The sequence below is a fragment of the Megascapheus bottae genome, unplaced genomic scaffold (genome assembly GCF_031878675.1).
Source record: "Megascapheus bottae isolate mThoBot1 unplaced genomic scaffold, mThoBot2.hap1 HAP1_SCAFFOLD_69, whole genome shotgun sequence".
Lineage (NCBI taxonomy): Eukaryota > Metazoa > Chordata > Mammalia > Rodentia > Geomyidae > Megascapheus > Megascapheus bottae.
In genome coordinates, this window is record NW_028327710.1 from 433,883 (window position 1) to 578,061 (window position 144,179).

The window sequence follows — 144,179 nt, forward strand, 5'->3', positions numbered from 1 at the left end:
TTCAAATATGCAAATACAAATAAATTCAATATATCAGATAACAAAGTGAGATACTATACCAATATGGGAGAACCAAGGGACAGCAAAGGAGATGAGAGACAACATAGTACATTAAGGACAACAATCATTCATTATATGGCTTTTGTTCAGTATCCTGGAGGTCCTTTCAATTAGCTTCACATTATATGGCCTTATATATGGCCTTTTGCTCAATTGCAAATCTCTGCTAGTAGAGCCCAAGGTTTCTACTGATTATGACGAATGAGGGAAACCCCTGAGCCTAAGTTCCTTTGAGTCTGGCTTACTTCACCTAATATGATTTGTTCTAAGTCTTTCCATTTCCTAACAAATGGGGCGATGTCATTCTTTCTGACAGCAGCATAGAATTCCATTGTGTACAAATACCACAACTTGTTGATCCACTCATCAACTGAGGGACATCTAGGTTGGTTCCATATCTTTGCTATGGTGAATAGTGCTGCAATGAACATTGTTGTGCTAGTGGGTTTAGTATGCCCTTGTTTCTGGATTGTTGGGTAAATGCCAAGTAGTGGAATTGCTGGGTCATAGGGGAGTTCTATGTTTAGCCTTTTGAGGCACTGCCACACTGCTTTCCATAGTGGTTGAACGAGTTTGCACTAACACCAACAGTGTAGTAATGATCCCTCCTAGCCAAATCCCCTCCAGCATCTGTTGTCATTCGTTTTCCTGATCCTGGCCATTCTGACTGGAGTGAGGTGGAATCTTAGAGTTGTTTTGATTTGCATTTCTTTTATGACCAGAGATGTTGAGCATTTGTTCATGTGTCTATAGGCCATTTTTTTTCTTCTTCAGAGAAGACTCTCTTTAAGTCTTTGGCCCATTTTTTAATGGGATGGGTGTTACTTTGGAGGTTAGTTTTGGAGGGATTAAATTTTTTGAGTTGTTGATATATTTTAGATATAAGGCCTTTGTCTGTTGTTTCGTTGGTGAAGATCTTCTCCCTCTCTGTAGGCTTCTTGATTAGTTTACTAGCTATATCCGTTGCCATACAAAAGCTCTGCAGTTTAATGCAGTCCCACTTATCCAGCCTTTCTCTGATTTGTTGTGATTCTTGGTCCTTATTAAGAAAGTTTCGACCTGTGCCAAGGAGGCCTAGTGTATCTCCTATTCCTTCCTGTAAACTTTTCAGTGTGTCAGCTTTTACCTCCAGGCCTTTGATCCATTTGGAGTTAATTCTAGTGCAAGGTGACAAAGAAGGATCCAAATTTATTTTTCTGCAGGTGCTTAACCAGTTCTGCCAGCACAACTTGTTGAAGAGGCTATCTTTCTTCCATTCTATTTTTTTGGCTCCCTGGTCAAAGATTAGGTGGCCATAGGTCTGTGGTTTAATATCTGGGTCCGCAGTTCTATTCCATTGGACTTCAGGCCTGTTCTTGTGCCCGTACCAAGCTGTTTTGAGAATTATTGCTCTGTAATCGAGTCTAAAGTATGGAATTGAAATTCCTCCAGCGCTGTTCTTTCTGCTAAGAAGTGTTTTTGCTATACGGGGCCTTTTATCATTCCATATGAAATTTTGAATTGCCTCTTCTATTTCTTTAAAGAATGACATTGGGATGTTGATGGGTATTGCATTGAATTTGTAGATAGCCCTTGGCAAGATTGTCATTTTCACAATGTTGATTCTTCCAATCCAGGAGCATGGGAGGTTTTTCCATTTCCTTAGTTCTGCTTTAATTTCCTTTTTTAGGGTTTTAAAGTTTTCATCTAAACGGTCCTTTACATTCTTAGTTAAGCTAATTCCTAGGTACTTTATTTTCCTTGAGGCTATTGTGAAAGGAGTTTCTTTCCTGATTATTGCCTCGTTCCTCTCACTGTTGGCGTAAAGGAAGGCAGTTGATTTGTGAGGGTTGATTTTATGGCCTGCTACCCTTCCAAAGCTTTGAATCAGCTCAAGGATCTTGGGAGTAGAGTCTATAGGATTCTTTAAATACAGAATCATGTCATCTGCAAAGAGGGATAGTTTTATTTCCTCTTTCCTTACTTTGATCCCCTTTATGCTTGCTTCTTGCCTTATTGCACTGCCTAGGAATTCTAGTACTATGTTAAAAAGGAGTGGAGAGAGTGGGATCCTGAATACTACCCCTTAGCACTTTTATGCAAAGCTTAGGCCTGTGGCATTTTAAGCACAACGCTCTGTTTTTGCTGGTGAATTAGAGGTAAAAATCCTATGGAATGTATTGCATGTCTGATTTTGAACTGGAATCGTCAGGTCTCAGCTTATCTTGAGTAGCTAGTATTACAGTACTTTTACAACCTGTATGCTCATACACTTCGCTTCTGATCCAAACACTCATTGTTTAATTTAACTAACAAGATGTGAGGAAAGATGATTGAGTGTAATTTACTAGATGGGCTTCTAGTGAGTATATATTTCCATTTCCACTCTGAAGCCAGGGAAATGTTTCTGGTACATGTTTCAACTATCTCCCAAAGAGGAAATAATGTGTGAGTACGTTTGCTAGTATTTCAGATAGGAGATGGACTTTGGTGTTTGGAACCTGTTGGGCAGAGGGTATCAGCTGGGCTGTGATAACAGAGATGATGTTTCAGACAGGAATATTTTCATCCCAGACAGACTTAATCCAGATCCTTGGATTTCAGGCCTTGAGTAGATAGAATTACAAGTGTGAGCTGCCACCACCACCTGGTTCATTTTGGAAACCTTAATTGCTTCTCATTTGTTCCTTTCCTTTTTTGGAAGATTGATCTAAGCTGGCTGATTGTGCATCACAATGAATTGATTGGCCTCAGGAATTGCAAATATTTGTTTCATCAGCACGGAAGGAATGAAGTTGATCTAAACCCAATAGTATTTTCCTTCTGATAAATAGGGAACTTACTTATATCATTTTTCCTTGCCTTTGTTTTCCCAAAGCAAGCAACATGTTTCTTAAAAACTATACTTCATGAGAATATTATAATTAGAAGCTAAATTCTGCACACTTCAGAATAGTCCTTGCATTTATAAACTTATATTACAATATTAGGTAGAAGAATGGTGACTGTTAGTTTCATAACTATTTCATATGTTTTACTCTTTAAGGCTCATTAACTCAAGAAGGGATTAAATACATTTAGGTGATAGTAGAACATAGCTGCTGCTGATTTGATGTGTGTGCAGATGATACACAGATTTATTAGGATTACTCAAAAGTTTTGTTCAAATTTTCAGTAGTACACTGCTATGCTAACTGGAAGGTGATAGTAATGATGCTGAAATTCTATGAATCATCTATGAAGCCGAATTTCAGGGGAGAGTATTTGCTAGGGACTTAATTTCTAAGACGCATATCAAGAATATTGAACTATAACAGCAAATGATGGAGGACTCAGAGACACATTTTGTTTGTTTTATGCAAGTCCTGGGACTTGAACCCAGGGCCTTGGAACTGTTCTTAAATGGTTTTTTTTGCTTCAGGCTGGTATTCTACCACTTGATCCACAGCTCCACTTCCAGATTTTTGGTAATGAACTGTAAATCAGAATATCATGCAATTTGTTTGGGCTGGATTCAAACCTGATTCTGTGTAGATAGGATTCCAAGTGTGAGCGCACAGTGCCTGGCTAGTATCATTCATCATTCAAGTCATGGGACTGCAATTCTGCACCTGGGTCTTTTCACTGAGCTTCTCAGCTCAAGACTGCTGCCCTATCCCTTGAGCCATAGGGCCACTTCTGGGTTTCTGGTGGTTAATTGGAGATAAGAGTCACATGGACTTCAGTGCCCAGGCTGACTTTGAACAGCTATCTTTTGTATCCCAGCCTCTTGAGTAGCTACACTTACAAGTGTGAGCCACCATACCCGGCTAAATTATTTTTTAAGTTAATTTTTTTGTTAAGTCAATATATAGTTGGCATATGGTTACATAAGTAATGAACACATTTCTTAAGAAAATTGTTATCCCCTCCCTCATTTTTCTCTGTTTTCCGACCCTCAGCCCCCTCTCCACCCAGATTGTACAGTTCATTTCCGTTTAGTGTCTTCCAAGTATCACTGTTCAATTGGTTCACCCTTTTTCCTTTGTTTTTTTTTTACCATTTTATTATACCCTCTCCATTCCCCAAATCACATAAACCTATGTAAAAGACACAGGGTACCCGAATTCAACACAGTGACTACAGAGAATAAAACTAAAGAGAAAAAGAAGAAAAGAGGTAAAAAGCAAAGAAAATGAAAGAACATCATACAGTACCTTAGAAGCAACCACACTGAAAAACAAAACATAAAACCTTAGGCTGTAAATGTAGCTTGCCTAGCAAGTATGCAACCCTGGATTCCATTCCTCAGCACCACATAAACAAAAACTGGAACTGCCACTGTGACTCAGCTGGTAGATTTCTAACGTTCAGCACAGAGTGTCTCCAAGTGACAAAAATCTGTCACATTTAAGTCAGGTTTCAAAACTTTGCTAGGAACCAGTTACATGATTTAGAAGAAAGTCCACTTTTCAAAAAATCACTAGCCAGGCGCTGGAGGGTCATAATTGTCATTCTACTAGCCAGGGAGAAGGTGATTCAAAGCCTTTGGAAGCAAAAAAACGAAAACAAAAAAACCTGTAAGATTCTTCTCTCCACTTATCCACCCAAAAACTAAGTGGAGTTGTGGCTAAAACTGGTACAGCATTAGCCTTGAGGAAAAAGAACTAAGAGAACTTGCCCAGGTCCAAAGTTCAAGCTCCCCACCAAGAAAGAAAAAAAAAGGAGTCCAGATACCTTAGTTTCAAAAGTATATCTGGATATCTTAGTAGATTTTTCTGATCTTTCCTCATTCATCTGATGGAACCACATAATCTTGATCCTGATCTGACCAAGAGCCTGCATTGTGCTTAATAAATTCATTCCACATATTCCAGTAGAATCTGGACAGGTAACAGCCACTTACCAATGCTTTATTCTACGTTTAGGCCAGTATGTCTTCATACCATCTACACCGTCAGCTATATCATCTTTCCAGAAGTATCATTGAGTGTAGAACACTCAGAACTAAAATAATTGCATAAAGATGTAATAAAACCCCTTGATTCATTCAGAAAATTTCTGTACAACTTAGAGCAAGTACATTAGTGGTATTTACCTCTAGCCTCTTTTTTTTAAAAAAAATTATTAACATTGAATTTTACATCATGTTTCAAATGTCATGTTTAACCAACAAGTATTCAAGAAGGGAATCGCTATACAATCACTGGCACATAAATTTTAGAATATAGTAAAAATTAAGCTGAGTCTTTGTACTTCATAGATACAGATTAATCTATAATAAAACACATGTCTATAGAGTGTGTAGTATATCCTAGATTTTTATGTCTATGTAGTTATGTTTATATCTCCAAAATTATGTCCAGAACTTTGGGTATCAACTATTCAATCATCGCTCTACTACTGTTTGAAACTAATATCCATATATTAAGGATAGCATGTACCTTTTGTTCCTTGGTCTTGACTTATCTCACTCAACAGGATTCACTCTAATTTCATCCACTACCCCAAAAATGCCATTGTTATTTTTTTCTGTGCAGATCTTCTTTTTATGTATTTATTTTTATTGTAATTTATAGAAGGGTTACATTGTATTCACCAGATAGAAGGTGCATTACTTCTCAAACTTTGATACCCCATGTAACGATAGGGTCCCCATTTTCTTTCCCCTACCCCCACTCATGTTCATTTTCCCCCTTCCCTATCCAATTTCAAATAACCAATTAGCCACATATAAAATATATTAGAAAACAAGGTGAAATATTGTAACAATATGATATAACCAAGGAATAGCAAAAGAGATAAGAGATGACATAGTTCATTAAGGACAACAATCACTCATTATATGAGTTTTGTTTCTTTATCTTGGAGGTCCTTACATTTAGTGTCATACTATTTGTCACGATGTCTCTAGATTTTGTTCTATTGTAAATCTCTGGTAGCAGAACCCAAGGTTTCTACTGAATTTGACAAATGAGGGAGACTCTTGGGCCTATCTTCCTTTGAGTTTGGCTTACTACACTTAATATGATTTTTTTCCTTTTCATCCACTTCCCCGAGAATGCCATTATTTTATCTTGTCGGTTGGCTATGTATCATTCCATTGTGTGTGTGTGTGTGTGTGTGTGTGTGTGTGTGTGTGTGTATCACATTTTTTGTAGTAGGGCATCTGGTTGTTTCCATCATCCAGCCTCATTTTCTACAGATATTTTTATAGTCTCTTTTTTATTTTCAGGGTAATGTATAGAGGGGTTACGATTACATTTACAGGTAGTGGACTGCATTACTTCTCACACATTTATTCCACTCCACATGTTTTTGTCCCCAGTTCCCTCTCCCCTCCCCTTCCCAATCATCTTGTTTCCCCCCTTCCCTTTCCTATTTGACATAAACAAATAAACATATATACAATATGCCAGGGAAAACATCAGATCCAGTAACCATCTGACATTAACCAAAGGGCAAAATAAGAGATGAGAAATAACATAGTAGATCAAGGACAAAAATCACACAAGATTAAGAGCAATGATGACACAAGATAGAGCTCTTGTTCCCATATCCTAGAGATCCTTTCATTTAGTCTCATCCTATATGACCTTATATAGCTAGGTTTTTGAGTTATTGTAATCCTCTGCTAGGAGAGTCCTAGATGTGAACTAATTATGACAAATGAGGGAAACCATTGAGCTTATGTTTCTTTGGGTCTGGCTTGCTTCACTTAATATGAATTTTTCCAAGTCTTTCCATTTCCTTACAAATGGGGCGATGTCATTTCTTCTGATGGCAGCATAGCATTCCATTGTGAATAAGTATCACATCTTCTTGATTCAATCATCTACTGAGTGGCATCTGGGTTGGTTTCATAGCTTTGCTATGGTAAATAGTGCTGCAATGAGCATCATTGTGCTAGTGGCTTTAGTATGTCCTTTTTTCTGGACAATTGGGTAGATGTCAAGTAGTGGATTTGCTGGATCATAGGGGAGCTCTATGTTCAGTCTTTTGAGGAATCACCACACTGCTTTCCCTAGTGGTTGAACGAGTTTACACTCACACCAACAGTGTAGGTGTGATCCCCCCTGGTCACTTCCCCACCAGTATCTCTTATTAGATTTTTTGATAATGGCCATTCTGACAGGAGTCAGGTGGAATCTCAAAGTTGTTTTGATTTTCATTTCCCTTATTGCTAGAGTTATGGAGCATTTCTTCATGTGTCTAAAGCCCATTTTAATTTTTTCTTCAGAGAATACACTTTTAAGTCTTTAGCCCACCTTTTAATAGGATGGTTGTTTCTTTGAAGATTTGTTTGGGAGAGATTCATTTTTTTCAGTATAGATATATTTTAGAAAACTACATATATTTTTGTACAAAAAAAGAATGGAAGCCATCATGCTGGCTCACAACTTAATTTCAGCTACTTAGGAGGCTCAGGGCTTAGGATCACAGGTCAAAGCCAACCAGGGCCCTACAGTGTGTGAGATCAAACTCTGTGAACATACAATGACTGTAAGAGGAATCTCACTGCCTGGGAATATAGCCTAATGGTAGAGTGCTCACCTAGAATGCATGAAGACCTAGGTTCTATTCACCGGTACCGCATACTCAGAAAAAAGCTAGAAGTGGCGCTGTGTCTCAAGAGGCAGAGCACTCACCTTGGGCAAGCGAGTACAATGAAAATGACTAGGCCCTGAGTCCAAGCCGTAGGACTGGCAAAAAAGAAAAAAAAAGAGCAATCTTACTTAAGTAACAAGGAATGTACCCTATATTTATACAGACTGAAAAATTCATTAAGAAATTAGAAAATATGTATAAAGTGCATAATTTCTTTTGTGTGTTGGCACTGGGTCTTCAACTGAGTGCTTCAGCTGTATCCCTGACCTTTTCTGCTCAAGGCTAGCACTCTACCAATGCAGCCCCAAATCAACTATCTTCAATTGAGATATAAGCGATGAATATTTCAGGGTGCTTCATGAAAAACATGTTTATAAATTGAAACTTTCAACACAGTCTTATTTTAGTATGAATGTTGAGATGGGAAGAGACAGAAAAAGTGAAATGTTTCCTGATCCCCATAGAGAAGAGACTCAGCAGAACCACTGTGGTCTGCAGGCTTCTTTGTGAGTTTTGTTTGCTTGTTTGATTTTTGTCAATTGTGGGGCTTGAACTCTGGGCCTGGGCACTGTCCCTGAGCTCTTCAGCTCAAGGCTAGTGCTTTAATCTGTGAGCCACAGTGCCACTTCTGGTTTTTCTGGCAGTTAACTGGGTACTTTGGCTGGCTTTAAACTTTGATTCTCAGATCTTAGCCTCCTGAGTAGCTAAGATAATAGGTGTGAGGTACCATCACCAGGCTGCTGCTCTGTTACTATGCAGGTTCTGGATCAAGAACTTCAAGTTCTTACTTCAATTTTTTCTTCTCTTGCCTGATACTCTGCCATTTGAACGAAGCCCCAGTTCCTGGTCTTTGTTGGTTAATGAGAGATATTATGATTTTCTAATATTCAGAGCAACGATTATAAAACCCAGCATTTTACTTACTTGAATAAATTAAGAGACAGGACCTAGTGAGATGGAAAACAAAATTTTTTTTCAAGTTGCTATCCTGTTCTAATGCATAAGTCTGGCTATTTTGCTTACACACAAATATATATTTTACCAGTTTCTACTCTATTTTTGCTTAGCTTAAAACCACCACTGCCATTTCATAGATTTTGTTGTTGTTGTTTGCGGTGCTTGAACTCTGTGCCTGGGCTGTTCCTCAGATCTTCAGTTCAATGCCAGTGCTCTACTACTTTTGATTTGGCCAGTCCTGGGCTTCAACTCAGGGACTGAGCACTGTCCTTATATTTTCTCAAGGCTAGGGCTCTACCACTTCAGCCTCAGCACCACTTCCAGCATTTCTCGATGTATGTGGTATTGAGGAATTGAACCCAGGTCTTCGTGCATGCTAGGCAAGCACTCTACCACTAGGCCAAACTCCCAGCCCAAAATTATTCATCATTACTATTAGCTATCTTCTTTTTTTATTATTGATTCGTCATGGTGCTTGGACTTTGGGCCTGGACACTGTCCCTGAGCTCTTCAGCTCAAGGCTAGCGCTCTTCCTCTACAGCTCCATTTTTGGTTTCTGGTAGTTAATTGGTGATGTAAGTCTCACAAACATATGTGTCCAGGCTGGCTTTGGGCTTTGAACCAAGATCCTCCAATCTCAGCCTCCATAGTAGCTGGAATTACATGCTTCAGCCAGCAGTGCCTGACTGTTTGATGTCTCTGTCTCTGTATCTCTGTCTCTGTCTGTCTGCCTGTCTGTCTCTCTCTCTGTCTCTCTCTCTCTCTCTCTCTCTCTCTCTCTCTCTCTCTCTCTCTCTCTCTCTCTCTCTCTCTCTCTCTCTCTTTTGGTTGTAACACTTTATTTGTGCATCTGGGCAGTGTCCCTGGGTTCCTCAACTCAAGTCTACAACCTTAAACACCTTGAGCCAGAGTGTCACTTCTGGTTTTCTGGTGCTTAAGTGGAAGTAACAGTTTCATGGACTTTAGTGTCTGGCCTGGCTTTGAACTGTGATCCTCAGAACCCAACCTTCTGAGATCATTTCCAGCTTTTTTTTTGGTGTAAGTGGTACAGAGTAATTGAACACAGGGCTTTGTGCATAATAGGCAAGCAAACTACCACTAGTGTGCACTCCAGCCTTAGATAAGGGCTTTCTTTTTCTTTTTCTTTTTTTCACTCATGGGGCTTGAACTCTGGGCCTGGATGTTTACCTTAAGCTCTTCAGCTCAAGGCAAGAGCTCTACCACTTGAGGCACATTGTCATTTTGAATTTTCTGGATTATTTGGAAATAAGATTCTCACAGATTTTTATGCCTGGGCCGTCTTTGAACCTCGATCCTCCAGGGTAGCTAGGATTACCAGGGTGAGCCACCTGTCACGGGCATTAAATTACTATTTTTTCCATGTCCTATGGCTTCAACTCATGGCCAGAGCACTGTCCTAGGGCTTGCTCAAGGATAGCACTTTACTTCAGCCAGCCAACTCCCGGTCCAAATAGGCCACTCTTGAAGCTAGAATTACCGAAATCTGCCATAATACTGGCATGTCGTTATCTAAGTATATAATTTTTCTTCTGTTTTTGATGGATTTTCCTTAGTGTACATATTTCCTACATATTTTATGGAAATCTTCCTTCCCACTGGGGCCATAAGTTAAACCTAGTGGAAGAGCTCTTGCCGAGCAAGAATGAAGACCCAAGTTCAATTCCTCAGCACAACATAGATAAAAAAAGATAAAGGTGGTGCTGTGGCACATGTGATAGAACTTGCGCCTTAAGAATAAACAAAAACAAAAACAAGGATCGTGCTCAGGTCCTGAGTCTAAGCCCAGTACTGGCAAAAAAAAATTCTGACCAAAGTAGACATATAAACTTGTACTTTTCAAAAAATTTGTTGTCAAGGTGATATACAAAGAGATTGCTGTTACATATGTAATGAGTACATTTCTTGTAAACACTGTTACCCCCTCCCCCGTTTTCTCTTTCCCTTCCCCCCAAGTCATAAATTTCCTTTACAACAAATATATATGTATTTTCATTCCTGAAAAAAATAGTTTAAAATGTGTTCAAATAAATGATGTAGGTTGATATATTTATCAAAATGGATTACTTGAACTCTAAAATAAACATTCTAGGTAATTTTTCTCATAAAATTGTAGTAATGCTATAAAACTAATAAAAAAGGAATTTTAGTTATTAATTTCTTATGTTTTACCTTTAACATTATTACACTAAGCATACTGTTTATGCTATTAATACAGACAGCATGAAATATGATTATGTAAAAAAATTAAATGATTAAAAATAGTAAGGTTGGGGGCCAGTAGTTTGGCTTGGTGGCACACACCCTGGACTGGCAAAAAAGAAGTAGGGTTAGATAAAACAGATTTATTTCCAAATGTGTGGAAAATGGTATCATTTTTTGTTTGGCTAGTCCGGGGGCTTGAACTGAGGGACCAGGAACTGTCCTTGGCCACATTTGTTCAAGGGTGGCACTCTGACACCTGAGCCACAGTGCCCCATCTGATTTTTCTGTGTATGCAGTGCCGAGGAATTGAATCAAGGTCTTCTTGTATACTAGGCGAACACTCTACAACTAGGCCACATTCAAAGCCAAAGTAGATTTTTGATGCTATTGTGGAGTTTTAATTTTCTTAAATATTTGTACAAAGCACAAGGAATATATAAACAGACTTGAACTCACAGAACAGAGTCCCACATAATATTACAGTTACTCTGGCACTTCTCCCGATTGACAAAACACATTTCAAGGCATCTGCTCTGTCCTTAAGCTTTGGTAGCTGACTTGTCTTTCCATGGACGCCTGGCCTGGATTCCTGGTGATTCCATGCATTTCATAGTTCCCTGTATATCCAGTAAGGTTGTCTTCTATGGGACCAGACCTGTCTGGTTTTTGGCCCACCCAGGACCTATGTGTCTGAGGTCTCACAATATAAATGGAAAATAATACACAGTATAATAAGCACTGAAGAACTGCACACCATAATATTAACAATGAGAGTTTAATAGTTAGCAAAGTAAATACAATGAATACTTGACAAGAATCATGAGAGCAAGATAAAGAGATGTCTTCTTAGGAAGGGGACAGGGAAGCTCTAAATCCAGACTGGCCTCCAAGTTGCCTTCAGACAGTAATTCTACTTCAGAGTCCTCAGAAGGGTCACCTTCCTCATGAGAAACAGAATGTCCTTCCTGAGTTAAGAGGGGGATGGATTCTGGTTTGTCGAATGGAGATTGAGTCTTTTTTAGGGATATGGATGGGTCTGGATATTCTGTGAGGATGGATTCATTTTCCTCCAATGAATCCAGTATTGAGAGTACACTTGCTGCTTCCCATGGTGACATTTATCATGAGCCCAGCATGTGCCCCTTCAGCTTGCACAATAAGTGGGGTTTTACTCTGACTCAGATGGACTGACTCTGGGTGGAGTGTGAAAGGAAACGGAAGGAAATCTGACTGCTCTTTTTCTTCCTCCATAGTATCTGCAGGTTCAACTGTGTCACACATGGGGTTCAGAGCAAAAGGTATATCCACAGGACTCTAAACCTGTTTGGTAATTTCTACAGAAGGCCCATGCTTTCTGGAGTGCAGTGATGATTCTCAGTCTCCATCAGTCACCAGCTCCATTGGTGGGTTTTTCATCCGGAGTTCATGATAAGCTCTTCCACGATGACCCAAACCTAAGAATGGAAATAGGTACAGGTTCTAACAGGCAAAGCTATCACAATCCCTCCCTGATGGCTCAAAAGTGATTCACCCCCAGCTTTTCCTCTGACTCCAGTATTTCACAGGCCTCCGCCATTAGTACTGACACCTCATTTCTTACTGGGAAATGGGATTTCCTAGGATGTCACCTAGGTGAGGGCTGCAGTTGGGAGCCACTTACTCATGCCTGAAATCCAACTTCTCAGTAAGCACACTGTTGAGACTCCAGTAGCTTGTGAGGGAAATGAAATGGCATGGTGTCCCAGTCATAATAAAGTAGTTTGCGCACTTGTATCATGCTTAGCTCCCCTGTGAACACCCCAGTGAAACAAACAGGCTCAGAGAGGAGCCAAGTATTCCAAGACTTGGCCAGGAGGGGTGAGCAAACCTGGGTTTGGAGGGGGAACACTCACTTTTTCAAGAGAATTTCCAGCAACTACTACATTGTCCTTCACTATTTGAAATTGTGCAGGAAGTTTTCCACATAAAAGAGATCAACTTTCTGGTAGGCAGGGATCAGCTTTGTCAGCAGCATCTCCAACAGGCCTTCCTCCCGGATCCGTAGGTTACAAGGCTCATTCAGAGTCTGAGCTGACTTACCATCACACTATGTTGGCAAAACAGTGGATATTTCAAACGTAGGAATGGGACCACACTTCACACTGAGGAATTGGAATAGAGTAGATTGGAAATGACACACTCTAATATCAGTAGAGTCACTTGAAAGCACACAAGAAGGTTGTAGTGTGTGGGCAGGATGATGGGTTCAAATAGGTTTCCTCTCAATATACCTCATCTGAGTTGCCCTGGAGTTTCCTGGCTTTCTTCCTAGAGAAATGCCTATTATACTGGAATTTGGGCTTGGCACTGATCCAGCATCTACTTCTTCAAGTGAGACATCCATATCTCCCATGCCTGAGATCCGAGCCTCCTGACCTTTGGCAACAGCACAGCAACATCTTTCTTCCTCCTGAGCCACAGGCCAAGGGAGCTGGCTTGAGCTGGTTTTCACATACAGTGGCTGGTTACCAGGGTTCCATATTCTGTTCCATTGTGAGGGAGGTAGGGTCACCTTTCAAGGCCCAATGACCAAAGCTCCTTGCTCACAGAACACCTCCCCAAAGACATACTGGAGGCTGAATCTCCCTTCCCACCTCACATATGGATGTAGTAAACAGCACACCTTTTTGTTCAAATCCCAAGTCATTAACTAGGCCTAAGTGCTAGCCTGGTCTCAGGCTCAAGGAGCCTTTCTTAGGTAAGATCCAAACTTAACTGTCACTATTCCCCTTACCCTTCACAAGACATTTTGCTTCACACTGCCTTCTCAGCTTGCATTTTGCCTCTTGCACATTTTTTTGCTAGTCCTGGGACTTGACCTCAGAGCCTGACCATTGTTCTTAGGCTTTCTTTAGGCTATAGCTGTCCCACCAAGCCACAGCACCACTTCCAGCGTTTTCTATGTATATGGTACTGCAGAATCAAACCGGAGTCTTTTTGTGTGGTAGCCAAGCACTCTACAAATAGATGAAACACCCAGGCCATCTTGCACATATTTTTCACTTCAATCTACTAGGACGTTGTTAGGTTTCTGTATCCTAATCTATTTTTCTTCCTGATGAATATCTGTGCTGTCATCTGTAAAAATGCAAGTGGGAAAATCACAGAAGCATTGGTGACATAAAAAAAGTCTTACAGACATAGATAAGTGTTCATTCTTTGTAGGAGAAAGGATATTTTGATATGATGATGATGACTATTTATAAATACTTTATCGGGGTTTAGAGTTTGGCCCAGTGGTAGAGTGCTTGCCTAGCATCCATGAAGATCTAGGTTTGAGTCCTTAATATCACACAGATATAAAAATCCATATGGCAATGTGGCTCAAGTGGCAGAGGGCTAGACTTGGGAAAAGCCAAGAGCAGTGCTCAGGCCCTGAGTTCAAGCCCCAGGAATGGCAGAAAAAACAAAAGAAAAGAAAAGAAAAGAAATGTGCTTTTTACAAGTTATTCACTCACAGCATTTGCCTCTGAATTCTTCGCTTCCGCATCTTGTGACTTATCCCTTTCCCTCAATGTAGACAAGAAAAACAGTTTTTATTACTTGCTATCCTTTGTCCAATCTTTGGATATTAATTCAAAATACAATATTGCCTGAGATATTGTGTGTGTGCATGTGTGTGTGTATCTGCCAATGTGTGCATGCACACATGTGTACAGGGTTTAGGGCTTACTCATAGGGCCTGTGTGATAACCCTCAGCATCTTTTCCTCAAAGGTATTGGTCTTTCACTTGTAGCTTATTATAGCTAATTGGAGTTGAGAGATTCACTGAATTTCTTGCCCTGTGCATTGGAACCCAGTGCTGGGTTCTCATATTGTTAATTGTAGCTATAGAGAAGCCTGAGGTCTGGGGATCCTCGTTAGAATCCAGCCCCTGAAAGAAAGTCACTGATAGAAATCTTTGTCTTCAGTTAAGGAAGAATAAATAAGGCAAAAGTGGAACTGTGGCTCAGTTCCTCTTGTACCAGCCATGAGAAAATTAGTAATTGGCAGCACCTGGTCCCTGAGAGAAATCCTTAGCACTGGTTCAAAAAAAGAAAGAAAATAATGAAAAAAATTAAAACTTGCTGAGGAATCCATAAGGATAAACGTGCCTGTGAATAATCTTGTCATTTCAGATTCCCTCAAGAGCTTATGTCTCTCTATATTTTATCAAGTTTTTTTAAAAGATATTTACATATTTTCTATCTTTCTTAAACAGAGATAGCCATCCACAAAACACAAACACAAACTCTCACACAGTATACCACCCACCCATAAGTGTCTGGCTATGTATATATGTATAGTCATATGTATTGATCTGTCTCTCTATACTAATATATAAATGCATAAACATATGCATTTAGACAAACAGGAAACATACATAGATAGGTCTCAGGCATTTCCAGATTTTGTGCAAGTCTTCTGAGTGCAACTTACCATTGTATTGTTTGTCAAGATAGAGTCCCTCTAACTTTTGGCCAGCTTCTTGTCCTTTGATACTTTTTTCTGCCAGTCCTGGGTTTTGAACGCTAGGCCTGGATGCTGGCACTGAGCTTGAGCTTCTTGCATTCAGTAGCTTATTGCAGATAAGAGTCTCATGGAGTTTCTGTCCTGGGCTGGCTTTGAATAGTGATCCTCAGATCTCAAAATCCTGAGTAGCTAGGATGACAGTCTTGAGCTACCAGTACCTGGTTCCTTTGCCTCTTTTACCCTTTTTTTTGGCCCCACCACAGCCATGGTATCTACCTTCCTATGTTCTCTCCACCTGCCCCCAGACAGGGGTCTGACAGATGCTTTCCACCCACTTATTCATGTCCTCCTCTGTACTGGCTGACAGCTAAGACATGCACTCACTTGTCTGGGTGCCAAACACAAAGCCATGTGATTGTTTCTCAGTCTGGAACATCCTATCAGATTTATAGCACCACAGAGGGTCAGGTTGATGCTCCTCCAGGGCTTCTTAAATTGTTCTCATATTAATCCCCAACACTTTTGTCATCACTTGTCCAGCTAATTCATGGACTAAACCAGCATTCCCTACAAACTTAGATCCCAATACCATGAGGACACTCAAGGGTGCATTAGGAGTGTGACCTGCAGGTGGATGTGAGCCTGTCTAAGTTGGAGGGGATTTCTCCACCACAGGAAATGGAATACAAATTTAGAATCTGCTTTCATGAGGTGACAATCTCTGGCAGATGTTCTTATCAAATGTGGCACTGCCTACTTCCAGCTTAACACATGGGTTGATGACCCAGCATAACAGAGAATGTATTCACCCCGGCCCAACACATAGGCTGGGACCCTGAACTTTCAGGTAGCATTTGGCTTTGAAGGTCATGAGATCTTAGTCTACAAATGATGAGCCCCCTCCCGTGAGGCATAGCAAACGGAGCCAAAGTGCAACCCAGTTAAGCACCAGATCAAGCTTCCCTTCTTCAGTAGGGTATGGTTTGAAAACTGTGCATAGCTTCTGTTTGAAGCCAGTCCAGAAAGGAAAGTCCATGAAACTCTCATTTCCAGTTAACTGCCAAGAAAAAGCCAAAGATACAGATGAAGCTCAAGAGAGGTAGAGAGCCATCTGAAAAGAATGGTTACACCCTGCAACATCCTCATTACCTGATCTTGAAAACATCTGTGCGTGCATCCCAGCATGCAGCCAGCATCTGGGGGTGACAGTGAAGCCTGCGCCCATTGGCAATCTGCACTGTCTCTGACATCTGTAATGTGAACCTCATTCTGTTGGGTTTGTGAAGTGGTGTCAACCCTGCAGAAGGAACCAACTGTGCCCTAATTCCCTCTGTCCCCTGGGGCCCCTAGCATTCCCCCATCTGCACCCCTCCTGTGGCTTCTGATCCTAGGGAGCCCTCCTGTCCTGTCCAACACACACATGAAGTGCATATGTCTTCTCCTGGGGCAACTTCTCCACAGAGAGTACATGACATGCCCACTCTCCAGGCACGGGGAGATCCTGCCAAAGTAGCAAATCAGTGATAAGGACATAAAGTGATGAATAGAATTTTAGATCCTGATGGTAGACAGTCTGCAAAATCCAAGGGAGAATGGAATTGGAGGGGACCAGGGATCAGGATGTGGGCATGGAGCTTCCCTGCCTAGGGGGTGGGGGAAGTCACAGGCTGGGGGATGCACAGGATGATCCATGGGCCCTGTGCAGCTACTGGGTCACCCCCTTCTGCATCTCAGCCTTTGGGTTTGAGCTCTGTGATCGTCAAGATGTGCACAGTCTGTACTCTGGCTGGCAGAAGAAAGGACCCTGGGAAGACAATTGTAGACCCTTTGTGAGTGTAGGAAGGGGTAGGCTGGACACCCAGTCCAAGAGGAGCTAAAACTGGAGTCGAGGGGTGTGCAAGGATTGGGTGTGAGGGTTGTGGGCAGTCACAGTCACGGCAGAGGTGGCTCTGTCTGTGGGGTGAGTGCCTCCCTGCAGGCACAGCACTGGACATATCAGAGATCCACATGAAAAGGAAAAGCTGGAAATGGCACTATGGTTCAAATGGTAGAGCATCAACCTTGAGCAAAAGAGCTCAGGGACAGTACCCAGGACCTGAGTTCAAGCCTCATGACTGTAAAAGAAAAAGAACCAGGACTATGAGAGGGAACCTGGTACTCTCTTGGTCTAATCAGACACAAGAAGAGGCCGGGATAGGCTGTGGAAAAACACAGAGAACATCTTCCCCCAGCTCATCCTGTCCAGCATGCCGGGACAGCCATGTAACTAGGGCTACGGTGAGATCATCTTCACCCCTGTGCTGCCATCTGAATTGTAGGCCTCTGTCCTGGCATGGGGTGTCCTGATGGCTGAGCAGGTGCCCTAACCCTAGATGGAGAGCAGCCACTGACTGTGGTAGCTAAGGAGAGATCTGTTCCATAGCTATCAGGCCACCCAGCATGGGAGCCATAACCACCCCTCACCCAGGTAGAGCCCAATGGTTCTCCAGGTGCTACTAACATTGCCCCACCCCTAGGTCTGGGTACACGTGACATTCCCTCCACAAGGAGCAGGACTAAGTGAAGGATCAGGAAGCTGCCTATGGGCTTCAGATGATGGCCAGGCTGGCACTACAGATGGCCTCACTCTGTCACCACCTTCCCCTGCCTCCATCATTCCTCCATCATGCCTCTCTACCTCCCACCCATTAACCTTGGAAACCAATGAACTGGGCTCTCATTATTCCTCTCATCTCTTCACCCACCATGCCATGCGTCCATCCCTCTGTCATTTCCACCCCACACACATCCCACCACCAGCCATCCTGTAGCTTATGAGGATCCCAGAGGAAGCTCTTGGTGAAGGGCTTGTGACCACAAAACAGTTACTATCACCCGCTCCGGCCTGATCCACCACAGAATAAGAACAGCCAAGCAGGCACACACTGCAGCAGAGTTGCTCTGCTGCCACCCTGATTTCTTCATGGCCAGGACTTGGCTCTCCTCAGCCTCCCAGCTCAGTAACCAGAACATTGTGCTTTCACAGAGCCATGGCTTCCAGTCTCCATGGACACAATGACATCAAGGTGATGCCAACTTCCCCATCTCTATATACTTCTAACTATGGGATGGGAGCTGAGGTTCTCTTCTGTGACTCCATCTGCTAAGAGGCTAATGCAGATTTCTATCCTTTGCTCATCATGGTGACTCTTTGGTTAACAAATCACTGCTGGGCTTCCAGTTCACCACATATAGAACCCATACTCCAACACTTTTCTTAGAAGGACTGATGACTTTTAAATATTCTCTAGTTTTAAATTTCTAGTTCCTTCTCTCTTTCATTTATATATTTCCCTTCCTCACATACTTCCCTTTTTTTACCTTCCTTCTTTCATTCCTGGCCTTGAACTCAAGACCTGGAGCTTTTTCTTAGCTTTTCTTTGCTCAAGGTAGCACTCTAGCTCTTGAGCCACAGCTCTACTTCAATCTTGCTCTAAACTGGGAGTATGAGTCTCATGCATTTTTCCCTTTGCTGGGTTGGTTTTAAACCACAATACTAAGATCAGGATCCTGAATATGCCTCGGATTACAGGTATTATCTAATCAAACAAATTCTTGATTTCTTTTTTAGACATAATTAGTTCTTTCAGGTGAGCCACCAGCCACTCAGGCAAGAGCATTGCAGGATCCCAGCATTCATCTTGTCTCCAGTCTTATTCCATCCATCTCACAATGGTCATCTAAAACACCCTGCTGCATGCCTGAAGACGCAAGGAACGTTCTCAACGTCATGAGAAGCCCCCTTAAGCTCTGCCTCAGACATGCCCAGCCCCCATCCCACTTCCACATGAGCATTTGTTTAGGAGAAATTTTCTGAGTACATCATCATCTTTTCCTCACCATTCAAATTTCATCTTTGGAGTCATTTCTCCCAGACAAAGAGGAACATGATCCATGGTTTAATAGCAGCTCCAGCTTCATAGTCCCAGCCACCAACACCCCCCCATTACCCTGCCAGACACCTGAATTCAAGAACAATGTTTTCACTACTCCTGACGCTTATCAAATGTTTTAACTTATACAGTGCATTAAAATAATTTTACTAAATGGAATAAACACATGGCATCAAGCTTCAGAATCTTTGCACCTGAACTTTTAGTGAATCACAGACACACCAGCATTTCTGTAGCCAACAGAAATCTTAGCTTTGAGATTTCAGCATTCCTGGTATCCAAGTTTGGATTGCTAACACTGCCCTGAATGGGGCACTTCAATCACACAATCCCACAACAATCAATGTCATTTGACATTCACTGGTAGGTGGTGCTAGGAAAAAGACTGATGTGCCAACTCCATGCTGGCTTGACCTATGCCATCTTCAAACCTGGAGCAAGTGGGGCTCCTCTCTCCATGACACCTTTTGTGTACTACCCCAGGAGGACCTTTACCTTGAGACAAAATTATGAAGACTATCTCTACCAGCAAAGATTCCAGTGAGATGTGCCTACATGGATAAAGCTAAAATCTCACTAAAGTGAGGTTGTTGGCAGTGCTGGAGCCTGAACTCAGGGCCTGGGCACTAAGCATTTGTACTCAAGACTAGCCCTTTACCACTTGAGCACAAACTCCATTCCCAGCTGTTTTTATTTTTGGTAGTAAGAATCTATCAGACTTTCCTGTTCTAGGTGACTTGGAACTTCCATACTCAGATCTCAGCCTCCTGACCAGCCTGGATTAAAAGTGTGGATCAGCCATGCGCCACACCTGAGGACTTCTGCCAGCACATTTTTTCCCAAAAATTGGAAGAGGAAGATGAGGGAGGGTTGGGCTCATCCTGCCCTGCATATGAAGGAGAGCATCAGTGCCTGAACTTCATTCCCTGTTGTAGGCTGCTGGAGGAAAACGAAGCAAATAGGCACAGGCTGGCAGCAGAAGCCACAGAACAACTTGTGACCAAGACTCCCAGAGCAGACCTCAGAATCGATGACAGAGTTGGATCTACCCAGTAACAGAGGCAGTGGTGACACCTGAAACTGCGCGTTTGAGCCTTTGCTGCTAGTAAACAGGGCCACCTATGTCTCAATGAGAAAGGTGAGATTTTGGTGGAGAAGGTGAGATTAAACATATGTATCATGCAAGAAGACAGACTATAAGGGGTCTTTTATTATTCCAAGTGAAATGTTGGATTTCCTCTTCTGTTTCTTTAAAGAATGACATTGGAATATTGATGAATATTGCACTGAATTTGTAGATAGTCCTTATCAAGATTGCCATTTTTACAATATTACTTCTTCCAAAGCAGGAGCATAGGTTTTTGCATTTCCTCAGTTCTGCGTTAATTTCCTTCTCCAGGGTTTATAGTTCCATCAAAAAGGTGCTTTACATTCTAAGTTAATTCCTAGGTATTTATTTTCTTTGATAGCAAAATGAGTTGCTATCCTGATTCTTGCCTCATTCCTCTCATTTGTTAGCATATGGGAAGGCAGTTGACATTGAGGGTTAATTTTATACCCTGCTACCTTACCAAAGTTTTATATCAGCTCAAGCAGCTTTGGAGTAGAATCTATAGGGTCCTTTAAATACAGAATCATGTCATCTGTAAGGAGAGAAAGTTTCAGTTCCTCTTTCCCTTTTCCTCCTCACTCCAGTTAGAATGGCCAAGACCCAGAAATCTAATAACGTATGCTGGAGGGGATGTGGCCAGGAGGGATCACTACTACACTGCTGGTGGGATTGCAAACTCGTTCAACCACTATGGAAAGCACTATGGCAGTATCCCAAAAAGACTAAACATAGAGCTCCCCTGTGATCCAGCAATTTCACTACTTGCCAATCGTCCAGATAGGACATACTAAATTCACTAGAACAATAACCTTTATCACAGCACTATTTACTATAGCAAAGGTATGGAACCAACCCAGATGCCCGTCAGTTGATGAGTAGATCAAATATGGTATTTTTACACAATGGAATTCTGTGCTTCTGTCAGAAAGAATGACATAGACGAATTTGTAAGGAAATAGAAAGACTGTAAAGTTTAGAAATTAGTTTCTGTCTCCTTCTCTATCTCTGTACAATTTAGAAGTTCCTGTTTCTCTCTCTTTCTCTCTTTTCTCTCTTTCTCTCTCTCTCTCTTTCTGTCTCTCTCTCTGTCTCTCTCTTTCTCTCTCTCTCTCTCTCTCTCTCTCTCTCTCTCTCTCTCTCTCTCTCTCTCTCTCTTTCTCTCTCTCTCTCTATCTCTCTAATCCTTAGGCTTGAACTCAGGGCCTGAGCTACTTTTGCTCAAGGTTAGCACTCTACCATTTGAACCACAGTGCTGCTTCTGGCTTGCTCTTTTCACGTAGTATTGAGGAATCTAACCCAGGCCTTCATCCTTGATAGGTTAGCAGTCTACCACTAAGCCACACAGTCAGCTTTTAGAGGTTTCTGACAAAGGTTTTCCTACATGCTATTATTTCTTCTGTGAGTGCTGTTAATGCTTGCTGAAGGTTGACTTTGTTTAGAAGACTTACCCTAATGCTCCCATATACAGAGATTCTATATATAGCTAAATGTTTTTCATTACTCAGAATTTCTCTATTGTGTATGTTCTGAAATGTACTGAAGACTGACTTCTGATTAAAAGTCATTGCACATTTGTTCTATTCATTAGTTTTCTTTTCTTCTATGGGAATCAGGATTGTGATGAACACAGAAGTATGCCTTCCAGGTCAAACACTTTCCACATTTGTAATATTCATAAGGTTTTTCTCTCCTATGTGCATTTTATACTTAGTCATGCGTTCATGATGGATTTTTCATATTCTTATATTCATACGATTTTTATCCTGTGTCTGTGTGGTATCATGCAAACTCAACTATGAGTTCTTCAAAAAAATTTCCCTTTCATTTTATTCATAGGATTCTATCCTGTGGGTGTTTAGTGATAAATCTTGACTTGTGCCTTCTGGGGAAAAGACTGAACATTTGCTACATTCATTAAGGGTTTTATCTTGTGTTGGTTCTGTGACACAAGCTGAGTTTTCTTCCACAGACTAAAAAGTCTTTCCTATTTATTACATTGCTAAGGCTTCTCATATGTGTGAACTCTCTTACGCTTCCTGAAGGGTGAATACTGCACGAAAGACTTTCAACTTTGGTTATATTCCTAAGGTTTCTAATATGTGTGAATTCTGTTATGCCTCCTGTAATGTGACTTCCATCTGAAGGTCTTACCACATTTGATGCACTCGTACAGTTTCTCTCCTGTGTGTGTTCTCTGATGCGATTTGAGGGAAGACTTCCATTTGAAAGACATTCCACATCGGTTACATTCATAAGGTTTTTCTCCTGTTTGAATTGTCTTATGCATGTTGAGGTTTGGCTTGTGTGAAGGACTTTCCCCATATGTTACACTCATAAGGTGTTTCTCCTGAGTATATTCTCTGATGAACATGGAGTTTTACCTTCCATTTGAAAGACTTTCTGCATTCACTACATGCATAAGTTTTCTCTCCTGTGTGTGTTCTATTATGCCCATCAAGATATGACTTCCACTGGAAGGTCTTTCCACATTTGTTGCACACATAAGGTTTTTCTCCTGTGTGTGTTCTTTGAAGCAATTTGAGGGAAGATTTCTGTCTGAAAGACTTTACACATTGGTTACATTCATAAGGTTTCACTCCTGTGTGTATTCTCTGATGAACACGAAGTTTTCCCTTCCCTTGGAAAGACTTTCCACATTCATTACACTTATAAGATTTCTCCCCTGTGTGTGTTATTTGATCTACTCGAAGGTGTATCTTCTGGGTGAAAGAGTTTTCACATTTGTTACATTCATAAGGTTTCTCTTCTGTGTGCTTCTCTGGTGCAAAGTGAGGTATGATTTCAGTCTAAAAGTCTTCCCACATTTATCCCATTAAAGATTTCTCTTCTGTGTGAGATCTCTGATGTGTGCTGAGAGCTGAATTCTGGGCAGAAATTTTATTACGTTCCTCATATTCATAAGGTTTGTCTTCTCTTGGAGATCGAGGTTGGAGAGTCAGGTCTGACCTCTCAGAAATTAATTTTCACACTTGATGTACGCATCACATATCTCAGGATATTTGCTCTGAGGTATTGTAAGGCGTATTTCATTACTGAAAGATTTCTCACATTCACTACATGTATGAGGAATCTCTCCTGTGTACATTTTCGGATGTGTAGTGATGGTCGGTGTTAAGTACTATATTTTTCATCACACAGTACATTTAGCAGTTTTCCTCCCTCCCTGAAGAATTTCTTGGGCAGGGAGAACAGAATTATGATACTGCAGATCTTTTGGACTGTCACAATCATGAATAAAATGCTCTGAATATCCGATGGATTTTTTAAGAACAGGAGACATACGAGATCTATATGCAGCATGCATCTCATCAGGCTTAGGAGACAGAAGCATTTTCTGACACTTAATGAACTCCTCAGTCCTCACCCCTAAGTTGTTATCGTTATTCCTAATCAGCTCTGGATTGTGTATAGAGCTCAAATTTAAAGTTGTTGCTTCTCTCGTTTTCCTCCACTTTGATACTACTTGCAACTGCTACTTCACAAAGACATTCATGTGGACTTTCCTGGCAGGTCTTGAACACATTTTCCATTACCTGAACATCTAAAATGAGTCATAGAAAAAAGAAACAAACATACATGAGATACAAATATTCCTTACTGTAAAGGTAATGACTTTACTTTCCCATCCTAAGTGTTAGATATTTTAAAATATAAAAGTGGAAATTGATTTGTGAGAAATATATGCTTTTCTCCCTAACATATTAAGAAAATGATATTTTACAATGACCAATAATGTTTTTCTGTGTTTTAGTTCTCTTTTTATATCACAGGAAATATTTATTGAAATTATCCAACTATGTATTGCTACAGTTTTAAGCTGAGTACTACCTATACTATACCTGAAGATGTTTTTTTTCAAATACTGTTTTGTTTATACATTGAGGAATAGCTGCCTTTCTTTTATTTTTGAGAAATAATCTAAATACTGTGCTGTTTTGCATCTTTTTAAAACTTTTTTTTTCTTTTCTTTTCTTTTTTTTTTTGTAGTTCATAGGCCTCGGCCCTGTCCCTGAACACTTCAGCAGAAGACTATAACCCCTATCCTTGAGCTACAGCCCCACTTCCTGTTTTCTAGAGTTAACTACAGATAAGATTCTCAGGTCCTAAGTAGCAGATAGGATTACCTTACCCAGTTTCAATGCTGTTGGCTTATTAACCATTAAGTGAGGAACACGAATTTTTTCTAGATTCAGTGGCCACAACTTTGGTTTATATGTCTGTTTGCCTTTGATCTAAGCAAGAACGATTCTTGAGAGTAAGGACTTACACCTATATCCCTTCAGTTACAACTTTTCACTAAAGTCTCAATTTAGGTATTTGTGGGAATTTTGAAATTTGTTTCTTTCCATTTGAAGTCTTATAAAAATTCCTTTTCTAACACTCCTGTCCCTCAGAACCATGGAAGACCAGAAAATCCCCAGCTCATTTTCTAGTTAATTTTCTTATGTTGATTGAAACTTTGTTGTTTTTTTTTTCCTTCCATTCCTGGGTTTGAACTTAGGACCTAACCACTGTCCTTGGGTTTTCTCAAGACTAGAACCCTACCAATGAATTCATTACTTCTGGCTTTTTCTATGTATGTGGTAATAAGGAATCAAACCTGTGTCTTTGTGCATGCTAGGCAAGCACTCTACCACTAGGCTCAATTTCTGGTGGAAAGGTCTGGTTCTGAATACCAGTCTCTTCCTACCAGCAAAAAGATATTATCCTTATCAGAGAATAATGCCCTGACTTATTCCTTGTTTGCTCAATCATTTATAGTCTTAGTTTTAAAGAAATGAAATATCTTTCTTTCTTTCTTTCTTTCTTTCTTTCTTTCTTTCTTTCTTTCTTTCTTTCTTTCTTCCTTTCCTTGCTTCCCTCTTTCTTCCCTCTTTCTTCTTTCTTTCTTTCTTTCTTTCTTTCTTTCTTTCTTTCTTTCTTTCTTTCTTTCTTTCTTCCTTTCCTTGCTTCCCTCATTCTTCCCTCTTTCTTCTTTCTTTCTTTCTTTCTTTCTTTCTTTCTTTCTTTCTTTCTTTCTTTCTTGTTTTGCAGTCATGGGACTTGAATTCTAGACCTGTCTCTTCTTCCTGAGCTCTTCAGCTCAAGGCTACTGCCCTATGTCTTTAGCCTCAAACCCACTTCTCATTTTCTATTGGTTCATTGGAGAGAAGAGTCTAAGGTGTTTTTGTGATAGGTCAGTCTTTGAACCTTGATCCTCAGATCTCAGCCTCCTAAGTAGCTAGGATTACAGGCATGAGCCACGGCCTCATGGCTTTCTCATTTTATTTTGTTTCACAGTGATTTCTACAGAGAAATCTAACTTTAACTCTACTGCCACATAATATTCGTCATATCACCCTATGATTCTTGGTGCCAGGGGTTTGGGAACACAGGGCCCTGTAAATTAGAAACAGTAGAGAATTATTGCTTATGCTGTGTCATCATTGCTTTAAGTTCGCAGACATCCTACTCACAAGTTATCTATTAAATCTTTTTTCTCATTTCTCACTGGCTCCATGGTTGACTTTTCCCCAGCTCTGGATTCATTTTGTATGGCATAAACTTAGCTGTCTTGCTCAAGGCTAGAAAAATACAAGTTTGAGTCCCACTCCACTTACATGCATAGGTCTCCATGCATGCTAGGCAAGCACTCAACCACAAAGTCAAACTCTTGACACTCCACTAACATTTTTGAGGGGTTACTTGGAGTTATAGAGTTTCATGGCAATTTTTAAGCCATTGCTGGCTTCAAATTAGAATTCTTAGATTTCTTCCTGCTGAATATTTTAAGATTACAGGCATGAAACATTGCACCTAGTGCCAGGTTTCCATTATAAACTCACTGTTTAGTGATTTGTAGATCCTATTTCCAATAATGATATATATTCTATTCTCGATTGTTTATCCACTTACAATTACTGTGTAAGTTTGGAATGTCGCCTCCATTAGAGGAAACATAATTTAGAACTGTTGTCAAAGTATCCTGAACGTATCCTGAAGAATGAGTACAAAATTACCTTAGGTTTTCTTTAGAAAGTAATGATACTTCTCAGGGCCTGGAATCTTTCATTTAAATAGTATTGAAAGTTTGATAAACATTCACGTATCTGCAAAATAACAAGGCACTTGGCCTTGCAAGTGAATTTGACTTTTGCTCACCTAAGGACACCAGGTTGCTGTAGGTCTCCAGCATTACATCTCTGTACAGGGTCCTCTGAGCATTGTCCAGATGCTGTCACTCTTCCCAGTTGAAATCCACAGCTACATCATCTAATGACACCAGCTTCTGGAATGGCACATTTTCATCAAGTAATTAGCACTGAGTTATAGACACACCATGTCTGGAATTTTATTCTTTTTTTGTTGGAATTGTATTCCTTTACTTAAATATTTAGACTTACATGAAATATTGACCTGAAAAGCTTAGGGATGGTGCCTTGGCCCAGAGTTCAAATCCCAAGACCCACAAAAAATAAAAAGGCAAGCCAGGTGTTGGTGGCTCACGCCTGTCATCCTAGCTACTCAGGAGACTGAGATCTGAGGACCATGGTTCAAAGCCAGCCTGGCACAAAATTCCATGAGACTCCTTTCCAATTACCCACCATAAAATGTTTAATGGCTTGTGGCATATCATTGTAGAGCAATTGTGGTATCGACAAAAATAAGTCGGGGGAGTAGATTTAGGTTATAAATGGAATTATTCCATTGAAAAGGAACTACATTATATGATGACATATGCTGGTACTGTGAGAATATTGCAAAATCTTAGGGTAGCAAGTAATAATACTGTGAAGTACACCCAGAATGTTAATGTTCTATGTCTGGCATAATAATCACTTGGGGAAGAAACTTTTTTTTCTTTTTTTTGGCTGGGGGATTTGTAAGGCTTGAACTCTGGGCCTGCGCACTGTTCCTGAACTCTTCAACTCAAGGCTATCACTCTACCTATGAAGCCACAGTGCCATTTCCCATATTCTAGTGGTTAACTGTAGATGAGAGTCTCATAGACTTTCTAATGCCCAGGCTGGCTTTGAACCAAATCTTTAGATATCAGACTGATATCTGAGTAGATAGGACTACAGGTAGAAGTCACTGCACCTGGCAAGAAAATTATTTCTTGCTGTTTCATACTACAAATTTAGTGTATGTTTTACTTTTTCAAAAAGAATGAGGATGACCTTTGTTCTGTATATAATGGGAAGAGGGGTAGGGAGCTGTGAGCAGAAGAACTGAGGGGCAATACTCAGGGTAGGACAATAGCCTTAAACTAAAGAGTTCATGGCCCAAGGTCCAAGCCCCATGACTTTCCCCACTACCCCACAAAAAAGGGAAAAAAATTGGAGATTGGAGAGGATTTTTCTAAAAAGAATATATAGAAATAGTAGTTCAAAATGTAGAAAGAAGTTCAATAATAACAGTCATGAGAAAAATTAAAATTACAATGAAATCATTACTTTAAATATGTTAATATAAATATAGTTTTAAACAAAAAGATCCACATACACACAAACAAACACACACACACACCCCCACACACACACGCATACAAAAAAACAACTTTCAAAGTCTAACTATTACTGGGAAGGTAGTGAGAAGAAGTAGAACTTTGGAATAGTTCTGCAAGGAATATAAAACAATCAAAAATTGCGTGGAGAGTGCTAAAAAAGTACTAAATATAGAATTACATAGAAATATGGTCCAACACTTCTATTTCTAGATTTGTACCTAACGGAAGAGAAAGCAGAGACTAGAACAAATATGTGGAGAATCCATTCACAACTATTAATAATAATCAAAAGATAGAAATATGCAAAACAATGCATTGAAAAGGAAGAACATTTTACTATATTTTACAGATGAATCTTGATTACAGTAAACTAAAAATACAGCAGTCATAAAGGAAGAGGTAGGGTATATTTTCCCTTCCAGAGTTTCCAAGGATCAACAAACCCTTAGAGCCAAAAGCACGATGGTTCAAGAGAATAGAGTAGAGAGGAACAGGAGCTGAATGTTTAATGATTATACATGGAAGATGAAAATTGCTCTAGATGGGTAGAATGAAGAGAGAACTCTACCCTAAACAATGGTTATGTAGCCACACAGTATGGGATACACCAATACTCCCTGATCTTGGGAAACTCAAGAAGGATTTCTAGCCATCCTAGATGCATGGAAAGATCTATCATAAAAACTAATGTGGAGGGGCTGGGAGTTTGGCATAGTTGTAGAGTGCTTGTATGAAGACGAAGGTTCAATTCCGCAGTACCACATATACAGAAAAAACCAGAAGTAGTGCTGTGGCTCAAGTAGAAGATCACTAGGCTTGAGGAAAGCTGAAGGACAGTGCTCAGACCGAGTTCCAGCCAAAGGGCTTGTTTAAAAAAAACCCAGAAAGCTGAGCATGATGGGGTGGTGGCTCACTTCTATAATCCTAGTTACTCAGGAGGCTGAGATCTGAGGATCAAGGTTTAAAGCCATCCTGGCACAAAAAGACCTGAGACTCTTATCTCCAATTTACCTTTAGAAAATGGGAAGTGGGGCTTGGCTCCAGGGTAAGGTGGTAGCCTGGAGCTGAAGAGCTCAGGGATAGTACCCAGGCTGAGTTCAAGATCTATGACCCACCAAAAAAAAAACCAAAAAACAAAAACTAATATGGAAAAATTTGGATTCTGTAAATTTTATCAGGCATATAAATGTCTTTTTTTGCCGTTGAAATAACAAATTGTTTGGAAACATTTTAAAAGTTTTTACCTAGAAATGTACACCACAAATGGAATTAATAACAAACACAAAATATGCAAAAGATACAAATTATCACAATATGGGTATACTGCTTCTGTATCTTTTCACTGACTCCTGTTCAAATGAGTCACATATTCTGAATCATTTCTCCCAGTCGATATATGCCACACATGTTAGCTTGTACTGAACTTCTTGAGAAATCAAAAGCAAATATTAAACAAATGTGTGTTAGATTTTGTCAACAGTGCTATTTCAAATATAAAACCATACTCATAGCATTATTTAATATCAATGCTGGAATCTAAGTTACACTGGCAGAATCTTCAATCTTTTGAGAATCTTCAAAAGGGTGAGTAAATATTTAGGATCGTTATATCTTCCTGGAGGAAAGAACCCTTTAGTAGTATGTAGTCACCTTCTTTGTCTTTTCTTACTAATTTTAGTTTGAAGTCTATTGTATCTGATATGAGGATGGCAACTCCAGCCTGTTTATGGGGGCAGTTACCTTGATAGAATTTATTCCAACCTCTCACTTTCAAAAGATGATTGTCTTTGGGTAACATGTGTCTCTTGAAGACAGCAGAACGATGGCTCTTGCTTTTCATCCAACTAGACAGCCTATGCCATTTAATTGGAGAGTAAAATCCATTGATATTGAGAGTCAGGATTGAGAGATATTTATTACTTCCTACCATTTTTAAAAGCTTTTAGTAGGGCCTGTGTCTTGACAGTTCTTGTGGTCCTTAGATGGTATGCTCTTTAGGTGCCATTTCTTTCCCTATGTTGCATTTATTTTGGTTTTCTATGTATAGAGCATCTTTGAGAATTCTCTGTAGTGTTGGTTTTGTTTCGACATATTGTTGCAGGTTTCCCTGGAATGGAATGTTTTTATTGTTCCCTCAGTTATGAATGAGAGCTTAGCTGGCTACAGTATTCTTGGTTGGTAGTTATTTGATTTAAGGGCATGACATATATGCTTCCAGTCACTTCGTGCTTGCATGGTCTCTGCTGAGAAATCTGGGGTTATTCTGATTGGTTTGCCTTTATACGTTACTGATCCCTTTTCCCTGGCTGCCTTTAGGATCTTTTCTTTCCTTTCTATTGATCCAGTTCAGATCACAATGTGGCGGTGGGATGTTCTTTTCTGGTCAGTTCTGTTTGGGGTTCTAAAAGCTTCTCGTATCTGGATGGGCCTGCCCTTCTGGATATTTGGGAAATTCTCTGAGATGATTCCCTGAAGTATATTTCCAATACCATTGACCTCTTTCTCCACGCCCTTCTCAATACCAACTAGCCTTAAATTAGGCTTCCTAATTGCATCTTGGATCTCCTGAAGCACTCCCTCATATTTCCTAGATTTGGATTGACTCATTTTCTGTTCTTTCTCTATAATAACTAAATTATCTTCAGCCCCGGAAATTCTCTCCTCTGCATTGTCTAACCTGCTATCAAAGCTTTCTACTTCATTTTTCATCTCCCTTGCTTCTAATTGCTCATTTTTGATGCCTTGCATCTCTTATTTTAGATCATGTATAGATTTCTTTATCTCCTTGATTTCCTTTTGAGTGGTTAGCTCAGTAGCTTTATTTTCTTTGGACATTTGCTGGAGTTTGGTCACGTTTTTATTTGTGGATTCTATGAATTCATCCATCTTTCTTTGAAAAACCTTTATTATGGCCTCCTTTATGGCTTCTTCTTTTTCACTTATCAGCTTGTTTATGCTTTCCTCTTGTTCAGCTATGGCTTCCTCCATTATCTCTTCCTTTATATTTTCACATTTTCCATTAATGATGTTTATCAATTGCATTTGTGTAGCACTTGGAAGACTCTGTTCTAGGTTTGCCAGTGACTGTTCCATTGTCTGTTTACATTGGGTGTGGGATGTTGTTTCTTGATTTGACATTTTTCTTGAGTCTCTTGTTCTGCCCATTTGAAAATGGGAGCAAGATTACTACTAAATACGATTATAGTTTTTCAGATATAACCAATCTAGACCTCTGTAGCTTGCAGACACTAGATGTTCACAAGTTTTGATTGGTATTATCCCTCTTTCTTTTTGTGCACTTACAGACCAGTCTAATACAACCACTGACAAGCGATTTATACCCAAAAAAATAAGCCTCTCAATCCAATCTCTATTGTCTTTAAGTCCCTCTGAGCCTAGAGAATAATTAACCACCTACATATACAATATTGCTCAACAGCCATCAAGTGTAGATCCGTGCAGTATAAGGGTTGTAAGACCAGCAGAGGTCCACAGATAGAAAAAAAGAATGAGAGAGTTCAGGGGAGGTACAAGAGGGTTAACGTAGGAGTGTAAGGATATTGTAGTCATGAAGAAAAGGTATAGCATAAGGATAACTGACCTAAGTTGGTAAGTAGGTAGCATATTTGAGTACAAAATTTGGAAAGTATTAGAATAAAACTTATGTGTTCCTGCACGACTAGCTCTTAGCCCAACCAGTGGCCTCACAGTGGACCATGGGATGGATCTGTTTTTCTTGTCTACGTTGAGGGAAAGGGGTATTTCACAAGATGCAGCAGCGAAGATTTCAGAAGCAAATGCTGTGAGTGAATTAGCTCGTAAAAAGGATTTTTATTTTCTTTTATCTTTCTGCCAGTCTTGGGTTTTGAATTCAGGGCCTGAGCACTGTCCTCGGGTTTTCTCAAGTCGAGCCCTCTGCCACTTCAGCCACACTGCCACATCTAGATTTTTCTATCTATGTGATACTGAGCAATCACACCCAGATCTTCATGGATGCTAGGCAAGCACTCTACCACTATGCCAAACTCTCAACCCTGACATAGTAATTATAAAGTCATCATCATCATATCAAAATATCCTTTCTCCTACAAAGAATGAACACTTATCTATGTGTAATACTTTTTTTAATTTCATTAATTCTTCTGAGTTTTTCCCTCTTGCATTTTTTACACATGACAGCAAAGCTAATCATCAGGAAAAAATTGATTAGGATACAGAAACCTAATAATGTCCTAGTAAATTGAGGTCAAAAATATGTGCAAGATGCCCTGTGTGTTTGACCTAGTGGTAGAGTCCTTGGCTACCACGCAATAAGACTCAGGTTTGATTCCTCATTACCACATACATAGAAAACGCTGCAAGTGGTGCAGTGGCTCGGTGGGACAGCTAAAGCCTAAAGAAAGCCCAAGAACAATGTTCACACTCTGAGGTCAAGTCCCAAGACTAGCAAAAACAAAAAAAAATTCGACAAGGGGCAAAATGCAGGCAGAGAAGGCACTGTGAATCAAATGTTTTGTAACGTATGAGGGCAATATTGACCCTTAAGTATGGATCTTACCTAAGAAAGGCTCCTTGAGCCTGAGACCAGACTGGTAGTTGGGCCTAGTGGAAGATATTGGGACTGGACAAATAAGGTGTGCTGTTTACTACATCCACATGTATATTGTGAGATTGGAGGAGAGATTCAGCCTCCAGTATGTCTTTGGTGAGGTCTTCTGTGAGCAAGGATCCTTGGTCATTGGGCCCGGAAATGTGACCCTGCCTCCCTCACAATGGAACAGAATATGGAACCTGGTAACCAAGCCACTGTAAGTAACAACCAACTCAAGCCAGCTCACTTGGCCTGTGGCTCAGGAGGAAGAAAGATGTTGCTGTGCTGTTGCCAAAGGTCAGGAAACTCGAGTCTCCGACATGGAAGTTGTGGATGTCTTACTCGAAGATTTACATGCTAGATCATTGCCAAGCCACAACTCCAGTATATCAGGTCTTTCTCTAAGAAGAAGGCCAGGAAAATCCAGGGCAACCAGATGAGGTATATTTCTAAGAAGAAAGGTATTTGACCACATTATCCTCCCCACATACTACAACTTTCTTTTTTTTTAATTTTTATTGTAATTAGTAAAAGGGTTAGATGATATTTTCCGGATAGAGGGTGCATTAATTCACATACATTGATACCATTTCACATGTCTTGGTACCCATTTCCTTCCAACCCCACACTCCCCACCCGTCTTGGTTTTCCCCCCTTCCCTATCAAATTTCAAATATGCAAATACAAATAAATTCAATATATCAGATAACAAAGTGAGATACTATACCAATATGGGAGAACCAAGGGACAGCAAAGGAGATGAGAGACAACATAGTACATTAAGGACAACAATCATTCATTATATGGCTTTTGTTCAGTATCCTGGAGGTCCTTTCAATTAGCTTCACATTATATGGCCTTATATATGGCCTTTTGCTCAATTGCAAATCTCTGCTAGTAGAGCCCAAGGTTTCTACTGATTATGACGAATGAGGGAAACCCCTGAGCCTAAGTTCCTTTGAGTCTGGCTTACTTCACCTAATATGATTTGTTCTAAGTCTTTCCATTTCCTAACAAATGGGGCGATGTCATTCTTTCTGACAGCAGCATAGAATTCCATTGTGTACAAATACCACAACTTGTTGATCCACTCATCAACTGAGGGACATCTAGGTTGGTTCCATATCTTTGCTATGGTGAATAGTGCTGCAATGAACATTGTTGTGCTAGTGGGTTTAGTATGCCCTTGTTTCTGGATTGTTGGGTAAATGCCAAGTAGTGGAATTGCTGGGTCATAGGGGAGTTCTATGTTTAGCCTTTTGAGGCACTGCCACACTGCTTTCCATAGTGGTTGAACGAGTTTGCACTAACACCAACAGTGTAGTAATGATCCCTCCTAGCCAAATCCCCTCCAGCATCTGTTGTCATTCGTTTTCCTGATCCTGGCCATTCTGACTGGAGTGAGGTGGAATCTTAGAGTTGTTTTGATTTGCATTTCTTTTATGACCAGAGATGTTGAGCATTTGTTCATGTGTCTATAGGCCATTTTTTTTCTTCTTCAGAGAAGACTCTCTTTAAGTCTTTGGCCCATTTTTTAATGGGATGGGTGTTACTTTGGAGGTTAGTTTTGGAGGGATTAAATTTTTTGAGTTGTTGATATATTTTAGATATAAGGCCTTTGTCTGTTGTTTCGTTGGTGAAGATCTTCTCCCTCTCTGTAGGCTTCTTGATTAGTTTACTAGCTATATCCGTTGCCATACAAAAGCTCTGCAGTTTAATGCAGTCCCACTTATCCAGCCTTTCTCTGATTTGTTGTGATTCTTGGTCCTTATTAAGAAAGTTTCGACCTGTGCCAAGGAGGCCTGGTGTATCTCCTATTCCTTCCTGTAAACTTTTCAGTGTGTCAGCTTTTACCTCCAGGCCTTTGATCCATTTGGAGTTAATTCTAGTGCAAGGTGACAAAGAAGGATCCAAATTTATTTTTCTGCAGGTGCTTAACCAGTTCTGCCAGCACAACTTGTTGAAGAGGCTATCTTTCTTCCATTCTATTTTTTTGGCTCCCTGGTCAAAGATTAGGTGGCCATAGGTCTGTGGTTTAATATCTGGGTCCGCAGTTCTATTCCATTGGACTTCAGGCCTGTTCTTGTGCCCGTACCAAGCTGTTTTGAGAATTATTGCTCTGTAATCGAGTCTAAAGTATGGAATTGAAATTCCTCCAGCGCTGTTCTTTCTGCTAAGAAGTGTTTTTGCTATACGGGGCCTTTTATCATTCCATATGAAATTTTGAATTGCCTCTTCTATTTCTTTAAAGAATGACATTGGGATGTTGATGGGTATTGCATTGAATTTGTAGATAGCCCTTGGCAAGATTGTCATTTTCACAATGTTGATTCTTCCAATCCAGGAGCATGGGAGGTTTTTCCATTTCCTTAGTTCTGCTTTAATTTCCTTTTTTAGGGTTTTAAAGTTTTCATCTAAACGGTCCTTTACATTCTTAGTTAAGCTAATTCCTAGGTACTTTATTTTCCTTGAGGCTATTGTGAAAGGAGTTTCTTTCCTGATTATTGCCTCGTTCCTCTCACTGTTGGTGTAAAGGAAGGCAGTTGATTTGTGAGGGTTGATTTTATGGCCTGCTACCCTTCCAAAGCTTTGAATCAGCTCAAGGATCTTGGGAGTAGAGTCTATAGGATTCTTTAAATACAGAATCATGTCATCTGCAAAGAGGGATAGTTTTATTTCCTCTTTCCCTACTTTGATCCCCTTTATGCTTGCTTCTTGCCTTATTGCACTGCCTAGGAATTCTAGTACTATGTTAAAAAGGAGTGGAGAGAGTGGGATCCTGAATACTACCTCTTAGCACTTTTATGCAAAGCTTAGGCCTGTGGCATTTTAAGCACAACGCTCTGTTTTTTGCTGGTGAATTAGAGGTAAAAATCCTATGGAATGTATTGCATGTCTGATTTTGAACTGGAATCGTCAGGTCTCAGCTTATCTTGAGTAGCTAGTATTACAGTACTTTTACAACCTGTATGCTCATACACTTCGCTTCTGATCCAAACACTCATTGTTTAATTTAACTAACAAGATGTGAGGAAAGATGATTGAGTGTAATTTACTAGATGGGCTTCTAGTGAGTATATATTTCCATTTCCACTCTGAAGCCAGGGAAATGTTTCTGGTACATGTTTCAACTATCTCCCAAAGAGGAAATAATTTGTGAGTACGTTTGATAGTATTTCAGATAGGAGATGGACTTTGGTGTTTGGAACCTGTTGGGCAGAGGGTATCAGCTGGGCTGTGATAACAGAGATGATGTTTCAGACAGGAATATTTTCATCCCAGACAGACTTAATCCAGATCCTTGGATTTCAGGCCTTGAGTAGATAGAATTACAAGTGTGAGCTGCCACCACCACCTGGTTCATTTTGGAAACCTTAATTGCTTCTCATTTGTTCCTTTCCTTTTTTGGAAGATTGATCTAAGCTGGCTGATTGTGCATCACAATGAATTGATTGGCCTCAGGAATTGCAAATATTTGTTTCATCAGCACGGAAGGAATGAAGTTGATCTAAACCCAATAGTATTTTCCTTCTGATAAATAGGGAACTTACTTATATCATTTTTCCTTGCCTTTGTTTTCCCAAAGCAAGCAACATGTTTCTTAAAAACTATACTTCATGAGAATATTATAATTAGAAGCTAAATTCTGCACACTTCAGAATAGTCCTTGCATTTATAAACTTATATTACAATATTAGGTAGAAGAATGGTGACTGTTAGTTTCATAACTATTTCATATGTTTTACTCTTTAAGGCTCATTAACTCAAGAAGGGATTAAATACATTTAGGTAATAGTAGAACATAGCTGCTGCTGATTTGATGTGTGTGCAGATGATACACAGATTTATTAGGATTACTCAAAAGTTTTGTTCAAATTTTCAGTAGTACACTGCTATGCTAACTGGAAGGTGATAGTAATGATGCTGAAATTCTATGAATCATCTATGAAGCCGAATTTCAGGGGAGAGTATTTGCTAGGGACTTAATTTCTAAGACGCATATCAAGAATATTGAACTATAACAGCAAATGATGGAGGACTCAGAGACACATTTTGTTTGTTTTATGCAAGTCCTGGGACTTGAACCCAGGGCCTTGGAACTGTTCTTAAATGGTTTTTTTTGCTTCAGGCTGGTATTCTACCACTTGATCCACAGCTCCACTTCCAGATTTTTGGTAATGAACTGTAAATCAGAATATCATGCAATTTGTTTGGGCTGGATTCAAACCTGATTCTGTGTAGATAGGATTCCAAGTGTGAGCGCACAGTGCCTGGCTAGTATCATTCATCATTCAAGTCATGGGACTGCAATTCTGCACCTGGGTCTTTTCACTGAGCTTCTCAGCTCAAGACTGCTGCCCTATCCCTTGAGCCATAGGGCCACTTCTGGGTTTCTGGTGGTTAATTGGAGATAAGAGTCACATGGACTTCAGTGCCCAGGCTGACTTTGAACAGCTACCTTTTGTATCCCAGCCTCTTGAGTAGCTACATTTACAAGTGTGAGCCACCATACCCGGCTAAATTATTTTTTAAGTTAATTTTTTTGTTAAGTCAATATATAGTTGGCATATGGTTACATAAGTAATGAACACATTTCTTAAGAAAATTGTTATCCCCTCCCTCATTTTTCTCTGTTTTCCGACCCTCAGCCCCCTCTCCACCCAGATTGTACAGTTCATTTCCGTTTAGTGTCTTCCAAGTATCACTGTTCAATTGGTTCACCCTTTTTCCTTTGTTTTTTTTTTTACCATTTTATTATACCCTCTCCATTCCCCAAATCACATAAACCTATGTAAAAGACACAGGGTACCCGAATTCAACACAGTGACTACAGAGAATAAAACTAAAGAGAAAAAGAAGAAAAGAGGTAAAAAGCAAAGAAAATGAAAGAACATCATACAGTACCTTAGAAGCAACCACACTGAAAAACAAAACATAAAACCTTAGGCTGTAAATGTAGCTTGCCTAGCAAGTATGCAACCCTGGATTCCATTCCTCAGCACCACATAAACAAAAACTGGAACTGCCACTGTGACTCAGCTGGTAGATTTCTAACGTTCAGCACAGAGTGTCTCCAAGTGACAAAAATCTGTCACATTTAAGTCAGGTTTCAAAACTTTGCTAGGAACCAGTTACATGATTTAGAAGAAAGTCCACTTTTCAAAAAATCACTAGCCAGGCGCTGGAGGGTCATAATTGTCATTCTACTAGCCAGGGAGAAGGTGATTCAAAGCCTTTGGAAGCAAAAAAACGAAAACAAAAAACCTGTAAGATTCTTCTCTCCACTTATCCACCCAAAAACTAAGTGGAGTTGTGGCTAAAACTGGTACAGCATTAGCCTTGAGGAAAAAGAACTAAGAGACCTTGCCCAGGTCCAAAGTTCAAGCTCCCCACCAAGAAAGAAAAAAAAAAAGGAGTCCAGATACCTTAGTTTCAAAAGTATATCTGGATATCTTAGTAGATTTTTCTGATCTTTCCTCATTCATCTGATGGAACCACATAATCTTGATCCTGATCTGACCAAGAGCCTGCATTGTGCTTAATAAATTCATTCCACATATTCCAGTAGAATCTGGACAGGTAACAGCCACTTACCAATGCTTTATTCTACGTTTAGGCCAGTATGTCTTCATACCATCTACACCGTCAGCTATATCATCTTTCCAGAAGTATCATTGAGTGTAGAACACTCAGAACTAAAATAATTGCATAAAGATGTAATAAAACCCCTTGATTCATTCAGAAAATTTCTGTACAACTTAGAGCAAGTACATTAGTGGTATTTACCTCTAGCCTCTTTTTTTAAAAAAAATTATTAACATTGAATTTTACATCATGTTTCAAATGTCATGTTTAACCAACAAGTATTCAAGAAGGGAATCGCTATACAATCACTGGCACATAAATTTTAGAATATAGTAAAAATTAAGCTGAGTCTTTGTACTTCATAGATACAGATTAATCTATAATAAAACACATGTCTATAGAGTGTGTAGTATATCCTAGATTTTTATGTCTATGTAGTTATGTTTATATCTCCAAAATTATATCCAGAACTTTGGGTATCAACTATTCAATCATCGCTCTACTACTGTTTGAAACTAATATCCATATATTAAGGATAGCATGTACCTTTTGTTCCTTGGTCTTGACTTATCTCACTCAACAGGATTCACTCTAATTTCATCCACTACCCCAAAAATGCCATTGTTATTTTTTTCTGTGCAGATCTTCTTTTTATGTATTTATTTTTATTGTAATTTATAGAAGGGTTACATTGTATTCACCAGATAGAAGGTGCATTACTTCTCAAACTTTGATACCCCATGTAACGATAGGGTCCCCATTTTCTTTCCCCTACCCCCACTCATGTTCATTTTCCCCCTTCCCTATCCAATTTCAAATAACCAATTAGCCACATATAAAATATATTAGAAAACAAGGTGAAATATTGTAACAATATGATATAACCAAGGAATAGCAAAAGAGATAAGAGATGACATAGTTCATTAAGGACAACAATCACTCATTATATGAGTTTTGTTTCTTTATCTTGGAGGTCCTTACATTTAGTGTCATACTATTTGTCACGATGTCTCTAGATTTTGTTCTATTGTAAATCTCTGGTAGCAGAACCCAAGGTTTCTACTGAATTTGACAAATGAGGGAGACTCTTGGGCCTATCTTCCTTTGAGTTTGGCTTACTACACTTAATATGATTTTTTTCCTTTTCATCCACTTCCCCGAGAATGCCATTATTTTATCTTGTCGGTTGGCTATGTATCATTCCATTGTGTGTGTGTGTGTGTGTGTGTGTGTGTGTGTGTGTGTGTATCACATTTTTTGTAGTAGGGCATCTGGTTGTTTCCATCATCCAGCCTCATTTTCTACAGATATTTTTATAGTCTCTTTTTTATTTTCAGGGTAATGTATAGAGGGGTTACGATTACATTTACAGGTAGTGGACTGCATTACTTCTCACACATTTATTCCACTCCACATGTTTTTGTCCCCAGTTCCCTCTCCCCTCCCCTTCCCAATCATCTTGTTTCCCCCCTTCCCTTTCCTATTTGACATAAACAAATAAACATATATACAATATGCCAGGGAAAACATCAGATCCAGTAACCATCTGACATTAACCAAAGGGCAAAATAAGAGATGAGAAATAACATAGTAGATCAAGGACAAAAATCACACAAGATTAAGAGCAACGATGACACAAGATAGAGCTCTTGTTCCCATATCCTAGAGATCCTTTCATTTAGTCTCATCCTATATGACCTTATATACCTAGGTTTTTGAGTTATTGTAATCCTCTGCTAGGAGAGTCCTAGATGTGAACTAATTATGACAAATGAGGGAAACCATTGAGCTTATGTTTCTTTGGGTCTGGCTTGCTTCACTTAATATGAATTTTTCCAAGTCTTTCCATTTCCTTACAAATGGGGCGATGTCATTCCTTCTGATGGCAGCATAGCATTCCATTGTGAATAAGTATCACATCTTCTTGATTCAATCATCTACTGAGTGGCATCTGGGTTGGTTTCATAGCTTTGCTATGGTAAATAGTGCTGCAATGAGCATCATTGTGCTAGTGGCTTTAGTATGTCCTTTTTTCTGGACAATTGGGTAGATGTCAAGTAGTGGATTTGCTGGATCATAGGGGAGCTCTATGTTCAGTCTTTTGAGGAATCACCACACTGCTTTCCCTAGTGGTTGAACGAGTTTACACTCACACCAACAGTGTAGGTGTGATCCCCCCTGGTCACTTCCCCACCAGTATCTCTTATTAGATTTTTTGATAATGGCCATTCTGACAGGAGTCAGGTGGAATCTCAAAGTTGTTTTGATTTTCATTTCCCTTATTGCTAGAGTTATGGAGCATTTCTTCATGTGTCTAAAGCCCATTTTAATTTTTTCTTCAGAGAATACACTTTTAAGTCTTTAGCCCACCTTTTAATAGGATGGTTGTTTCTTTGAAGATTTGTTTGGGAGAGATTCATTTTTTTCAGTATAGATATATTTTAGAAAACTACATATATTTTTGTACAAAAAAAGAATGGAAGCCATCATGCTGGCTCACAACTTAATTTCAGCTACTTAGGAGGCTCAGGGCTTAGGATCACAGGTCAAAGCCAACCAGGGCCCTACAGTGTGTGAGATCAAACTCTGTGAACATACAATGACTGTAAGAGGAATCTCACTGCCTGGGAATATAGCCTAATGGTAGAGTGCTCACCTAGAATGCATGAAGACCTAGGTTCTATTCACCGGTACCGCATACTCAGAAAAAAGCTAGAAGTGGCGCTGTGTCTCAAGAGGCAGAGCACTCACCTTGGGCAAGCGAGTACAATGAAAATGACTAGGCCCTGAGTCCAAGCCGTAGGACTGGCAAAAAAGAAAAAAAAAGAGCAATCTTACTTAAGTAACAAGGAATGTACCCTATATTTATACAGACTGAAAAATTCATTAAGAAATTAGAAAATATGTATAAAGTGCATAATTTCTTTTGTGTGTTGGCACTGGGTCTTCAACTGAGTGCTTCAGCTGTATCCCTGACCTTTTCTGCTCAAGGCTAGCACTCTACCAATGCAGCCCCAAATCAACTATCTTCAATTGAGATATAAGCGATGAATATTTCAGGGTGCTTCATGAAAAACATGTTTATAAATTGAAACTTTCAACACAGTCTTATTTTAGTATGAATGTTGAGATGGGAAGAGACAGAAAAAGTGAAATGTTTCCTGATCCCCATAGAGAAGAGACTCAGCAGAACCACTGTGGTCTGCAGGCTTCTTTGTGAGTTTTGTTTGCTTGTTTGATTTTTGTCAATTGTGGGGCTTGAACTCTGGGCCTGGGCACTGTCCCTGAGCTCTTCAGCTCAAGGCTAGTGCTTTAATCTGTGAGCCACAGTGCCACTTCTGGTTTTTCTGGCAGTTAACTGGGTACTTTGGCTGGCTTTAAACTTTGATTCTCAGATCTTAGCCTCCTGAGTAGCTAAGATAATAGGTGTGAGGTACCATCACCAGGCTGCTGCTCTGTTACTATGCAGGTTCTGGATCAAGAACTTCAAGTTCTTACTTCAATTTTTTCTTCTCTTGCCTGATACTCTGCCATTTGAACGAAGCCCCAGTTCCTGGTCTTTGTTGGTTAATGAGAGATATTATGATTTTCTAATATTCAGAGCAATGATTATAAAACCCAGCATTTTACTTACTTGAATAAATTAAGAGACAGGACCTAGTGAGATGGAAAACAAAATTTTTTTTCAAGTTGCTATCCTGTTCTAATGCATAAGTCTGGCTATTTTGCTTACACACAAATATATATTTTACCAGTTTCTACTCTATTTTTGCTTAGCTTAAAACCACCACTGCCATTTCATAGATTTTGTTGTTGTTGTTTGCGGTGCTTGAACTCTGTGCCTGGGCTGTTCCTCAGATCTTCAGTTCAATGCCAGTGCTCTACTACTTTTGATTTGGCCAGTCCTGGGCTTGAACTCAGGGACTGAGCACTGTCCTTATATTTTCTCAAGGCTAGGGCTCTACCACTTCAGCCTCAGCACCACTTCCAGCATTTCTCGATGTATGTGGTATTGAGGAATTGAACCCAGGACTTCGTGCATGCTAGGCAAGCACTCTACCACTAGGCCAAACTCCCAGCCCAAAATTATTCATCATTACTATTAGCTATCTTCTTTTTTTATTATTGATTCGTCATGGTGCTTGGACTTTGGGCCTGGACACTGTCCCTGAGCTCTTCAGCTCAAGGCTAGCGCTCTTCCTCTACAGCTCCATTTTTGGTTTCTGGTAGTTAATTGGTGATGTAAGTCTCACAAACATATGTGTCCAGGCTGGCTTTGGGCTTTGAACCAAGATCCTCCAATCTCAGCCTCCATAGTAGCTGGAATTACATGCTTCAGCCAGCAGTGCCTGACTGTTTGATGTCTCTGTCTCTGTATCTCTGTCTCTGTCTGTCTGCCTGTCTGTCTCTCTCTCTGTCTCTCTCTCTGTCTCTCTGTCTCTGTCTCTGTCTCTGTCTCTGTCTCTGTCTCTCTCTCTCTCTCTCTCTCTCTCTCTCTCTCTCTCTTTTGGTTGTAACACTTTATTTGTGCATCTGGGCAGTGTCCCTGGGTTCCTCAACTCAAGTCTACAACCTTAAACACCTTGAGCCACAGTGTCACTTCTGGTTTTCTGGTGCTTAAGTGGAAGTAACAGTTTCATGGACTTTAGTGTCTGGCCTGGCTTTGAACTGTGATCCTCAGAACCCAACCTTCTGAGATCATTTCCAGCTTTTTTTTTGGTGTAAGTGGTACAGAGTAATTGAACACAGGGCTTTGTGCATAATAGGCAAGCAAACTACCACTAGTGTGCACTCCAGCCTTAGATAAGGGCTTTCTTTTTCTTTTTCTTTTTTTCACTCATGGGGCTTGAACTCTGGGCCTGGATGTTTACCTTAAGCTCTTCAGCTCAAGGCAAGAGCTCTACCACTTGAGGCACATTGTCATTTTGAATTTTCTGGATTATTTGGAAATAAGATTCTCACAGATTTTTATGCCTGGGCCGTCTTTGAACCTCGATCCTCCAGGGTAGCTAGGATTACCAGGGTGAGCCACCTGTCACGGGCATTAAATTACTATTTTTTCCATGTCCTATGGCTTCAACTCATGGCCAGAGCACTGTCCTAGGGCTTGCTCAAGGATAGCACTTTACTTCAGCCAGCCAACTCCCGGTCCAAATAGGCCACTCTTGAAGCTAGAATTACCGAAATCTGCCATAATACTGGCATGTCGTTATCTAAGTATATAATTTTTCTTCTGTTTTTGATGGATTTTCCTTAGTGTACATATTTCCTACATATTTTATGGAAATCTTCCTTCCCACTGGGGCCATAAGTTAAACCTAGTGGAAGAGCTCTTGCCGAGCAAGAATGAAGACCCAAGTTCAATTCCTCAGCACAACATAGATAAAAAAAGATAAAGGTGGTGCTGTGGCACATGTGATAGAACTTGCGCCTTAAGAATAAACAAAAACAAAAACAAGGATCGTGCTCAGGTCCTGAGTCTAAGCCCAGTACTGGCAAAAAAAAATTCTGACCAAAGTAGACATATAAACTTGTACTTTTCAAAAAATTTGTTGTCAAGGTGATATACAAAGAGATTGCTGTTACATATGTAATGAGTACATTTCTTGTAAACACTGTTACCCCCTCCCCCGTTTTCTCTTTCCCTTCCCCCCAAGTCATAAATTTCCTTTACAACAAATATATATGTATTTTCATTCCTGAAAAAAATAGTTTAAAATGTGTTCAAATAAATGATGTAGGTTGATATATTTATCAAAATGGATTACTTGAACTCTAAAATAAACATTCTAGGTAATTTTTCTCATAAAATTGTAGTAATGCTATAAAACTAATAAAAAAGAAATTTTAGTTATTAATTTCTTATGTTTTACCTTTAACATTATTACACTAAGCATACTGTTTATGCTATTAATACAGACAGCATGAAATATGATTATGTAAAAAAATTAAATGATTAAAAATAGTAAGGTTGGGGGCCAGTAGTTTGGCTTGGTGGCACACACCCTGGACTGGCAAAAAAGAAGTAGGGTTAGATAAAACAGATTTATTTCCAAATGTGTGGAAAATGGTATCATTTTTTGTTTGGCTAGTCCGGGGGCTTGAACTGAGGGACCAGGAACTGTCCTTGGCCACATTTGTTCAAGGGTGGCACTCTGACACCTGAGCCACAGTGCCCCATCTGCTTTTTCTGTGTATGCAGTGCCGAGGAATTGAATCAAGGTCTTCTTGTATACTAGGCGAACACTCTACAACTAGGCCACATTCAAAGCCAAAGTAGATTTTTGATGCTATTGTGGAGTTTTAATTTTCTTAAATATTTGTACAAAGCACAAGGAATATATAAACAGACTTGAACTCACAGAACAGAGTCCCACATAATATTACAGTTACTCTGGCACTTCTCCCGATTGACAAAACACATTTCAAGGCATCTGCTCTGTCCTTAAGCTTTGGTAGCTGACTTGTCTTTCCATGGACGCCTGGCCTGGATTCCTGGTGATTCCATGCATTTCATAGTTCCCTGTATATCCAGTAAGGTTGTCTTCTATGGGACCAGACCTGTCTGGTTTTTGGCCCACCCAGGACCTATGTGTCTGAGGTCTCACATTATAAATGGAAAATAATACACAGTATAATAAGCACTGAAGAACTGCACACCATAATATTAACAATGAGAGTTTAATAGTTAGCAAAGTAAATACAATGAATACTTGACAAGAATCATGAGAGCAAGATAAAGAGATGTCTTCTTAGGAAGGGGACAGGGAAGCTCTAAATCCAGACTGGCCTCCAAGTTGCCTTCAGACAGTAATTCTACTTCAGAGTCCTCAGAAGGGTCACCTTCCTCATGAGAAACAGAATGTCCTTCCTGAGTTAAGAGGGGGATGGATTCTGGTTTGTCGAATGGAGATTGAGTCTTTTTTAGGGATATGGATGGGTCTGGATATTCTGTGAGGATGGATTCATTTTCCTCCTATGAATCCAGTATTGAGAGTACACTTGCTGCTTCCCATGGTGACATTTATCATGAGCCCAGCATGTGCCCCTTCAGCTTGCACAATAAGTGGGGTTTTACTCTGACTCAGATGGACTGACTCTGGGTGGAGTGTGAAAGGAAACGGAAGGAAATCTGACTGCTCTTTTTCTTCCTCCATAGTATCTGCAGGTTCAACTGTGTCACACATGGGGTTCAGAGCAAAAGGTATATCCACAGGACTCTAAACCTGTTTGGTAATTTCTACAGAAGGCCCATGCTTTCTGGAGTGCAGTGATGATTCTCAGTCTCCATCAGTCACCAGCTCCATTGGTGGGTTTTTCATCCGGAGTTCATGATAAGCTCTTCCACGATGACCCAAACCTAAGAATGGAAATAGGTACAGGTTCTAACAGGCAAAGCTATCACAATCCCTCCCTGATGGCTCAAAAGTGATTCATCCCCAGCTTTTCCTCTGACTCCAGTATTTCACAGGCCTCCGCCATTAGTACTGACACCTCATTTCTTACTGGGAAATGGGATTTCCTAGGATGTCACCTAGGTGAGGGCTGCAGTTGGGAGCCACTTACTCATGCCTGAAATCCAACTTCTCAGTAAGCACACTGTTGAGACTCCAGTAGCTTGTGAGGGAAATGAAATGGCATGGTGTCCCAGTCATAATAAAGTAGTTTGCGCACTTGTATCATGCTTAGCTCCCCTGTGAACACCCCAGTGAACCAAACAGGCTCAGAGAGGAGCCAAGTATTCCAAGACTTGGCCAGGAGGGGTGAGGAAACCTGGGTTTGGAGGGGGAACACTCACTTTTTCAAGAGAATTTCCAGCAACTACTACATTGTCCTTCACTATTTGAAATTGTGCAGGAAGTTTTCCACATAAAAGAGATCAACTTTCTGGTAGGCAGGGATCAGCTTTGTCAGCAGCATCTCCAACAGGCCTTCCTCCCGGATCCGTAGGTTACAAGGCTCATTCAGAGTCTGAGCTGACTTACCATCACACTATGTTGGCAAAACAGTGGATATTTCAAACGTAGGAATGGGACCACACTTCACACTGAGGAATTGGAATAGAGTAGATTGGAAATGACACACTCTAATATCAGTAGAGTCACTTGAAAGCACACAAGAAGGTTGTAGTGTGTGGGCAGGATGATGGGTTCAAATAGGTTTCCTCTCAATATACCTCATCTGAGTTGCCCTGGAGTTTCCTGGCTTTCTTCCTAGAGAAATGCCTATTATACTGGAATTTGGGCTTGGCACTGATCCAGCATCTACTTCTTCAAGTGAGACATCCATATCTCCCATGCCTGAGATCCGAGCCTCCTGACCTTTGGCAACAGCACAGCAACATCTTTCTTCCTCCTGAGCCACAGGCCAAGGGAGCTGGCTTGAGCTGGTTTTCACATACAGTGGCTGGTTACCAGGGTTCCATATTCTGTTCCATTGTGAGGGAGGTAGGGTCACCTTTCAAGGCCCAATGACCAAAGCTCCTTGCTCACAGAACACCTCCCCAAAGACATACTGGAGGCTGAATCTCCCTTCCCACCTCACATATGGATGTAGTAAACAGCACACCTTTTTGTTCAAATCCCAAGTCATTAACTAGGCCTAAGTGCTAGCCTGGTCTCAGGCTCAAGGAGCCTTTCTTAGGTAAGATCCAAACTTAACTGTCACTATTCCCCTTACCCTTCACAAGACATTTTGCTTCACACTGCCTTCTCAGCTTGCATTTTGCCTCTTGCACATTTTTTTGCTAGTCCTGGGACTTGACCTCAGAGCCTGACCATTGTTCTTAGGCTTTCTTTAGGCTATAGCTGTCCCACCAAGCCACAGCACCACTTCCAGCGTTTTCTATGTATATGGTACTGCAGAATCAAACCGGAGTCTTTTTGTGTGGTAGCCAAGCACTCTACAAATAGATGAAACACCCAGGCCATCTTGCACATATTTTTCACTTCAATCTACTAGGACGTTGTTAGATTTCTGTATCCTAATCTATTTTTCTTCCTGATGAATATCTGTGCTGTCATCTGTAAAAATGCAAGTGGGAAAATCACAGAAGCATTGGTGACATAAAAAAAGTCTTACAGACATAGATAAGTGTTCATTCTTTGTAGGAGAAAGGATATTTTGATATGATGATGATGACTATTTATAAATACTTTATCGGGGTTTAGAGTTTGGCCCAGTGGTAGAGTGCTTGCCTAGCATCCATGAAGATCTAGGTTTGAGTCCTTAATATCACACAGATATAAAAATCCATATGGCAATGTGGCTCAAGTGGCAGAGGGCTAGACTTGGGAAAAGCCAAGAGCAGTGCTCAGGCCCTGAGTTCAAGCCCCAGGAATGGCAGAAAAAACAAAAGAAAAGAAAAGAAAAGAAATGTGCTTTTTACAAGTTATTCACTCACAGCATTTGCCTCTGAATTCTTCGCTTCCGCATCTTGTGACTTATCCCTTTCCCTCAATGTAGACAAGAAAAACAGTTTTTATTACTTGCTATCCTTTGTCCAATCTTTGGATATTAATTCAAAATACAATATTGCCTGAGATATTGTGTGTGTGCATGTGTGTGTGTATCTGCCAATGTGTGCATGCACACATGTGTACAGGGTTTAGGGCTTACTCATAGGGCCTGTGTGATAACCCTCAGCATCTTTTCCTCAAAGGTATTGGTCTTTCACTTGTAGCTTATTATAGCTAATTGGAGTTGAGAGATTCACTGAATTTCTTGCCCTGTGCATTGGAACCCAGTGCTGGGTTCTCATATTGTTAATTGTAGCTATAGAGAAGCCTGAGGTCTGGGGATCCTCGTTAGAATCCAGCCCCTGAAAGAAAGTCACTGATAGAAATCTTTGTCTTCAGTTAAGGAAGAATAAATAAGGCAAAAGTGGAACTGTGGCTCAGTTCCTCTTGTACCAGCCATGAGAAAATTAGTAATTGGCAGCACCTGGTCCCTGAGAGAAATCCTTAGCACTGGTTCAAAAAAAGAAAGAAAATAATGAAAAAAATTAAAACTTGCTGAGGAATCCATAAGGATAAACGTGCCTGTGAATAATCTTGTCATTTCAGATTCCCTCAAGAGCTTATGTCTCTCTATATTTTATCAAGTTTTTTTAAAGATATTTACATATTTTCTATCTTTCTTAAACAGAGATAGCCATCCACAAAACACAAACACAAACTCTCACACAGTATACCACCCACCCATAAGTGTCTGGCTATGTATATATGTATAGTCATATGTATTGATCTGTCTCTCTATACTAATATATAAATGCATAAACATATGCATTTAGACAAACAGGAAACATACATAGATAGGTCTCAGGCATTTCCAGATTTTGTGCAAGTCTTCTGAGTGCAACTTACCATTGTATTGTTTGTCAAGATAGAGTCCCTCTAACTTTTGGCCAGCTTCTTGTCCTTTGATACTTTTTTCTGCCAGTCCTGGGTTTTGAACGCTAGGCCTGGATGCTGGCACTGAGCTTGAGCTTCTTGCATTCAGTAGCTTATTGCAGATAAGAGTCTCATGGAGTTTCTGTCCTGGGCTGGCTTTGAATAGTGATCCTCAGATCTCAAAATCCTGAGTAGCTAGGATGACAGTCTTGAGCTACCAGTACCTGGTTCCTTTGCCTCTTTTACCCTTTTTTTTGGCCCCACCACAGCCATGGTATCTACCTTCCTATGTTCTCTCCACCTGCCCCCAGACAGGGGTCTGACAGATGCTTTCCACCCACTTATTCATGTCCTCCTCTGTACTGGCTGACAGCTAAGACATGCACTCACTTGTCTGGGTGCCAAACACAAAGCCATGTGATTGTTTCTCAGTCTGGAACATCCTATCAGATTTATAGCACCACAGAGGGTCAGGTTGATGCTCCTCCAGGGCTTCTTAAATTGTTCTCATATTAATCCCCAACACTTTTGTCATCACTTGTCCAGCTAATTCATGGACTAAACCAGCATTCCCTACAAACTTAGATCCCAATACCATGAGGACACTCAAGGGTGCATTAGGAGTGTGACCTGCAGGTGGATGTGAGCCTGTCTAAGTTGGAGGGGATTTCTCCACCACAGGAAATGGAATACAAATTTAGAATCTGCTTTCATGAGATGACAATCTCTGGCAGATGTTCTTATCAAATGTGGCACTGCCTACTTCCAGCTTAACACATGGGTTGATGACCCAGCATAACAGAGAATGTATTCACCCCGGCCCAACACATAGGCTGGGACCCTGAACTTTCAGGTAGCATTTGGCTTTGAAGGTCATGAGATCTTAGTCTACAAATGATGAGCCCCCTCCCGTGAGGCATAGCAAACGGAGCCAAAGTGCAACCCAGTTAAGCACCAGATCAAGCTTCCCTTCTTCAGTAGGGTATGGTTTGAAAACTGTGCATAGCTTCTGTTTGAAGCCAGTCCAGAAAGGAAAGTCCATGAAACTCTCATTTCCAGTTAACTGCCAAGAAAAAGCCAAAGATAGAGATGAAGCTCAAGAGAGGTAGAGAGCCATCTGAAAAGAATGGTTACACCCTGCAACATCCTCATTACCTGATCTTGAAAACATCTGTGCGTGCATCCCAGCATGCAGCCAGCATCTGGGGGTGACAGTGAAGCCTGCGCCCATTGGCAATCTGCACTGTCTCTGACATCTGTAATGTGAACCTCATTCTGTTGGGTTTGTGAAGTGGTGTCAACCCTGCAGAAGGAACCAACTGTGCCCTAATTCCCTCTGTCCCCTGGGGCCCCTAGCATTCCCCCATCTGCACCCCTCCTGTGGCTTCTGATCCTAGGGAGCCCTCCTGTCCTGTCCAACACTCACATGAAGTGCATATGTCTTCTCCTGGGGCAACTTCTCCACAGAGAGTACATGACATGCCCACTCTCCAGGCACGGGGAGATCCTGCCAAAGTAGCAAATCAGTGATAAGGACATAAAGTGATGAATAGAATTTTAGATCCTGATGGTAGACAGTCTGCAAAATCCAAGGGAGAATGGAATTGGAGGGGACCAGGGATCAGGATGTGGGCATGGAGCTTCCCTGCCTAGGGGGTGGGGGAAGTCACAGGCTGGGGGATGCACAGGATGATCCATGGGCCCTGTGCAGCTACTGGGTCACCCCCTTCTGCATCTCAGCCTTTGGGTTTGAGCTCTGTGATCGTCAAGATGTGCATAGTCTGTACTCTGGCTGGCAGAAGAAAGGACCCTGGGAAGACAATTGTAGACCCTTTGTGAGTGTAGGAAGGGGTAGGCTGGACACCCAGTCCAAGAGGAGCTAAAACTGGAGTCGAGGGGTGTGCAAGGATTGGGTGTGAGGGTTGTGGGCAGTCACAGTCACGGCAGAGGTGGCTCTGTCTGTGGGGTGAGTGCCTCCCTGCAGGCACAGCACTGGACATATCAGAGATCCACATGAAAAGGAAAAGCTGGAAATGGCACTATGGTTCAAATGGTAGAGCATCAACCTTGAGCAAAAGAGCTCAGGGACAGTACCCAGGACCTGAGTTCAAGCCTCATGACTGTAAAAGAAAAAGAACCAGGACTATGAGAGGGAACCTGGTACTCTCTTGGTCTAATCAGACACAAGAAGAGGCCGGGATAGGCTGTGGAAAAACACAGAGAACATCTTCCCCCAGCTCATCCTGTCCAGCATGCCGGGACAGCCACGTAACTAGGGCTACGGTGAGATCATCTTCACCCCTGTGCTGCCATCTGAATTGTAGGCCTCTGTCCTGGCATGGGGTGTCCTGATGGCTGAGCAGGTGCCCTAACCCTAGATGGAGAGCAGCCACTGACTGTGGTAGCTAAGGAGAGATCTGTTCCATAGCTATCAGGCCACCCAGCATGGGAGCCATAACCACCCCTCACCCAGGTAGAGCCCAATGGTTCTCCAGGTGCTACTAACATTGCCCCACCCCTAGGTCTGGGTACACGTGACATTCCCTCCACAAGGAGCAGGACTAAGTGAAGGATCAGGAAGCTGCCTATGGGCTTCAGATGATGGCCAGGCTGGCACTACAGATGGCCTCACTCTGTCACCACCTTCCCCTGCCTCCATCATTCCTCCATCATGCCTCTCTACCTCCCACCCATTAACCTTGGAAACCAATGAACTGGGCTCTCATTATTCCTCTCATCTCTTCACCCACCATGCCATGCGTCCATCCCTCTGTCATTTCCACCCCACACACATCCCACCACCAGCCATCCTGTAGCTTATGAGGATCCCAGAGGAAGCTCTTGGTGAAGGGCTTGTGACCACAAAACAGTTACTATCACCCGCTCCGGCCTGATCCACCACAGAATAAGAACAGCCAAGCAGGCACACACTGCAGCAGAGTTGCTCTGCTGCCACCCTGATTTCTTCATGGCCAGGACTTGGCTCTCCTCAGCCTCCCAGCTCAGTAACCAGAACATTGTGCTTTCACAGAGCCATGGCTTCCAGTCTCCATGGACACAATGACATCAAGGTGATGCCAACTTCCCCATCTCTATATACTTCTAACTATGGGATGGGAGCTGAGGTTCTCTTCTGTGACTCCATCTGCTAAGAGGCTAATGCAGATTTCTATCCTTTGCTCATCATGGTGACTCTTTGGTTAACAAATCACTGCTGGGCTTCCAGTTCACCACATATAGAACCCATACTCCAACACTTTTCTTAGAAGGACTGATGACTTTTAAATATTCTCTAGTTTTAAATTTCTAGTTCCTTCTCTCTTTCATTTATATATTTCCCTTCCTCACATACTTCCCTTTTTTTACCTTCCTTCTTTCATTCCTGGCCTTGAACTCAAGACCTGGAGCTTTTTCTTAGCTTTTCTTTGCTCAAGGTAGCACTCTAGCTCTTGAGCCAAAGCTCTACTTCAATCTTGCTCTAAACTGGGAGTATGAGTCTCATGCATTTTTCCCTTTGCTGGGTTGGTTTTAAACCACAATACTAAGATCAGGATCCTGAATATGCCTCGGATTACAGGTATTATCTAATCAAACAAATTCTTGATTTCTTTTTTAGACATAATTAGTTCTTTCAGGTGAGCCACCAGCCACTCAGGCAAGAGCATTGCAGGATCCCAGCATTCATCTTGTCTCCAGTCTTATTCCATCCATCTCACAATGGTCATCTAAAACACCCTGCTGCATGCCTGAAGACGCAAGGAACGTTCTCAACGTCATGAGAAGCCCCCTTAAGCTCTGCCTCAGACATGCCCAGCCCCCATCCCACTTCCACATGAGCATTTGTTTAGGAGAAATTTTCTGAGTACATCATCATCTTTTCCTCACCATTCAAATTTCATCTTTGGAGTCATTTCTCCCAGACAAAGAGGAACATGATCCATGGTTTAATAGCAGCTCCAGCTTCATAGTCCCAGCCACCAACACCCCCCCATTACCCTGCCAGACACCTGAATTCAAGAACAATGTTTTCACTACTCCTGACGCTTATCAAATGTTTTAACTTATACAGTGCATTAAAATAATTTTACTAAATGGAATAAACACATGGCATCAAGCTTCAGAATCTTTGCACCTGAACTTTTAGTGAATCACAGACACACCAGCATTTCTGTAGCCAACAGAAATCTTAGCTTTGAGATTTCAGCATTCCTGGTATCCAAGTTTGGATTGCTAACACTGCCCTGAATGGGGCACTTCAATCACACAATCCCACAACAATCAATGTCATTTGACATTCACTGGTAGGTGGTGCTAGGAAAAAGACTGATGTGCCAACTCCATGCTGGCTTGACCTATGCCATCTTCAAACCTGGAGCAAGTGGGGCTTCTCTCTCCATGACACCTTTTGTGTACTACCCCAGGAGGACCTTTACCTTGAGACAAAATTATGAAGACTATCTCTACCAGCAAAGATTCCAGTGAGATGTGCCTACATGGATAAAGCTAAAATCTCACTAAAGTGAGGTTGTTGGCAGTGCTGGAGCCTGAACTCAGGGCCTGGGCACTAAGCATTTGTACTCAAGACTAGCCCTTTACCACTTGAGCACAAACTCCATTCCCAGCTGTTTTTATTTTTGGTAGTAAGAATCTATCAGACTTTCCTGTTCTAGGTGACTTGGAACTTCCATACTCAGATCTCAGCCTCCTGACCAGCCTGGATTAAAAGTGTGGATCAGCCATGCGCCACACCTGAGGACTTCTGCCAGCACATTTTTTCCCAAAAATTGGAAGAGGAAGATGAGGGAGGGTTGGGCTCATCCTGCCCTGCATATGAAGGAGAGCATCAGTGCCTGAACTTCATTCCCTGTTGTAGGCTGCTGGAGGAAAACGAAGCAAATAGGCACAGGCTGGCAGCAGAAGCCACAGAACAACTTGTGACCAAGACTCCCAGAGCAGACCTCAGAATCGATGACAGAGTTGGATCTACCCAGTAACAGAGGCAGTGGTGACACCTGAAACTGCGCGTTTGAGCCTTTGCTGCTAGTAAACAGGGCCACCTATGTCTCAATGAGAAAGGTGAGATTTTGGTGGAGAAGGTGAGATTAAACATATGTATCATGCAAGAAGACAGACTATAAGGGGTCTTTTATTATTCCAAGTGAAATGTTGGATTTCCTCTTCTGTTTCTTTAAAGAATGACATTGGAATATTGATGAATATTGCACTGAATTTGTAGATAGTCCTTATCAAGATTGCCATTTTTACAATATTACTTCTTCCAAAGCAGGAGCATAGGTTTTTGCATTTCCTCAGTTCTGCGTTAATTTCCTTCTCCAGGGTTTATAGTTCCATCAAAAAGGTGCTTTACATTCTAAGTTAATTCCTAGGTATTTATTTTCTTTGATAGCAAAATGAGTTGCTATCCTGATTCTTGCCTCATTCCTCTCATTTGTTAGCATATGGGAAGGCAGTTGACATTGAGGGTTAATTTTATACCCTGCTACCTTACCAAAGTTTTATATCAGCTCAAGCAGCTTTGGAGTAGAATCTATAGGGTCCTTTAAATACAGAATCATGTCATCTGTAAGGAGAGAAAGTTTCAGTTCCTCTTTCCCTTTTCCTCCTCACTCCAGTTAGAATGGCCAAGACCCAGAAATCTAATAACGTATGCTGGAGGGGATGTGGCCAGGAGGGATCACTACTACACTGCTGGTGGGATTGCAAACTCGTTCAACCACTATGGAAAGCACTATGGCAGTATCCCAAAAAGACTAAACATAGAGCTCCCCTGTGATCCAGCAATTTCACTACTTGCCAATCGTCCAGATAGGACATACTAAATTCACTAGAACAATAACCTTTATCACAGCACTATTTACTATAGCAAAGGTATGGAACCAACCCAGATGCCCGTCAGTTGATGAGTAGATCAAATATGGTATTTTTACACAATGGAATTCTGTGCTTCTGTCAGAAAGAATGACATAGACGAATTTGTAAGGAAATAGAAAGACTGTAAAGTTTAGAAATTAGTTTCTGTCTCCTTCTCTATCTCTGTACAATTTAGAAGTTCCTGTTTCTCTCTCTTTCTCTCTTTTCTCTCTTTCTCTCTCTCTCTCTTTCTGTCTCTCTCTCTGTCTCTCTCTTTCTCTCTCTCTCTCTCTCTCTCTCTCTCTCTCTCTCTCTCTCTTTCTCTCTCTCTCTCTATCTCTCTAATCCTTAGGCTTGAACTCAGGGCCTGAGCTACTTTTGCTCAAGGTTAGCACTCTACCATTTGAACCACAGTGCTGCTTCTGGCTTGCTCTTTTCACGTAGTATTGAGGAATCTAACCCAGGCCTTCATCCTTGATAGGTTAGCAGTCTACCACTAAGCCACACAGTCAGCTTTTAGAGGTTTCTGACAAAGGTTTTCCTACATGCTATTATTTCTTCTGTGAGTGCTGTTAATGCTTGCTGAAGGTTGACTTTGTTTAGAAGACTTACCCTAATGCTCCCATATACAGAGATTCTATATATAGCTAAATGTTTTTCATTACTCAGAATTTCTCTATTGTGTATGTTCTGAAATGTACTGAAGACTGACTTCTGATTAAAAGTCATTGCACATTTGTTCTATTCATTAGTTTTCTTTTCTTCTATGGGAATCAGGATTGTGATGAACACAGAAGTATGCCTTCCAGGTCAAACACTTTCCACATTTGTAATATTCATAAGGTTTTTCTCTCCTATGTGCATTTTATACTTAGTCATGCGTTCATGATGGATTTTTCATATTCTTATATTCATACGATTTTTATCCTGTGTCTGTGTGGTATCATGCAAACTCAACTATGAGTTCTTCAAAAAAATTTCCCTTTCATTTTATTCATAGGATTCTATCCTGTGGGTGTTTAGTGATAAATCTTGACTTGTGCCTTCTGGGGAAAAGACTGAACATTTGCTACATTCATTAAGGGTTTTATCTTGTGTTGGTTCTGTGACACAAGCTGAGTTTTCTTCCACAGACTAAAAAGTCTTTCCTATTTATTACATTGCTAAGGCTTCTCATATGTGTGAACTCTCTTACGCTTCCTGAAGGGTGAATACTGCACGAAAGACTTTCAACTTTGGTTATATTCCTAAGGTTTCTAATATGTGTGAATTCTGTTATGCCTCCTGTAATGTGACTTCCATCTGAAGGTCTTACCACATTTGATGCACTCGTACAGTTTCTCTCCTGTGTGTGTTCTCTGATGCGATTTGAGGGAAGACTTCCATTTGAAAGACATTCCACATCGGTTACATTCATAAGGTTTTTCTCCTGTTTGAATTGTCTTATGCATGTTGAGGTTTGGCTTGTGTGAAGGACTTTCCCCATATGTTACACTCATAAGGTGTTTCTCCTGAGTATATTCTCTGATGAACATGGAGTTTTACCTTCCATTTGAAAGACTTTCCGCATTCACTACATGCATAAGTTTTCTCTCCTGTGTGTGTTCTATTATGCCCATCAAGATATGACTTCCACTGGAAGGTCTTTCCACATTTGTTGCACACATAAGGTTTCTCTCCTGTGTGTGTTCTTTGAAGCAATTTGAGGGAAGATTTCTGTCTGAAAGACTTTACACATTGGTTACATTCATAAGGTTTCACTCCTGTGTGTATTCTCTGATGAACACGAAGTTTTCCCTTCCCTTGGAAAGACTTTCCACATTCATTACACTTATAAGATTTCTCCCCTGTGTGTGTTATTTGATCTACTCGAAGGTGTATCTTCTGGGTGAAAGAGTTTTCACATTTGTTACATTCATAAGGTTTCTCTTCTGTGTGCTTCTCTGGTGCAAAGTGAGGTATGATTTCAGTCTAAAAGTCTTCCCACATTTATCCCATTAAAGATTTCTCTTCTGTGTGAGATCTCTGATGTGTGCTGAGAGCTGAATTCTGGGCAGAAATTTTATTACGTTCCTCATATTCATAAGGTTTGTCTTCTCTTGGAGATCGAGGTTGGAGAGTCAGGTCTGACCTCTCAGAAATTAATTTTCACACTTGATGTACGCATCACATATCTCAGGATATTTGCTCTGAGGTATTGTAAGGCGTATTTCATTACTGAAAGATTTCTCACATTCACTACATGTATGAGGAATCTCTCCTGTGTACATTTTCGGATGTGTAGTGATGGTCGGTGTTAAGTACTATATTTTTCATCACACAGTACATTTAGCAGTTTTCCTCCCTCCCTGAAGAATTTCTTGGGCAGGGAGAACAGAATTATGATACTGCAGATCTTTTGGACTGTCACAATCATGAATAAAATGCTCTGAATATCCGATGGATTTTTTAAGAACAGGAGACATACGAGATCTATATGCAGCATGCATCTCATCAGGCTTAGGAGACAGAAGCATTTTCTGACACTTAATGAACTCCTCAGTCCTCACCCCTAAGTTGTTATCGTTATTCCTAATCAGCTCTGGATTGTGTATAGAGCTCAAATTTAAAGTTGTTGCTTCTCTCGTTTTCCTCCACTTTGATACTACTTGCAACTGCTACTTCACAAAGACATTCATGTGGACTTTCCTGGCAGGTCTTGAACATATTTTCCATTACCTGAACATCTAAAATGAGTCATAGAAAAAAGAAACAAACATACATGAGATACAAATATTCCTTACTGTAAAGGTAATGACTTTACTTTCCCATCCTAAGTGTTAGATATTTTAAAATATAAAAGTGGAAATTGATTTGTGAGAAATATATGCTTTTCTCCCTAACATATTAAGAAAATGATATTTTACAATGACCAATAATGTTTTTCTGTGTTTTAGTTCTCTTTTTATATCACAGGAAATATTTATTGAAATTATCCAACTATGTATTGCTACAGTTTTAAGCTGAGTACTACCTATACTATACCTGAAGATGTTTTTTTTCAAATACTGTTTTGTTTATACATTGAGGAATAGCTGCCTTTCTTTTATTTTTGAGAAATAATCTAAATACTGTGCTGTTTTGCATCTTTTTAAAACTTTTTTTTCTTTTCTTTTCTTTTTTTTTTTGTAGTTCATAGGCCTCGGCCCTGTCCCTGAACACTTCAGCAGAAGACTATAACCCCTATCCTTGAGCTACAGCCCCACTTCCTGTTTTCTAGAGTTAACTACAGATAAGATTCTCAGGTCCTAAGTAGCAGATAGGATTACCTTACCCAGTTTCAATGCTGTTGGCTTATTAACCATTAAGTGAGGAACACGAATTTTTTCTAGATTCAGTGGCCACAACTTTGGTTTATATGTCTGTTTGCCTTTGATCTAAGCAAGAACGATTCTTGAGAGTAAGGACTTACACCTATATCCCTTCAGTTACAACTTTTCACTAAAGTCTCAATTTAGGTATTTGTGGGAATTTTGAAATTTGTTTCTTTCCATTTGAAGTCTTATAAAAATTCCTTTTCTAACACTCCTGTCCCTCAGAACCATGGAAGACCAGAAATCCCCAGCTCATTTTCTAGTTAATTTTCTTATGTTGATTGAGACTTTGTTGTTTTTTTTTCCTTCCATTCCTGGGTTTGAACTTAGGACCTAACCACTGTCCTTGGGTTTTCTCAAGACTAGAACCCTACCAATGAATTCATTACTTCTGGCTTTTTCTATGTATGTGGTAATAAGGAATCAAACCTGTGTCTTTGTGCATGCTAGGCAAGCACTCTACCACTAGGCTCAATTTCTGGTGGAAAGGTCTGGTTCTGAATACCAGTCTCTTCCTACCAGCAAAAAGATATTATCCTTATCAGAGAATAATGCCCTGACTTATTCCTTGTTTGCTCAATCATTTATAGTCTTAGTTTTAAAGAAATGAAATATCTTTCTTTCTTTCTTTCTTTCTTTCTTTCTTTCTTTCTTTCTTTCTTCCTTTCCTTGCTTCCCTCTTTCTTCCCTCTTTCTTCTTTCTTTCTTTCTTTTTTTCTTTCTTTCTTTCTTTCTTTCTTTCTTTCTTTCTTTCTTTCTTTCTTTCTTTCTTTCTTGTTTTGCAGTCATGGGACTTGAATTCTAGACCTGTCTCTTCTTCCTGAGCTCTTCAGCTCAAGGCTACTGCCCTATGTCTTTAGCCTCAACCCCACTTCTCATTTTCTATTGGTTCATTGGAGAGAAGAGTCTAAGGTGTTTTTGTGATAGGTCAGTCTTTGAACCTTGATCCTCAGATCTCAGCCTCCTAAGTAGCTAGGATTACAGGCATGAGCCACGGCCTCATGGCTTTCTCATTTTATTTTGTTTCACAGTGATTTCTACAGAGAAATCTAACTTTAACTCTACTGCCACATAATATTCGTCATATCACCCTATGATTCTTGGTGCCAGGGGTTTGGGAACACAGGGCCCTGTAAATTAGAAACAGTAGAGAATTATTGCTTATGCTGTGTCATCATTGCTTTAAGTTCGCAGACATCCTACTCACAAGTTATCTATTAAATCTTTTTTCTCATTTCTCACTGGCTCCATGGTTGACTTTTCCCCAGCTCTGGATTCATTTTGTATGGCATAAACTTAGCTGTCTTGCTCAAGGCTAGAAAAATACAAGTTTGAGTCCCACTCCACTTACATGCATAGGTCTCCATGCATGCTAGGCAAGCACTCAACCACAAAGTCAAAGTCTTGACACTCCACTAACATTTTTGAGGGGTTACTTGGAGTTATAGAGTTTCATGGCAATTTTTAAGCCATTGCTGGCTTCAAATTAGAATTCTTAGATATCTTCCTCCTGAATATTTTAAGATTACAGGCATGAAACATTGCACCTAGTGCCAGGTTTCCATTATAAACTCACTGTTTAGTGATTTGTAGATCCTATTTCCAATAATGATATATATTCTATTCTCGATTGTTTATCCACTTACAATTACTGTGTAAGTTTGGAATGTCGCCTCCATTAGAGGAAACATAATTTAGAACTGTTGTCAAAGTATCCTGAACGTATCCTGAAGAATGAGTACAAAATTACCTTAGGTTTTCTTTAGAAAGTAATGATACTTCTCAGGGCCTGGAATCTTTCATTTAAATAGTATTGAAAGTTTGATAAACATTCACGTATCTGCAAAATAACAAGGCACTTGGCCTTGCAAGTGAATTTGACTTTTGCTCACCTAAGTACACCAGGTTGCTGTAGGTCTCCAGCATTACATCTCTGTACAGGGTCCTCTGAGCATTGTCCAGATGCTGTCACTCTTCCCAGTTGAAATCCACAGCTACATCATCTAATGACACCAGCTTCTGGAATGGCACATTTTCATCAAGTAATTAGCACTGAGTTATAGACACACCATGTCTGGAATTTTATTCTTTTTTTGTTGGAATTGTATTCCTTTACTTAAATATTTAGACTTACATGAAATATTGACCTGAAAAGCTTAGGGATGGTGCCTTGGCCCAGAGTTCAAATCCCAAGACCCACAAAAAATAAAAAGGCAAGCCAGGTGTTGGTGGCTCACGCCTGTCATCCTAGCTACTCAGGAGACTGAGATCTGAGGACCATGGTTCAAAGCCAGCCTAGCACAAAATTCCATGAGACTCCTTTCCAATTACCCACCATAAAATGTTTAATGGCTTGTGGCATATCATTGTAGAGCAATTGTGGTATCGACAAAAATAAGTCGGGGGAGTAGATTTAGGTTATAAATGGAATTATTCCATTGAAAAGGAACTACATTATATGATGACATATGCTGGTACTGTGAGAATATTGCAAAATCTTAGGGTAGCAAGTAATAATACTGTGAAGTACACCCAGAATGTTAATGTTCTATGTCTGGCATAATAATCACTTGGGGAAGAAACTTTTTTTTCTTTTTTTTGGCTGGGGGATTTGTAAGGCTTGAACTCTGGGCCTGCGCACTGTTCCTGAACTCTTCAACTCAAGGCTATCACTCTACCTATGAAGCCACAGTGCCATTTCCCATATTCTAGTGGTTAACTGTAGATGAGAGTCTCATAGACTTTCTAATGCCCAGGCTGGCTTTGAACCAAATCTTTAGATATCAGACTGATATCTGAGTAGATAGGACTACAGGTAGAAGTCACTGCACCTGGCAAGAAAATTATTTCTTGCTGTTTCATACTACAAATTTAGTGTATGTTTTACTTTTTCAAAAAGAATGAGGATGACCTTTGTTCTGTATATAATGGGAAGAGGGGTAGGGAGCTGTGAGCAGAAGAACTGAGGGGCAATACTCAGGGTAGGACAATAGCCTTAAACTAAAGAGTTCATGGCCCAAGGTCCAAGCCCCATGACTTTCCCCACTACCCCACAAAAAAGGGAAAAAAATTGGAGATTGGAGAGGATTTTCTAAAAAGAATATATAGAAATAGTAGTTCAAAATGTAGAAAGAAGTTCAATATTAACAGTCATGAGAAAAATTAAAATTACAATGAAATCATTACTTTAAATATGTTAATATAAATATAGTTTTAAACAAAAAGATCCACATACACACAAACAAACACACACACACACCCCCACACACACACGCATACAAAAAAACAACTTTCAAAGTCTAACTATTACTGGGAAGGTAGTGAGAAGAAGTAGAACTTTGGAATAGTTCTGCAAGGAATATAAAACAATCAAAAATTGCGTGGAGAGTGCTAAAAAAAGTACTAAATATAGAATTACATAGAAATATGGTCCAACACTTCTATTTCTAGATTTGTACCTAACGGAAGAGAAAGCAGAGACTAGAACAAATATGTGGAGAATCCATTCACAACTATTAATAATAATCAAAAGATAGAAATATGCAAAACAATGCATTGAAAAGGAAGAACATTTTACTATATTTTACAGATGAATCTTGATTACAGTAAACTAAAAATACAGCAGTCATAAAGGAAGAGGTAGGGTATATTTTCCCTTCCAGAGTTTCCAAGGATCAACAAACCCTTAGAGCCAAAAGCACGATGGTTCAAGAGAATAGAGTAGAGAGGAACAGGAGCTGAATGTTTAATGATTATACATGGAAGATGAAAATTGCTCTAGATGGGTAGAATGAAGAGAGAACTCTACCCTAAACAATGGTTATGTAGCCACACAGTATGGGATACACCAATACTCCCTGATCTTGGGAAACTCAAGAAGGATTTCTAGCCATCCTAGATGCATGGAAAGATCTATCATAAAAACTAATGTGGAGGGGCTGGGAGTTTGGCATAGTTGTAGAGTGCTTGTATGAAGACGAAGGTTCAATTCCGCAGTACCACATATACAGAAAAAACCAGAAGTAGTGCTGTGGCTCAAGTAGAAGATCACTAGGCTTGAGGAAAGCTGAAGGACAGTGCTCAGACCGAGTTCCAGCCAAAGGGCTTGTTTAAAAAAAACCCAGAAAGCTGAGCATGATGGGGTGGTGGCTCACTTCTATAATCCTAGTTACTCAGGAGGCTGAGATCTGAGGATCAAGGTTTAAAGCCATCCTGGCACAAAAAGACCTGAGACTCTTATCTCCAATTTACCTTTAGAAAATGGGAAGTGGGGCTTGGCTCCAGGGTAAGGTGGTAGCCTGGAGCTGAAGAGCTCAGGGATAGTACCCAGGCTGAGTTCAAGATCTATGACCCACCAAAAAAAAAAACCAAAAAACAAAAACTAATATGGAAAAATTTGGATTCTGTAAATTTTATCAGGCATATAAATGTCTTTTTTTGCCGTTGAAATAACAAATTGTTTGGAAACATTTTAAAAGTTTTTACCTAGAAATGTACACCACAAATGGAATTAATAACAAACACAAAATATGCAAAAGATACAAATTATCACAATATGGGTATACTGCTTCTGTATCTTTTCACTGACTCCTGTTCAAATGAGTCACATATTCTGAATCATTTCTCCCAGTCGATATATGCCACACATGTTAGCTTGTACTGAACTTCTTGAGAAATCAAAAGCAAATATTAAACAAATGTGTGTTAGATTTTGTCAACAGTGCTATTTCAAATATAAAACCATACTCATAGCATTATTTAATATCAATGCTGGAATCTAAGTTACACTGGCAGAATCTTCAATCTTTTGAGAATCTTCAAAAGGGTGTGTAAATATTTAGGATCGTTATATCTTCCTGGAGGAAAGAACCCTTTAGTAGTATGTAGTCACCTTCTTTGTCTTTTCTTACTAATTTTAGTTTGAAGTCTATTGTATCTGATATGAGGATGGCAACTCCAGCCTGTTTATGGGGGCAGTTAGCTTGATAGAATTTATTCCAACCTCTCACTTTCAAAAGATGATTGTCTTTGGGTAACATGTGTCTCTTGAAGACAGCAGAACGATGGCTCTTGCTTTTCATCCAACTAGACAGCCTATGCCATTTAATTGGAGAGTTAAATCCATTGATATTGAGAGTCAGGATTGAGAGATATTTATTACTTCCTACCATTTTTAAAAGCTTTTAGTAGGGCCTGTGTCTTGACAGTTCTTGTGGTCCTTAGATGGTATGCTCTTTAGGTGCCATTTCTTTCCCTATGTTGCATTTATTTTGGTTTTCTATGTATAGAGCACCTTTGAGAATTCTCTGTAGTGTTGGTTTTGTTTCGACATATTGTTGCAGGTTTCCCTGGAATGGAATGTTTTTATTGTTCCCTCAGTTATGAATGAGAGCTTAGCTGGCTACAGTATTCTTGGTTGGTAGTTATTTGATTTAAGGGCATGACATATATGCTTCCAGTCACTTCGTGCTTGCATGGTCTCTGCTGAGAAATCTGGGGTTATTCTGATTGGTTTGCCTTTATACGTTACTGATCCCTTTTCCCTGGCTGCCTTTAGGATCTTTTCTTTCCTTTCTATTGATCCAGTTCAGATCACAATGTGGCGGTGGGATGTTCTTTTCTGGTCAGTTCTGTTTGGGGTTCTAAAAGCTTCTCGTATCTGGATGGGCCTGCCCTTCTGGATATTTGGGAAATTCTCTGAGATGATTCCCTGAAGTATATTTCCAATACCATTGACCTCTTTCTCCACGCCCTTCTCAATACCAACTAGCCTTAAATTAGGCTTCCTAATTGCATCTTGGATCTCCTGAAGCACTCCCTCATATTTCCTAGATTTGGATTGACTCATTTTCTGTTCTTTCTCTATAATAACTAAATTATCTTCAGCCCCGGAAATTCTCTCCTCTGCATTGTCTAACCTGCTATCAAAGCTTTCTACTTCATTTTTCATCTCCCTTGCTTCTAATTGCTCATTTTTGATGCCTTGCATCTCTTATTTTAGATCATGTATAGATTTCTTTATCTCCTTGATTTCCTTTTGAGTGGTTAGCTCAGTAGCTTTATTTTCTTTGGACATTTGCTGGAGTTTGGTCACGTTTTTATTTGTGGATTCTATGAATTCATCCATCTTTCTTTGAAAAACCTTTATTATGGCCTCCTTTATGGCTTCTTCTTTTTCACTTATCAGCTTGTTTATGCTTTCCTCTTGTTCAGCTATGGCTTCCTCCATTATCTCTTCCTTTATATTTTCACATTTTCCATTAATGATGTTTATCAATTGCATTTGTGTAGCACTTGGAAGACTCTGTTCTAGGTTTGCCAGTGACTGTTCCATTGTCTGTTTACATTGGGTGTGGGATGTTGTTTCTTGATTTGACATTTTTCTTGAGTCTCTTGTTCTGCCCATTTGAAAATGGGAGCAAGATTACTACTAAATACGATTATAGTTTTTCAGATATAACCAATCTAGACCTCTGTAGCTTGCAGACACTAGATGTTCACAAGTTTTGATTGGTATTATCCCTCTTTCTTTTTGTGCACTTACAGACCAGTCTAATACAACCACTGACAAGCGATTTATACCCAAAAAAATAAGCCTCTCAATCCAATCTCTATTGTCTTTAAGTCCCTCTGAGCCTAGAGAATAATTAACCACCTACATATACAATATTGCTCAACAGCCATCAAGTGTAGATCCGTGCAGTATAAGGGTTGTAAGACCAGCAGAGGTCCACAGATAGAAAAAAAGAATGAGAGAGTTCAGGGGAGGTACAAGAGGGTTAACGTAGGAGTGTAAGGATATTGTAGTCATGAAGAAAAGTTATAGCATAAGGATAACTGACCTAAGTTGGTAAGTAGGTAGCATATTTGAGTACAAAATTTGGAAAGTATTAGAATAAAACTTATGTGTTCCTGCACGACTAGCTCTTAGCCCAACCAGTGGCCTCACAGTGGACCATGGGATGGATCTGTTTTTCTTGTCTACGTTGAGGGAAAGGGGTATTTCACAAGATGCAGAAGCGAAGATTTCAGAAGCAAATGCTGTGAGTGAATTAGCTCGTAAAAAGGATTTTTATTTTCTTTTATCTTTCTGCCAGTCTTGGGTTTTGAATTCAGGGCCTGAGCACTGTCCTCGGGTTTTCTCAAGTCGAGCCCTCTGCCACTTCAGCCACACTGCCACATCTAGATTTTTCTATCTATGTGATACTGAGCAATCACACCCAGATCTTCATGGATGCTAGGCAAGCACTCTACCACTATGCCAAACTCTCAACCCTGACATAGTAATTATAAAGTCATCATCATCATATCAAAATATCCTTTCTCCTACAAAGAATGAACACTTATCTATGTGTAATACTTTTTTTAATTTCATTAATTCTTCTGAGTTTTTCCCTCTTGCATTTTTTACACATGACAGCAAAGCTAATCATCAGGAAAAAATTGATTAGGATACAGAAACCTAATAATGTCCTAGTAAATTGACGTCAAAAATATGTGCAAGATGCCCTGTGTGTTTGACCTAGTGGTAGAGTCCTTGGCTACCACGCAATAAGACTCAGGTTTGATTCCTCATTACCACATACATAGAAAACGCTGCAAGTGGTGCAGTGGCTCGGTGGGACAGCTAAAGCCTAAAGAAAGCCCAAGAACAATGTTCACACTCTGAGGTCAAGTCCCAAGACTAGCAAAAACAAAAAAAAATTCGACAAGGGGCAAAATGCAGGCAGAGAAGGCACTGTGAATCAAATGTTTTGTAACGTATGAGGGCAATATTGACCCTTAAGTATGGATCTTACCTAAGAAAGGCTCCTTGAGCCTGAGACCAGACTGGTAGTTGGGCCTAGTGGAAGATATTGGGACTGGACAAATAAGGTGTGCTGTTTACTACATCCACATGTATATTGTGAGATTGGAGGAGAGATTCAGCCTCCAGTATGTCTTTGGTGAGGTCTTCTGTGAGCAAGGATCCTTGGTCATTGGGCCCGGAAATGTGACCCTGCCTCCCTCACAATGGAACAGAATATGGAACCTGGTAACCAAGCCACTGTAAGTAACAACCAACTCAAGCCAGCTCACTTGGCCTGTGGCTCAGGAGGAAGAAAGATGTTGCTGTGCTGTTGCCAAAGGTCAGGAAACTCGAGTCTCCGACATGGAAGTTGTGGATGTCTTACTCGAAGATTTACATGCTAGATCATTGCCAAGCCACAACTCCAGTATATCAGGTCTTTCTCTAAGAAGAAGGCCAGGAAAATCCAGGGCAACCAGATGAGGTATATTTCTAAGAAGAAAGGTATTTGACCACATCATCCTCCCCACATACTACAACTTTCTTTTTTTTTAATTTTTATTGTAATTAGTAAAAGGGTTAGATGATATTTTCCGGATAGAGGGTGCATTAATTCACATACATTGATACCATTTCACATGTCTTGGTACCCATTTCCTTCCAACCCCACACTCCCCACCCGTCTTGGTTTTCCCCCCTTCCCTATCAAATTTCAAATATGCAAATACAAATAAATTCAATATATCAGATAACAAAGTGAGATACTATACCAATATGGGAGAACCAAGGGACAGCAAAGGAGATGAGAGACAACATAGTACATTAAGGACAACAATCATTCATTATATGGCTTTTGTTCAGTATCCTGGAGGTCCTTTCAATTAGCTTCACATTATATGGCCTTATATATGGCCTTTTGCTCAATTGCAAATCTCTGCTAGTAGAGCCCAAGGTTTCTACTGATTATGACGAATGAGGGAAACCCCTGAGCCTAAGTTCCTTTGAGTCTGGCTTACTTCACCTAATATGATTTGTTCTAAGTCTTTCCATTTCCTAACAAATGGGGCGATGTCATTCTTTCTGACAGCAGCATAGAATTCCATTGTGTACAAATACCACAACTTGTTGATCCACTCATCAACTGAGGGACATCTAGGTTGGTTCCATATCTTTGCTATGGTGAATAGTGCTGCAATGAACATTGTTGTGCTAGTGGGTTTAGTATGCCCTTGTTTCTGGATTGTTGGGTAAATGCCAAGTAGTGGAATTGCTGGGTCATAGGGGAGTTCTATGTTTAGCCTTTTGAGGCACTGCCACACTGCTTTCCATAGTGGTTGAACGAGTTTGCACTAACACCAACAGTGTAGTAATGATCCCTCCTAGCCAAATCCCCTCCAGCATCTGTTGTCATTCGTTTTCCTGATCCTGGCCATTCTGACTGGAGTGAGGTGGAATCTTAGAGTTGTTTTGATTTGCATTTCTTTTATGACCAGAGATGTTGAGCATTTGTTCATGTGTCTATAGGCCATTTTTTTTCTTCTTCAGAGAAGACTCTCTTTAAGTCTTTGGCCCATTTTTTAATGGGATGGGTGTTACTTTGGAGGTTAGTTTTGGAGGGATTAAATTTTTTGAGTTGTTGATATATTTTAGATATAAGGCCTTTGTCTGTTGTTTCGTTGGTGAAGATCTTCTCCCTCTCTGTAGGCTTCTTGATTAGTTTACTAGCTATATCCGTTGCCATACAAAAGCTCTGCAGTTTAATGCAGTCCCACTTATCCAGCCTTTCTCTGATTTGTTGTGATTCTTGGTCCTTATTAAGAAAGTTTCGACCTGTGCCAAGGAGGCCTAGTGTATCTCCTATTCCTTCCTGTAAACTTTTCAGTGTGTCAGCTTTTACCTCCAGGCCTTTGATCCATTTGGAGTTAATTCTAGTGCAAGGTGACAAAGAAGGATCCAAATTTATTTTTCTGCAGGTGCTTAACCAGTTCTGCCAGCACAACTTGTTGAAGAGGCTATCTTTCTTCCATTCTATTTTTTTGGCTCCCTGGTCAAAGATTAGGTGGCCATAGGTCTGTGGTTTAATATCTGGGTCCGCAGTTCTATTCCATTGGACTTCAGGCCTGTTCTTGTGCCCGTACCAAGCTGTTTTGAGAATTATTGCTCTGTAATCGAGTCTAAAGTATGGAATTGAAATTCCTCCAGCGCTGTTCTTTCTGCTAAGAAGTGTTTTTGCTATACGGGGCCTTTTATCATTCCATATGAAATTTTGAATTGCCTCTTCTATTTCTTTAAAGAATGACATTGGGATGTTGATGGGTATTGCATTGAATTTGTAGATAGCCCTTGGCAAGATTGTCATTTTCACAATGTTGATTCTTCCAATCCAGGAGCATGGGAGGTTTTTCCATTTCCTTAGTTCTGCTTTAATTTCCTTTTTTAGGGTTTTAAAGTTTTCATCTAAACGGTCCTTTACATTCTTAGTTAAGCTAATTCCTAGGTACTTTATTTTCCTTGAGGCTATTGTGAAAGGAGTTTCTTTCCTGATTATTGCCTCGTTCCTCTCACTGTTGGCGTAAAGGAAGGCAGTTGATTTGTGAGGGTTGATTTTATGGCCTGCTACCCTTCCAAAGCTTTGAATCAGCTCAAGGATCTTGGGAGTAGAGTCTATAGGATTCTTTAAATACAGAATCATGTCATCTGCAAAGAGGGATAGTTTTATTTCCTCTTTCCCTACTTTGATCCCCTTTATGCTTGCTTCTTGCCTTATTGCACTGCCTAGGAATTCTAGTACTATGTTAAAAAGGAGTGGAGAGAGTGGGATCCTGAATACTACCTCTTAGCACTTTTATGCAAAGCTTAGGCCTGTGGCATTTTAAGCACAACGCTCTGTTTTTTGCTGGTGAATTAGAGGTAAAAATCCTATGGAATGTATTGCATGTCTGATTTTGAACTGGAATCGTCAGGTCTCAGCTTATCTTGAGTAGCTAGTATTACAGTACTTTTACAACCTGTATGCTCATACACTTCGCTTCTGATCCAAACACTCATTGTTTAATTTAACTAACAAGATGTGAGGAAAGATGATTGAGTGTAATTTACTAGATGGGCTTCTAGTGAGTATATATTTCCATTTCCACTCTGAAGCCAGGGAAATGTTTCTGGTACATGTTTCAACTATCTCCCAAAGAGGAAATAATTTGTGAGTACGTTTGATAGTATTTCAGATAGGAGATGGACTTTGGTGTTTGGAACCTGTTGGGCAGAGGGTATCAGCTGGGCTGTGATAACAGAGATGATGTTTCAGACAGGAATATTTTCATCCCAGACAGACTTAATCCAGATCCTTGGATTTCAGGCCTTGAGTAGATAGAATTACAAGTGTGAGCTGCCACCACCACCTGGTTCATTTTGGAAACCTTAATTGCTTCTCATTTGTTCCTTTCCTTTTTTGGAAGATTGATCTAAGCTGGCTGATTGTGCATCACAATGAATTGATTGGCCTCAGGAATTGCAAATATTTGTTTCATCAGCACGGAAGGAATGAAGTTGATCTAAACCCAATAGTATTTTCCTTCTGATAAATAGGGAACTTACTTATATCATTTTTCCTTGCCTTTGTTTTCCCAAAGCAAGCAACATGTTTCTTAAAAACTATACTTCATGAGAATATTATAATTAGAAGCTAAATTCTGCACACTTCAGAATAGTCCTTGCATTTATAAACTTATATTACAATATTAGGTAGAAGAATGGTGACTGTTAGTTTCATAACTATTTCATATGTTTTACTCTTTAAGGCTCATTAACTCAAGAAGGGATTAAATACATTTAGGTAATAGTAGAACATAGCTGCTGCTGATTTGATGTGTGTGCAGATGATACACAGATTTATTAGGATTACTCAAAAGTTTTGTTCAAATTTTCAGTAGTACACTGCTATGCTAACTGGAAGGTGATAGTAATGATGCTGAAATTCTATGAATCATCTATGAAGCCGAATTTCAGGGGAGAGTATTTGCTAGGGACTTAATTTCTAAGACGCATATCAAGAATATTGAACTATAACAGCAAATGATGGAGGACTCAGAGACACATTTTGTTTGTTTTATGCAAGTCCTGGGACTTGAACCCAGGGCCTTGGAACTGTTCTTAAATGGTTTTTTTTGCTTCAGGCTGGTATTCTACCACTTGATCCACAGCTCCACTTCCAGATTTTTGGTAATGAACTGTAAATCAGAATATCATGCAATTTGTTTGGGCTGGATTCAAACCTGATTCTGTGTAGATAGGATTCCAAGTGTGAGCGCACAGTGCCTGGCTAGTATCATTCATCATTCAAGTCATGGGACTGCAATTCTGCACCTGGGTCTTTTCACTGAGCTTCTCAGCTCAAGACTGCTGCCCTATCCCTTGAGCCATAGGGCCACTTCTGGGTTTCTGGTGGTTAATTGGAGATAAGAGTCACATGGACTTCAGTGCCCAGGCTGACTTTGAACAGCTACCTTTTGTATCCCAGCCTCTTGAGTAGCTACATTTACAAGTGTGAGCCACCATACCCGGCTAAATTATTTTTTAAGTTAATTTTTTTGTTAAGTCAATATATAGTTGGCATATGGTTACATAAGTAATGAACACATTTCTTAAGAAAATTGTTATCCCCTCCCTCATTTTTCTCTGTTTTCCGACCCTCAGCCCCCTCTCCACCCAGATTGTTCAGTTCATTTCCGTTTAGTGTCTTCCAAGTATCACTGTTCAATTGGTTCACCCTTTTTCCTTTGTTTTTTTTTTTTACCATTTTATTATACCCTCTCCATTCCCCAAATCACATAAACCTATGTAAAAGACACAGGGTACCCGAATTCAACACAGTGACTACAGAGAATAAAACTAAAGAGAAAAAGAAGAAAAGAGGTAAAAAGCAAAGAAAATGAAAGAACATCATACAGTACCTTAGAAGCAACCACACTGAAAAACAAAACATAAAACCTTAGGCTGTAAATGTAGCTTGCCTAGCAAGTATGCAACCCTGGATTCCATTCCTCAGCACCACATAAACAAAAACTGGAACTGCCACTGTGACTCAGCTGGTAGATTTCTAACGTTCAGCACAGAGTGTCTCCAAGTGACAAAAATCTGTCACATTTAAGTCAGGTTTCAAAACTTTGCTAGGAACCAGTTACATGATTTAGAAGAAAGTCCAATTTTCAAAAAATCACTAGCCAGGCGCTGGAGGGTCATAATTGTCATTCTACTAGCCAGGGAGAAGGTGATTCAAAGCCTTTGGAAGCAAAAAAACGAAAACAAAAAACCTGTAAGATTCTTCTCTCCACTTATCCACCCAAAAACTAAGTGGAGTTGTGGCTAAAACTGGTACAGCATTAGCCTTGAGGAAAAAGAACTAAGAGACCTTGCCCAGGTCCAAAGTTCAAGCTCCCCACCAAGAAAGAAAAAAAAAGGAGTCCAGATACCTTAGTTTCAAAAGTATATCTGGATATCTTAGTAGATTTTTCTGATCTTTCCTCATTCATCTGATGGAACCACATAATCTTGATCCTGATCTGACCAAGAGCCTGCATTGTGCTTAATAAATTCATTCCACATATTCCAGTAGAATCTGGACAGGTAACAGCCACTTACCAATGCTTTATTCTACGTTTAGGCCAGTATGTCTTCATACCATCTACACCGTCAGCTATATCATCTTTCCAGAAGTATCATTGAGTGTAGAACACTCAGAACTAAAATAATTGCATAAAGATGTAATAAAACCCCTTGATTCATTCAGAAAATTTCTGTACAACTTAGAGCAAGTACATTAGTGGTATTTACCTCTAGCCTCTTTTTTTAAAAAAAATTATTAACATTGAATTTTACATCATGTTTCAAATGTCATGTTTAACCAACAAGTATTCAAGAAGGGAATCGCTATACAATCACTGGCACATAAATTTTAGAATATAGTAAAAATTAAGCTGAGTCTTTGTACTTCATAGATACAGATTAATCTATAATAAAACACATGTCTATAGAGTGTGTAGTATATCCTAGATTTTTATGTCTATGTAGTTATGTTTATATCTCCAAAATTATGTCCAGAACTTTGGGTATCAACTATTCAATCATCGCTCTACTACTGTTTGAAACTAATATCCATATATTAAGGATAGCATGTACCTTTTGTTCCTTGGTCTTGACTTATCTCACTCAACAGGATTCACTCTAATTTCATCCACTACCCCAAAAATGCCATTGTTATTTTTTTCTGTGCAGATCTTCTTTTTATGTATTTATTTTTATTGTAATTTATAGAAGGGTTACATTGTATTCACCAGATAGAAGGTGCATTACTTCTCAAACTTTGATACCCCATGTAACGATAGGGTCCCCATTTTCTTTCCCCTACCCCCACTCATGTTCATTTTCCCCCTTCCCTATCCAATTTCAAATAACCAATTAGCCACATATAAAATATATTAGAAAACAAGGTGAAATATTGTAACAATATGATATAACCAAGGAATAGCAAAAGAGATAAGAGATGACATAGTTCATTAAGGACAACAATCACTCATTATATGAGTTTTGTTTCTTTATCTTGGAGGTCCTTACATTTAGTGTCATACTATTTGTCACGATGTCTCTAGATTTTGTTCTATTGTAAATCTCTGGTAGCAGAACCCAAGGTTTCTACTGAATTTGACAAATGAGGGAGACTCTTGGGCCTATCTTCCTTTGAGTTTGGCTTACTACACTTAATATGATTTTTTTCCTTTTCATCCACTTCCCCGAGAATGCCATTATTTTATCTTGTCGGTTGGCTATGTATCATTCCATTGTGTGTGTGTGTGTGTGTGTGTGTGTGTGTGTGTGTGTGTGTGTATCACATTTTTTGTAGTAGGGCATCTGGTTGTTTCCATCATCCAGCCTCATTTTCTACAGATATTTTTATAGTCTCTTTTTTATTTTCAGGGTAATGTATAGAGGGGTTACGATTACATTTACAGGTAGTGGACTGCATTACTTCTCACACATTTATTCCACTCCACATGTTTTTGTCCCCAGTTCCCTCTCCCCTCCCCTTCCCAATCATCTTGTTTCCCCCCTTCCCTTTCCTATTTGACATAAACAAATAAACATATATACAATATGCCAGGGAAAACATCAGATCCAGTAACCATCTGACATTAACCAAAGGGCAAAATAAGAGATGAGAAATAACATAGTAGATCAAGGACAAAAATCACACAAGATTAAGAGCAACGATGACACAAGATAGAGCTCTTGTTCCCATATCCTAGAGATCCTTTCATTTAGTCTCATCCTATATGACCTTATATACCTAGGTTTTTGAGTTATTGTAATCCTCTGCTAGGAGAGTCCTAGATGTGAACTAATTATGACAAATGAGGGAAACCATTGAGCTTATGTTTCTTTGGGTCTGGCTTGCTTCACTTAATATGAATTTTTCCAAGTCTTTCCATTTCCTTACAAATGGGGCGATGTCATTCCTTCTGATGGCAGCATAGCATTCCATTGTGAATAAGTATCACATCTTCTTGATTCAATCATCTACTGAGTGGCATCTGGGTTGGTTTCATAGCTTTGCTATGGTAAATAGTGCTGCAATGAGCATCATTGTGCTAGTGGCTTTAGTATGTCCTTTTTTCTGGACAATTGGGTAGATGTCAAGTAGTGGATTTGCTGGATCATAGGGGAGCTCTATGTTCAGTCTTTTGAGGAATCACCACACTGCTTTCCCTAGTGGTTGAACGAGTTTACACTCACACCAACAGTGTAGGTGTGATCCCCCCTGGTCACTTCCCCACCAGTATCTCTTATTAGATTTTTTGATAATGGCCATTCTGACAGGAGTCAGGTGGAATCTCAAAGTTGTTTTGATTTTCATTTCCCTTATTGCTAGAGTTATGGAGCATTTCTTCATGTGTCTAAAGCCCATTTTAATTTTTTCTTCAGAGAATACACTTTTAAGTCTTTTGCCCACCTTTTAATAGGATGGTTGTTTCTTTGAAGATTTGTTTGGGAGAGATTCATTTTTTTCAGTATAGATATATTTTAGAAAACTACATATATTTTTGTACAAAAAAAGAATGGAAGCCATCATGCTGGCTCACAACTTAATTTCAGCTACTTAGGAGGCTCAGGGCTTAGGATCACAGGTCAAAGCCAACCAGGGCCCTACAGTGTGTGAGATCAATCTCTGTGAACATACAATGACTGTAAGAGGAATCTCACTGCCTGGGAATATAGCCTAATGGTAGAGTGCTCACCTAGAATGCATGAAGACCTAGGTTCTATTCACCGGTACCGCATACTCAGAAAAAAGCTAGAAGTGGCGCTGTGTCTCAAGAGGCAGAGCACTCACCTTGGGCAAGCGAGTACAATGAAAATGACTAGGCCCTGAGTCCAAGCCGTAGGACTGGCAAAAAAGAAAAAAAAAGAGCAATCTTACTTAAGTAACAAGGAATGTACCCTATATTTATACAGACTGAAAAATTCATTAAGAAATTAGAAAATATGTATAAAGTGCATAATTTCTTTTGTGTGTTGGCACTGGGTCTTCAACTGAGTGCTTCAGCTGTATCCCTGACCTTTTCTGCTCAAGGCTAGCACTCTACCAATGCAGCCCCAAATCAACTATCTTCAATTGAGATATAAGCGATGAATATTTCAGGGTGCTTCATGAAAAACATGTTTATAAATTGAAACTTTCAACACAGTCTTATTTTAGTATGAATGTTGAGATGGGAAGAGACAGAAAAAGTGAAATGTTTCCTGATCCCCATAGAGAAGAGACTCAGCAGAACCACTGTGGTCTGCAGGCTTCTTTGTGAGTTTTGTTTGCTTGTTTGATTTTTGTCAATTGTGGGGCTTGAACTCTGGGCCTGGGCACTGTCCCTGAGCTCTTCAGCTCAAGGCTAGTGCTTTAATCTGTGAGCCACAGTGCCACTTCTGGTTTTTCTGGCAGTTAACTGGGTACTTTGGCTGGCTTTAAACTTTGATTCTCAGATCTTAGCCTCCTGAGTAGCTAAGATAATAGGTGTGAGGTACCATCACCAGGCTGCTGCTCTGTTACTATGCAGGTTCTGGATCAAGAACTTCAAGTTCTTACTTCAATTTTTTCTTCTCTTGCCTGATACTCTGCCATTTGAACGAAGCCCCAGTTCCTGGTCTTTGTTGGTTAATGAGAGATATTATGATTTTCTAATATTCAGAGCAATGATTATAAAACCCAGCATTTTACTTACTTGAATAAATTAAGAGACAGGACCTAGTGAGATGGAAAACAAAATTTTTTTTCAAGTTGCTATCCTGTTCTAATGCATAAGTCTGGCTATTTTGCTTACACACAAATATATATTTTACCAGTTTCTACTCTATTTTTGCTTAGCTTAAAACCACCACTGCCATTTCATAGATTTTGTTGTTGTTGTTTGCGGTGCTTGAACTCTGTGCCTGGGCTGTTCCTCAGATCTTCAGTTCAATGCCAGTGCTCTACTACTTTTGATTTGGCCAGTCCTGGGCTTGAACTCAGGGACTGAGCACTGTCCTTATATTTTCTCAAGGCTAGGGCTCTACCACTTCAGCCTCAGCACCACTTCCAGCATTTCTCGATGTATGTGGTATTGAGGAATTGAACCCAGGACTTCGTGCATGCTAGGCAAGCACTCTACCACTAGGCCAAACTCCCAGCCCAAAATTATTCATCATTACTATTAGCTATCTTCTTTTTTTATTATTGATTCGTCATGGTGCTTGGACTTTGGGCCTGGACACTGTCCCTGAGCTCTTCAGCTCAAGGCTAGCGCTCTTCCTCTACAGCTCCATTTTTGGTTTCTGGTAGTTAATTGGTGATGTAAGTCTCACAAACATATGTGTCCAGGCTGGCTTTGGGCTTTGAACCAAGATCCTCCAATCTCAGCCTCCATAGTAGCTGGAATTACATGCTTCAGCCAGCAGTGCCTGACTGTTTGATGTCTCTGTCTCTGTATCTCTGTCTCTGTCTGTCTGCCTGTCTGTCTCTCTCTCTGTCTCTCTCTCTGTCTCTCTGTCTCTGTCTCTGTCTCTGTCTCTGTCTCTGTCTCTCTCTCTCTCTCTCTCTCTCTCTCTCTCTCTCTCTCTTTTGGTTGTAACACTTTATTTGTGCATCTGGGCAGTGTCCCTGGGTTCCTCAACTCAAGTCTACAACCTTAAACACCTTGAGCCACAGTGTCACTTCTGGTTTTCTGGTGCTTAAGTGGAAGTAACAGTTTCATGGACTTTAGTGTCTGGCCTGGCTTTGAACTGTGATCCTCAGAACCCAACCTTCTGAGATCATTTCCAGCTTTTTTTTTGGTGTAAGTGGTACAGAGTAATTGAACACAGGGCTTTGTGCATAATAGGCAAGCAAACTACCACTAGTGTGCACTCCAGCCTTAGATAAGGGCTTTCTTTTTCTTTTTCTTTTTTTCACTCATGGGGCTTGAACTCTGGGCCTGGATGTTTACCTTAAGCTCTTCAGCTCAAGGCAAGAGCTCTACCACTTGAGGCACATTGTCATTTTGAATTTTCTGGATTATTTGGAAATAAGATTCTCACAGATTTTTATGCCTGGGCCGTCTTTGAACCTCGATCCTCCAGGGTAGCTAGGATTACCAGGGTGAGCCACCTGTCACGGGCATTAAATTACTATTTTTTCCATGTCCTATGGCTTCAACTCATGGCCAGAGCACTGTCCTAGGGCTTGCTCAAGGATAGCACTTTACTTCAGCCAGCCAAGTCCCGGTCCAAATAGGCCACTCTTGAAGCTAGAATTACCGAAATCTGCCATAATACTGGCATGTCGTTATCTAAGTATATAATTTTTCTTCTGTTTTTGATGGATTTTCCTTAGTGTACATATTTCCTACATATTTTATGGAAATCTTCCTTCCCACTGGGGCCATAAGTTAAACCTAGTGGAAGAGCTCTTGCCGAGCAAGAATGAAGACCCAAGTTCAATTCCTCAGCACAACATAGATAAAAAAAGATAAAGGTGGTGCTGTGGCACATGTGATAGAACTTGCGCCTTAAGAATAAACAAAAACAAAAACAAGGATCGTGCTCAGGTCCTGAGTCTAAGCCCAGTACTGGCAAAAAAAAATTCTGACCAAAGTAGACATATAAACTTGTACTTTTCAAAAAATTTGTTGTCAAGGTGATATACAAAGAGATTGCTGTTACATATGTAATGAGTACATTTCTTGTAAACACTGTTACCCCCTCCCCCGTTTTCTCTTTCCCTTCCCCCCAAGTCATAAATTTCCTTTACAACAAATATATATGTATTTTCATTCCTGAAAAAAATAGTTTAAAATGTGTTCAAATAAATGATGTAGGTTGATATATTTATCAAAATGGATTACTTGAACTCTAAAATAAACATTCTAGGTAATTTTTCTCATAAAATTGTAGTAATGCTATAAAACTAATAAAAAAGGAATTTTAGTTATTAATTTCTTATGTTTTACCTTTAACATTATTACACTAAGCATACTGTTTATGCTATTAATACAGACAGCATGAAATATGATTATGTAAAAAAATTAAATGATTAAAAATAGTAAGGTTGGGGGCCAGTAGTTTGGCTTGGTGGCACACACCCTGGACTGGCAAAAAAGAAGTAGGGTTAGATAAAACAGATTTATTTCCAAATGTGTGGAAAATGGTATCATTTTTTGTTTGGCTAGTCCGGGGGCTTGAACTGAGGGACCAGGAACTGTCCTTGGCCACATTTGTTCAAGGGTGGCACTCTGACACCTGAGCCACAGTGCCCCATCTGCTTTTTCTGTGTATGCAGTGCCGAGGAATTGAATCAAGGTCTTCTTGTATACTAGGCGAACACTCTACAACTAGGCCACATTCAAAGCCAAAGTAGATTTTTGATGCTATTGTGGAGTTTTAATTTTCTTAAATATTTGTACAAAGCACAAGGAATATATAAACAGACTTGAACTCACAGAACAGAGTCCCACATAATATTACAGTTACTCTGGCACTTCTCCCGATTGACAAAACACATTTCAAGGCATCTGCTCTGTCCTTAAGCTTTGGTAGCTGACTTGTCTTTCCATGGACGCCTGGCCTGGATTCCTGGTGATTCCATGCATTTCATAGTTCCCTGTATATCCAGTAAGGTTGTCTTCTATGGGACCAGACCTGTCTGGTTTTTGGCCCACCCAGGACCTATGTGTCTGAGGTCTCACAATATAAATGGAAAATAATACACAGTATAATAAGCACTGAAGAACTGCACACCATAATATTAACAATGAGAGTTTAATAGTTAGCAAAGTAAATACAATGAATACTTGACAAGAATCATGAGAGCAAGATAAAGAGATGTCTTCTTAGGAAGGGGACAGGGAAGCTCTAAATCCAGACTGGCCTCCAAGTTGCCTTCAGACAGTAATTCTACTTCAGAGTCCTCAGAAGGGTCACCTTCCTCATGAGAAACAGAATGTCCTTCCTGAGTTAAGAGGGGGATGGATTCTGGTTTGTCGAATGGAGATTGAGTCTTTTTTAGGGATATGGATGGGTCTGGATATTCTGTGAGGATGGATTCATTTTCCTCCAATGAATCTAGTATTGAGAGTACACTTGCTGCTTCCCATGGTGACATTTATCATGAGCCCAGCATGTGCCCCTTCAGCTTGCACAATAAGTGGGGTTTTACTCTGACTCAGATGGACTGACTCTGGGTGGAGTGTGAAAGGAAATGGAAGGAAATCTGACTGCTCTTTTTCTTCCTCCATAGTATCTGCAGGTTCAACTGTGTCACACATGGGGTTCAGAGCAAAAGGTATATCCACAGGACTCTAAACCTGTTTGGTAATTTCTACAGAAGGCCCATGCTTTCTGGAGTGCAGTGATGATTCTCAGTCTCCATCAGTCACCAGCTCCATTGGTGGGTTTTTCATCCGGAGTTCATGATAAGCTCTTCCACGATGACCCAAACCTAAGAATGGAAATAGGTACAGGTTCTAACAGGCAAAGCTGTCACAATCCCTCCCTGATGGCTCAAAAGTGATTCACCCCCAGCTTTTCCTCTGACTCCAGTATTTCACAGGCCTCCGCCATTAGTACTGACACCTCATTTCTTACTGGGAAATGGGATTTCCTAGGATGTCACCTAGGTGAGGGCTGCAGTTGGGAGCCACTTACTCATGCCTGAAATCCAACTTCTCAGTAAGCACACTGTTGAGACTCCAGTAGCTTGTGAGGGAAATGAAATGGCATGGTGTCCCAGTCATAATAAAGTAGTTTGCGCACTTGTATCATGCTTAGCTCCCCTGTGAACACCCCAGTGAACCAAACAGGCTCAGAGAGGAGCCAAGTATTCCAAGACTTGGCCAGGAGGGGTGAGCAAACCTGGGTTTGGAGGGGGAACACTCACTTTTTCAAGAGAATTTCCAGCAACTACTACATTGTCCTTCACTATTTGAAATTGTGCAGGAAGTTTTCCACATAAAAGAGATCAACTTTCTGGTAGGCAGGGATCAGCTTTGTCAGCAGCATCTCCAACAGGCCTTCCTCCCGGATCCGTAGGTTACAAGGCTCATTCAGAGTCTGAGCTGACTTACCATCACACTATGTTGGCAAAACAGTGGATATTTCAAACGTAGGAATGGGACCACACTTCACACTGAGGAATTGGAATAGAGTAGATTGGAAATGACACACTCTAATATCAGTAGAGTCACTTGAAAGCACACAAGAAGGTTGTAGTGTGTGGGCAGGATGATGGGTTCAAATAGGTTTCCTCTCAATATACCTCATCTGAGTTGCCCTGGAGTTTCCTGGCTTTCTTCCTAGAGAAATGCCTATTATACTGGAATTTGGGCTTGGCACTGATCCAGCATCTACTTCTTCAAGTGAGACATCCATATCTCCCATGCCTGAGATCCGAGCCTCCTGACCTTTGGCAACAGCACAGCAACATCTTTCTTCCTCCTGAGCCACAGGCCAAGGGAGCTGGCTTGAGCTGGTTTTCACATACAGTGGCTGGTTACCAGGGTTCCATATTCTGTTCCATTGTGAGGGAGGTAGGGTCACCTTTCAAGGCCCAATGACCAAAGCTCCTTGCTCACAGAACACCTCCCCAAAGACATACTGGAGGCTGAATCTCCCTTCCCACCTCACATATGGATGTAGTAAACAGCACACCTTTTTGTTCAAATCCCAAGTCATTAACTAGGCCTAAGTGCTAGCCTGGTCTCAGGCTCAAGGAGCCTTTCTTAGGTAAGATCCAAACTTAACTGTCACTATTCCCCTTACCCTTCACAAGACATTTTGCTTCACACTGCCTTCTCAGCTTGCATTTTGCCTCTTGCACATTTTTTTGCTAGTCCTGGGACTTGACCTCAGAGCCTGACCATTGTTCTTAGGCTTTCTTTAGGCTATAGCTGTCCCACCAAGCCACAGCACCACTTCCAGCGTTTTCTATGTATATGGTACTGCAGAATCAAACCGGAGTCTTTTTGTGTGGTAGCCCAGCACTCTACAAATAGATGAAACACCCAGGCCATCTTGCACATATTTTTCACTTCAATCTACTAGGACGTTGTTAGGTTTCTGTATCCTAATCTATTTTTCTTCCTGATGAATATCTGTGCTGTCATCTGTAAAAATGCAAGTGGGAAAATCACAGAAGCATTGGTGACATAAAAAAAGTCTTACAGACATAGATAAGTGTTCATTCTTTGTAGGAGAAAGGATATTTTGATATGATGATGATGACTATTTATAAATACTTTATCGGGGTTTAGAGTTTGGCCCAGTGGTAGAGTGCTTGCCTAGCATCCATGAAGATCTAGGTTTGAGTCCTTAATATCACACAGATATAAAAATCCATATGGCAATGTGGCTCAAGTGGCAGAGGGCTAGACTTGGGAAAAGCCAAGAGCAGTGCTCAGGCCCTGAGTTCAAGCCCCAGGAATGGCAGAAAAAACAAAAGAAAAGAAAAGAAAAGAAATGTGCTTTTTACAAGTTATTCACTCACAGCATTTGCCTCTGAATTCTTCGCTTCCGCATCTTGTGACTTATCCCTTTCCCTCAATGTAGACAAGAAAAACAGTTTTTATTACTTGCTATCCTTTGTCCAATCTTTGGATATTAATTCAAAATACAATATTGCCTGAGATATTGTGTGTGTGCATGTGTGTGTGTATCTGCCAATGTGTGCATGCACACATGTGTACAGGGTTTAGGGCTTACTCATAGGGCCTGTGTGATAACCCTCAGCATCTTTTCCTCAAAGGTATTGGTCTTTCACTTGTAGCTTATTATAGCTAATTGGAGTTGAGAGATTCACTGAATTTCTTGCCCTGTGCATTGGAACCCAGTGCTGGGTTCTCATATTGTTAATTGTAGCTATAGAGAAGCCTGAGGTCTGGGGATCCTCGTTAGAATCCAGCCCCTGAAAGAAAGTCACTGATAGAAATCTTTGTCTTCAGTTAAGGAAGAATAAATAAGGCAAAAGTGGAACTGTGGCTCAGTTCCTCTTGTACCAGCCATGAGAAAATTAGTAATTGGCAGCACCTGGTCCCTGAGAGAAATCCTTAGCACTGGTTCAAAAAAAGAAAGAAAATAATGAAAAAAATTAAAACTTGCTGAGGAATCCATAAGGATAAACGTGCCTGTGAATAATCTTGTCATTTCAGATTCCCTCAAGAGCTTATGTCTCTCTATATTTTATCAAGTTTTTTTAAAGATATTTACATATTTTCTATCTTTCTTAAACAGAGATAGCCATCCACAAAACACAAACACAAACTCTCACACAGTATACCACCCACCCATAAGTGTCTGGCTATGTATATATGTATAGTCATATGTATTGATCTGTCTCTCTATACTAATATATAAATGCATAAACATATGCATTTAGACAAACAGGAAACATACATAGATAGGTCTCAGGCATTTCCAGATTTTGTGCAAGTCTTCTGAGTGCAACTTACCATTGTATTGTTTGTCAAGATAGAGTCCCTCTAACTTTTGGCCAGCTTCTTGTCCTTTGATACTTTTTTCTGCCAGTCCTGGGTTTTGAACGCTAGGCCTGGATGCTGGCACTGAGCTTGAGCTTCTTGCATTCAGTAGCTTATTGCAGATAAGAGTCTCATGGAGTTTCTGTCCTGGGCTGGCTTTGAATAGTGATCCTCAGATCTTAAAATCCTGAGTAGCTAGGATGACAGTCTTGAGCTACCAGTACCTGGTTCCTTTGCCTCTTTTACCCTTTTTTTTGGCCCCACCACAGCCATGGTATCTACCTTCCTATGTTCTCTCCACCTGCCCCCAGACAGGGGTCTGACAGATGCTTTCCACCCACTTATTCATGTCCTCCTCTGTACTGGCTGACAGCTAAGACATGCACTCACTTGTCTGGGTGCCAAACACAAAGCCATGTGATTGTTTCTCAGTCTGTAACATCCTATCAGATTTATAGCACCACAGAGGGTCAGGTTGATGCTCCTCCAGGGCTTCTTAAATTGTTCTCATATTAATCCCCAACACTTTTGTCATCACTTGTCCAGCTAATTCATGGACTAAACCAGCATTCCCTACAAACTTAGATCCCAATACCATGAGGACACTCAAGGGTGCATTAGGAGTGTGACCTGCAGGTGGATGTGAGCCTGTCTAAGTTGGAGGGGATTTCTCCACCACAGGAAATGGAATACAAATTTAGAATCTGCTTTCATGAGGTGACAATCTCTGGCAGATGTTCTTATCAAATGTGGCACTGCCTACTTCCAGCTTAACACATGGGTTGATGACCCAGCATAACAGAGAATGTATTCACCCCGGCCCAACACATAGGCTGGGACCCTGAACTTTCAGGTAGCACTTGGCTTTGAAGGTCATGAGATCTTAGTCTACAAATGATGAGCCCCCTCCCGTGAGGCATAGCAAACGGAGCCAAAGTGCAACCCAGTTAAGCACCAGATCAAGCTTCCCTTCTTCAGTAGGGTATGGTTTGAAAACTGTGCATAGCTTCTGTTTGAAGCCAGTCCAGAAAGGAAAGTCCATGAAACTCTCATTTCCAGTTAACTGCCAAGAAAAAGCCAAAGATAGAGATGAAGCTCAAGAGAGGTAGAGAGCCATCTGAAAAGAATGGTTACACCCTGCAACATCCTCATTACCTGATCTTGAAAACATCTGTGCGTGCATCCCAGCATGCAGCCAGCATCTGGGGGTGACAGTGAAGCCTGCGCCCATTGGCAATCTGCACTGTCTCTGACATCTGTAATGTGAACCTCATTCTGTTGGGTTTGTGAAGTGGTGTCAACCCTGCAGAAGGAACCAACTGTGCCCTAATTCCCTCTGTCCCCTGGGGCCCCTAGCATTCCCCCATCTGCACCCCTCCTGTGGCTTCTGATCCTAGGGAGCCCTCCTGTCCTGTCCAACACTCACATGAAGTGCATATGTCTTCTCCTGGGGCAACTTCTCCACAGAGAGTACATGACATGCCCACTCTCCAGGCACGGGGAGATCCTGCCAAAGTAGCAAATCAGTGATAAGGACATAAAGTGATGAATAGAATTTTAGATCCTGATGGTAGACAGTCTGCAAAATCCAAGGGAGAATGGAATTGGAGGGGACCAGGGATCAGGATGTGGGCATGGAGCTTCCCTGCCTAGGGGGTGGGGGAAGTCACAGGCTGGGGGATGCACAGGATGATCCATGGGCCCTGTGCAGCTACTGGGTCACCCCCTTCTGCATCTCAGCCTTTGGGTTTGAGCTCTGTGATCGTCAAGATGTGCACAGTCTGTACTCTGGCTGGCAGAAGAAAGGACCCTGGGAAGACAATTGTAGACCCTTTGTGAGTGTAGGAAGGGGTAGGCTGGACACCCAGTCCAAGAGGAGCTAAAACTGGAGTCGAGGGGTGTGCAAGGATTGGGTGTGAGGGTTGTGGGCAGTCACAGTCACGGCAGAGGTGGCTCTGTCTGTGGGGTGAGTGCCTCCCTGCAGGCACAGCACTGGACATATCAGAGATCCACATGAAAAGGAAAAGCTGGAAATGGCACTATGGTTCAAATGGTAGAGCATCAACCTTGAGCAAAAGAGCTCAGGGACAGTACCCAGGACCTGAGTTCAAGCCTCATGACTGTAAAAGAAAAAGAACCAGGACTATGAGAGGGAACCTGGTACTCTCTTGGTCTAATCAGACACAAGAAGAGGCCGGGATAGGCTGTGGAAAAACACAGAGAACATCTTCCCCCAGCTCATCCTGTCCAGCATGCCGGGACAGCCATGTAACTAGGGCTACGGTGAGATCATCTTCACCCCTGTGCTGCCATCTGAATTGTAGGCCTCTGTCCTGGCATGGGGTGTCCTGATGGCTGAGCAGGTGCCCTAACCCTAGATGGAGAGCAGCCACTGACTGTGGTAGCTAAGGAGAGATCTGTTCCATAGCTATCAGGCCACCCAGCATGGGAGCCATAACCACCCCTCACCCAGGTAGAGCCCAATGGTTCTCCAGGTGCTACTAACATTGCCCCACCCCTAGGTCTGGGTACACGTGACATTCCCTCCACAAGGAGCAGGACTAAGTGAAGGATCAGGAAGCTGCCTATGGGCTTCAGATGATGGCCAGGCTGGCACTACAGATGGCCTCACTCTGTCACCACCTTCCCCTGCCTCCATCATTCCTCCATCATGCCTCTCTACCTCCCACCCATTAACCTTGGAAACCAATGAACTGGGCTCTCATTATTCCTCTCATCTCTTCACCCACCATGCCATGCGTCCATCCCTCTGTCATTTCCACCCCACACACATCCCACCACCAGCCATCCTGTAGCTTATGAGGATCCCAGAGGAAGCTCTTGGTGAAGGGCTTGTGACCACAAAACAGTTACTATCACCCGCTCCGGCCTGATCCACCACAGAATAAGAACAGCCAAGCAGGCACACACCGCAGCAGAGTTGCTCTGCTGCCACCCTGATTTCTTCATGGCCAGGACTTGGCTCTCCTCAGCCTCCCAGCTCAGTAACCAGAACATTGTGCTTTCACAGAGCCATGGCTTCCAGTCTCCATGGACACAATGACATCAAGGTGATGCCAACTTCCCCATCTCTATATACTTCTAACTATGGGATGGGAGCTGAGGTTCTCTTCTGTGACTCCATCTGCTAAGAGGCTAATGCAGATTTCTATCCTTTGCTCATCATGGTGACTCTTTGGTTAACAAATCACTGCTGGGCTTCCAGTTCACCACATATAGAACCCATACTCCAACACTTTTCTTAGAAGGACTGATGACTTTTAAATATTCTCTAGTTTTAAATTTCTAGTTCCTTCTCTCTTTCATTTATATATTTCCCTTCCTCACATACTTCCCTTTTTTTACCTTCCTTCTTTCATTCCTGGCCTTGAACTCAAGACCTGGAGCTTCTTCTTAGCTTTTCTTTGCTCAAGGTAGCACTCTAGCTCTTGAGCCACAGCTCTACTTCAATCTTGCTCTAAACTGGGAGTATGAGTCTCATGCATTTTTCCCTTTGCTGGGTTGGTTTTAAACCACAATACTAAGATCAGGATCCTGAATATGCCTCGGATTACAGGTATTATCTAATCAAATAAATTCTTGATTTCTTTTTTAGACATAATTAGTTCTTTCAGGTGAGCCACCAGCCACTCAGGCAAGAGCATTGCAGGATCCCAGCATTCATCTTGTCTCCAGTCTTATTCCATCCATCTCACAATGGTCATCTAAAACACCCTGCTGCATGCCTGAAGACGCAAGGAACGTTCTCAACGTCATGAGAAGCCCCCTTAAGCTCTGCCTCAGACATGCCCAGCCCCCATCCCACTTCCACATGAGCATTTGTTTAGGAGAAATTTTCTGAGTACATCATCATCTTTTCCTCACCATTCAAATTTCATCTTTGGAGTCATTTCTCCCAGACAAAGAGGAACATGATCCATGGTTTAATAGCAGCTCCAGCTTCATAGTCCCAGCCACCAACACCCCCCCATTACCCTGCCAGACACCTGAATTCAAGAACAATGTTTTCACTACTCCTGACGCTTATCAAATGTTTTAACTTATACAGTGCATTAAAATAATTTTACTAAATGGAATAAACACATGGCATCAAGCTTCAGAATCTTTGCACCTGAACTTTTAGTGAATCACAGACACACCAGCATTTCTGTAGCCAACAGAAATCTTAGCTTTGAGATTTCAGCATTCCTGGTATCCAAGTTTGGATTGCTAACACTGCCCTGAATGGGGCACTTCAATCACACAATCCCACAACAATCAATGTCATTTGACATTCACTGGTAGGTGGTGCTAGGAAAAAGACTGATGTGCCAACTCCATGCTGGCTTGACCTATGCCATCTTCAAACCTGGAGCAAGTGGGGCTCCTCTCTCCATGACACCTTTTGTGTACTACCCCAGGAGGACCTTTACCTTGAGACAAAATTATGAAGACTATCTCTACCAGCAAAGATTCCAGTGAGATGTGCCTACATGGATAAAGCTAAAATCTCACTAAAGTGAGGTTGTTGGCAGTGCTGGAGCCTGAACTCAGGGCCTGGGCACTAAGCATTTGTACTCAAGACTAGCCCTTTACCACTTGAGCACAAACTCCATTCCCAGCTGTTTTTATTTTTGGTAGTAAGAATCTATCAGACTTTCCTGTTCTAGGTGACTTGGAACTTCCATACTCAGATCTCAGCCTCCTGACCAGCCTGGATTAAAAGTGTGGATCAGCCATGCGCCACACCTGAGGACTTCTGCCAGCACATTTTTTCCCAAAAATTGGAAGAGGAAGATGAGGGAGGGTTGGGCTCATCCTGCCCTGCATATGAAGGAGAGCATCAGTGCCTGAACTTCATTCCCTGTTGTAGGCTGCTGGAGGAAAACGAAGCAAATAGGCACAGGCTGGCAGCAGAAGCCACAGAACAACTTGTGACCAAGACTCCCAGAGCAGACCTCAGAATCGATGACAGAGTTGGATCTACCCAGTAACAGAGGCAGTGGTGACACCTGAAACTGCGCGTTTGAGCCTTTGCTGCTAGTAAACAGGGCCACCTATGTCTCAATGAGAAAGGTGAGATTTTGGTGGAGAAGGTGAGATTAAACATATGTATCATGCAAGAAGACAGACTATAAGGGGTCTTTTATTATTCCAAGTGAAATTTTGGATTTCCTCTTCTGTTTCTTTAAAGAATGACATTGGAATATTGATGAATATTGCACTGAATTTGTAGATAGTCCTTATCAAGATTGCCATTTTTACAATATTACTTCTTCCAAAGCAGGAGCATAGGTTTTTGCATTTCCTCAGTTCTGCGTTAATTTCCTTCTCCAGGGTTTATAGTTCCATCAAAAAGGTGCTTTACATTCTAAGTTAATTCCTAGGTATTTATTTTCTTTGATAGCAAAATGAGTTGCTATCCTGATTCTTGCCTCATTCCTCTCATTTGTTAGCATATGGGAAGGCAGTTGACATTGAGGGTTAATTTTATACCCTGCTACCTTACCAAAGTTTTATATCAGCTCAAGCAGCTTTGGAGTAGAATCTATAGGGTCCTTTAAATACAGAATCATGTCATCTGTAAGGAGAGAAAGTTTCAGTTCCTCTTTCCCTTTTCCTCCTCACTCCAGTTAGAATGGCCAAGACCCAGAAATCTAATAACGTATGCTGGAGGGGATGTGGCCAGGAGGGATCACTACTACACTGCTGGTGGGATTGCAAACTCGTTCAACCACTATGGAAAGCACTATGGCAGTATCCCAAAAAGACTAAACATAGAGCTCCCCTGTGATCCAGCAATTTCACTACTTGCCAATCGTCCAGATAGGACATACTAAATTCACTAGAACAATAACCTTTATCACAGCACTATTTACTATAGCAAAGGTATGGAACCAACCCAGATGCCCGTCAGTTGATGAGTAGATCAAATATGGTATTTTTACACAATGGAATTCTGTGCTTCTGTCAGAAAGAATGACATAGACGAATTTGTAAGGAAATAGAAAGACTGTAAAGTTTAGAAATTAGTTTCTGTCTCCTTCTCTATCTCTGTACAATTTAGAAGTTCCTGTTTCTCTCTCTTTCTCTCTTTTCTCTCTTTCTCTCTCTCTCTCTTTCTGTCTCTCTCTCTGTCTCTCTCTTTCTCTCTCTCTCTCTCTCTCTCTCTCTCTCTCTCTCTCTCTCTCTCTCTCTCTCTCTCTTTCTCTCTCTCTCTCTATCTCTCTAATCCTTAGGTTTGAACTCAGGGCCTGAGCTACTTTTGCTCAAGGTTAGCACTCTACCATTTGAACCACAGTGCTGCTTCTGGCTTGCTCTTTTCACGTAGTATTGAGGAATCTAACCCAGGCCTTCATCCTTGATAGGTTAGCAGTCTACCACTAAGCCACACAGTCAGCTTTTAGAGGTTTCTGACAAAGGTTTTCCTACATGCTATTATTTCTTCTGTGAGTGCTGTTAATGCTTGCTGAAGGTTGACTTTGTTTAGAAGACTTACCCTAATGCTCCCATATACAGAGATTCTATATATAGCTAAATGTTTTTCATTACTCAGAATTTCTCTATTGTGTATGTTCTGAAATGTACTGAAGACTGACTTCTGATTAAAAGTCATTGCACATTTGTTCTATTCATTAGTTTTCTTTTCTTCTATGGGAATCAGGATTGTGATGAACACAGAAGTATGCCTTCCAGGTCAAACACTTTCCACATTTGTAATATTCATAAGGTTTTTCTCTCCTATGTGCATTTTATACTTAGTCATGCGTTCATGATGGATTTTTCATATTCTTATATTCATACGATTTTTATCCTGTGTCTGTGTGGTATCATGCATACTCAACTATGAGTTCTTCAAAAAATTTCCCTTTCATTTTATTCATAGGATTCTATCCTGTGGGTGTTTAGTGATAAATCTTGACTTGTGCCTTCTGGGGAAAAGACTGAACATTTGCTACATTCATTAAGGGTTTTATCTTGTGTTGGTTCTGTGACACAAGCTGAGTTTTCTTCCACAGACTAAAAAGTCTTTCCTATTTATTACATTGCTAAGGCTTCTCATATGTGTGAACTCTCTTACGCTTCCTGAAGGGTGAATACTGCACGAAAGACTTTCAACTTTGGTTATATTCCTAAGGTTTCTAATATGTGTGAATTCTGTTATGCCTCCTGTAATGTGACTTCCATCTGAAGGTCTTACCACATTTGATGCACTCGTACAGTTTCTCTCCTGTGTGTGTTCTCTGATGCGATTTGAGGGAAGACTTCCATTTGAAAGATATTCCACATCGGTTACATTCATAAGGTTTTTCTCCTGTTTGAATTGTCTTATGCATGTTGAGGTTTGGCTTGTGTGAAGGACTTTCCCCATATGTTACACTCATAAGGTGTTTCTCCTGAGTATATTCTCTGATGAATATGGAGTTTTACCGTCCATTTGAAAGACTTTCCGCATTCACTACATGCATAAGTTTTCTCTCCTGTGTGTGTTCTATTATGCCCATCAAGATATGACTTCCACTGGAAGGTCTTTCCACATTTGTTGCACACATAAGGTTTCTCTCCTGTGTGTGTTCTTTGATGCAATTTGAGGGAAGATTTCTGTCTGAAAGACTTTACACATTGGTTACATTCATAAGGTTTCACTCCTGTGTGTATTCTCTGATGAACACGAAGTTTTCCCTTCCCTTGGAAAGACTTTCCACATTCATTACACTTATAAGATTTCTCTCCTGTGTGTGTTATTTGATGAACTCGAAGGTGTATCTTCTGGGTGAAAGACTTTTCACATTTGTTACATTCATAAGGTTTCTCTTCTGGGTGTCTTCTCTGATGCAAAGTGAGGTATGATTTCAGTCTAAAAGTCTTCCCACATTTATCCCATTCATAAGATTTCTCTTCTGTGTGAGATCTCTGATGTGTGCTGAGAGCTGAATTCTGGGCAGAAATTTTATTACGTTCCTCATATTCATCAGGTTCGTCTTCTCTTGGAGATCGATGTTGCAGCGTCATGTCTGACTTCTCAGAAATTAATTTTCACACTTGATGTACGCATCACATATCTCAGGATATTTGCTCTGAGGTATTGTAAGGCGTATTTCATTACTGAAAGATTTCTCACATTCACTACATGTATGAGGAGTCTCTCCTGTGTACATTTTCGGATGCGTAGTGATGGTCGGTGTTAAGTACAATATTTTTCATCACACAGTACATTTAGCAGTTTTCCTCCCTCCCTGAAGAATTTCTTGGGCAGGGAGAACAGAATTATGATACTGCAGATCTTTTGGATTGTCACAATCATGAATAAAATGCTCTGAATATCCGATGGATTTTTTAAGAACAGGAGACATACGAGATCTATATGCAGCATGCATCTCATCAGGCTTAGGAGACAGAAGCATGTTCTGACACTTAATGAACTCCTCAGTCCTCACCCCTAAGTTGTTACCGTTATTACTAATCAGCTCTGGATTATGTGTAGAGCTCAAATTTAAAGTTGTTGCAAATCTCAGGTTTTCCTCCACTTCGATACTACTTGCAACTGCTACTTCACAAAGACATTCATGTGGACTTTCCTGGCAGGTCTTGAACACATTTTCCATTACCTGGACATCTAAAATGAGTCATAGAAAAAAAGACACAAACATACATGAGATACAAATATTCCTTACTGTAAAGGTAATGACTTTACTTTCCCATCCTAAATGTTAGATATTTTAAAATATAAAAGTGGAAATTGATTTGTGAGAAATATATGCTTTTCTCCCTAACATATTAAGAAAATGATATTTTACAATGACCAATAATGTTTTTCTGTGTTTTAGTTCTCTTTTTATATCACAGGAATTATTTATTGAAATTACCCATCTATGTATTGCTACAGTTTTAAGCTGAATACTACCTATAATATACCTGCAGCTGTTTTTTTCAAATACTGTTTTGTTTATACATTGAGGAATAGCTGCCTTTCTTTTATTTTTGAGAAATAATCTAAATACTGTGCTGTTTTTCATCTTTTTAAAACTTTCTTTTCTTTTCTTTTCTTTTTTTTTTGTAGTTCATAGGCCTCGGCCCTGTCCCTGAACACTTCAGCAGAAGACTATAACCCCTATCCTTGAGCTACAGCCCCACTTCCTGTTTTCTAGAGTTAACTACAGATAAGAGTCTCAGGTCCTGAGTAGCAGATAGGATTACCTTACCCAGTTTCAATGCTGTTTGCTTATTAACCATTAAGTGAGGAACACGAACTTTTTCTAGATTCAGCGGCCTCAAGTTTGGTTTATATGTCTGTTTGCCTTTGATCCAAGCAAGAACGATTCTTGAGAGTAGGGTCTTACACCTATATCCCTTCAGTTACAACTTCTCACTAAAGTCTCAATTTAGGTATTTGTGGGAATTTTGAAATTTGTTTCTTTCCATTTGAAGTCTTATAAAAATTCCTTTTCTAACACTCCTGTCCCTCAGAACCATGGAAGACCAGAAAATCCCCAGCTCATTGTCTAGTTAATTTTCTTATGTTGATTGAAACTTTGTTGTTTTTTTTTTCCTTCCATTCCTGGGTTTGAACTTAGGACCTAACCACTGTCCTTCTGTTTTCTCAAGACTAGAACCCTACCAATGAATTCATTACTTCTGGCTTTTTCTATGTATATTGTAATAAGGAATAAAACCTGTGTCTTTGTGCATGCTAAGGAAGCACTCTACCACTAGGCTCAAGTTCTGGTGGAAACGTCTGGTTTTGAATACCAGTCTTTTCCTACCAGCATAAAGATATTATCATTATCAGAGAATAATGACCTGACTTATTCCTTGTTTGCTCAATCATTTATAGTCTTAGTTTTAAAGAAATGAAATATCATTCTTTCTTTCTTTCTTTCTTCCTTTCCTTCCTTCCCTCTTTCTTCCCTCTTTCTTCTTTCTTTCTTTCTTTCTTTCTTTCTTTCTTTCTTTCTTTCTTTCTTTCTTTCTTTCTTGTTTTGCGGTCATGGGACTTGAATTCTAGACCTGGCTGTTCTTCCTGAGCTCTTCAGCTCAAGGCTACTGCCCTATGACTTTAGACTAAACCCCACTTCTCATTTTCTATTGGTTCATTGGAGAGAAGAGTCTAAGGTGATTTTGTGATAGGTCAGTCTTTGAACCTTTGATCCTCAGATCTCAGCCTCCTAAGTAGATAGGATTACAGGCATGAGCCACGGGCTCATGGCTTTCTCACTTTATTTTGTTTCACAGTGATTTCTACAGAGAAATCTAACTTTAACTCTACTGCCACATAGAATTCATCATATCACCCTATGATTCTTGGTGCCGGGGGTTTGGGCTAGCATGCACAAAGACCTGGTTCAGTTCCTTGGTACTACATACAAAGAATAAGCCAGAAGTGGTGCTATGACTCAAAAAGTAGAGAGCTAGCCTTGAGAAAACCCAAGGACCATGCTCAGGCCCTGAGACCAAGCATAGGATTGGGAAAAGAAAATGATTCTTGATTCATTCACAAAGAATTCCATAGGTTCCACACAGGATTTAGGGTAACTAAGAATATTATTGCTCAGTACATCACAACATGAACTTACCAATGGGGCTGAGGCTCCAACATCAATATGAAGATGCATTCACTCACCTGTGATATTCTTGTCAGAGGAATTTCCTATCCAGAGTTCTGCACAGTGCTCTAGCTTGTCAATTAATACAGGTTTGGGAACACAGGGCCCTGTAAATTAGAAACAGTAGAGAATTATTGCTTATGCTGTGTCATCATTGCTTTAAGTTCGCAGACATCCTACTCACAAGTTATCTATTAAATCTTTTCTCTCATTTCTCACTGGCTCCATGGTTGACTTTTCCCCAGCTCTGGATTCATTTGGTATGGCATAAACTTAGCTGTCTTGCTCAAGGCTAGAAAAATACCAGTTTGAGTCCCAGCTCCACTTACATGCATAGGTCTTCATGCATGCTAGGCAAGCACTCAACCACAAAGTCAAACTCTTGACACTCCACTAACATTTTTGAGGGGTTACTTGGAGTTATAGAGTTTCATGGCAATTTTTATGCCATTGCTGGCTTCAAATTAGAATTCTTAGATTTCTTCCTCCTGAATATTTTAAGATTACAGGCATGAAACATTGCACCTAGTGCCAGGTTTCCATTATAAACTCACTGTTTAGTGATTTGTAGATCCTATTTCCAATAATGATATATATTCTATTCTGGATTTTTATCCACTTACAATTCCTGTGTAAGTTTGGAATGTCATCTCCATTAGAGGAAACATAATTTAGAACTGTTGTCAAAGTATCCTGAACGTATCCTGAAGAATGAGTACAAAATTACCTTAGGTTTTCTTTAGAAAGTAATGATACTTCTCAGGGCCTGGAATCTTTCATTTAAATAGTATTGAAAGTTTGATAAACATTCACGTATCTGCAAAATAACAAGGCACTTGGCCTTGCAAGTGAATTTGACTTTTGCTCACCTAAGGACACCAGGTTGCTGTAGGTCTCCAGCATTACATCTCTGTACAGGGTCCTCTGAGCATTGTCCAGATGCTGCCACTCCTCCCAGCTGAAATCCACAGCTACATCATCAAATGACACCAGCTTCTGGAATGGCACATTTTCATCAAGTAATTAGCACTGAGTTATAAACACAAAATGTCTGGAATTTTATTCTTTTTTTGTTGGAATTGTATTCCTTTACTTAAATGTTTAGACTTACATGAAATATTGACCTGAAAAGCTTAGGGATGGTGCCTAGGCCCAGAGTTCAAGTCCCAAGACCCACAAAAAAATAAAAAGGCAAGCCAGGTGTTGGTGGCTCACGCCTGTCATCCTAGCTACTCAGGAGACTGAGATCTGAGGACCATGGTTCAAAGCCAGCCTGGCATAAAATTCCATGACACTCCTTTCCAATTACCCACCATAAAATGTTTAATGACTTGTGGCATATCATGGTAGAGCAATTGTGGTATAGACAAAAATAAGTCGGGGGAGTAGATTTATGTTATAAATGGAATTATTCCATTGAAAAGGAACTACATTATATGATGACATATGCTGGTACTCTGAGAATATTGCAAAATCTTAGGGTATCAAGTAATAATACTGTGAAGTACATCCGAATGCTAATGTTCTATTTCTGGCATAATAATCACTTGGGGAAGAAACTTTTTTTTCTTTTTTTTGGCTGGGGGATTTGTAAGGCTTGAACTCTGGGCCTGGGCACTGTTCCTGAGCTCTTCAACTCAAGGCTATCACCCTACCTATGAAGCCACAGTGCCATTTCCCATATTCTAGTGGTTAACTGTCGATGAGAGTCTCATAGATTTTCTAATGCCCAGGCTGGCTTTGAACCAAATCTTTAGATATCAGCCTGATATCTGAGTAGCTAGGATTAGAAGTAGAAGTCACTGCACCTGGCAAGAAATTTATTTCTTGCTGTTTTATACTACAAATTTACTGTATGTTTTACTTTTTCAAAAAGACTGAGGATGACCTTTGTTCTGTATATAATGGGAAGAGGGGTAGGGAGCTGTGAGCAGAAGAATTGAGGGGCAATACTCAGGGTAGGATAATAGCCTTAAACTAAAGAGCTCACTGCCCAAGGTCCAAGCCCCATGACTTTCCCCACTACCCCACAAAAAAGGGAAAAAAATTGGAGATTGGAGAGGATTTTCTAAAAAGAATATACAGAAATAGTTGCTCAAAATGTAGAAAGAAGTTCAATATTAACAGTCATGAGAAAAATTAAAATTACAATGAAATCATTACTTTAAATATGTTAATATAAATATAGTTTTAAACAAAAAGATCCACATACACACACACAAACACACACACACACGCATACAAAAAAACAACTTTCAAAGTCTAACTATTACTGGGAAGGTAGTGAGAAGAAATAGAACTTTGGAATAGTTCTGCAAGGAATATAAAACAATCAAAAATTGCGTGGAGATTGCTAAAAAAGTACTAAATATAGAATTACATAGAAATATGGTCCAACACTTCTATTTCTAGATTTGTACCTAACGGAAGAGAAAGCAGAGACTAGAACAAATATGTGGAGAATCCATTCACAACTATTAATAATAATCAAAAGATAGAAATATGCAAAACAATGCATTGAAAAGGAAGAACATTTTACCATATTTTACAGATGAATCTTGATTACAGTAAACTAAAAATACAGCAGTCATAAAGGAAGAGCTAGGGTATGTTTTCCCTTCCAGAGCTTCCAAGGATCAACAAACCCTTAGAGCCAAAAAGCACGATGGTTCCAGAGAATGGAGTAGAGAGGAATAGGAGTTGAATGTTTAATGATTATACATGGAAGATGAAAATTGCTCTAGATGGGTAGAATGAAGAGAGAACTGTACCCTAAACAATGGTTATGTAGCCACACAGGATGGGACACACCTATACTTCCTGATCTTGGGAAACTCAAGAAGGATTTCTAGCCATCCTGGATGCATGGAAAGATCTATCATAAAAACTAATGTGGAGGGGCTGGGAGTTTGGCATAGTTGTAGAGTGCTTGTATGAAGACGAAGGTTCAATTCCGCAGTACCACATATACAGAAAAAACCAGAAGTAGTGCTGTGGCTCAAGTAGAAGATCACTAGGCTTGAGGAAAGCTGAAGGACAGTGCTCAGACCGAGTTCCAGCCAAAGTTCTTGTTTAAAAAAAACCAGAAAGCTGAGCATGATGGGGTGGTGGCTCACTTCTATAATCCTAGCTACTCAGGAGGCTGAGATCTGAGGATCAAGGTTTAAAGCCATCCTGGCACAAAAAGACCTGAGACTCTTATCTCCAATTTACCTTTAGAAAATGGGAAGTGGGGCTTGACTCCAGGGTAAGGTGGTAGCCTGGAGTTGAAGAGCTCAGGGATAGTACCCAGGCTGAGTTCAAGATCTATGACCCACCAAAAAAAACCCCAAAAAACAAAAATAATATGGAAAAATTTGGATTCTGTGAATTTTATCAGGCATATAAATGTTTTTTGCTGTTGAAATAACAAATTGTTTGGAAATATTTTAAAAGTTTTTACCTAGAAATGTACACCGGGAATTCTCTCCTCTGCATTGTCTAACCTGCTATCAAAGCCATCTACTTTATTTTTCATCTCCCTTGCTTCTAATTGCTCACTTTTGATGCCTTGCATCTCTTTTTTTAGATCATGTGTCGATTTCTTTATCTCCTTGATTTCCTTTTGCGTGGTTAACTCAGTAGCTTTATTTTCTTTGGACATTTGCTGGAGTTTGGTCACGTTTTTATTTGTGGATTCTATGAATTCATCCATCTTTCTTTGAAAAACCTTTATTATGGCCTCCTTTATGGCTTCTTCTTTTTCACTTATCACCTTGTTTTTGCTTTCCTTTGTTCAGCTATGGCTTCCTCCATTATCTCTTCCTATATATTTTCACATTTTCCATTAATGATGTTTATCAATTGCATTTGTGTAGCACTTGGAACACTCTGGTCTAGGTTTGCCAGTGACTGTTCCATTGTCTGTTTACATTGGGTGGGGGATGTTGTTTCTTGATTTGACATTTTTCTTGAGTTTCTTGTTCTGCCCATTTGAAAATGGGAGCAAGATTACTACTAAATATGATTATAGTTTTTCAGATATAACCAACCTAGACCTCTGTAGCTGGCAGACTCTAGATGTTCACAAGTTTTGATTGGTATTATCATTCTTTCTTTTTGTGCACTTACAGACCAGTCTAATACAACCACTGATAAGCGATTTATACCCAAACCAATAAGTCTCTCAATCCAATCTCTATTGTCTTTAAGTGCCTCTGAGCCTAGAGAATAATTAACCACCTACATACACAATATTGCTCAAAAGCCATCAAGTGTAGATCCGTGCAGTATAAGGGTTGAAAGACGAGCAGAGGTCCAGAGATAGAAAAAAAGAATGAGAGAGGTCAGGGGAGGTACAAGAGGATTAACGTAGGAGTGTAAGAATATTGTAGTAATGAAGAAAATTTATAGCATAAGGATAACTGACCTCAGTTGGTAAGTAGGTAGCATATTTGAGTACAAAGTTTGGAAAGTATTAGAATAAAACTTATGTGTTGCTGCACGACTAGCTCTTAGCCCAACCAGTGGCCTCACAGTGGACCATGGGATGGATCTGTTTTTCTTGTCTACGTTGAGGGAAAGGGCTATTTCACAAGATGCAGAAGCGAAGATTTCAGAAGCAAATGCTGTGAGTGAATTAGCTCGTAAAAAGCATTTTTATTTTCTTTTATCTTTCTGCCAGTCTTGGGGCTTGAATTCAGGGCCTGAGCACTGTCCTCTGGTTTTCTCAAGTCTAGCCCTCTGCCACTTGAGCCACAGTGCCACATCTAGATTTTCTATCTATGTGATACTGAGCAATCAAACCCAGATCTTCATGGATGCTAGGCAAGCACTCTATCACTATGCCAAACTCTCAACCCTGACATAGTAATTATAAAGTCATCATCATCATCATCATATCCAAATATCCTTTCTCCTACAAAGAATGAACACTTAACTGTGTCTAATGCTTTTTTTTTAATTTCACTAATTCTTCTGTGTTTTTCCCTCTTGCATTTTTTACACATGATAGCAAAGCTAATCATCAGGAAAAAATTGATTAGGATAGAGAAACCTAATAATATCCTAGTAGATTGACGTCAAACATATGTGCAAGATGCCCTGTGTGTTTGCCCTAGTGGTAGAGTCCTTGGCTACCAAGCAGTAAGCCTCAGGTTTGATTCCTCATTACCACATACATAGAAAACGCTGCAAGTGGTGCTGTGGCTCGGTGGGACAGCTAAAGACTAAAGAAAGCCCAACAACAATGTTCACACTCTGAGGTCAAGTCCCAAGACTAGCAAAAACAAAAAAAATTCGACAAGGGGCAAAATGCAGGCAGAGAAGGCACTGTGAAGCAAATGTTTTGTAAAGGATAAGGACAATATTGACTCTTAAGTTTGGATCTTACCTAAGAAAGGCTCCTTGAGCCTGAGACCAGAGTGGTAGTTGGGCCTAGTGGAAGACATTGGGATTGGACAAATAAGGTGTGCTGTATACTACATCCACATGTATATTGTGTGATTGGAGGAGAGATCCAGCCTCCAGTATGTCTTTGGTGAGGTCTTTTGTGAGCAAGGATCTTTGGTCATTGGGCCCTGAAAGGTGACCCTGCCTCCCTCACAATGGAACAGAATATGGAACCCTGGTAACCAAGCCACTGTAACAAGCAACCAGCTCAAGCCAGCTCACTTGGCCTGTGGCTCAGGAGGAAGAAAGATGTTGCTGTGCTGTTGCCAAAGTTCAGGAAACTCGAGTCTCAGGCATGGAAGTTGTGCATGTCTTACTCGAAGATGTACATGCTAGATCATTGCCATGCCACAAATCCAGTATAACAGAACTTTCTCTAAGAAGAAGGCCAGGAAAATCCAGGGCAACCAGATGAGGTAAATTTCTAAAAAATGTATTTGACCCCATCATCCTCCCCACACACTACAACTTTCTTTTTTTTATTTTTTTATTGTAATTAGTAAAAGGGTTAGATGATATTTGCCAGATAGAAGGTGCATTAATTCACATACATTGATACACTTTCACATGTCTTGGTACCCATTTCCCTCCAACCCCACACCCCCCACCCGTCTTGGTTTTCCCCCCTTCTCTATCAAATTTCAAATATCCAAATACAAATAAATTCAATATATCAGATAACAAAGTGAGATACTATACCAATATGGGATAACCAAGGGACAGCAAACGAGATGAGAGACAACATAGTACATTAAGGACAACAATCATTCATCATATGGCTTTCGTGTCAATATCCTGGAGGTCCTTTCAATTAGCTTCACATTATATGGCCTTATATATGGCCTTTTGCTCTATTGACAATCTCTGCTAGTAGAGCCCAAGGTTTCTACTGATTATGACGAATGAGGGAAACCACTGAGCCTAAGTTCCTTTGAGTCTGGCTTAGTTCACTTAATATGATTTGTTCTAAGTCTTTCCATTTCCTAACAAATGGGGCGATGTCATTCTTTCTGACAGCAGCATAGAATTCCATTGTGTACAAATACCACAACTTGTTGATCCACTCATCAACTGAGGGACATCTGGGTTGGTTCCATATCTTTGCTATGGTGAATAGTGCTGCAATGAACATTGTTGTGCTAGTGGGTTTAGTATGCCCTTGTTTCTGGATTGTTGGGTAAATGCCAAGTAGTGGAATTCCTGGGTCAGAGGGGAGTTGTATGTTTAGCGTTTTGAGGCACTGCCGCACTGCCTTCCATAGTGGTTGAATGAGTTTGCACTCCCATCAACAGTGTAGTAGTGATCCCTCCTGACCACATCCCGTCCACCATCTGTTGTCATTCGTTTTCCTGATCCTGGCCATTCTAACTGGAGTTAGGTGGAATCTTAGACTTGTTTTGATTTGCATTTCTTTTATGACCAGAGATGTTGAGCATTTCTTCATGTGTCTATAGGCCATTTTTCTTTCTTCTTCAGAGAAGACTCTTTTTAAGTCTTTGGCCCATTTTGTAATTGGATGGGTGTTACTTTGGAGGTTAGTTTTGGAGTGATTCAATTTTTTGAGTTGTTGATATATTTTAGATATGAGGTCTTGGTCCTTTGTTTGGTTGGTGAAGATCTTCTCCCACTCTGTAGGCTTCCTGATTAGTTTACTTGCTATATCCGTTGCCATACAAAAGCTCTGCAGTTTAATGCAGTCCCACTTATCCAGCCTTTCTCTGATTTGTTGTGATTCTTGGTCCTTATTAAGAAAGTTTCGACCTGTGCCAAGGAGGCCTAGTATATCTCCTATTCCTTCCTGTAAACTTTTCACTGTGTCAGCTTTTACCTCCACGTCTTTGATGCATTTGGAGTTAATTCTAGTGCAAGGTGACAAAGAAGGATCCAACTTTAGTTTTCTGCATGTGTTTAACCAGTTCTGCCAGCACAACTTTTTGAAGAGGCTATCTTTCTTCCATTCTATTTTTTTGGCTCCCTGGTCAAAGATTAGGTGGCCATAGATCTGTGGTTTAATATCTGGGTCGGCAGTTCTACTCCATTGGACTTCAGGCCTGTTCTTGTGCCAGTACCAAGCTGTTTTGAGAATTATAGCTCTGTAATAGAGCCTTAAGTTTGGAATTGAAATTCCTCCAGCGCTGTTCTTTCTGCTAAGAAGTGTTTTTGCTATACGGGGTCTTTTATTATTCCATATGAAATTTTGAAATGCCTCTTCTATGTCTTTAAAGAATGACATTGGGGTGTTGATGGGTATTACATTGAATTTGTAGATAGCCCTTGACAAGATTGTCATTTTCACAATGTTGATTCTTCCAATCCAGGAGCATGGGAGGTTTTTCCATTTCCTTAGTTCTGCTTTAATTTCCTTTTTTAGGGTTTTAAAGTTTTCATCTAAACGGTCCTTTACATTCTTAGTTAAGCTAATTGCTAGGTACTTTATTTTCTTTGAGGCTATTGTGAAAGGATTTTCTTTCCTGATTATTGCCTCGTTCCTCTCAGTGTTGGCGTAAAGTAAGGCAGTTGATTTGTGAGGGTTGATTTTATGGCCTGCTACCCTTCCAAAGCTTTGAATCAGCTCAAGGAGCTTGGGAGTAGAGTCTATAGGATTCTTTAAATACAGGATCATGTCATCTGCCAAGAGGGATAGTTTTATTTCCTCTTTCCCTACTTGGATCCCCTTTATGCTTGCTTCTTGCCTTATTGCACTGCCTAGGAATTCTAGTACTATGTTAAAAAGGAGTGGAGAGAGTGGGCATCCTTGTCTCGTTCCTGATTTTAGAGGGAATGGCTTTAGATTTTCACCATTAAGTATAATACTAGCAGTGGGTTTCTCATACACAGCCTTTATTATATTGAGAAAGGTTCCATGGATTCCTAGTTTCTCCACATCTTTTAACATAAAGGGGTTTTGGATCTTGTCAAATGCCTTTTCCGCATCTATTGAGACAATCATGTGTTTTTATCCCTGCTCCTGTTGATGTGTTGAATTATATTAATTGATTTGTGTATGTTGAACCAGCTTTGCCTCCCTGTGATGAATACAGTTTGAACATAGTGTATATTTTTTTGATGAGTTGTTGTAGACGGTTGGCCAGTATTTTGTTGAGAAGATTTGCATCGATGTTCATCAAAGAAATGGGTCTATAGATCTCTTTCTTTGATGAATCTCTGTCTGGTTTGGGGATGAGGGATATGCTGGCTTAACAGAATCAGTTTAGTAAAGAACCTTCATTTTCAATTTCGTTGAAGAGATTGAGGAGTATTGGTGTGAGCTCTGCTTTGAAGACCTTATAGAATTCAGCTGTGAATCCATCTGGCCCTGGGCTCTTTTTAAGTGGAAGTTGTCTAATTTCCATTTCTATTTCACAGCTTGAAATAGCTCTGTTGAGTTGGGTTAGCTCTTCTTGGTTCAGTGTGTGTATGTTAATATTGTCTAGGAATTCATCCATTTCTTCTAGATTCTCAAATTTGTTGGCGTAAAGGTTTGAGAAGTATTCCCTCATGATATTCTGGATCTTGGTAATTTCTGTCGTGATATTACCATTTTCATCTGCGATTTTGTTTATTTCCATATGCTCTCTTCTTTTTTTGGTAAGATTTGCTAAGGGCTTGTCAATTTTGTTAATTCTTTCAAGAACCAACTCCTTGTTTTGTTGATTCTTTCTATAGTTTTTTTATTCCAAATCATTTAATTCTGCTTTGATTTTAATAATTTGCTTTCTCCTAATGGGTTTAGGGTTGGTTTGTTGCTCTTTTTCCAGGAGGTTAAGGTGAGACATTAACTAGTTGGTTTGCCATTTTTCCAACTTGCTGTTGTAGGCACTCAGCGCTATAAATTTTCCTCTGAGTACTGCCTTTGTTGTGTCCCTAAGGAGTTGATATTTGTGTGCTCCTTATTGTTAAATTTCATAAACAGTTGGATATCTGTTCTGATCTCTTCGATTACCCATTGTTTTTGATTCAACAATGTGTGGTTCAGTCTCCATGAGTTACAGGGTTTTCTTTGGTGGAGATGTGTGTTCAGCTCCAATTTGAGAGTGTGCATGGAATAATTTCAGTGTTTCTGAATCTGTCCAGGTTTGCTTTATGGCCTAAGATGTGGTCTATTTTGGAAAATGTTACATGTGCTGCTGAGAAAAACGTATATTGTAGTGTTACTGGGTGGAATATTCTGCAGATGTCTGTTAGATCTAGTTGGTCTATATAGTTGTTCAGTTCTAAGGTTTCTCCTTTGAGTTTTTGCCTTGTTGATCTGTCCATAGGTGAGTGGTGTGTTAAACTCACCAACAATCACTGTATTTCGATCTATGTATGGTTTCAGTGTATGTAAAGTTTGCATGATGAAGTTTGGAGCTCCGGGATTGGGTGTGTAAATATTTAGGATCATTATGTCTTTCTGGAGGAAAGATCCCTTTAGTAGTATGTTGTACCCTTCTTTGTCTTTTCTTACTAATTTTAGTTTGAAGTCTATTGTATCTGATATGAGGATGGCAACTCCAGCCTGTTTATGGGGGCAGTTAGCTTGATAGAGTTTATTCCAACCACTCACTTTCAAAAGATGATTGTTTTTGGGTAAGATGTGTCTCTTGAAGACAGCAGAACGATGGCTCTTGCGTTTTGATCCAACTAGACAGCCTATGCCGTTTAATTGGAGAGTTAAGTCTATTGATATTGAGAGTTAGGATTGTGACATATTTATTAGTTCCTACCATTTATAAAAGCTTTTAGTAGGGCCTGTGTCTTGACAGTTCTTGTGGTCCTTAGATGGTATGCTGTTTAGGTGCCATTTCTTTCCCTATAATGCATTTATTTTTGTTTTGTATGTATAGAGCATCGTGGAGAATTCTCTGCAGTGTTGGTTTTGTTTCGACATATTGTTGCAGCTTTTCCCTGGAATGGAATGTTTTATTGTTCCCTCAGTTTGAATGAGAGCTTAGCTGGCTACAGTATTCTTGGTTGGTAGTTCTTTGATTTAAGGGCATGACATATATGCTTCCAGTCACTTCGTGCTTGCATGGTACTCTGCTGAGGAATCTGAGGTTATTCTGATTGTTTTGCCTTTATAGGTTACTGATCCCTTTTCCCTGGCTGCCTTTAGGATATTTCCTTTCGTTTCTATTGATCCAGTTCGGATCACAATGTGGCGGTGGGATGTTCTTTTCTGGTCAGGTCTGCTTGGGGTTCTAAAAGCTTCTCGTATCTGGATGGGCCTGCCCTTCTGGATATTTGGGAAATTCTCTGAGATGATTCCCTGAAGTATATTTCCAATACCATTGACCTCTTTCTCCACGCCCTCCTCAATACCAACTAGCCTTAAATTAGGATTCCTAATTGTATCTTGGACCTCCTGAAGCGCTCTCTCATATTCCTAGATTTGGATTGACTCATTTTCTGTACTTTATAATACCTAAATTATCTTCAGCCCCGGAAATTCTCTTCTCTGCATTGTGTAACCTGCTATCAAAGCTATCTACTTTATTTTTCATCTCCCTTGCTTCTAATTGCTCACTTTTTATGCCTTGCGTCTCTTGTTTTAGAACATGTATGGATTTCTTTATCTCCTTGATTTCCTTTTGAGTGGTTAGCTCAGTAGCTTTATTTTCTTTGGACATTTGCTGGAGTTTGGTCACGTTTTTATTTGTGGATTCTATGAATTCATCCATCTTTCTTTGAAAAACCTTTATTATGGCCTCCTTTATGGCTTCTTCTTTTTCACTTATCACCTTGTTTTTGCTTTCCTCTTGTTCAGCTATGGCTTCCTCCATTATCTCTTTCTTTATATTTTCACATTTTCCATTAATGATGTTTTTCAATTGCATTTGTGTAGCACTTGGAAGACTCTCCTCTAGGTTTGCCAGTGACTGTTCCATTGTCTATTTACATTGGGTGGGGGATGTTGTTTCTTGATTTGACATTTTTCTTGAGTTTCTTGTTCTGCCCATTTGAAAATGGGAGCAAGATTACTACTAAATACGATTATAGTTTTTCAGATATAACCAACCTAGACCTCTGTAGCTGGGAGACACTAGATGTTCACAAGTTTTGATTGGTATTATCACTCTTTCTTTTTGTGCACTTACAGACCAGTCTAATACAACCACTGATAAGCGATTTATACCCAAAACAATAAGCCTCTCAATCCCATCTCTATTGTCTTTAAGTCTCTTTGAGCATAGAGAATAATTAACCACCTACATATACAATATTGCTCAACAGTCGTCAAGTGTATATCCGTGCAGTATAAGGGTTGAAAGATGAGCAGAGGTCCAGAGCTAGAAAAAAAGAATGAGAGAGGTCAGGGGAGGTACAAGAGGATTAACGTAGGAGTGTAAGAATATTGTAGTAATGAAGAAAATGTATAGCATAAGGATAACTGACCTCAGTTGGTAAGTAGGTAGCATATTTGAGTACAAAGTTTGGAAAGTATTAGAATAAAACTTATGTGTTGCTGCACGACTAGCTCTTAGCCCAACCAGTGGCCTCACAGTGGACCATGGGATGGATCTGTTTTTCTTGTCTACGTTGAGGGAAAGGGGTATTTCACAAGATGCAGAAGCGAAGATTTCAGAAGCAAATGCTGTGAGTGAATTAGCTCGTAAAAAGCATTTTTATTTTCTTTTATCTTTCTGCCAGTCTTGGGGCTTGAATTCAGGGCCTGAGCATGGTCCTCGGGTTTTCTCAAGTCTAGCCCTCTGCCACTTGAGCCACAGTGCCACATCTAGATTTTCTATCTATGTGATACTGAGCAATCAAACCCCGAACTTCATGGATGCTAGGCAAGCACTCTACCATTATGCCAAACTGTCAACTCTGACATAGTAATTATAAAGTCATCATCATCATATCAAAATAACCTTTCTCCTACAAAGAATGAACACTTATCTATGTGTGTAATGCTTTTTTTTTAATTTCACTAATTCTTCTGCGTTTTTCCCTCTTGCATTTTTTACACATTATAGCAAAGCTAATCATCAGGAAAAAATTGATTAGGATACAGAAACCTAATAATATCCTAGTAGATTGACGTCAAAAATATGTGCAAGATGCCCTGTGTGTTTGACCTAGTGGTAGAGTCCTTGGCTACTACCCAGAAAGACTCAGGTTTTATTCCTCATTACCACATACATAGTAAACGCTGCAAGTGGTGCTGTGGCTTGTTGGGACAGCTAAAGCCTAAAGAAAGCCCAAGAACAATGTTCACACTCTGAAGTCAAGTCCCAAGACTAGCAAAAACAAAAAAAAATCGACAAGGGGCAAAATGCAGGCAGAGAAGGCACTGTGAAGCAAATGTTTTGTAAAGGATGAGGGCAATATTGACCCTTAAGTCTGGATCTTACCTAAGAAAGGCTCCTTGAGCCTGAGACCAGAGTGGTAGTTGGGCCTAGTGGAAGACATTGGGATTGGACAAATAAGGTGTGCTTTATACTACATCCACATGTATATTGTGAGATTGGAGGAGAGATGCAGCCTCCAGTATGTCTTTGGTGAGGTCTTTTTTGAGCAAGGATCTTTGGTCATTGGGCCCTGAAAGGTGACCCTGCCTCCCTCACAATGGAACAGAATATGGAACCCTGGTAACCAAGCCACTGTAACTAACAACCAGCTCAAGCTAGCTCACTTGGCCTGTGGCTCAGGAGGAAGAAAGATGTTGCTGTGCTGTTGCCAAAGGTCAGGAAACTCGAGTCTCAGGCATGGAAGTTGTGGATGTCTTACTCGAAGATGTACATGCTAGATCATTGCCAAGCCACAAATCCAGTATAACAGAACTTTCTCTAAGGAGAAGGCCAGGAAAATCCAGGGCAACCAGATGAGGTAAATTTCTAAGAAGAAATGTATTTGACCCCATCATCCTCCCCACACACTACAACTTTCTTTTTTTTCCATTTTTTTATTGTAATTAGTAAAAGGGTTAGATGATATTTGCCAGATAGAAGGTGCATTAATTCACATACATTGATACCCTTTCACATGTCTTGGTACCCATTTCCCTCCAACCACACTACACCTCCTACCCATCATGGTTTTCCCCCCTTCCCTATCAAATTTCAAATATCCAAATACAAATAAATTCAATATATCAGGTAATAAAGTGAGATACTATACCAATATAGGATAACCACGGGACAGCAAAGGAGATGAGAGACAACATAGTACACTAAGGACAACAATCATTCATTATGTGGCTTTTGTTTCCATATCCTGGAGGTCCTTTCAATTAGCTTCACATTATATGGCCTTATATATGGCCTTTTGCTCTATTGCAAAACTCTGCTAGTAGAGCCCAAGGTTTCTACTGATTATGACGAATGAGGGAAACCACTGAGCCTAAGTTCCTTTAAGTTTGGCTTACTTCATTTAATATGATTTGTTCTAAGTCTTTCCATTTCCTAACGAGGGGCGCTGTCATTATTTCTGACAGCAGTATAGAATTCCATTGTGTACAAATACTACAACTTTTTGGTCCACTCATCAACTGAGGGACATCTGGGTTGGTTCCATATCTTTGCTATGGTGAATAGTGCTGCAGTGAACATTGTTGTGCTAGTGGGTTTAGTATGCCCTTGTTTCTGGATTGTTGGGTAAATGCCAAGTAGTGGAATTGCTGGGTCAGAGGGGAGTTCTTATTTAGCCTTTTGAGGCACTTACACACTGCTTTCCATAGTGGTTGAAAGAGTTTGCACTCCCACCAACAGTGTAGTAGTGATCCCTCCTGGCCACATCCCCCCCAGCGTCTGTTTTCATTCGTTTCCTGATCCTGGCCATTCTAACTGGAGTGAGGTGGAATCTTAGAGTTGTTTTGATTTGCATTTCTTTTATGACCAGAGATGTGGAGCATTTCTTCATGTGCCTATAGGCTATTTTCGTTTCTTCTTCAGAGAAGACTCTCTTTAAGACTTTGGCCCATTTTTTAATGGGATGGGTGTTACTTTGGAGGTTAGTTTTGGAGTGATTCAATTTTTTGAGGTGTTGATATATTTTAGATATGAGGCCTTGGTCCGTTGTTTGGTTGGTGAAGATCTTCTCCCACTCTGTAGGCTTCCTGATTAGTTTACTAGCTATATCCGTTGATATACAAAACTCTGCAGTTTAATGCAGTCCCACTTATCCAGCCTTTCTCTGATTTGTTGTGATTCTTGGTCCTTATTAAGAAAGTTTCGACCTGTGCCAAGGAGTCCTAGTGTATCTCCTATTCCTTCCCATAAACTTTTTAGTGTGTCAGCTTTTACCTCCAGGTCTTTGATGCATTTGGAGTTAATTCTAGTGCAAGGTGACAAAGAAGGATCCAACTTTAGTTTTCTGCATGTGTTTAACCAGTTCTGCCAGCACAACTTGTTGAAGAGGCTATCTTTCTTCCATTCTATTTTTTTGGCTCCCTTGTCAAAGGTTAGGTGGCCATAGGTCTGTGGTTTAATATCTGGGTCCGCAGTTCTATTCCATTGGACTTCAGGCCTGTTCTTGTGCCAGTACCAAGCTGTTTTGAGAATTATTGCTCTTTAATCGAGTCTAAAGTATGGAATTGAAATTCCTCCAGCGCTGTTCTTTCTGCTAAGAAGTGTTTTTGCTATGCGGGGCCTTTTATTATTCCATATGAAATTTTGAATTGCCTCTTCTATTTCTTTAAAGAATGACATTGGGATGTTGATGGGTATTGCATTGAATTTGTAGATAGCCCTTGGCAAGATTGTCATTTTCACAATGTTGATTCTTCCAATCCAGGAGCATGGGAGGTTTTTCCATTTCCTTAGTTCTGATTTAATTTCCTTTTTTAGGGTTTTAAAGTTTTCATCTAAACGGTCCTTTACATTCTTAGTTAAGCTAATTCCTAGGTACTTTATTTTCTTTGAGGCTATTGTGAAAGGAGTTTCTTTCCTGATTATTGCCTCGTTCCTCTCACTGTTGGCGTAAAGGAAGGCAGTTGATTTGTGAGGGTTGATTTTATGGCCTGCTGCCCTTCCAAAGCTTTGACTCAGCTCAAGGAGCTTGGGAGTAGAGTCTATTGGATTCTTTAAATACAGAATCATGTCATCTGCCAAGAGGGATAGTTTTATTTCCTCTTTCCCTACTTGGATCCCCTTTATGCTTGCTTCTTGCCTTATTGCACTGCCTAGGATCTAGTACTATGTTAAAAAGGAGTGGAGGGAGTGGGCATCCTGAATGCTACCCCTTAGCACTATAATGCAAAGCTTAGGGCTGTGGCATTTTAAGCACAATTCAACGCTCTGTTTTTTGCTGGTCAATTAGCGGTAAAAATCTTATGGAATTTATTGCGTGGCTGATTTTGAACTGGAATCCTCAGGTCTCACCTTATCTTGAGTAGCTAGGATTACAGTAATTTTACAACCTGTATGCTCATACACATTGCTTCTGATCCAAACACTCATTGTTCAATTTAACTAACAAGATGTGAGGAACGATGATTGACTGTTATTTACTAGATGGGATTCTAGTTAGTATATATTTCCACTTCCACTCTGAAGCCAGGGAAATGTTTCTGGTACATGTTTCAACTATCTCCCAAAGAGGAAATAAGATCTGAGTACGTTTGATAGTATTTCAGATAGGAGATGGACTTTGGTGTTTGGAACCTGTTGGGCAGAGTGTATCAGCTGGGCTGTGATAACAGAGATGATGTTATAGACAGGAATATTTTCATCCCAGACAGACTTAATCCAGATCCTTGGATTTCAGGCCTTGAGTAGATAGAATTACAAGTGTGAGCTGCCACCACCACCTGGTTCATCTTGGAAACCTTAATTGCTTCTCATTTGTTCCTTTCCTTTTTTGGAAGATTGATCTAAGCTGGCTGATTGTGCATCACAATGAAGTGATTGGCCTCAGGAATTGCAAATATTTGTTTCATCAGCACAGAATGAATGAAGTTGATCTAAACCCAATAGTATTTTCCTTCTGATAAATAGGGAACTTACTTATATCATTTTTCCTTGCCTTTGCTTTCCCAAAGCAAGCAACATGTTTCTTAAAAACTATACTTCATGAGAATATTATAATTAGAAGCTAAATTCTGCACACTTCAGAATAGTCCTTGCATTTATAAACTTATATTACAATATTAGGTAGAAGAATGGTGACTGTTAGTTTCATAACTATTTCATGTTTTACTCTTTAAGGCTCATTAACTCAAAAAGGGATTAAAGACATTTAGATAATAGTAGATCATAGCTGCTGCTGATTTGATGTGTGTGCAGATGATACACAGATTTATTAGGATTACTCAAAAGTTTTCTTCAAATTTTCAGTAGTAGACTGCTATGCTAACTGGAAGGTGATAGTAATGATGCTGAAATTCTATAAATCAGCTATGAAGCCGAATTTCAGGGGAGAGTATTTGCTAGGGACTTAATTTCTAAGACGCATATCAAGAATATTGAACTATAACACCAAATGATGGAGGACTAAGCGTCACCTTTTGTTTGTTTTATGCAAGTCTTGGGACTTGAACCCAGGGCCTGGGAACTGTCCTTAAAAGTTTTTTTTGCTTCAGGCTAGTGTTCTACCACTTTATCCACAGCTCCACTTCCAGATTTTTGGTAATGAACTGTAAATCAGAATATCATGCAATTTGTTTGGGCTGGATTCAAACCTGATTCTGTGTAGATAGGATTCCAAGTGTGAGCGCACAGAGCCTGTCTAGTATCATTCATAATTCAAGTCATGGGACTGCAATTCTGCACCTGGGTCTTGTCACTGAGCTTTTCAGCTCAAGACTACTGCCCTATCCCTTGAGCCATAGGGCCACTTCTGGGTTTCTGGTGGTTAATTGGAGATAAGAATCACATGGACTTCAGTGCCCAGACTGACTTTGAACTGCTATCCTTGGATCCCAGCCTCTTGAGTAGCTACATTTACAAGTGTGAGCCACCATACCCGGCTAAATTATTTTTTAAGTTAATTTTTTTGTTAAGTCAATATATAGTTGGCATACGGTTACATAAGTAATGAACATATTTCTTAAGAAAATTGTTATCCTCTCCCTCATTTTTCTCTGTTTTCCTACCCTCAGCCCCCTCACCACCCAGATTGTTCAGTTCATTTCCGTTTAGTGTCTTCCAAGTATCACTGTTCAATTGGTTCACCCTTTTTCCTTTGTTTTTTTTTTACCATATTATTATACCCTCTCCATTCCCCAAATCACCTAAACCTATGTACAAGGCACAGGGTACTCGAATTCAACACAGTGACTACAGGGAATAAAACTAAAGGAAAAAGAAGAAAAGAGGTAAAAAGCAAAGAAAATGAAAGAACATCATACAGTACCTTAGAAGCAACAACACTGAAAAAACAAAACATAAAACCTTGGGCTGAAAATGAAGCTTGCCTAGCATGTATGAAACCCTGGATTCCATTCCTCAGCATCACATAAACAAAAAACTGGAAGTGCCACTGTGACTCAGCTGGTAGATTTCTATCGTTCAGCACAGAGTGTCTCCAAGTGACAAAAATCTGTCACATTTAAGTCTGGCTTCAAAACTTTGCTAGGAACCAGTTATGTGATTTGGAAGAAAGTCCAATTTTCAAAGAATCACTAGCCAGGCGCTGGAGGGTCATAATTGTCATTCTACTAGCCAGGGAGAAGGTGATTCAAAGCCGTTGCAAGCAAAAAAATGAAAACAAAAAAACTGTAAGATTCTACTCTCCACTTATCCACCCAAAAATTAAGTGGAGTTGTGGCTAAAACTGGTACAGCATTAGCCTTGAGGAAAAAGAACTAAGAGACCTTGCCCAGGTCCAAAGTTCAACCTCCCCACCAAGAAAGAAAAAAAAGGAGTCCACATACCTTAGTTTAAAAAGTATATCTGGATATCTTAGTAGATTTTTCTGATCTTTCCTCATTCATCTCATGGAACCACATAATCTTGATCCTGACCTGACTAAGAGCCTGCATTGTGCGTAATAAATTCATTCCACATATTCCAGTAGAATCTGGACAGCTAACAGCCACTTACCAATGCTTTATTCTACGTTTAGGCCAGTATGTCTTCATACCATCTACACAGTCAGCTATATCATTTTTCCAGAAGTATCATTGAGTGTAGAACACTCAGAACTAAAATAATTGCATAAAGATGTAATAAAACCCCTTGATTCATTAAGAAAATTTCTGTACCACTTAGAGCAAGTACATTAGTGGTATTTACCTCTAGCCTCTTTTTTAAAAAAATTTATTAACATTGAATTTTACATCATATTTCAAATGTCATGTTTAACCAACAAGTATTCAAGAAGGGAATCGCTATACAATCACTGGCACATAGATTTTAGAATATAGTAAAAATTAAGCTGAGTCTTTGTATGTCATAGATACAGATTAATCTATAATAAAACACATGTCTATAGAATGTGTAGTCTATCCTAGATTTTTATGTCTATGTAGTTATGTTTATATCTCCAAAATTATGTCCAGAACTTTGGGTATCAACTATTCAATCATCGCTCTACTACAGTTTGAAACTAATATCCATATATTAATAATACCCTGTACCTTTTGTTCCTTGGTCTTGACTTATCTCACTCAACAGGATTCACTCTAATTTCATCCACAACCCCAAAAATGCCATTATTATTTTTTTCTGTGCAGATCTTCTTTTCATGTATTTATATTTATTGTGATTTATAGAAGGGTTACATTATATTCACCAGATAGAAGGTGCATTACTTCTCAAACTTTGATACCCCATGTAATGATATGGTCCCCATTTCCCTTCCCCTACACCCATTCATGTTCATTTCCCCCCTTCCCTATCCAATTTCAAATAACCAATTAGGCACATATGAAATATATCAGAAAACAAGGTGAAATATTGTAACAATAGGATATAACCAAGGGATAGCAAAAGAGATAAGAGATCACATAGTTCATTAAGGACAACAATCACTCATTATATGAGTTTTGTTTCTTTATCTTGGAGGCCCTTACATTTAGTGTCATACTATTTGTCACGATGTCTCTAGATTTTGTTCTATTGTAAATCTCTGGTAGCAGAGCCCAAGGTTTCTACTGAATTTGACAAATGAGGGAGACTCTTGGGCCTATGTTCTTTGAGTTTGGCTTACTTCACTTAATATGATTTTTTTCCTTTTCATCCAATTCCTCGAGAATGCCATTATTTTATCTTGTCGGTTGGCTATGTATCATTCCATTGTGTGTGTGTGCGTGTGTGTGTGTGTGTGTGTGTGTGTGTGTGTGTGTGTGTGTGTGTGTGCGTGTATCACATTTTTTGTAGTAGGGCATCTGGTTGTTTCCATCATCAAACCTCATTTTCTACAGATATTTTTATAGTCTCTTTTTTATTTTCAGGGTAATGTATAGAGGGGTTACGATTACATTTACAGGTAGTGGACTGCATTACTTCTCACACATTTATTCCACTCCACATGTTTTTGTCCCCAGTTCCCTCTCCCCTCACCTTCCCAATCATCTTGTTTCCCCCCTTCCCTTTCCTATTTGACATAAACAAATAAACATATATACAATATGCCAGGGAAAAAATCAGATACAGTAACAATCTGACATTAACCAAAGGGCAAAATAAGAGATGAGAAATAACATAGTAGATTAAGGACAAAAATCACACAAGATTAAGAGCAACGATGACACAAGATATAGCTCTTGTTCCCATATCCTAGAGATCCTTTCATTTAGTCACATCCTATATGACCTTATATACCTAGGTTTTTGAGTTATTGTAATCCTCTGCTAGGAGAGTCCTAGATGTGAACTAATTATTACAAATGAGGGAAACCATTGAGCTTATGTTTCTTTGGGTCTGGCTTTCTTCACTTAATATGAATTTTTCCAAGTCTTTCCATTTCCTTACAAATGGGGCGATGTCATTCCTTCTGATGGCAGCATAGCATTCCATTGTGTATAAGTACCACATCTTCTTGATTCAGTCATCTACTGAGTGGCATCTGGGTTGGTTTCATACCTTTGCTATGGTAAATAGTGCTGCAATGGGCATCATTGTGCTCTTGGATTTAGTATGTCCTTTTTTCTGGACAATTGGGTAGATGCCAAGTAGTGGATTTGCTGGATCATAGGGGAGCTCTATGTTCAGTCTTTTGTGGAACCACCACACTGCTTTCCCTAGTGGTTGAACGAGTTTACACTCACACCAACAGTGTAGGTGTGATCCCCCCTGGTCACTTCCCCACCGGTATCTCTTATTAGATTTTTTGATAATGGCCATTCTGACTGGAGTCAGGTGGAATCTCAAAGTTGTTTTGATTTTCATTTCCCTTATTGCTAGAAATGGAGCATTTCTTCATGTGGCTAAAGCCCATTTTAATTTTTTCTTCAGAGAATACTCTTTTAAGTCTTTAGCCCACCTTTTATTAGGATGGTTGTTTCTTTGAAGATTTGTTTGGGAGAGATTCATTTTTTTCAGCTATAGATATATTTTAGATAACTACATATATTTTTGTAGAAAAAAGAATGGAAGCCATCATGCTGGCTCACAACTTAATTTCAGCTACTTAGGAGGCTCAGGGCTTAGGATCACAGGTCAAAGCCAACCAGGGCCCTACAATGTGTGAGATCAAACTCTGTGAACATACAATGACTGTAAGAGGAATCTCACTGCCTGGGAATGTAGCCTAATGATAGAGTGCTCACCTAGAATGCATGAAGACCTAGGTTCTATTCACCGGTACCGCATACTCAGAAAAAAGCTAGAAGTGGCGCTGTGTCTCAAGAGGCAGAGCACTCACCTTGGGCAAGCGAGTCCAATGAAAATGACTAGGCCCTGAGTCCAAGCCGTAGGACTGGCAAAAAAGAAAAAAATAGAGCAATCTTACTTAAGTAACAAGGAATGTACCCTATATTTATACAGACTGAAAAATTCATTAAGAAATTAGAAAATATGTATAAAGTGCATAATTTCTTTTGTGTGTTGGCACTGGGTCTTCAACTGAGTGCTTCAGCTCTATCCCTGACCTTTTCTGCTCAAGGCTAGCACTCTACCAATGCAGCCCCAAATCAACTATCTTCAATTGAGATATAAGCGATGAATATTTCAGGGTGCTTCATGAAAAACATTTTTATAAATTGAAACTTTCAACACAGTCTTATTTTAGTATGAATGTTGAGATGGGAAGAGACAGAAAAAGTGAAATATTTCCTGATCCCCATGGAGAAGAGACTCAGCAGAACCACTGTGGTCTGCAGGCTTCTTTGTGAGTTTTGTTTGCTTGTTTGATTTTTGTCAATTGTGGGGCTTGAACTCTGGGCCTGGGCACTGTCCCTGAGCTCTTCAGCTCAAGGCTAGTGCTTTAATCTGTGAGCCACAGTGCCACTTCTGGTTTTTCTGGCAGTTAACTGGTACTTTGGCTGGCTTTAAACTTTGATTCTCAGATCTTAGCCTCCGGAGTAGCTAAGATTATAGGTGTGAGGTACCATCACCAGGCTGCTGCTCTGTTACTATGCAGGTTCTGGATCAAGAACTTGAAGTTCTTACTTCAATTTTTTCTTCTCTTGCCTGATACTCTGCCATTTGAACGAAGCCCCAGTTCCTGGTCTTTGTTGGTTAATGAGAGATATTATGATTTTCTAATATTCAGAGCAACGATTATAAAACCCAGCATTTTACTTACTTGAATAAATTAAGAGACAGGACCTAGTGAGATGGAAAACAAAATTTTTTTTCAAGTTGCTGTCCTGTTCTAATGCATAAGTCTGGCTATTTTGCTTACACACAAATATATATTTTACCAGTTTCTACTCTATTTTTGCTTAGCTTAAAACCACCACTGCCATTTCATAGATTTCGTTGTTGCTGTTTGCGGTGCTTGAACTCTGTGCCTGGGCTGTTCCTCAGATCTTCAGTTCAATGCCAGTGCTCTACTACTTTTGATTTGGCCAGTCCTGGGCTTGAACTCAGGGACTGAGCACTGTCCTTATATGTTCTCAAGGCTAGGGCTCTACCACTTCACCCTCAGCACCACTTCCAGCATTTTTCTATGTATGTGGTATTGAGGAATTGAACCCAGGTCTTCGTGCATGCTAGGCAAGCACTCTACCACTAGGCCAAACTCCCAGCCCAAAATTATTCATCATTACTATTAGCTATCTTCTTTTTTTATTATTGATTCGTCATGGTGCTTGGACTTTGGGCCTGGACACTGTCCCTGAGCTCTTCAGCTCAAGGCTAGCGCTCTTCCTCTACAGCTCCATTTTTGGTTTCTGGTAGTTAATTGGTGATGTAAGTCTCACAAACATATGTGTCCAGGCTGGCGTTGGGCTTTGAACCAAGATCCTCCAATCACAGCCTCCATAGTAGCTAGAATTACACGCTTCAGCCAGCAGTGCTTGACTGTTTGATGTCTCTGTCTCTGTCTCTCTCTCTGTCTGTCTCTGTCTGTCTGCCTGTCTGCCTCTCTCTCTCTCTCTGTCTCTCTGTCTCTCTCTCTCTTTCTCTCTGTCTCTCTCTGTCTCTCTCTCTGTCTCTCTCTGTCTCTCTCTGTCTGTCTCTGTCTCTGTCTCTTTCTCTCTCTCTCTCTCTCTCTCTCTCTCTCTCTCTCTCTCTCTCTCTCTTTCTCTCTCTTTTGGTTGTAAGACTTTAATTGTGCACCTGGGAAGTGTCCCTGGGCTCTTCAGCTCAAGGCTACAACCTTAAACACCTTGAGCCACAGTGTCACTTCTGGTTTTCTGGTGCTCAAGTGGAAGTAACAGTTTCATGGACTTTAGTGTCTGGCCTGGCTTTGAACTGTGATCCTCAGAACCCAACCTTCTGAGATCATTTCTAGCTTTTTTTTGGTGTAAGTGGTACAGAGTAATTGAACACAGGGCTTTGTGCATACTAGGCAAGCAAACTACCACTAGTGTGCACTCCAGCCTTAGATAAGGGCTTTCTTTTTCTTTTTCTTTTTTTCACTCATGGGGCTTGAACTCTGGGCCTGGACGTTTACCTTAAGCTCTTCAGCTCAAGGCAAGAGCTCTACCACTTGAGGCACATTGTCATTTTGAATTTTCTGGATTATTTGGAAGTAAGATTCTGACAGATTTTTATGCATGGGCCGTCTTTGAACCTCGATCCTCCAGGGTAGCTAGGATTACTAGGGTGAGCCACCAGTCACGGGCATTAAATTATTATTTTTGCATGTCCTATGGCTTCAACTCATGGCCAGAGCACTGTCCTAGGGCTTGCTCAAGGATAGCACTTTACTTCAGCCAGCCAACTCCCGGTTCAAATAGGCCACTCTTGAAGCTAGAATTACAGAGATCTGCCAGAATACTGGCATGTCGTTATCTAAGTATATAATTTTTCTTCTATTTTTGATGGCTTTTCCTTAGTGTACATATTTCCTACATATTTTATGGAAAACTTCCTTCCCACTGGGGCCATAAGTTAAGCCTAGTGGAAGAGTTCTTGCCGAGCATGAATGAAGACCCAAGTTCAATTCCTCAGCACAACATAGATAAAAAAAATAAAAGTCGTCCTGTGGCACATGTGAGAGAACTTGCGCCTTAAGAATAAACAAAAACAAAAACAAGGATCGTGCTCAGGTCCTGAGTCTAAGCCCAGTACTGGCAAAAAAAAAATTCTGTCCAAAGTAGACATTTAAACTTATTGTACTTTTCAAAAAATTTGTTGTCAAGGTGATATACAAAGAGATTGCTGTTACATATGTAATGATTACATTTCTGGAAACACTGTTACCCCCTTCCCCTTTTCTCTTTCCCATCCCCCCAAGTCATAAATTTCATTTACAACAAATATATATGTATTTTCATTCCTGAAAAAAATAGTTTAAAATGTGTTCAAATAAATGATGTAGGTTGATATATTTATCAAAATGGATTACTTGAACTCTAAAATAATCATTCTAGGTAATTTTTCTCATAAAATTGTAGTAATGCTATAAAAATAATGAAAAAGGAATTTTAGTTATTAATTTCTTATGTTTTACCATTAACATTATTACACTAAGCATGCTGTTTATGCTATTAATACAGACAGCATGAAATATGATTATGTTAAAAAATTAAATGATTTAAAATAGTAAGGTTGGGGGCCAGTAGTTTGGCTTGGTGGCACACACCCTGGACTGGCAAAAAAGAAGTAGGTTTAGATAAAACAGATTTATTTCCAAATGTGTGGAAAATGGTATGATTTCTTGTTTGGCTAGTCCTGCAGCTTGAACTGAGGGACCAGGAACTGTCCTTGGCCACATTTGTTCAAGGGTGGCACTCTGACACCTGAGCCACAGTGCCCCATCTGCTTTTTCTGTGTATGCAGTGTCGAGGAATTGAATCAAGGTCTTCTTGTATACTAGGCGAGAACTCTACAACTAGGCCACATTCAAAGCCAAAGTAGATTTTTGATGCTATTGTGGAGTTTTAATTTTCTTAAATATTTGTACAAAGCACAATGGATATATAAACAGACTTGAACTCACAGAACAGAGTCCCACATAATATTACAGTTACTCTGGCACTTCTCACGATTGACAAAACACATTTCCAGCCATCTGCTCTGTCCTTAAGCTTTGGTAGCTAACTTGTCTTTCCATGGAGGCCTGGCCTGGATTCCTGGTGATTCCATGCATTTAATAGTTCCCTGTATATCCAGTAAGGTTGTCTTCTATGGGACCAGACCTGTCTGGTTTTTGGCCCACCCAGGTCGTAGGTGTATGAGGTCTCACATTCTATATAGCAAAGGTATGGATGCCCGTCAGTTGATGAGTAGATCAAATATGGTATTTTTACACAATGGAATTCTGTGCTTCTGTCAGAAAGAATGACATAGACGAATTTGTAAGGAAATAGAAAGACTGTAAAGTTTAGAAATTAGTTTCTGTCTCCTTCTCTATCTCTGTAAAATTTAGAAGTTCCTGTTTCTCTCTCTTTCTCTCTTTTCTCTCTTACTCTCTCTCTCTCTTTCTGTCTCTCTCTCTCTCTCTCTCTCTCTCTCTCTCACTCTGAGTCTCTCTCTCTCTGTCTCTCTCTCTCCAATCCTTAGGCTTGAACTCAGGGCCTGAGCTACTTTTGCTCAAGGTTAGCACTCTACCATTTGAACAACAGTGCTGCTTCTGGCTTGCTCTTTTCACGTAGTATTGAGGAATCTAACCCAGGCCTTCATCCTTGATAGGTTAGCACTCTACCACTAAGCCACACAGTCAGCTTTTAGAGGTTTCTGACAAAGGTTTTCCTACATGCTATTATTTCTTCTGTGAGTGCTGTTAATGCTTGCTGAAGGTTGACTTTGTTTAGAAGACTTACCCTAATGCTCCCATATACAGAGATTCTATATATAGCTAAATGTTTTTCATTACTCAGAATTTCTCTATTGTGTATGTTCTGAAATGTACTGAAGACTGACTTCTGATTAAAAGTCATTGCACATTTGTTCTATTCATTAGTTTTCTTTTCTTCTATGGGTATCAGGTTTGTGGTGAACACAGAAGTATGCCTTCCAGGTCAAACACTTTCCACATTTGTAATATTCATAAGGTTTTTCTCTCCTATGTGCATTTTATACTTAGTCATGCGTTCATGATGGATTTTTCATATTCTTATATTCATACGATTTTTATCCTGTGTATGTGTGGTATCATGCAAACTCAACTATGAGTTCTTCAAAAAAATTTCCCTTTCATTTTATTCATAGGATTCTATCCTGTGGGTGTTTAGTGATAAATCTTGACTTGTGCTTTCTGGGGAAAAGAGTGAACATTTGCTACATTCATTAAGGGTTTTATCTTGTGTTGGTTCTGTGACACAAGCTGAGTTTTCTTCCACAGACTAAAAAGTCTTTCCTATTTATTACATTGCTAAGGCTTCTCATATGTGTGAACTCTCTTACGCTTCCTGAAGGGTGAATACTGCACGAAAGACTTTCAACTTTGGTTATATTCCTAAGGTTTCTAATATGTGTGAATTCTGTTATGCCTCCTGTAATGTGACTTCCATCTGAAGGTCTTACCACATTTGATGCACTCGTACAGTTTCTCTCCTGTGTGTGTTCTCTGATGCAATTTGAGGGAAGACTTCCATTTGAAAGACATTCCACATCGGTTACATTCATAAGGTTTTTCTCCTGTTTGAATTGTCTTATGCATGTTGAGGTTTGGCTTCTGTGTGAAGGACTTTCCACATATGTTACACTCATAAGGTGTTTCTCCTGAGTATATTCTCTGATGAACATGGAGTTTTACCTTCCATTTGAAAGACTTTCCGCATTCACTACATGCATAAGTTTTCTCTCCTGTGTGTGTTCTATTGTGCCCATCAAGATATGACTTCCACTTGAAGGTCTTTCCACATTTGTTGCACACATAAGGTTTCTCTCCTGTGTGTGTTCTTTGATGCAATTTGAGGGAAGATTTCTCTCTGAAAGACTTTACACATTGGTTACATTCATAAGGTTTCACTCCTGTGTGTATTCTCTGATGAACACGAAGTTTTCCCTTCCCTTGGAAAGACTTTCCACATTCATTACACTTATAAGATTTCTCTCCTGTGTGTGTTATTTGATGAACTCGAAGGTGTATCTTCTGGGTGAAAGACTTTTCACATTTGTTACATTCATAAGGTTTCTCTTCTGGGTGTCTTCTCTGGTGCAAAGTGAGGTATGATTTCAGTCTAAAAGTCTTCCCACATTTATCCCATTCATAAGATTTCTCTTCTGTGTGAGATCTCTGATGTGTGCTGAGAGCTGAATTCTGGGCAGAAATTTTATTACGTTCCTCATATTCATAAGGTTTGTCTTCTCTTGGAGATCGAGGATGGAGCGTCAGGTCTGACTTCTCAGAAATTAATTTTCACACTTGATGTACGCATCACATATCTCAGGATATTTGCTCTGAGGTATTGTAAGGCGTATTTCATTACTGAAAGATTTCTCACATTCACTACATGTATGAGGAGTCTCTCCTGTGTACATTTTTGGATGTGTAGTGATGGTCGGTGTTAAGTACAATATTTTTCATCACACAGTACATTTAGCAGTTTTCCTCCCTCCCTGAAGAATTTCTTGGGCAGGGAGAACAGAATTATGATACTGCAGATCTTTTGGACTGTCACAATCATGAATAAAATGCTGTGAATATCCGATGGATTTTTTAAGAACAGGAGACATACGAGATCTATATGCAGCATGCATCTCATCAGGCTTAGGAGAGAGAAGCATGTTCTGACACTTAATGAACTCCTCAGTCCTCACCCCTAAGTTGTTGCTGTTATTACTAATCAGCTCTGGATTATGTGTAGAGCTCAAATTTAAAGTTGTTGCTAATCTCACATTTTCCTCCACTTCGATACTACTTGCAACTGCTACTTCACAAAGACATTCATGTGGACTTTCCTGGCAGGTCTTGAACACATTTTCCATTACCTGGACATCTAAAATGAGTCATAGAAAAAAAGACACACACATACATGAGATACAAATATTCCTTACTGTAAAGGTAATGACTTTACTTTCCCATCCTAAGTGTTAGATATTTTAAAATATAAAAGTGGAAATTGATTTGTGAGAAATATATGCTTTTCTCCCTAACATATTAAGAAAATGATATTTTACAATGACCAATAATGTTTTTCTGTGTTTTAGTTCTCTTTTTATATCACAGGAAATATTTATTGAAATTATCCATCTATGTATTGCTACAGTTTTAAGCTGAGTACTACCTATAATATACCTGCAGCTGTTTTTTTCAAATACTGTTTTGTTTATACATTGAGGAATAGCTGCCTTTCTTTTATTTTTGAGAAATAATCTAAATACTGTGCTGTTTTGCATCTTTTTAAAACTTTCTTTTCTTTTCTTTTCTTTTTTTTTGTAGTTCATAGGCCTCGGCCCTGTCCCTGAACACTTCAGCAGAAGACTATAACCCCTATCCTTGAGCTACAGCCCCACTTCCTGTTTTCTAGAGTTAACTACAGATAAGAGTCTTAGGTCCTGAGTAGCAGATAGGATTACCTTACCCAGTTTCAATGCTGTTTGCTTATTAACCATTAAGTGAGGAACACGAATTTTTTCTAGATTCAGCAGCCACAAGTTTGGTTTATATGTCTGTTTGCCTTTGATCCAAGCAAGAACGATTCTTGAGAGTAAGGACTTACACCTATATCCCTTCAGTTACAACTTCTCACTAAAGTCTCAATTTAGTCTCAATTGTGGGAATTTTGAAATTTGTTTCTTCCCATTTGAAGTCTTATAAAAATTCCTTTTCTAACACTCCTGTCCCTCAGAACCATGGAAGACCAGAAAATCACCAGCTCATTGTCTAGTTAATTTTCTTATGTTGATTGAAACTTTGTTGTTTTTTTTCCTTCCATTCCTGGGTTTGAACTTAGGACCTAACCACTGTCCTTGGGTTTTCTCAAGACTAGTACCCTACCAATGAAGTCATTACTTCTGGTTTTTTCTATGTATGTTGTAATAAGGAATCAAACCTGTGTCTTTGTGCATGCTAGGCAAGCACTCTACCACTAGGCTCAATTTCTGGTGGAAAGGTATGGTTCTGAATACCAGTCTCTTCCTACCAGCATAAAGATATTATCCTTATCAGAGAATAATGCCCTGACTTATTCCTTGTTTGCTCAATCATTTATAGTCTTAGTTTTAAAGAAATGAAATTTCTTTCTTTCTTTCTTTCTTTCTTTCTTTCTTTCTTTCTTTCTTTCTTTTTTCTTTCTTTATTGTTTTGTGGTCATGGGACTTGAATTCTAGACCTGACTGTTCTTCCTGAGCTCTTCAGCTCAAGGCTACTGCCCTAGGTCTTTAGCCTCAACCCCACTTCTCATTTTCTATTGGTTCATTGGAGAGAAGAGTCTAAGGTGTTTTTGTGATAGGTCAGTCTTTGAACCTTTGATCCTCAGATCTCAGCCTCCTAAGTAGCTACGATTACAGGCATGAGCCACGGGCTCATGGCTTTCTCATTTTATTTCGTTTCACAGTGATTTCTACAGAGAAATCTAACTTTAACTCTACTGCCATATAGAATTCATCATATCACCCTATGATTCTTGGTGCCGGGGGTTTGGGCTAGCATGCACAAAGACCTGGTTCAGTTCCTTGGTACTACATACAAAGAAAAAGCCAGAAGTGGTGCTATGACTCAAGAAGTAGAGAGCTAGCCTTGAGAAAACCCAAGGATCATGCTCAGGCCCTGAGACCAAGCATAGGCTTGGGAAAAGAAAATGATTCTTGATTCATTCACAAAGAATTCCATAGGTTCCACACAGGATTTAGGGTTACTAAGAATATTATTGCTCAGTACATCACAACATGAACTTACCAATGTGGCTCAGGCTCCAACATCAATATGAAGATGCATTCACTCACCTGTGATATTCTTGTCAGAGGAATTTCCTATCCAGAGTTCTGCACAGTGCTCTAGCTTGTCAATTAATACAGGTTTGGGAACACAGGGCCCTGTAAATTAGAAACAGTAGAGAATTATTGCTTATGCTGTGTCATCATTGTTTAAGTTCGCAGAAATCCTACTCACAAGTTATGTATTAAATCTTTTTTCTCATTTCTCACTGGCTTCATGGTTGACTTTTCCCCAGCTGTGGAATCATTTTCTATGGCATAAACTTAGCTGTCTTGCTCAAGGCTAGAAAAATACCAGTTTGAGTCCCAGCTCCACTTACATGCATAGGTCTTCATGCATGCTAGGCAAGCACTCAATAACAAAGTCAAACACTTGACACTCCACTAGCATTTTTGAGGGGTTACTTGGAGTAATAGAGTTTCATGGCAATTTTTATGCCATTGCTGGCTTCAAATTAGAATTCTTAGATTTCTTCCTCCTGAATATTTTAAGATTACAGGCATGAAACATTGCACCTAGTGCCAGGTTTCCATTATAAACTCACTGTTTAGTGATTTGTAGATCCTATTTCCAATAATGATATATATTCTATTCTGGATGGTTTATCCACTTACAATTACTGTGTAAGTTTGGAATGTCGTCTCCATTAGAGGAAACATAATTTAGAACTGTTGTCAAAGTATCCTGAAGGTATCCTGAAGAATGAGTACAAAATTACCTTAGGTTTTCTTTAGAAAGTAATGATACTTCTCAGGGCCTGGAATCTTTCATTTAAATAGTATTGAAAGTTTGATAAACATTCACGTATCTGCAAAATAACAAGGCACTTGGCCTTGCAAGTGAATTTGACTTTTGCTCACCTAAGTACACCAGGTTGCTGTAGGTCTCCAGCATTACATCTCTGTACACGGTCCTCTGAGCATTGTCCAGATGCTGCCACTCCTCCCAGCTGAAATCCACAGCTACATCATCATATGACACCAGCTTCTGGAATGGCACATTTTCATCAAGTAATTAGCACTGAGTTATAAACACACAATGTCTGGAATTTTATTCTTTTTATTGTTTGAATTGTATTCCTTTACTTAAATGTTTAGACTTACATGAAATATTGACCTGAAAAGCTTAGGGATGGTGCCTAAGCCCAGAGTTCAAGTCCCAAGACCCACAAAAAAATAAAAAGGGAAGCCAGGTGTTGGTGGCTCACGCCTGTCATCCTAGCTACTCAGGAGACTGAGATCTGAGGACCATGGTTCAAAGCCAGCCTGGCACAAAATTCCATGACACTCCTTTCCAATTACCCACCATAAAATGTTTAATGGCTTGTGGTATATCATGGGAGAGCAATTGTGGTATCGACAAAAATAAGTCGAGGGAGTAGATTTAGGTTATAAATGGAATTATTCCATTGAAAAGGAACTACATTATATGATGACATATGCTGGTACTGTGAGAATATTGCAAAATCTTCGGGTATCAAGTAATAATACTGTGAAGTACACCCAGAATGTTAATGTTCTATGTCTGGCATTATAATCACTTGGGGAAGAAACTTTTTTTTTCTTTTTTTTTTGGCTGGGGGATTTGTAAGGCTTGAACTCTGGGCCTGGGCACTGTTCCTGAGCTCTTCAACTCAAGGCTATCACCCTACCGATGAAGCCACAGTGCCATTTCCCATATTCTAGTGGTTAACTGTAGATGAGAGTCTCATAGACTTTCTAATGCGCAGGCTGGCTGAACCAAATCTTTAGATATCAGCCTGATATCTGAGTAGCTAGGATTACAGGTAGAAGTCACTGCACCTGGCAAGAAATTTATTTCTTGCTGTTTTATACTACAAATTTACTGTATGTTTTTCTTTTTCAAAAAGACTGAGGATGACCTTTGTTCTGTATATAATGGGAAGAGGGGTAGGGAGCTGTGAGTAGAAGAACTGAGGGGCAATACTCAGGGTAGGACAATAGCCTTAAACTAAAGAGCTCACTGCCCAAGATCCAAGCCCCATGACTTTCCCCACTACCCCATAAAAAAAGGGAAAAAAATAGGAGATTGGAGATGATTTTCTAAAAAGAATATATAGAAATAGTAGTTCAAAATGTAGAAAGAAGTTCAATATTAACAGTCATGAGAAAAATTAAAATTACAATGAAATCATTACTTTAAATATGTTAATATAAATATAGTTTTAAACAAAAAGATCCACATACACACACACAAACACACACACACACACACACGCATACAATAAAACAACTTTCAAAGTCTATTCCTGGGAAGGTATTGAGAAGAAGTAGAACTTTGGAATAGTTCTGTAAGGAATATAAAGCAATCAAAAATTGCGTGGAGAGTGCTAAAAAAGTGCTAAATATAGAAGTACATAGAAATATGTTCCAACACTTCTATTTCTAGGTTTGTACCTAATGGAAGAGAAAGCAGAGACTAGAACAAATATGTGGAGAATCCATTCACAGCTGTTAATAATAATCAAAAGATAGAAATATGCAAAACAATGCATTGAAAAGGAAGAACATTTTACTATATTTTACAGATGAATCTTGATTACAGTAAACTAAAACTACAGCAGTCATAAAGGAAGAGCTAGGGTATGTTTTCCCTTCCAGAGCTTCCAAGGATCAACAAACCCTTAGAGCCAAAAAGCACGATGGTTCCAGAGAATGGAGTAGAGAGGAACAGGAGCTGAATGTTTAATGATTATACATGGAAGATGAAAATTGCTCTAGATGGGTAGAATGAAGAGAGAACTGTACCCTAAACAATGGTTATGTAGCCACACAGGATGGGACACACCTATACTCCCTGATCTTGGGAAATTCAAGAAGGATTTCTAGCCATCCTGGATGCATGGAAAGATCTATCATAAAAACTAATGTGGAGGGGCTGGGAGTTTGGCATAGTTGTAGAGTGCTTGTATGAAGACGTAGGTTCAATTCCGCAGTACCACATACACAGAAAAAACCAGAAGTAGTGCTGTGGCTCAAGTAGAAGATCACTAGGCTTGAGGAAAGCTGAAGGACAGTGCTCAGACCAAGTTCCAGCCAAAGGGCTTGTTTAAAAAAACCCAGAAATCTGAGCATGATGGGGTGGTGGCTCACTTCTATAATCCTAGCTATTCAGGAGGCTGAGATCTGAGGATCAAGGTTTAAAGCCATCCTGGCACAAAAAGACCTGAGACACTTATCTCCAATTTACCTTTAGAAAATGGGAAGTGGGGCTTGGCTCCAGGGTAAGGTGGTAGCCTGGAGCTGAAGAGCTCAGGGATAGTGCCCAGGCTGAGTTCAAGATCTATGACCCACCAAAAAAAAAGAAAAAACAAAAAATAATATGGAAAAATTTGGATTCTATAAATTTTATCAGGCATATAAATGTCTTTTTTTGCTGTTGAAATAACAAACTGTTTGGAAACATTTTAAAAGTTTTTACCTAGAAATGTACACCACAAATGGAATTAATAACGAACACATTGCAAAAGATACAAATTATCACAATATGGGTATCCTGCATTTGTATCTTTTCACTGACTCCTGTTCAAATGAGTCACATATTCTGAATCATTTCTCCCAGTCGATATATGCCACAAATGTTAGCTTGTACTGAACTTCTTGGGAAATCAAAAGCAAATACTAAGCATATGTGTGTTAGGTTTTCTCAACAGTGATATTTCAAATATAAATACCTACTCATTGCATTATTTAATATCAATGCCGGAATCTAAATTACACTGGCAGAATCTTCAATCTTTTGAGAATCTTCAAAAGGGTGTGTAAATATTTAGGATCGTTATGTCTTCCTGGAGGAGAGATCCCTTTAGTAGTATGTAGTAACCTTCTTTGTCTTTTCTTACTATTTTTAGTTTGAAGTGTATTGTATCTGATATGAGGATGGCAACTCCAGCCTGTTTATGGGGGCAGTTAGCTTGATAGAGTTTATTCCAACCTCTCACTCTCAAAAGATGATTGTTTTTGGGTAAGATGTGTCTCTTGAAGACAGCAGAACGATGGCTCTTGCTTTTTGATCCAACTAGACAGCCTATGCCGTTTAATTGGAGAGTTAAGTCCATTGATATTGAGAGTTAGGATTGAGAGATATTTATTAGTTCCTTAGTTCTGCTTTAATTTCCTTTTTTAGATTTTTAAAGTTTTCATCTAAATGGTCCTTTACATTCTTAGTTAAGCTAATTCCTAGGTACTTTATTTTCTTTGAGGCTATTGTGAAACGAGTTTCTTTCCTGATTATTGCCACGTTGCTCTCACTGTTGGCGTAAAGGAAGGCAGTTGATTTGTGAGGGTTGATTTTATGGCCTGCTACGCTTCCAAAGCTTTGAATCAGCTCAAGGAGCTTGGGACTAGAGTCTATAGGATTCTTTAAATACAGAATCATGTCATCTGCAAAGAGGGATAGTTTTATTTCCTCTTTCCCTACTTTGATCCCCTTTATGCTTGCTTTTTGCCTTATTGCACTGGCTAGGAATTCTTGTACTATGTTAAAAAGGAGTGTAGAGAGTGGGCATCCTTGTCTTGTTCCTGATTTTAGAGGGAATGGCTTTAGATTTTCACCATTAAGTATACTACTAGCAGTGGGTTTCTCATACACAGCCTTTATTACATTGAGAAATGTTCCATGGATTCCTAGTTTCTCCACATCTTTTAACATAAAGGGGTTTTGGATCTTGTCAAATGCCTTTTCCGCATCTATTGAGACAATCATGTGATTTTTGTCCTTGCTCCTGTTGATGTGTTGCATTATATTAATTGATTTGTGTATGTTGAACCAGCTTTGCCTCCCTGTGATGAATCCAGTTTGATCATAGTGTATAATTTTTTTGATGAGTTGTTGTAGACGGTTGGCCAGTATTTTGTTGAGAAGTTTTGCATCGATGTTCATCAAAGAAATGGGTCTATAGTTCTCTTTCTTTGATGAATCTCTGTCTGGTTTGGGGATGAGGGATATACTGGCTTCACAGAATGAGTTTGGTAAAGAACCTTCATTTTCAATTTCGTTGAAGTGCTTGAGGTGTATTGGTGTGAGCTCTGCTTTAAAGACCTTATAGAATTCAGCTGTGAATCCATCTGGCCCTGGGCTCTTTTTAAGTGGAAGTTGTCTAATTTCCATTTCTATTTCAGAGTTTGAAATAGGCTTGTTGCGTTGGGTTAGCTCTTCTTGGTTCAGTGTGGGTATGTTAATATTTTCTAGGAATTCATCCATTTCTACTAGATTCTCAAATTTGTTGGCGTAAAGTTTTGAAAAGTATTCCCTCATGATATTCTGGATCTTGATAATTTCTGTCATGATATTACCATTTTCATCTGCGATTTTGTTTATTTCGATATGCTCTCTCCTTTTTTTGGTAAGATTTGCTAAGGGCTTGTCAATTTTGTTTATTCTTTCAAAGAACCAACTCCTTGTTTTGTTGATTCTTTCTATAGATTTTTTTTATTCCAAATCATTTAATTCTGCTTTGATTTTAATAATTTGCTTTCTCCTAATGGGTTTAGGGTTGGTTTGTTGCTCTTTTTCCAGGAGGTTAAGGTGAAACATTAACTAGTTGGTTTGCCATTTTTCCAACTTGCTGTTGTAGGCACTCAGCGCTATAAATTTTCCTCTGAGTACTGCCTTTGTTGTGTCCCTAAGGAGTTGATATTTGTGTGCTCCTTATTGTTAAATTTCATAAACAGTTGGATATCTGTTCTGATCTCTTCGATTACCCATTTTTTTTGATTCAACAATGTGTTGTTCAGTCTCCATTAGTTACAGGGTTTTCGTTCCAATTTGATGCCTTTATGGTCTGAGAGTGTGCATTAAATGATTTCAGTGTTTCTGAATCTGTCCAGGTTTGTTTTATGGCCTAAGATGTGGTCTATTTTAGAAAATGTTCCATGTGATGCTGAGGAAAACGTATATTGTGTTGTTACTGGGTGGAATATTTTGCAGATGTCTGTTAGATCTAGTTGGTCTATATAGTTGTTCAGTTCTAAGTTTTCTCTGTTGAGTTTTTGCCTTGTTAATCTGTCCATAGGTGAGAGTGGTGTGTTAAACTCACCAACAATCACTGTATTTCGATCTATGTATGGTTTCAGTGTAAGTAAAGTTTGCTTGATGAAGTTTGGAGCTCCGGGATTGGATGTGTAAATATTTATTATCGTTATGTTTTCCTGGAGGAAAGATCCCTTTAGTAGTATGTAGTAACCTTCTTTGTCTTTTCTTACTAATTTTAGTTTGAAGTCTATTGTATCTGATATGAGGATGGCAACTCCAGCCTGTTTATGGGGGCAGTTAGCCTGATAGAGTTTATTCCAACCTCTCACTTTCAAAAGATGATTGTTTTGGGGTAAGATGTGTGTCTTGAAGACAGCAGAACGATGGCTCTTGCATTTTGATCCAACAAGACAGCCTATGCCGTTTAATTGGAGAGTTAAGTCCATTGATATTGAGAGTTAAGATTGAGAGATATTTATTAGTTCCTACCATTTTTAAAAGCTTTTAGTAGGGTTTGTGTGTTGACAGTTCTTGTGGTCCTTAGATGGTATGCTATTTAGGTGCCATTTCTTTCCCTATATTGCATTTATTTTGGTTTTCTATGTATAGAGCATCTTTGAGAATTCTCTGTAGTGTTGGTTTTGTTTCGACATATTGTTGCAGCTTTTCCCTGGAATGGAATGTTTTTATTTTTCCCTCAGTTATGAATGAGAGCTTAGCTGGCTACAGTATTCTTGGTTGGTAGTTATTTGATTTAAGGGCATGACATATATGCTTCCAGTCACTTCGTGCTTGCATGGTCTCTGCTGAGAAATCTGGGGTTATTCTGATTGGTTTGCCTTTATAGGTTACTGATCCCTTTTCCCTGGCTGTCTTTAGGATCTTTTCTTTCGTTTCTATTGATCCAGTTCGGACCACAATGTGGCGGTGGGATGTTCTTTTCTGGTCAGGTCTGTTTGGGGTTCTAAAAGCTTCTCGTATCTGGATGGGCCTGCCCTTCTGGATATTTGGGAAATTCTCTGAGATGATTCCCTGAAGTATATTTCCAATACCATTGACCTCTTTCTCCACGCCCTCCTCAATACCAACTAGCCTTAAATTAGGCTTCCTAATTGCAACTTGACCTCCTGAAGCGCTCTCTCATATTTCCTAGATTTCGATTGACTCATTTTCTGTTCTTTCTCTATAATAACTAAATTATCTTCAGCCCCGGAATTTCTCTCCTCTGCATTGTCTAACCTGCTATCAAAGCTACCTACTTTATTTTTCATCTCCCTTGCTTCTAATTGCTCACTTTTGATGCCTTGCATCTCTTGTTTTAGATCATGTATGGATTTCTTTATCTCCTTGATTTCCTTTTGAGTGGTTAGCTCAGTAGCTTTATTTTCTTTGGACATTTGCTGGAGTTTGGTCACGTTTTTATTTGTGGATTCTATGAATTCATCCATCTTTCTTTGAAAAACCTTTATTATGGCCTCCTTTTTGGCTTCTTATTTTTCACTTATCACCTTGTTTATGCTTTCCTCTTGTTCAGCTATGTCTTCCTCTATTATCTCTTTCTTTATATTTTCACATTTTCCATTAAGGATGTTTATCAATTGCATTTGTGTAGCACTTGGAAGACTCTCCTCTAGGTTTGCCAGTGACTGTTCCATTGTCTGTTTACATTGTGTGGGGGATGTTGTTTCTTGATTTGACATTTTTTTTTGCGTTTCTTGTTCTGCCCATTTGACAATGGGAGCAAGATTACTACTAACTACGGTTATAGTTTTTCAGATATAACCAACCTAGACCTCTGTAGCTGGCAGACACTAGATGTTCGCAAGTTTTGATTGGTATTATCACTCTTTCTTTTTGTGCACTTACAGACCAGTCTAATACAACCACTGATAAGCGATTTATACCCAAAGCAATAAGTCTCTCAATCCATTCTGTATTGACTTTAAATCCCTCTGAGCCTAGAGAATAATTAACCACCTACATATACAATATTGCTCAACAGCCATCAAGTGTAGATCCGTGCAGTATAAGGGTTGAAAGACCAGCAGAGGTCCAGAGATAGAAAAAAAGAATGAGAGAGGTCAGGGGAGGTACAAGAGGGTTAACGTAGGAGTGTAAGAATATTGTAGTAAAGAAGAAAAGGTATAGAATAAGTATAACTGAAATAAGTTGGTAAGTAGGTAGCCTATTTGAGTACAAAGTTTGGAAAGTATTAGAATAAAACTCATGTGTTGCTGCACGTCTAGCTCTTAGCCTAACCAGTGGCCTCACAGTGGACCATGGGATGGATGTGTTTTTCTTGTCTACGTTGAGGGAAAGGGCTATTTCACAAGATGCAGAAGCGAAGATTTCAGAAGCAAATGCTGTGAGTGAATTAGCTCGTAAAAAGCAGTTTGATTTTCTTTTATTTTCTACCAGTTTTGGGGCTTGAATTCAGGGCCTGAGCACTGTCCTCGGGTTTTCTCAAGTCTAGCCCTCTGCCACTTGAGCCACAGTGCCACATCTAGATTTTCTATCTATGTGATACTGAGCAATCAATCCCAGATCTTCATGGATACTAGGCAAGCACTCTACCACTATGCCAAACTCTCAACGCTGACACAGTAATTATAAAGTTATCATCATCATATCAAAATATCCTTTCTCCTACAAAGAATGAACACTTATCTATGTGTGTAATGCTTTTTTTTAAATTTCACTAATTCTTCTGTGTTTTTCCCTCTTGCATATTTTACACATGACAGCAAAGAAAATCATCAATAAAAAAGTGATTAGGATACAGAAACCTAATAATATCCTAGTAGATTGACGTAAAAAATATGTGCAAGATGCCCTGTGTGTTTGACCTAGTGGTAGAGTCCTTGGCTACCACGCAAAAAGCCTCAGGTTTGATTCCTCATTACCACATACATAGAAAACGCTGCAAGTTGTGCTGTGGTTCGGTGGGACAGCTAAAGCCTAAAGAAAACCCAAGAACAATGTTCACACTCTGAGGTCAAGTCCCAAGACTAGGAAAAACAAAAAAAATTCGACAAGGGGCAAAACGCAGGCAGAGAAGGCACTGTGCAGCAAATGTTTTGTAAAGGATGAGGGCAATATTGACCCTTAAGTCTGGATCTTACCTAAGAAAGGCTCCTTGAGCCTGAGACCAGACTGGTAGTTGGGCCTAGTGGAAGACATTGGGATTGGACAAATAAGGTGTGCTGTTTACTACATCCACATGTATATTGTGAGAGTGGAGGAGAGATTCAGCATCCAGTATGTCTTTGGTGAGGTCTTCTGTGAGCAAGGATATTTGGTCATTGGGCCCTGAAAGGTGACCCTGCCTCCCTCACAATGGAACAGAATATGGAACCCTGGTAACCAAGCCACTGTAACTAACAACCAACTCAAGCCAGCTCACTTGGCCTGTGGCTCAGGAGGAAGAAAGATGTTGCTGTGCTGTTGCCAAAGGTCAGGAAACTCGAGTCTCAGGCATGGAAGTTGTGGATGTCTTACTCGAAGATGTACATGCTAGATCATTGCCAAGCCACAAATCCAGTATAACAGGCCTTCCTCTACGAAGAAGGCCACGAAAATCCAGGACAGCTAGATGAGGTATATTTCTAAGAAGAAATGTATTTGACCACATCATCCTCCACACAAACTACAACTTTCTTTTTTTCATTTTTTTATTGTAATTAGTAAAAGGGTTACATGATATTTGCCAGATAGAAGGTGCATTAATTCACATACATAGATACCCTTTCACATGTCTTGGTACCCATTTCCCTCCAACCCCACACCCCCCACCCGTCTTGGTTTTCCCCCATTCCCTATCAAATTTCAAATATCCAAATACAAATAAATTCAATATATCAGATAACAAAGTGAGATACTATACCAATATGGGATAACCAAGGGACAGCAAACGAGATGAGAGACAACATAGTACATTAAGGACAACAATCATTCATTATATGGCTTTTGTTTCAATATCCTGGAAGTCCTTTCAATTAGCTTCACATTATATGGCCTTATATATGGCCTTTTGCTCTATTGCAAATCTCTGCTAGTAGAGGCCAAGGTTTCTACTGATTATGGCAAATGAGGGAAACCACTGAGCCTAAGTTCTTTGAATCTGGCTTACTTCACTTAATATGATTTGTTCTAAGTCTTTCCATTTCCTAACAAATGGGGCGATGTCATTCTTTCTGACAGCCGCATAGAATTCCATTGTGTACAAATACCACAACTTGTTGATCCACTAATCAACTGAGGGACATCTGGGTTGGTTCCATATCTTTGCTATGGTGAATAGTGCTGCAATGAACATTGTTGTGCTAGTGGGTTTAGTATGCCCTTGTTTCTGGATAGTTGGGTAAATGCCAAGTAGTGGAATTGCTGGGTCATAGGGGAGTTCTATGTTTAGCCTTTTGAGGCACTGCCACACTGTTTTCCATAGTGGTTGAACGGGTTTGCACTCCCACCAACAGTGTAGTAGTGATCCCTCCTGGCCACATCCCCTCCAGCATCTGTTGTCATTCGTTTTCCTGACCCTGGCCATTCTCACTGGAGTGAGGTGGAATCTTAGAGTTGTTTTGATTTGCATTTCTTTTATGATCAGAGATGTGGAGCATTTCTTCATGTGTCTATAGGCCATTTTTGTTTCTTCTTCAGAGAAGACTCTCTTTAAGTCTTTAGCCCATTTTTTAATGGGACGGGTGTTACTTTGGAGGTTCGTTTTGGAGTGATTCAATTTTTTGAGTTGTTGATATATTTTAGATATGAGGCCTTTGTCCGTTGTTTGGTTGGTGAAGATCTTCTCCCACTCTGTAGGCTTCCTGATTAGTTTACTAGCTATATCCGTTGCCATACAAATGCTCTGCAGTTTAATGCAGTCCCACTTATCCAGCCTTTCTCTGATTTGTTGTGATTCTTGGTCCTTATTAAGAAAGTTTCGACCTGTGCCAAGGAGGCCTAGTGTATCTCCTATTCCTTCCTGTAAACTTTTCAGTGTGTCAGCTTTTACCTCCAGGTCTTTGATCCATTTGGAGATAAATCTAGTGAAAGGTGACAAAGAAGGATCCAACTTTAGTTTTCTGCAGGTGTTTATCTAGTTCTGCCAGCACAAACTGTTGAAGAGGCTATCTTTCTTCCATTCTATGATTGGCCATAGGTCTGTGGTTTAATATCAGGGTTTGCAGTTCTATTCCATTGGACTTCAGGCCTGTTCTTGTGCCAGTACCAAGCTGTTTCGAGAATTATTGCTCTGTAATAGAGTCTAAAGTTTGGAATTGAAATTCCTCCAGCGCTGTTCTTTCTGCTAAGAAGTGTTTTTGCTCTGCCGGGTCTGTTATTATTCCATATGAAATTCGGAATTGCCTCTTCTATTTCTTTAAAGAATGACATTGGTATGTTGATGGGTATTGCATTGAATTAGTAGATAGCCCTTGGCAAGATTGTCATTTTGACAATGTTGATTCTTCCAATCCAGGAGCCTGGGAGGTTTTTCCATTTCCTTAGTTCTGCTTTAATTTCCTTTTTTAGATTTTTAAAGTTTTCATCTAAATGGTCCTTTACATTCTTAGTTAAGCTAATTCCTAGGTACTTTATTTTCTTTGAGGCTATTGTGAAACGAGTTTCTTTCCTGATTATTGCCACGTTGCTCTCACTGTTGGCGTAAAGGAAGGCAGTTGATTTGTGAGGGTTGATTTTATGGCCTGCTACGCTTCCAAAGCTTTGAATCAGCTCAAGGAGCTTGGGACTAGAGTCTATAGGATTCTTTAAATACAGAATCATGTCATCTGCAAAGAGGGATAGTTTTATTTCCTCTTTCCCTACTTGGATCCCCTTTATGCTTGCTTTTTGCCTTATTGCACTGGCTAGGAATTCTTGTACTATGTTAAAAAGGAGTGTAGAGAGTGGGCATCCTTGTCTTGTTCCTGATTTTAGAGGGAATGGCTTTAGATTTTCACCATTAAGTATACTACTAGCAGTGGGTTTCTCATACACAGCCTTTATTACATTGAGAAATGTTCCATGGATTCCTAGTTTCTCCACATCTTTTAACATAAAGGGGTTTTGGATCTTGTCAAATGCCTTTTCCGCATCTATTGAGACAATCATGTGATTTTTGTCCTTGCTCCTGTTGATGTGTTGCATTATATTAATTGATTTGTGTATGTTGAACCAGCTTTGCCTCCCTGTGATGAATCCAGTTTGATCATAGTGTATAATTTTTTTGATGAGTTGTTGTAGACGGTTGGCCAGTATTTTGTTGAGAAGTTTTGCATCGATGTTCATCAAAGAAATGGGTCTATAGTTCTCTTTCTTTGATGAATCTCTGTCTGGTTTGGGGATGAGGGATATACTGGCTTCACAGAATGAGTTTGGTAAAGAACCTTCATTTTCAATTTCGTTGAAGTGCTTGAGGTGTATTGGTGTGAGCTCTGCTTTAAAGACCTTATAGAATTCAGCTGTGAATCCATCTGGCCCTGGGCTCTTTTTAAGTGGAAGTTGTCTAATTTCCATTTCTATTTCAGAGTTTGAAATAGGCTTGTTGCGTTGGGTTAGCTCTTCTTGGTTCAGTGTGGGTATGTTAATATTTTCTAGGAATTCATCCATTTCTACTAGATTCTCAAATTTGTTGGCGTAAAGTTTTGAAAAGTATTCCCTCATGATATTCTGGATCTTGATAATTTCTGTCATGATATTACCATTTTCATCTGCGATTTTGTTTATTTCGATATGCTCTCTCCTTTTTTTGGTAAGATTTGCTAAGGGGTTGTCAATTTTGTTTATTCTTTCAAAGAACCAACTCCTTGTTTTGTTGATTCTTTCTATAGATTTTTTTTATTCCAAATCATTTAATTCTGCTTTGATTTTAATAATTTGCTTTCTCCTAATGGGTTTAGGGTTGGTTTGTTGCTCTTTTTCCAGGAGGTTAAGGTGAAACATTAACTAGTTGGTTTGCCATTTTTCCAACTTGCTGTTGTAGGCACTCAGCGCTATAAATTTTCCTCTGAGTACTGCCTTTGTTGTGTCCCTAAGGAGTTGATATTTGTGTGCTCCTTATTGTTAAATTTCATAAACAGTTGGATATCTGTTCTGATCTCTTCGATTACCCATTTTTTTTGATTCAACAATGTGTTGTTCAGTCTCCATTATTTACAGGGTTTTCGTTCCAATTTGATGCCTTTATGGTCTGAGAGTGTGCATTAAATGATTTCAGTGTTTCTGAATCTGTCCAGGTTTGTTTTATGGCCTAAGATGTGGTCTATTTTAGAAAATGTTCCATGTGATGCTGAGGAAAACGTATATTGTGTTGTTACTGGGTGGAATATTTTGCAGATGTCTGTTAGATCTAGTTGGTCTATATAGTTGTTCAGTTCTAAGTTTTCTCTGTTGAGTTTTTGCCTTGTTAATCTGTCCATAGGTGAGAGTGGTGTGTTAAACTCACCAACAATCACTGTATTTCGATCTATGTATGGTTTCAGTGTAAGTAAAGTTTGCTTGATGAAGTTTGGAGCTCCGGGATTGGATGTGTAAATATTTATTATCGTTATGTTTTCCTGGAGGAAAGATCCCTTTAGTAGTATGTAGTAACCTTCTTTGTCTTTTCTTACTAATTTTAGTTTGAAGTCTATTGTATCTGATATGAGGATGGCAACTCCAGCCTGTTTATGGGGGCAGTTAGCCTGATAGAGTTTATTCCAACCTCTCACTTTCAAAAGATGATTGTTTTGGGGTAAGATGTGTCTCTTGAAGACAGCAGAACGATGGCTCTTGCATTTTGATCCAACTAGACAGCCTATGCCGTTTAATTGGAGAGTTAAGTCCATTGATATTGAGAGTTAAGATTGAGAGATATTTATTAGTTCCTACCATTTTTAAAAGCTTTTAGTAGGGCCTGTGTCTTGACAGTTCTTGTGTTCCTTAGATGGTATGCTATTTAGGTGCCATTTCTTTCCCTATATTGCATTTATTTTGGTTTTCTATGTATAGAGCATCTTTGAGAATTCTCTGTAGTGTTGGTTTTGTTTCGACATATTGTTGCAGCTTTTCCCTGGAATGGAATGTTTTTATTTTTCCCTCAGTTATGAATGAGAGCTTAGCTGGCTACAGTATTCTTGGTTGGTAGTTATTTGATTTAAGGGCATGACATATATGCTTCCAGTCACTTCGTGCTTGCATGGTCTCTGCTGAGAAATCTGGGGTTATTCTGATTGGTTTGCCTTTATAGGTTACTGATCCCTTTTCCCTGGCTGTCTTTAGGATCTTTTCTTTCGTTTCTATTGATCCAGTTCGGACCACAATGTGGCGGTGGGATGTTCTTTTCTGGTCAGGTCTGTTTGGGGTTCTAAAAGCTTCTCGTATCTGGATGGGCCTGCCCTTCTGGATATTTGGGAAATTCTCTGAGATGATTCCCTGAAGTATATTTCCAATACCATTGACCTCTTTCTCCACGCCCTCCTCAATACCAACTAGCCTTAAATTAGGCTTCCTAATTGCAACTTGACCTCCTGAAGCGCTCTCTCATATTTCCTAGATTTCGATTGACTCATTTTCTGTTCTTTCTCTATAATAACTAAATTATCTTCAGCCCCGGAATTTCTCTCCTCTGCATTGTCTAACCTGCTATCAAAGCTACCTACTTTATTTTTCATCTCCCTTGCTTCTAATTGCTCACTTTTGATGCCTTGCATCTCTTGTTTTAGATCATGTATGGATTTCTTTATCTCCTTGATTTCCTTTTGAGTGGTTAGCTCAGTAGCTTTATTTTCTTTGGACATTTGCTGGAGTTTGGTCACGTTTTTATTTGTGGATTCTATGAATTCATCCATCTTTCTTTGAAAAACCTTTATTATGGCCTCCTTTTTGGCTTCTTATTTTTCACTTATCACCTTGTTTATGCTTTCCTCTTGTTCAGCTATGTCTTCCTCTATTATCTCTTTCTTTATATTTTCACATTTTCCATTAAGGATGTTTATCAATTGCATTTGTGTAGCACTTGGAAGACTCTCCTCTAGGTTTGCCAGTGACTGTTCCATTGTCTGTTTACATTGTGTGGGGGATGTTGTTTCTTGATTTGACATTTTTTTTGCGTTTCTTGTTCTGCCCATTTGACAATGGGAGCAAGATTACTACTAACTACGGTTATAGTTTTTCAGATATAACCAACCTAGACCTCTGTAGCTGGCAGACACTAGATGTTCGCAAGTTTTGATTGGTATTATCACTCTTTCTTTTTGTGCACTTACAGACCAGTCTAATACAACCACTGATAAGCGATTTATACCCAAAGCAATAAGTCTCTCAATCCATTCTGTATTGACTTTAAATCCCTCTGAGCCTAGAGAATAATTAACCACCTACATATACAATATTGCTCAACAGCCATCAAGTGTAGATCCGTGCAGTATAAGGGTTGAAAGACCAGCAGAGGTCCAGAGATAGAAAAAAAGAATGAGAGAGGTCAGGGGAGGTACAAGAGGGTTAACGTAGGAGTGTAAGAATATTGTAGTAAAGAAGAAAAGGTATAGAATAAGTATAACTGAAATAAGTTGGTAAGTAGGTAGCCTATTTGAGTACAAAGTTTGGAAAGTATTAGAATAAAACTCATGTGTTGCTGCACGTCTAGCTCTTAGCCTAACCAGTGGCCTCACAGTGGACCATGGGATGGATGTGTTTTTCTTGTCTACGTTGAGGGAAAGGGCTATTTCACAAGATGCAGAAGCGAAGATTTCAGAAGCAAATGCTGTGAGTGAATTAGCTCGTAAAAAGCAGTTTGATTTTCTTTTATTTTCTACCAGTTTTGGGGCTTGAATTCAGGGCCTGAGCACTGTCCTCGGGTTTTCTCAAGTCTAGCCCTCTGCCACTTGAGCCACAGTGCCACATCTAGATTTTCTATCTATGTGATACTGAGCAATCAATCCCAGATCTTCATGGATACTAGGCAAGCACTCTACCACTATGCCAAACTCTCAACGCTGACACAGTAATTATAAAGTTATCATCATCATATCAAAATATCCTTTCTCCTACAAAGAATGAACACTTATCTATGTGTGTAATGCTTTTTTTTAAATTTCACTAATTCTTCTGTGTTTTTCCCTCTTGCATATTTTACACATGACAGCAAAGAAAATCATCAATAAAAAAGTGATTAGGATACAGAAACCTAATAATATCCTAGTAGATTGACGTAAAAAATATGTGCAAGATGCCCTGTGTGTTTGACCTAGTGGTAGAGTCCTTGGCTACCACGCAAAAAGCCTCAGGTTTGATTCCTCATTACCACATACATAGAAAACGCTGCAAGTTGTGCTGTGGTTCGGTGGGACAGCTAAAGCCTAAAGAAAACCCAAGAACAATGTTCACACTCTGAGGTCAAGTCCCAAGACTAGGAAAAACAAAAAAAATTCGACAAGGGGCAAAACGCAGGCAGAGAAGGCACTGTGCAGCAAATGTTTTGTAAAGGATGAGGGCAATATTGACCCTTAAGTCTGGATCTTACCTAAGAAAGGCTCCTTGAGCCTGAGACCAGACTGGTAGTTGGGCCTAGTGGAAGACATTGGGATTGGACAAATAAGGTGTGCTGTTTACTACATCCACATGTATATTGTGAGAGTGGAGGAGAGATTCAGCATCCAGTATGTCTTTGGTGAGGTCTTCTGTGAGCAAGGATATTTGGTCATTGGGCCCTGAAAGGTGACCCTGCCTCCCTCACAATGGAACAGAATATGGAACCCTGGTAACCAAGCCACTGTAACTAACAACCAACTCAAGCCAGCTCACTTGGCCTGTGGCTCAGGAGGAAGAAAGATGTTGCTGTGCTGTTGCCAAAGGTCAGGAAACTCGAGTCTCAGGCATGGAAGTTGTGGATGTCTTACTCGAAGATGTACATGCTAGATCATTGCCAAGCCACAAATCCAGTATAACAGGCCTTCCTCTACGAAGAAGGCCACGAAAATCCAGGACAGCTAGATGAGGTATATTTCTAAGAAGAAATGTATTTGACCACATCATCCTCCACACAAACTACAACTTTCTTTTTTTCATTTTTTTATTGTAATTAGTAAAAGGGTTACATGATATTTGCCAGATAGAAGGTGCATTAATTCACATACATAGATACCCTTTCACATGTCTTGGTACCCATTTCCCTCCAACCCCACACCCCCCACCCGTCTTGGTTTTCCCCCCTTCCCTATCAAATTTCAAATATCCAAATACAAATAAATTCAATATATCAGATAACAAAGTGAGATACTATACCAATATGGGATAACCAAGGGACAGCAAACGAGATGAGAGACAACATAGTACATTAAGGACAACAATCATTCATTATATGGCTTTTGTTTCAATATCCTGGAAGTCCTTTCAATTAGCTTCACATTATATGGCCTTATATATGGCCTTTTGCTCTATTGCAAATCTCTGCTAGTAGAGGCCAAGGTTTCTACTGATTATGGCAAATGAGGGAAACCACTGAGCCTAAGTTCTTTGAATCTGGCTTACTTCACTTAATATGATTTGTTCTAAGTCTTTCCATTTCCTAACAAATGGGGCGATGTCATTCTTTCTGACAGCCGCATAGAATTCCATTGTGTACAAATACCACAACTTGTTGATCCACTAATCAACTGAGGGACATCTGGGTTGGTTCCATATCTTTGCTATGGTGAATAGTGCTGCAATGAACATTGTTGTGCTAGTGGGTTTAGTATGCCCTTGTTTCTGGATAGTTGGGTAAATGCCAAGTAGTGGAATTGCTGGGTCATAGGGGAGTTCTATGTTTAGCCTTTTGAGGCACTGCCACACTGCTTTCCATAGTGGTTGAACGGGTTTGCACTCCCACCAACAGTGTAGTAGTGATCCCTCCTGGCCACATCCCCTCCAGCATCTGTTGTCATTCGTTTTCCTGACCCTGGCCATTCTCACTGGAGTGAGGTGGAATCTTAGAGTTGTTTTGATTTGCATTTCTTTTATGATCAGAGATGTGGAGCATTTCTTCATGTGTCTATAGGCCATTTTTGTTTCTTCTTCAGAGAAGACTCTCTTTAAGTCTTTAGCCCATTTTTTAATGGGACGGGTGTTACTTTGGAGGTTCGTTTTGGAGTGATTCAATTTTTTGAGTTGTTGATATATTTTAGATATGAGGCCTTTGTCCGTTGTTTGGTTGGTGAAGATCTTCTCCCACTCTGTAGGCTTCCTGATTAGTTTACTAGCTATATCCGTTGCCATACAAATGCTCTGCAGTTTAATGCAGTCCCACTTATCCAGCCTTTCTCTGATTTGTTGTGATTCTTGGTCCTTATTAAGAAAGTTTTGACCTGTGCCAAGGAGGCCTAGTGTATATCCTATTCCTTCCTGTAAACTTTTCAGTGTGTCAGCTTTTACCTCCAGGTCTTTGATCCATTTGGAGATAAATCTAGTGAAAGGTGACAAAGAAGGATCCAACTTTAGTTTTCTGCAGGTGTTTATCTAGTTCTGCCAGCACAACCTGTTGAAGAGGCTATCTTTCTTCCATTCTATGATTGGCCATAGGTCTGTGGTTTAATATCAGGGTTTGCAGTTCTATTCCATTGGACTTCAGGCCTGTTCTTGTGCCAGTACCAAGCTGTTTCGAGAATTATTGCTCTGTAATAGAGTCTAAAGTTTGGAATTGAAATTCCTCCAGCGCTGTTCTTTCTGCTAAGAAGTGTTTTTGCTCTGCCGGGTCTGTTATTATTCCATATGAAATTCGGAATTGCCTCTTCTATTTCTTTAAAGAATGACATTGGTATGTTGATGGGTATTGCATTGAATTAGTAGATAGCCCTTGGCAAGATTGTCATTTTGACAATGTTGATTCTTCCAATCCAGGAGCCTGGGAGGTTTTTCCATTTCCTTAGTTCTGCTTTAATTTCCTTTTTTAGATTTTTAAAGTTTTCATCTAAATGGTCCTTTACATTCTTAGTTAAGCTAATTCCTAGGTACTTTATTTTCTTTGAGGCTATTGTGAAACGAGTTTCTTTCCTGATTATTGCCACGTTGCTCTCACTGTTGGCGTAAAGGAAGGCAGTTGATTTGTGAGGGTTGATTTTATGGCCTGCTACGCTTCCAAAGCTTTGAATCAGCTCAAGGAGCTTGGGACTAGAGTCTATAGGATTCTTTAAATACAGAATCATGTCATCTGCAAAGAGGGATAGTTTTATTTCCTCTTTCCCTACTTGGATCCCCTTTATGCTTGCTTTTTGCCTTATTGCACTGGCTAGGAATTCTTGTACTATGTTAAAAAGGAGTGTAGAGAGTGGGCATCCTTGTCTTGTTCCTGATTTTAGAGGGAATGGCTTTAGATTTTCACCATTAAGTATACTACTAGCAGTGGGTTTCTCATACACAGCCTTTATTACATTGAGAAATGTTCCATGGATTCCTAGTTTCTCCACATCTTTTAACATAAAGGGGTTTTGGATCTTGTCAAATGCCTTTTCCGCATCTATTGAGACAATCATGTGATTTTTGTCCTTGCTCCTGTTGATGTGTTGCATTATATTAATTGATTTGTGTATGTTGAACCAGCTTTGCCTCCCTGTGATGAATCCAGTTTGATCATAGTGTATAATTTTTTTGATGAGTTGTTGTAGACGGTTGGCCAGTATTTTGTTGAGAAGTTTTGCATCGATGTTCATCAAAGAAATGGGTCTATAGTTCTCTTTCTTTGATGAATCTCTGTCTGGTTTGGGGATGAGGGATATACTGGCTTCACAGAATGAGTTTGGTAAAGAACCTTCATTTTCAATTTCGTTGAAGTGCTTGAGGTGTATTGGTGTGAGCTCTGCTTTAAAGACCTTATAGAATTCAGCTGTGAATCCATCTGGCCCTGGGCTCTTTTTAAGTGGAAGTTGTCTAATTTCCATTTCTATTTCAGAGTTTGAAATAGGCTTGTTGCGTTGGGTTAGCTCTTCTTGGTTCAGTGTGGGTATGTTAATATTTTCTAGGAATTCATCCATTTCTACTAGATTCTCAAATTTGTTGGCGTAAAGTTTTGAAAAGTATTCTCTCATGATATTCTGGATCTTGATAATTTCTGTCATGATATTACCATTTTCATCTGCGATTTTGTTTATTTCGATATGCTCTCTCCTTTTTTTGGTAAGATTTGCTAAGGGGTTGTCAATTTTGTTTATTCTTTCAAAGAACCAACTCCTTGTTTTGTTGATTCTTTCTATAGATTTTTTTTATTCCAAATCATTTAATTCTGCTTTGATTTTAATAATTTGCTTTCTCCTAATGGGTTTAGGGTTGGTTTGTTGCTCTTTTTCCAGGAGGTTAAGGTGAAACATTAACTAGTTGGTTTGCCATTTTTCCAACTTGCTGTTGTAGGCACTCAGCGCTATAAATTTTCCTCTGAGTACTGCCTTTGTTGTGTCCCTAAGGAGTTGATATTTGTGTGCTCCTTATTGTTAAATTTCATAAACAGTTGGATATCTGTTCTGATCTCTTCGATTACCCATTTTTTTTGATTCAACAATGTGTTGTTCAGTCTCCATTAGTTACAGGGTTTTCGTTCCAATTTGATGCCTTTATGGTCTGAGAGTGTGCATTAAATGATTTCAGTGTTTCTGAATCTGTCCAGGTTTGTTTTATGGCCTAAGATGTGGTCTATTTTAGAAAATGTTCCATGTGATGCTGAGGAAAACGTATATTGTGTTGTTACTGGGTGGAATATTTTGCAGATGTCTGTTAGATCTAGTTGGTCTATATAGTTGTTCAGTTCTAAGTTTTCTCTGTTGAGTTTTTGCCTTGTTAATCTGTCCATAGGTGAGAGTGGTGTGTTAAACTCACCAACAATCACTGTATTTCGATCTATGTATGGTTTCAGTGTAAGTAAAGTTTGCTTGATGAAGTTTGGAGCTCCGGGATTGGATGTGTAAATATTTATTATCGTTATGTTTTCCTGGAGGAAAGATCCCTTTAGTAGTATGTAGTAACCTTCTTTGTCTTTTCTTACTAATTTTAGTTTGAAGTCTATTGTATCTGATATGAGGATGGCAACTCCAGCCTGTTTATGGGGGCAGTTAGCCTGATAGAGTTTATTCCAACCTCTCACTTTCAAAAGATGATTGTTTTGGGGTAAGATGTGTCTCTTGAAGACAGCAGAACGATGGCTCTTGCATTTTGATCCAACTAGACAGCCTATGCCGTTTAATTGGAGAGTTAAGTCCATTGATATTGAGAGTTAAGATTGAGAGATATTTATTAGTTCCTACCATTTTTAAAAGCTTTTAGTAGGGCCTGTGTCTTGACAGTTCTTGTGTTCCTTAGATGGTATGCTATTTAGGTGCCATTTCTTTCCCTATATTGCATTTATTTTGGTTTTCTATGTATAGAGCATCTTTGAGAATTCTCTGTAGTGTTGGTTTTGTTTCGACATATTGTTGCAGCTTTTCCCTGGAATGGAATGTTTTTATTTTTCCCTCAGTTATGAATGAGAGCTTAGCTGGCTACAGTATTCTTGGTTGGTAGTTATTTGATTTAAGGGCATGACATATATGCTTCCAGTCACTTCGTGCTTGCATGGTCTCTGCTGAGAAATCTGGGGTTATTCTGATTGGTTTGCCTTTATAGGTTACTGATCCCTTTTCCCTGGCTGTCTTTAGGATCTTTTCTTTCGTTTCTATTGATCCAGTTCGGACCACAATGTGGCGGTGGGATGTTCTTTTCTGGTCAGGTCTGTTTGGGGTTCTAAAAGCTTCTCGTATCTGGATGGGCCTGCCCTTCTGGATATTTGGGAAATTCTCTGAGATGATTCCCTGAAGTATATTTCCAATACCATTGACCTCTTTCTCCACGCCCTCCTCAATACCAACTAGCCTTAAATTAGGCTTCCTAATTGCAACTTGACCTCCTGAAGCGCTCTCTCATATTTCCTAGATTTCGATTGACTCATTTTCTGTTCTTTCTCTATAATAACTAAATTATCTTCAGCCCCGGAATTTCTCTCCTCTGCATTGTCTAACCTGCTATCAAAGCTACCTACTTTATTTTTCATCTCCCTTGCTTCTAATTGCTCACTTTTGATGCCTTGCATCTCTTGTTTTAGATCATGTATGGATTTCTTTATCTCCTTGATTTCCTTTTGAGTGGTTAGCTCAGTAGCTTTATTTTCTTTGGACATTTGCTGGAGTTTGGTCACGTTTTTATTTGTGGATTCTATGAATTCATCCATCTTTCTTTGAAAAACCTTTATTATGGCCTCCTTTTTGGCTTCTTATTTTTCACTTATCACCTTGTTTATGCTTTCCTCTTGTTCAGCTATGTCTTCCTCTATTATCTCTTTCTTTATATTTTCACATTTTCCATTAAGGATGTTTATCAATTGCATTTGTGTAGCACTTGGAAGACTCTCCTCTAGGTTTGCCAGT